Below are 121,896 nucleotides of genomic sequence, written 5' to 3' on the forward strand. Positions count from 1 at the left end.
CCTCCAGCAATGTTAACTATGTTGAAGCACTTATTTTAACTGATATTATACATATGTCTTATACTCTTATAAGATGTATGTGCAGAACACAACAGTTTAATGCTGGAGGTATGCACACCTATTGATAGATGTTTTGTAATTCACTGTTGAGGAACCTGCGACCCAAGTTTTTCATCTCCGGCCTTGTCAGGTATTGAACAATCAATAAATAAAGAACACAGAATTATTAAATATAAAACACAACATTTGTGTGATTATACTAAATGATTTACAAATAAACACCACTGCATATTTACAACTGTACACATGCTGATGTAACGCAAATGTTCCAACTTGGGATCAATAAAGTATCTTAACTTAAGATGATCGATGGCTACTGCCATATTTGCAAAATGTGCCTCTGAACCTTGACAAGTGCATGTTTCAGGCTTATCAATGAACAACAGGAGGGGTCACAGACATAAGACCAGCTGTTAAATAAAGCTCTTCTGACCTTAGCTGGTATGTGGGTATATATTAATGCTGCCCATTATGGGCACAAGCAATTTTCACCCATTTATTAATTATATGTTTTACATTTGAGTGTTCCTATCCCAGGCCCGGCTCCAGGATGAAATGACTGAGGCGGCTGTTAAAAAATCCGAGGGGGCGATCTTTTTTTCACAACAACGAAAAATACTGGCAATGTAATTAATTGACACACAAAGCTTTTTTCCTTCTCACTGCTCTACAATCTCTTTGCTTCTTTATTTTTATTCCGGATTTACCCCTCTCATTCCGTTATTTTCCTCTGATCTTTAATAACAGATAGTACATTATTAGATGGCTGCACTTTGGTTAACAGACTAACATTGATTTCCTCAATTTATAAATTGACAGGCTCTGTGATTATACCATAACCTTTTCTCCTCTATCCCTTAACTCGTCTTCCTATACAGATTTACTTACCTTCTAGTCAGGTCAGGATTAAAGAAACATTCATCTGGGGTATTACACACGGCATCTATTGCACGTATGTCCGTCCTGGGAGAGGGATCCCTCCTCTGTTGCTCTCCCTGAGGTTTCTCCCATGTTCCCTTTAAACTGTGGGTTTTCTTCGGAAGTTTTTCCTTGTACGATGTGAGGGGCTAAGGACAGAGGGTGTCGTATTGTCATACTGATATTCTGTTCAAACTGTGAAGTCCACTGAGAGAAATGTAACATTTGTGATATTGAGCTATATAAATAAACATTGATTGATTGCTTGATCTGGTTGATTTTTTATTTTCAGGATTGAATGTTCAAATCAAACCTTGCATTTCATAAGAAAGTGACTAATATATAAACCAAATGTAATATTGGATCAAGTACTACACCAAATGGACAGACACAGATTACAAATAAAATCAACGAGATGAACTAGATGTCGCTCATTGTACCAATACGGTTGATATAATACATAACATATTATTATTCTAGTAAAAGGGTTCGCTTTGGCAAAAACCTGATCCATACAGGCAGCCCTAAATAATAACAAGTAACCATCCTGTGTGGTGCTATCTGTAGTTGTCTGTCTTATTTTTTGTTGATGTCATATTGTTTTCACAGTGCTGTGAAAATGAATTTCCCCCTGGGGACTAATCAAATCAATGTTCCAAAATCTGTCACTAGATGTCGCTCATTGTACCAATACGGTTTATATAATACAGATTACCACAACAGTGCTGTGGAAATGAATTCCACCCTGGGGACAATAAATCGAATCTAAACTAATTTAATATTCAATCCCACACTTAGCGATTGAGAACATACATTCATAACTTACCTCGTTTAAAGCACTTTTGTTGTAATACTATGGATTTAGTTGACACTACTAGCCGAGTTTCTTTTGTCCAATATTTTGTGGGCAGGTACATTGAATTAGAAGTAGAAGAAGAAGAAGTGTTATGATTCTGTTTAGTTGTATTTTTGTTGTGTGCTTTTGTGTGCTATTTCCTGTCTCACCCCTCTCTTCTCTGTTTTCCTCTGCAGGGCTGGTGTGTGACAGGGAGTTGGCTGGCTCCTCCCAGTAGCAGACGAGGCACACCTGTTTCCACTCACCTCTTTACCTGTAGATATAAAAGCCCGGTCCTCATGCCACTTCCCTGCCAGATAATTCCTCTGTGTTTCGACCCTCCGGTGTGTCTCGCTGCTCTCCTCGTTGTTTGGATTATTGTTTTGATTTTTGCCAGCCAACTTCCTGACTCCACTGCCGTATTTTTTGTTCTCTGCTTGAATAAAGCTTTTTGTTTATCGACCATCTCTCTCCAGTCTTTTGCTTTGGGGTCCAAAATCCTATAGGCCGTAACAGAATTATCTGGCCAAAGCATGGACCCCGCAGAGACAGAGATTGAAGCAAGCTATTTCGACACAGGGAGCTCGTGTGGGGCAGCACGAACAAGCCCTACAAAGTATCATGGAATCCCTCCACAACCTTAATACCGGTTTCACTCAACTCAGCGGCCGCTTGGACCAGTCTTTCACCCAGCTCAACACTCTGACGGCTCCAGCTCCTGCGCCACCGCCTCCAGCTCCTGAGATTCCAGTCATTCATCCCGGCCAACCCCGTGAACCATTCATCCCCACCCCTGTGAGGTATTCAGTCGATTCAGGGACATGCAGTCAGTTTCTTCACCAGTGCTCCATAGTTTTTGATCAGCAGCCTTTAACTTACTCCTCTGACAGAACTAGAGTAGCTTTCGTTATGAGTTTGTTATCGGGTAAAGCAGCTGCATGGGCGGTAGCCATAGCCAAGAGTAACCCAGCTATCTATAACTCCTTTCCTGTGTTTGAGACCGAGATGTATCGAGTTTTTGACCACCCGCTTCAGGGTAAGGAGGCTGGTAATCGGCTCCTTTCTTTACGCCAGGGTTCTGAGTCAGTCTCCACTTACTCAGTTGATTTCCGCATTCTCGCAGCAGAGAGCGGGTGGGATGAGACGGCTCTACAGATAGTTTTTTCCCGTGGATTAAACGAGGAGATAAAGGACGAGCTAGCTGCTCGAGATGAGACTTCGTCCCTTGAGGAGTTAATTTCTTTGGCCATTCGCTTAGATAATCGCCTCCGTGAGAGGCGTAGGGAGAGAACAGACAGGCAGAGATTCCCTCTCCCCTTTTCCCAACCCAAGTCACCATGTCCGCCTGGACAGTCTGCACCTCCTCACCAACGCCTGGGGCCTTTCTCCTACCGGGACCCACCCACCGTCTCCTCATCCCTAAGCCCAGAGGAGCCTATGCAGCTGGGGAGAATGAGGCTTTCACCTGCTGAACGGGAACGCCGTTTCCTCCAGAGGCTCTGCATATACTGTGGTCAGGCTGGCCACATTCGAGCCAACTGTTCAGCTCGGCCAAAAGAGCAGGCTCAGCAGCCGGGGGAGGGGCGCTGGTGAGCCATACTTCTGTCTCCCCTTCCCACGCTAATCGTCTCCAGTTAAAGGGTACGGTTTCTAGTTCTCAAGTTTCCCTTCCTCTCCAAGTCTTAGTTGATTCAGGGGCTGATGAAAATTGTATTGACTCTGACCTGGTTTTCCAGTCTAATCTCCCCTCAGAACTCCTTCCCGAGCCCAAGAACATTTTTTCCCTTGATGGTAGGCTTCTTGCCCGTGTAACTCACCGTACTGCCCCAGTGTCATTGTTACTCTCAGGTAATCATCACGAGACCATTTCCCTGTATCTCATTCCCTCACCCCTTTCTCTGCTGGTGTTGGGTCTCCCCTGGCTTAAACTCCACAACCCACACATAGACTGGGCCACCTTATCCATCGTCAATTGGAGTTTGTTCTGCCACTCTCACTGTTTACACTCTGCCATACCCACCACTGTTACTTCAAAACCTGTTCCCCCCCGACCTGTTGACCTCACGTCAGTTCCCTCTGAGTATCATGACCTCCAGGAGGTTTTCAGCAAGGATCGTGCCCTGTCTCTACCACCTCATCGACCTTATGACTGTGGCATTGACTTGCTCCCTTGCCTTCGAGCAGACTTTATAATATCTCCAAGCCGGAGAGGGAGGCCATGGAGACTTATATCACTGACTCTGTTGCTACTGGTCTCATTCGCCCTTCTCGCTCTCCATTGGGGCAGGGTTTTTTTTTGTTGACAAGAAGGATAAGACTCTACGCCCCTGTATTGATTTCAGGGGCTTGAATGACATTACTGTAAAGAATAAGTATCCTCTTCCGCTCATAGACTCAGCTTTTGGTTTCCTCCATCAAGCCACCATCTTCTCTAAGTTGGACCTCCGAAATGCCTACCACCTAGTTAGGATAAGGGAGGGAGACGAGTGGAAGACTGCGTTTAAGACGCCCCTGGGACATTTTGAATATTTAGTTATGCCTTTTGGGTTAACTAACGCCCCTGCTGTGTTTCAGACACTCATTAACGATGTCCTTCGTGATATGCTTAACAGATTTGTCTTTGTGTATCTTGATGATATCCTCATTTTCTCTCGTGACCCCCAAGAACATGTCCAACACATGAGGTTGGTGCTGCAGAGACTCCTGGAGAACAGACTTTATGTTAAGGCTGAGAAGTGTGCCTTTCATGTTTCCTCTGTTTCATTCCTGGGTTTTGTGGTGGAGAAGGGACAGGTCAGAGCCGACCCTGCCAAAGTCATGGCAGTGGCCGAATGGCCCACTCCTACAACTCCAAAGCAACTCCAAAGGTTTCTTGGTTTTGCCAACTTTTACCGCAGGTTTATTCGTGACTATAGTCGAGCAGCCGCCCCACTCACCAAGCTCACCTCAGTTAAAGTTCCCTTTGTGTGGTCATCTGAAGCTGAGGCTGCTTTTGCTATGTTGAAGTGTTTGTTTTCCTCTGCTCCTGTGTTATCTCACCCTGATTCTTCAGCCCCTTTCGTGGTCGAAGTGGATGCCTCCGACACTGGTGTAGGGGCAGTCCTCTCCCAGCGCTCAGCCTCCGACCAGAAGTTGCATCCCTGCGCCTTCTTTTCCCGCCGGCTCTCCCCGGCAGAAAGAAACTATGATGTGGGAAATCGGGAGCTTCTGGCAGTAGTCTTAGCCCTGCAGGAATGGAGGCACTGGCTTGAAGGCACAACTCATCCGTTTGTGGTATGGACGGACCACAGAAACTTAGCTTATCTCCGTTCTGCTCGCAGGCTCAACTCTCGCCAGGCTCGATGGGCACTTTTTCTGGGCCGGTTCAGCTTCACCCTCACCTATCGGCCAGGCTCACGGAACATCAAGGCAGATGCCCTGTCAGGTCAGTTCGCTCCTCCGGTTGAGGACCCATCCGCAGGAACCATTCTTCCATCCTCCTGTGTGGTGGGAGTAGCCAGGTGGGAGGTTGAGAGGGTGGTCCTGGAGGCACAAGAGGACCATCCAGCTCCTGAGGGTTGTCCACCGGGTCGGCTGTTCGTTCCACCGCACGCCAGATCTTCAGTGCTCCAGTTGGGACATGATTCGAAGATAGCTTGCCATCCAGGAGCACTTCGGACTCTAGGCCTCATCCAACAACGCTTCTGGTGGCCCTCCATGTCCTCTGACGCCAAGAAGTATGTCGCCGCCTGCTCCATCTGCGCCCGCAGTAAGGCATCCCACCGCGCCCCTGCTGGTCTTCTCCGCCCTCTTCCCATTCCTCATCGGCCTTGGTCTCACATCGCCATGGACTTCGTGACGGGTCTTCCCCCATCGGAAGGAAATACAGTTATCCTGACGATTGTTGATCGCTTTTCCAAGGCCGTACACTTCGTTCCCCTACCTAAGTTACCTTCTGCTCTGGAGACTGCTACACTAATCACCCAGCATGTTTTTAGATTGCATGGCATTCCTCTGGACATTGTTTCTGACAGGGGTCCGCAATTTGCCTCTCGAGTCTGGAAGGCCTTTTGCCAGGCATTGGGGGCGTCGGCCAGTCTGTCATCAGGCTACCACCCGCAGACCAACGGCCAGACTGAGCGTGCGAATCAGGACCTGGAGGCAGCCCTTCGCTGTATCTCTTCTCACCATCCAGTCTCCTGGGCCTCCCACCTGCCTTGGGTTGAATATGCCCACAACTCCCTGGTTTGCTCCGCCACAGGAATGTCTCCATTCATGGCTTCTGTTGGGTTCCAACCCCCTCTCTTCCCCGCCCAGGAGAGGGATGTGGCAGTCCCCTCAGTACAGGGGCATCTTCGGCGGGCCCACAGAGTCTGGCATGAAGCTCGGGCAGCTCTCGTTCGCACTGCTGCTCGCAACCAGAGGCTTGCAGACCACCATCGCACTCCAGCCCCGGACTACCAGCCCGGTCAGAAGGTCTGGCTGTCCTCCCGTGATCTGCCACTCCAGACTGACTCCCGCAAACTGGCACCCAGGTACATTGGCCCGTTTGTCATTGAACGGATTATTAACCCCGCTGTGCTTAGGCTCAAGCTGCCTGCTGCCTTGAATGTCCACCCATCATTTCATGTCTCACTTCTCAAACCAGTTTCCTCCAGTCCTCTGAGCCCTCCGGCAGAGCCCCCTCCTCCCCCCCGGAGTATTGACAATCATCCTGCTTTCACCGTCCAGCAGTTGTTGGATGTACGAAGGCGAGGCCGGGGGTTCCAGTACCTGGTGGATTGTGGACCCTGCTCTCCTTAGGGACTTTTATGAGAGGTACCCGGACAGGCCTGGTAGGACGCCAGGAGGCGTCCGTTGAGGGGGGGAGTACTGTTATGATTCTGTTTAGTTGTATTTTTGTTGTGTGCTTTTGTGTGCTATTTCCTGTCTCACCCCTCTCTTCTCTGTTTTCCTCTGCAGGGCTGGTGTGTGACAGGGAGTTGGCTGGCTCCTCCCAGTAGCAGACGAGGCACACCTGTTTCCACTCACCTCTTCACCTGTAGAGATAAAAGCCCGGTCCTCATGCCACTTCCCTGCCAGATAATTCCTCTGTGTTTCGACCCTCCGGTGTGTCTCGCTGCTCTCCTCGTTGTTTGGATTATTGTTTTGATTTTTGCCAGCCAACTTCCTGACTCCACTGCCGTATTTTTTGTTCTCTGCTTGAATAAAGCTTTTTGTTTATCGACCATCTCTCTCCAGTCTTTTGCTTTGGGGTCCAAAATCCTATAGGCCGTAACAAGAAGTCGAGGTAGAAGTTACAAGAACTAAAGAAAGTGAAGACATTTACATTTCTGGGAATATGGTTGGACGAGAGAGTCACATGGAGTACTCTCATTGATAAAGTAGTAGATAAATGTAAAAGGGTTTTAAATGTTATGAGGTGCTTGGCACTAAGTGGGGGGGCTGATAAAGCTGCTTTGAGGAACGTATACACAGCCTTAATTAGATCAGTCATAGCATCACGGACTAATAGTGTATGGTTCAGCTGCATACTCTTCGCTTCAAAAATTAGATAGAGTCCAGGCACAAGCACTAAGGATATGCTGTGGGGCAGTCAGATCTACACCAGTGTCTGCACTTCAGGTAGAGGTCGGAGAAATACTGATTTTTTTTTTTTGAGGAGAAAACTGTTAATTGTTAATTACTGGGCAAATCTACAGGGCCACAAATTAAAAAAGAAAGGTTTTGTGTTTGTGTTTCGGAATTATGTAAGGAATTCAAAGTTAAAGAATGGAATATTAGTCTGACGGTGTTGTTATCAGCTGTTCCACCATGGTTGCTACCTCAACCGGTAGATTTATCCTTATTGAAACGGTTACATTCAATGAAAAGTAAAATCAATGTGCAGGCTTAAGTGAACACGGTTCTACATGAACAATATGGGCAGTTTATACAAATATTTACTGATGGATCCAAAAATCCAGAAAATTGTCAAACTAGTTGTGCATTTTATGTTCCTGAGTTAAAGGTCAAAGTGGGAAAGCGAACGAGTGATCACATTGCAGTATATACAGTGGAGATGATGGCTATCTCTCTAGCACTTCAGTGGGCAGAGGAAATACAGCCAATGCGAGTGGGCATTTGCTCTGACTCCAGCGCAGCTCTGGAGAGTATAAACAACTTCTCTTCAGAATGTCGTCAGGATATTTTTACATGACATTTTACACATCATGTTTAGGTTAGTTCATTTGGGAATTGTTGTTCAATTTGTGTGGATTCCAGCACATGTGGGTATTAGAGGGAATGAGGTAGTGGATCAACTGGCAAAATGTAGTTTGAAAGCAAACTAGATTGATATAATGGTACCCATCAGTAGAGCAGAAGTAAAATCTGTTATACAAGTTGTTATCAAGCAACAATGGCAAAAACTATGGGACAGTAACATCAAAGGAAGACATTTATACCAGATACAAAGGGAAGTGGGAACGGGAAACACTTGGGGGAGTAGTAGAAGAGAACAGAGCATTAACAGCAGGATAACATTGGGTCACTCTGGATTAAATTCAAGAATGCATCTGATTGGAAAACATCCAAATGGCAATTGTGATGGTTGCCAACAACCAGAGACAATATCGTGTATTTTTTAGCTGCCCGGATTATAACAGACAAAGACTCATTCTTAAAACTGCACTGGAACAACATAACTTGATTGTAAGCGCTTTGAGCACCAGGAAAAGCACTTTATAAATGTAATGTATTGTTATTATTATTATAACATCAAGGACATTGATTTCAAGTCAATATAGGAAAGTAAATCAAGAAAAGAAGTAAACAAGCTGATCTTCAAGTTCCTCAAAAACACTGGTCTGAGGACAAGGATTTAATATGAACATTTAATAAATCAACAGTAGGTGGCGATATATGCTCCAAGTGGAAGCGATTCGCCATTAAAGAAAAAAGAAGAAGAAGTAGTAGAAGAAGAAATACGCTAACGCTACAAACAGGCATAACACTGTTACTCTGTTTTTACTGACATATAACATTTGATTTCACCTTGCTTTATTTTTTTTTACGCACGTTCAGAAACGGGAACATTTTCGGGAGTTTCAACCGGGTATCGGCCACGGAAAACGGGGACGTTTTGGTCACCCATCCCACTGTGTTTACAGCTAAACACGCTAACATTAATACTACAATCTCACTTGGGGTTGAGGCTTTTTTACACGTTGCTTGACTGCCTGCCCCATCTGATCTAAACATAGTAACGTGTATTGGGGAAAATAATTATTTAAAGTTATTTAATAATTGTGACATTTATTTTACTTTTCGATGGATGAATGATGCTCAAAGTGAGGGGGCAAAGAACACAACTGAGGGGGCAATGCCCCCTTTTGCCACCTCGTGGTGCCGGGCCCGTCCTATCCCCTAAACCTCCAGGGTTGTACACAGTTTAATACTGGCAACTTCTTATTATGGGAAATACGAAACTACAATTCCCAGTAGAGACGTGCCATAGAGAACATGTTGCGAAACACAACAGCCAGCATGTGTAGTTCTGGGGACGGGGTGGGGGAGGGGGGGACTGGTTGGACCCGTTCAACTCCAGTTTTGGACAGTCTGCCGTGGTTCCATCCCATTTCAAGTGCTGTTCGACGCTCGGCGTAACCCTCGGAGCACACTCAAACATCCAATCACAGAGCTTGAGGACTATCACAGGGTTTGTCAAGCGAAGTGGATAGAATACTTACTTCCGGGTGTAATATTCTCTAAAGCAAATGAGCTCCTCCGACCGTCCTTCCTGACGGACTCTAACTTGTGTTAATCAAACAAATAAATAAACACAAGGATAATTATGTGTTATTGTTGAGTAAATGGAGAATTGCACAGGGGAAAATAACTTAGATCTATGCCACAATTTTAGATGCAGATTTTGTTAAACTAATACGTTTGCGTTGTGGACCAACACTATACATTGACGGGGAAGGGGGTAGCAATAAAGATAACACCATTAAACAGTTACACAACATAACAGAAATAATATCGATAGCAGCGTCCCTAGCAACCACCTTGGTAACAAAGAAAACGTTGAATGGACACAATTTCCTGAAGTAATCTTCGTAATAACTAGCAAACTAAAGATCATCTACATCCACTGCACACATAATCTGAAATAACAACTCATATATACATATATATATCCACCGAGAATAAAACGAATGTCGGCCATGTTTTTTTTCTTCTGCAGGGAGACATTTGAAGATCACGTGACATAGGCGCCAGCCATTGGAAATGAATGGTGAAAAAAAACGTAGGGATCTTACAATTTCAGAGGCGTTTTTGTAGAAATACCACGTCCCAAGTTGTGGACCAACGTAGTTATTACACGTTTTTTTGTGAGACTGGGTTGCTATAACCCCCAAAACCACCCAAACATTGTCCAAATCGGCCACACCTTTACATTACATTACATTGCATTTAGCTGACGCTTTTATCCAAAGTGACTTATAATAAGTGCGTTCGACCAACAAAATACAAACTTGAAGAAAACAGAATCATATAAGTACATCAGGTTTCATAGAGCTAAAACTTTTCAAGTGCTACTCAACTGGTTTTAGATAAGCCAGTCCTTTATTAGTATATAAGTGCTTTGTTAATAGTTCTATCGCTCGAAGTGGAGTCGAAAGAGATGAGTTTTCAATCTGCGCCGGAAGATGTGCAAGCTATCTGCTGTCCTGATGTCAATGGGGAGCTCATTCCACCATTTTGGAGCCAGGATAGCAAACCCACGTGTTTTTGCCGATGGGAACTTGGGTCCCCCTCGCAGTGAGGGTGCAGCGAGTCGTTTGGCTGATGCAGAGCGAAGTGCATGTGCTGGGGTATACAGTTTAACCATGTCCTGGATGGAGGAAGGGCCAGATCCATTCACAGCATGGTACACAAGTACCATTGTCTTGAAGTGGATTCTAGAATGTACTGGAAGCCAGTGAAGGGAGCGGAGGAGCGGCGTGGTGTGGGAATATTTAGGAAGGTTGAAGACCAGACGAGCCGATGCATTCTGGATGAGCTACAGAGGTCGGATGGCAAATGCAGGTAGCCAGGAGGGAGTTGCAGTAGTCTCGGCGTGAGATGACGAGAGCCTGGACCAGAACCTGCGTCGCATTCTGGGTCAGGTGGGGACGTATCCTCCTGATGTTGTAAAGCGTGTATCTGCAGCAGCGGGTTGTAGCAGCGATGTTTGCAGTGAAGGACAGTTTGTTATCTAGGGTGACACCCAGATTCCTTGCAGTCTGAGTCGGGGAAACAATAGAGGTGCCGATGTTGATCATTAGGTCAAGAGTGGGACAATCTTTCCCCAGAGGAAAAAGCAGTTCAGTCTTGTCAAGGTTGAGCTTGAGGTGGTGAGCAGATGTCCGCTAGACAAGCAGAGATGCGTGCGACGACCTGGGTCTCTGAGCGGGGAAAGGACAGAATTACTTGGGTGTCGTCAGCGTAGCAGTGGTATGAAAAACCATGCGGGCTAATGACAGATCCGAGCGAGTTTGTCTACAGGGAGAAGAGGAGGGGACCAAGAACAGAGCCCTGAGGGACCCCTGTAGTTAATTAACAAGGATCGGACTCGGACCCTCTCCAAGTTACCCTGTAGGTGCGGTCTTTGAGGTATGAGGTGAGGAGGGAAAGTGCAGAGCCTGAAACTCCAAGTTCTTGGAGAGTGCGAAGGAGGATCTGATGGTTCACCGTGTCGAATGCAGCAGACAGGTCCAACAGGATGATGACAGGAGAGGGAGGCTGCTTTAGCCGTGTGCAGTTCCTCAGAGACAGCAAGGAGGGCAGTTTCTGTGGAGTGACTTGCCTTGAAACCAGACTGGTGCGGATCCAGAAGGTTGTTCTGATGGAAATAACAGGAGAGTTGTTTAAAGACAGCGCGTTCAAGTGTTTTAGACAGGAACGGGAGGAGAGAGACAGGCCTGTAGTTTATAACATCGGACGGGTTGAGAGTGGGTTTTTTTAGGAGAGGGTTTACTCTTGCCTCCTTGAGACTGTTTGGAAAGTGACCAGAAGTTAGAGAAGTGTTGATGAAATGGGTGAGAAATGGTAGACTATCAGGAGCGATAGTCTGAAGGAGGTTTGAGGGGATAGGGTCCAGAGGACAGGTGGTAGGACGGGCAGAGGTAATGAGGGTAAGAACCTCACTTGGAGAGAGAGGGGAGAAGGAGGTTAGTGTGTCGGTGAAGGGAGGGTCTGGTGACCCAGCGGTGAGTAAAGGTGAGTCAGAAAAAGAAGAGCGAATATCATCAACCTTTTTTTCAAAGTGGTTAACAAAGTCGCTTGACAGAAGGGAGGAGGGGGAAGGGGCTTTGGGGGGGTCCAGGAGGGAGGAGAAGATGGAAATAGTTTTTGGGGATTGGAATAGGAAGATTGGATCTTATCTTGAAAGAAAGTGCTTTTTGCCTGAGAGATCGAAGCAGAGAAAGAGGAGAGGAAAGCCTGATAGGTTAGGAGGTCGTCATGGTGTTTGGATTTCCACCGTTTCCACTCTGCTGCCCTAAGGACGGTTCTATTAGCATGCAGTGCGTCATTTATCCAGGGAGCAGGAGGGGACTGACGAGCCTGCAGAGATGTGAGAGGACAGAGAGAGTCCAGAGAGGATGAGAGAGTAGAGAGGAGAGTTTCCGCAGCAGAGTTTGGAAGCAGGAGTTGGAACGAGTCAGAGGAAGGGAGGGCTGAGAGCACCGATGAGGTCAGGGTAGAGGGGGAGAGGGAACGAAGGTTACGGCGGACAGGTGCAGGATGAGAAGAGATTAGTTTGTTATGTTTGGAAAGGGGTAGAGAGAATGAAATGAAGAAGTGATCGGATGTGTGGAGCGGGTTTACAGAGAGGTTAGAAGTAGAGCAGTTCCTTGAGAATATGAGATCAAGGACATTGCCAGCTTTATGAGTTGGTGGGGACGGAGACAGTGAGAAAGCAAAGGCGGTTAACAGAGATGTTAGTTCGTCTATCTTCCCCGTCTGGAGGTTGAAGTCTCCGAGAAGTACAGCGGGTGGGCCAGTTTCAGGGATGTGTGAGAGGAGATTATCTAATTCCTCCAAGAAGTCCCCCAAGGCGCCTGGTGGACGGTAGAGAACAACAATGGTTAATTGTATAGGATGGGTTACTGTGACGGCATGGAATTCAAAGGTGGAAGGAGTGAAGTTAGGTAGCTTGAAGAGGGAAAAGCTCAATTTGTTTACTTTATTACTATTGTCCACATAGGCTATAATGCCATTAATTCTAATTAACGCAACTACGGCTAATTGTGCAAATTGCCCAACAAATGCAAGTTAGCATCCGGCAGTTTCCATGTGCTGGGGACCTGTAGTATCATTATCGTACAATTTTGGGGTACTCAACATTTCCAGGTTCACTACGCTGGCAAGTAGACTATTGTGGATTGAAGACAGCAGAGACAAACAGAACCGTGCCATGCTAAATCTGAGTAAACTTGTCCAAGTAATCAATGACAACGCGACACAAAATAATGAAATAGGTGTAATAAGTAAAAAATGCTCACCTGTGACTCTATTTTCAGGGCAGACCAGCATTCCAGGATCTGGCCAACAGGTCGGCCATCATTGATGACCTAATTGTGCTGCAGGGCAAAGGTAGTCTGCATTAACAATCAGAGGAAGGTTTTTGTCACTCATCTTAACTTCATCTACAATTTGGAGTCTCAATCGCTCGAGGCTTGTACCATCTTCACCCAATGAGAAATTAGGCAAGAAGTTCACTTCTGCCCTCTTTGGTCTTTTAAACCGCTAGTGATTTGTCAAATTGTCAATTTTGAAAAATCATTTGTGTATGATGTGTATTCATTTGACAAAAATATTTGACAAAATAAAAATAGTACAAAAAAAACATTTTCTATTTTTAATTGTATTCATCTGGCGACCCCCACTTTGGGAACCCCTGATCTAATGCTACTGAATTGGCATCACTCTCATACTTTATAACTAGCAATACAGCCTTTAATGGAAGCTCCTTGATGTCAAGGGAACATAACCGCCCGTCAAAGTCTGGATCTTGGTATGATAAATTGAAGTCAAAGTCTAGCTTAAACTTTTATTTTATCATGGTTTTTAAATCATCCACAGATTCTGGACGTGAAGATAAAGTCATCTTCCTGACAATGTCCATTGAGTTCAGTTTGGCCACACAAAACTCAGGCAAGTTGAGCACGATTTCAGTTTTGGATGAAAAACTGGATTGGTTTGGATTAAGTATAATTAACTTCCAATGATGATGTGTGAGAGGGGTTTGCAGTTGAAACGGACGTCATCTCAGTTAAAACGGAAGTCGTTCCAATTTAACCTGAAGTAGTTAATGTGTGAGTGAGAGTTTCAAATCTGTTTCACAGATGTTTTCAAATGATTCTGGTTTGAGTTGCGTGAGAGTTTTTCATACGTGTATGTAAACGGCCCCTGATAATTAACTGAGCACTGAATACTTAATATAAAAAATCTGTTCATGCAGCTTGTGAAATTACTCAAAGTGTAAATAAAGTCAGATTTAAGTGTTATAATTCACATCATTAATCCAAAATTATGTAAAGTAACTACAGGAATAAAATAAATGTAGTGGTGTAAAAGTACATGATTTACCTCTGAATTGTAGTGGAGTAGAAGTACAAAGTAGCAAAACATTTAAATGCTCATAAAGTACAAGTACCTGAACATTGCTCTTAAGTGCAGTACTTGAGTACATGCTAGTTACTTTACACCACTGACAATAGAACATAAAGGTTTCACTATAGAATTAACAGTTTGTCTCCAACATTAATGTAGCATGATTGGCAGGTGTTTTATTTTTATTTAACTGGTCATTGAAATCATGCAATTTATTTTGTATGTATTCAAATGATTAAACATTTGTAGATGTTAAAATAGCTTTGTATATAACCAAAAACATTCTATTCTGATGTAATCAAACCATATGACTGTACCTCCACAGCCCACTAGATGGTGCTCCAATGCCCACCATGTGCTGCTGGTTGTTGAGAAAAGCTGTGCTTAATAGGTCCTGCTCCCTGAATACTAAATGATAGACAGGAACTCACAGTTTGGTTTTTGATGTGATTGAAGTTGACGGTGAGCCAACCAGGTCAGGACGTTCAGATCCCTGGGTTCCTGAATAGAAGATTTCAGAGCTGACACCTGATCTTTTTCCTTCCATAAAACATTGTTAAAACGTCTCCAAGCCCCAGACGCAAAGAGCCTGGCCGTTTCTCAATGTCGAGTATACATGCTGCAGAGCCACTAATTCAAGTATACTACGTTATCGAGTGGCCCCAAATGCTGGGCATTTAATATGCATTTAAACAGTCCTTCGACGCCACTCGATGACGTAGTATACTTGAAATAGTGGCTCTGCAGCAGGTTTACTCGACATTGAGAAACGGCCCCTGATTTCTTGACTGTGATTCACAACGATTTTTGACCTTCCTTGAAAGACATTTCTTCTTTAAATAATTCCTGTCTGTCTCCACCAACCCCTACAGGAAATGTGTCTCTAAAGCAGATTTTCTTTACTATCTGCATCTAAATAAAACAGGAAGTTAACCTAAATTACATTTAAGACATACAACTGCAAAGAAAGTAACAAAAACAATGTAATATCCTTTTCAGTGTCACAGAACACAAATTGTACTATAATACGATGGTTACACGACGGCATTGCGAGGGCTTCACATAGTCGTGTTGCCTTCCTAAGACAATCGAGCAGCTTCTTGTTTCCTTCGTATTGTCTTTGTGAGGTGAAAAATGCCCGATGGCACCGATGATACCGATGATCACATGAAGTAAAGACGAAGATGACGCGATTTGACAAGACGCCCTCATGATAGCCTTACGAAGGGCAAAATGGACACACAAATTCAACACGAAAATGAACCTTCGCAAGGTCTTTCGGCAGTTTTTTGGAATGCCAAAGATGTTGCCACCGCTCACGAAGTTGCTGCCGGAGCCTGAGAAACTCCACCGGCGGTCATACGATGGCTTAAGATGCCCTCACGAATGGCCCGATGTTGTTACGATCAGAGCCGAATTTGAACATTTCGGGACAGTGTGACACGGGCTTAAATGAGTAACCATTTGAGCTATAATCAAATAAAGATACATATTTATACACGCACAGTTAGGGTTGGGAACCGAAACTCGGTTCCAGATGAGAACCGATAAGAAAATGCCGGGTACCGGGTACCCATACAAAATACACAATTTCGGTTCTGCTTAACGGTTCCTAAACGCGGCAGCCCCTGTATTCCACCGGGTCCGTCTGCGCCGGGGCGACCCGGTGGAATACAGGGTAAGGGGGACTGGCCATCTGTGTGTTCTGGAGAATCACAGAACGGCCGGTCGTCAGCGGGCCGTTGACGGCTGGCTCGGTAATCTTTTCAAACGGCATCATATAAATTGCGCTGGCGAGGCTCCCCCCGTTGACTTCCCCCCCCCCCCCCCCCGTTGACAGTTCACTAGCCCCCCCCCCCCCGTTGACAGTGTACGTGGGCAGGGCTGGGTGAGATTCCCGGGCTGATTTTTAGTCCCAGTCCGCCCATCATGCGCCTTGGTGACTGGACATCTCCTTCATCTCCTTCATAAAACTAATAAAAGGGGGAGTAATCGGGCAGTTCGATGTGTGTCGAGGTGTGTGTGTGTGCAGAGGTGTGTGTGTGTAGAGGTTTGTGTGGTTAAAACGTAACAGCCAGCGGTCACTCTTTATAGCTGTTCGAATGAACACATTGTAGGCGGTTTGTTTTAGTTGGGAATGTATTTATATTTATTCTGATCAGTTATAATGTTGTTCTTGGGTGAAATTAACAGATGGCTAATAAACCATTAATCATACCTGCACATAATAATATAGACATTTGTTATAATCATTATGAGGACATGTGCAGCTATTATAAATTACCTGTGAATGGTTCCTCCCAATAAGATCCTCTATAAAAGAGCCAGTCTTCAGTCGGAGGGAAGTGGTGAACACCTCCATGCTAGCTGGCTGTTCTCTTATGGTGGTTGTGAAATAAAGTCACTATGGTGTGCAACTCTACCTCCTCTCGTGGTTGGTTCTTTCACTGGAAATCCAGCCGCTAAAAGGGTCGCTGTCTCACTGTAAGCAATCAGGAGGACTTTGAAGTTGATTCTTTGACGGACGGGGAGCCAGTGGAGGTTCTGGAGGACGGAAGTGATGTGGAGTCGGGAGCGGGTGTGGGTGAGGAGGCGGGCAGCAGAGTTCTGGATATGTTGGAGTTTATGGAGGAGGTTGGATGGTATGCCGAGCCGTGATGTGATGAATGCATGAATCAGGGTTTCAGCAGCAGCGGAGGTGAGTGATGGGTGGAGAAGGGCAATGTTTTTGAGGTGGAAAAAGGCGGTCCTGGTGATGTGATTGATGTGGTGATTGATTTTGAGCTGACTGTCGAAGATGACTCCGAGGTTGCGGATGTGAGGGGGGGGGGGGACAGAAAGATATGGATACAAGGTGTGCAAATGTATTTAGTTTTCTATCCATGGGAACATGATTTAAGTGTGGGGGGGACCTAACCTCCTCTAGGGGGGTCCGGGGGCATGCTCCCCCGGGAAGATGTTTTTTTTTTTTTAAATGTTGAAGTTAAAAGCATCAATCTGGTGTATCTCTCAACACCCATATGAAACAGAACTGTAAGCAGATTTTCTTTTTCTTTATGGATATTTTACAAATCACACAAATCACACCTTTCAAACTGTACTCTTGTTTATTAATAACAACTTTTTTGTACTGTCATATAGTATCTTATAACTGTTTACTTTATTCTCTTATTTTTGATCAACTATAATGATAAAGATGTGCCTTTACCTCACTGGTTGTAGAAAAAGCTTCTTATATTTGTTAGCATAGCTAGCTAACCAGATGCTAATAACAACAAAGGTATTGACTGTATGATCAGTATGACAGATGAATAGATCGCCACTGGGCTTTCAACTAAAGACACAGCCACGCAAAAACTGCGGCATGTGTACGGCTCCTTATGGGTACTGCAATTTCTGCAAAGTGCCGGAGTGGCGTTCTGGTGCTCTCCGTCAGAACTACACCCCTGTCAGACGAGACATATACCACGTTGACACGTTAGGCTCGTGTTGTGTTCATGGACCCTGACCTTGGCCAGGAAAAACAGGCACTCGCTTGTTTAATTCATTTGCGGTCTAGATTTCTTAAATGTTTTTCTTTTTTGCGTGTGTTTATAAATTACCTCGAGGGCCGTACCAAATGGTCTCGCCGTCCGTATACGGCCTGGAGGCCGGAGGTTCCCCACCCCTGCTTTAGGGGCTCCGTACATTTATGTAAGACCAATCAATGATATATTAATACTAATTGAGGGCCTTTAAAAAAAAGGAAATGTATTCTAAGGTTTTATAATGCTATAGTTACTTTAGAGAATCTCCCTGAACCAATACTCTAACCAACGGTATTTTTCTGACATATCAGTGACCACGAGGAAACTTATGTAGGTGCAGATACAGAATGTGGACCGGCAGGGAAGCTTTCCTACAGTAGTCACTGCCGAGAAAGAGGGGTAAAAACAGCTGATGATTGAAAAAAAAGAATAATGACGATAACTATACGTGTTTAAGACTGATTATGCAGATGTAAAATACACATTGACAGCAAGAAACACATCACATCCCAGGAGAAAAAACGTAGTCAAAGTGGACTCTAGTCTTGGTTCTTCCTGTGTGCAGTATACGTTTTTAATCTGTGATATAATTGCTGTGCACGTAACCAATCCGTCCACAGAACTCAGATGCTCTGTAATAAAATACAACAAAAATGATAGTATTCCGACTGTCTACATTCGAATCACTATTTGCATGTTTTTCAGCTCCTGCACAGCAAAGAGCTTCATGTGACTTTACCTTTAAGAGTTAAAACACAGAATCAATAAGTCACAACTAATTATTCTATTAAGTAGTTAACATCCCAGGGAGTTCAAAGGCAGAAGGATAGTGCTCTTTGTTATCCACAGCGTTAACATGTTATTCAACAAAAGACACAATATGCTTTTATTTTGAAAAGCTGTTGATGACTGAAAGATTTGCACATGGTCGGTAACATGGGCCCCTCACCTCAGATCAGGGTCTGTCAGCTTGTGGGATCACAAAGGAGTACTGCAAGAGGGCACAGGAGCCGATCATTTCCATTCCCACATAACAATATTCATTAGAACATTTTTCTGGAGTCAGGGCATAACACAAGATGGAACGCCTTCCCAAGGGCCCTCGGGAGGGGAGCCACTTCCTTTTCACTTTCCATCACATTGATGAAGTGAAATAATTTCAATGCTTGTGTTTAAAAGTTTTGCATATTGGTATTAATAACAGACACTTTTCTTAGGCCCTGTGTCAACTTCTTGTATACATTTGTACTGTTGTCCTGTACTCATCTGTTAGAAGTCTAGTTTACTGGACTAGACTTGCCCTGTCCAAATATGTGGTTAGACTGTTAATTTTATATATTTATTGTTGTGCTTCTTTTTTATTTATACCTTAACGCAAATATCTAATCAGCCAATCACATGGCAGCACCTCAATGTATTTAGGCATGTAGACATGGTGAAGAGGACCTGGTGAAGTTCAGACAGAGCATCAGAACGGGCAAGATAGGGGATTTTAGTGACTTTGAACGTGGCATGGTTGTTGGTGCCGGATGGGCTGGTCTGAGTATTTCAGAAACTGCTGATCTTCTGGGATTTTCACACACAAACATCTCTAGGGTTTACAGAGAATGGTGCAAAAAAAGAGAAAATATCCAGTGAGCGGCAGTTCTCTTGGCCAAAATGCCTTGTTCTGGTTTGTTTTGTGTTCGTATCTTTTATGTGATTTTATACTTATTTTGATGTTTTGTCAGCTGAGCTGTGTGATTTTATATTTAATGTATCTCTCTGTACAGCACTTTGGTCTGGAGGTTTTAAAGTGCTATATAAATTGAAGTTGGATTGGACTGGATTGTTGATGCCAGAGGTCAGAGGAGAATGGCCAGACTGGTTCAAGATGAAAGAAAGGCAACAGTAACTAAAAAAACCTCTAGTTTGCAAGGTTTGCAGAAGACCATCTCTGAACACAACAGAGGGGCTACAGCAGCAGCGTCAATTCGATCTCTCTATTTGTGTCGCACACAGATCAATTAATAATATAGTTCACTTTGACTTGACAAGTAGCTACTCTTTTCAGGCATTGGGCAGAGCCTCCTCCCAGCACTTTGCTAATGTCAACATATATCCTGACAATGTATCAGAGCTTTTATGAGACAGACTAGTTTTATACCCTAAACCTTTATCTATCTATTTGGGTTTGTAGGTGTTATGGCTGTATGTATTCCCTGTTTATTTTTCCATTTGGTTCCTCTACCCAGGTGTGCTGCATTGCTGTAACGAGGTTCAGACGAGGTGCACATGGGGATGGAAGTGCTTAAAAGCTCCAGTGCAGCAGCAGAAGAGAGAGGCCTCTGGTGTGGGGACTGCTGTGGTTCTGCCTCTCATGCTAGGATGGATAATTAAACCTTTGATGTGGTGTTCTAATAAATCCTATGGATTTGATGATTTTAAAGGTGTCTTTCGTGTTCTATTTGGGTCAGTGGTGGAATTTTGTTAGGCCATAGGGCCATTTTAAAGGTGAGGCTTGACAGATGGGGGCTCGTCCGGGATTGAAAGTCCATGAGGTGAGGTCAATTTGTAAGCATTTGTCTGTATCTAGTGGCCGTTTGCTTAGTGGAGAGATTTTGTTTGAGTTAATGTGTGGTTGTTTGTTTAGTTGGGCATTTCATTGTTTCACCGGCTTTTTCAGATTTCAGTGTTGAGCACCCTGACTAGTAAGTCACCGGACAGGTTTGAAGATCTTGCCACTTTTTTGTTTTGCCTTTCTTATTTTTGGTGGTAATCCTGAGTGGGGGTACGCTTCAGTATTGCTTTAGGCTATATCTATAGTCTTCTGTGATGCACTGAGTTCAGCGTTTAAAGTCGCCTCGAGCTCTGTAAGCCACTGAAGACTAGCTAGGTTAGTTAGCCATCTCCATCAGAGCTCAGGGTTGGGGTGCCTCACTATTGTTTGTTTTCCGAGTTTTTGCAAAGCAACTTTTGACTTTACTTTTTGTTTGGCCAATCTGTGGAGCTATAATAAATGCACGTTCAGTAACTTGTGGTATGTGACTTTTTAGGTGGTGGTATCTGCAGTCCACATTAGTCGGGTCAATTTCGGGTTGCTGCTTAGGCAGAACGTTTAATACAGCGTATTTCTGGTATATTCATTTTATTATGTCACCTGCTATATAAGAATTGTGTTTTTATATATTCATGTGTATACTTAATTACTTTGTAATAAATAGCAGCAGTCTGTATAACAAGCAGCTGGAAATATGAGACGTGAAATCTTTGTATTTGGAGTAGTGGAGATGTGGGAGATGAGATATCCTTATTTGGACAACAGCTCAAACCTCTGGAATGCTGCATGGTAATGAGTGTGCGTTACTATTTCAGAAGCATGGCTGTAGGACTGCTTAAGAGCAGAGGTAATGTTTTCCTCGTTATTATTGATATTAAAGTAACTTACATGTATTACTTGTATTATTCAACTATAAACAACTATATCTTAGACATATCTTTAAAATGCCAAGGGTGTGTGGAGCTGTGTGTATTGAACTGATGGGGGAGGGGGCCGGAGAGAGGGAAATCTATGCAGAAAATGTGTGTGTGTCAAAACTGCAAGAATGTGTGACAACGAACACCAGATGTGTTTGTTTTGCCACAAACGTAAGAGACTCTTGTTTCCGGGTCATCTCGGCTGGCTCGCGCTGATTCGCTACGACAGCCGATCCTTTTTATATCTCCCAATGGATGGGCCCTATGGGAGGAGCATCTGACACAACTCCTCCCCGTTGTTCTTACATGTATGCTGTTGTGTGCTTTGTCCGGTCTCTTTTCCTCCTGCCGTCAAGATAGTAAGATCTCCCAGCACTGGGAACAGAGCAGGGGTGCTCCTTTAAAGTGTACTAGGACCAGATCAGGGTTACCCCTTTTAACTTGTATTGTTGTTCTTTTACCATTAAAACAGATTATTGTTTAACCTTTTATCTGGTGCTTTGAATTCCTTCTTTTATAAATCTGACCAGCTCATCAAAGGACGCGTGGAGCCGAGGTGGGTTTCAGACCACTCATTGCTCCAACAGTAGGCAACATTTGTGTGTAGTTTACTACAGTGTGACCATGTATGTTGTGGTTATTGCAGTCCACTTGTTGGTGGTCACTTGTGTGTTGTTGCTGTCATGTATTTAATTGTAGCAAATTAGTAGTTTGGTGTGCTCATGCCGGTTCGTCAAGTGACCTTGTTTAGTGTGCTCATACCGGTTCGTCAAGTGAACTTGTTTAGTGTGCTCATGCCGGTTCGTCAAGTGAGCTTGTGTTGCTGGTTTCCTGCATCCATCACAGTAACTTGTGCATGTGGTTGGAAGATTAAATGGTGTCCATTTTTGTGTTGTGGCAGTTCACTCGTGTTGGATCATAGTGTTGCTATTAGTGAATGGCAGCAACTTTGTAGTTGGTCTACTTGTGGTGATCCTTTAGGTCTGTGGCTGTTGCACTCCACATTGTGTTGGACATGTCTGTTACGGTTTGTGTTGGTAATCGCAGTAACTTGGTTTGGCTTTTTAGTTTGTTTGTCACCTCATGCTGGTAGTCATTTTGTTTAATTGATTTGGCTACTTGTGTGGTTGCTGCTCATTCTGTGTGGCAACATCTTAGGTTGCGGCCACACGAAGACGAATTCGGTCGTTTGCGTTACTGTTTAGTGTCATATAGACCGTTTGGCCACACGAGGACGACCGAATACGGCACTAAACGACTGAGGAAACGATAACGGGTCCCAAGGTGGATAGAAAGGCATACGCAACTCTCTGGGGGGTCAAACGGCTCCGTGTGTGCGCCCTATCCGAATATTTTCAGATCACTGATAGTGATTGCGCAATAGCCCTGCCTCTCCCCACCTCTTCTGCTCACCTCCGCTTACCCCGCGCCATTGCTGAAGTGTTTCGCAACCAACAACAACAACAATGGCGGATCGCAGAGTTGCTATCGTGCTCCGGACGCTATTGACCATGCTCCAGTTGTTTGTGCAACATACAGCAATAATGATGAGGCAATAGCCCCACCTCTGCTGCTCACCCCCGCGTCAAAGTAAACTGCACCCTGAATTCAGATTATTTATCTTTCTCTCGATATGGACCTAAACGCGAGTGAAGTCTAATCTGACAGGATGGAGACACGCAGCTCTGCTCACCTGCAGCTCCTCCCGCTGCAGCAAAACACACACTTCAAGTCAGATCATCACCCTTAGCTATTTTAATTACCTCTCAAACTCCCTAAACTAGTTATAGATATGTTTATTTTTACTGTCGGCCGGGTCACTCATTACTGGATCACATGCTGCATGAGACAGACACTGACGCTGTCCGAAGAGAGGCAGGAAAAAGAGAAGCTCCGTGTATTTTATCATTATATTATATAGAGTCGTTATTCATTTGTTTTAAAGCTCAATAAATAACAAAGAAGACCTTTGACCGGCACTTTTATAATTTTGTCCGGAAGATTTAAACTTTAATACACGTTGACTGGCGAAAAACTCTGCCCAGTTCCCTCAGCCCCCACCGCGGAGAATAAACAGAAGGGCAACCATGACAACCATGCTTCTTCGCTGCTTTTGTGGAGGAAGTTACAGCGCCACGTACAGGCTCCTGCATATGTACTGCAGCTTCTCCAGCGGTTGGAGCTAAACGGAGCGGTCTCGTGTGGGCAGACACTATCCGGATAACTATTGCGTGTGGACGGAAGCTTGTTTGCGTTTGCGTTAATCCTATGCGTTTAGCCGTTTTCGTCCTCGTGTGGCCGCAGCCTTAGTTGGCCATGTTTTAGAGTTTGATAATATCTTGTTCCACATTTGACCCAGATTGACACCTTTTGTCAGCAGTCCTTAACCCAACCCGGTATCACGGCAAGACGTGAACATGTGACGATTTACCATGCTGGGAGACGTGAAGATGTCACGATTTCAAACGTGACAGTTACACGGTATTGTTAACCAGTGGAGAAATAACCGGAAATACCAACCAAATGCTACTCCGACGTAATGATATATTTTGTAATAGTCACCCTCGATTACGCCAATTTTCTTGTTGCCCCAGCTGGTCGACACCTCTTTTAGCAGAAACAAAGGCTACATTAATGTATTAAATCGATGTTAATCCGTGTGTGTGAATGTGGAATTAACGGACGTGACGTTGCGCGATTGAGTTGCCAGGCAACAGCTTCGGTTCATGTTAATTTACAAACTCTTCAACTACAATCGTAGTTATATTTAAAAACATGTCACAAGGCCTCACGAAATACTTTAATGCAAATTAAAATGTGAAGGAATGTGTGTGTATAACAAAATACATCGGTCATAAACTAAACCGGAAACAGACGTAGGCAAGATCCTCAGCGCGATGATTGGATGGTTTAGCCGCAATGCATGCTGGGATTTGGTGTTTATGTGATGTGAAATCTGAAAACGTTTTTTAAAAATACAATAATACTTTATTCCGAGTGTGCTTGCTTTTCTCTTTGAAAGTCATCACATAACGGCATTGTAATACACGTATCGGCTGCATTAAATATTACATATCTGCCGTAATTCTCTATTTATAGAGCCCTGCTGAGAAGACTTCTAGACAAACAGGAGAACTGCCGCCAAAACTGAAGATGTGACGTGGATCATAAATATATAAGCAATCAAACAACGTCTTACATTTCTTTTCACACAATACGTCTCCTTGCAGTATCAACACTAATTCGGCTGACTTTTATATTTGATCCAATTGGTAGATAGTAGGGGTGTAACGGTACACGTACCGAAATTATTCGGTACGGGCCCTTCGGTTTGGTACACGTGTGTACCGAAGTGTACCGAACGAATATAACGTTAAACGTAAACAATTGAGAACGTGAACAACTTCTTGGAAGTAATCTCAGGTGCTGTGTCACAGCATTCAGAGTAATTTGCTCCCATTGTGTTCAACGCGTCATAGAGCGAGCAAGTCATTTCATTGGACGAGCTGCTCAGAGGGATGCGTTCAAATGTAGTCAGTAATTTGAGGAACTGTCGAAATGGCGAACGCAGATAAAGTTGAGCTCCAAAATCCTCCAGCATCATTGAAGTCTCCGGTTTGGGAACATTTTAGTTTCGCAGTTACGTACAAGGATGACGGACAAAGACAGGTGGACCGAACCAAAGCTGTTTTTAGGCATTGTTCAACTAAAATTGGTTACGCGGCTGGCAATACATCAAACTTGCACACTCATTTGAAAAGGCATCACCCGAACGTGAATATCACCGGTACCAAAAGACTGAAGTGCAAACCCAACTCCCACTAGCATGTAAGCCTCCACCACTCGCAAAAAGTTCAGACCGAGCCAAAGCTATTACAAACGGCAAATATCCTTATGTTGCCATGTTAGCAAAGCGCTACCTGGCTGTATCTGCTAACTCTGTCCCACGCGAGAGGGTGTTCTCCACAGCAGGAGACATTGTTAGTGCCAGCAGATCTGCCCTTTCAGCAAGCAATGTGGACAAGTTCATCTTTCTTTAAAAAAACATGAAATAACAAGCAAGTCCTAATGTCAAAATGGCTGCTTAGGTACTAGTACAGTAAAGTACAAATACAGATTATTTCAGTTCATCGAAAAGCTGCACCTTAATGTTTATTTTATTATATTTTATATTTATTTGAGTGAATATTCATAGTTTAATAATAATTAAAAACCCAAAACTAATATTTTATGTTTTGTGAGTAAAGTAAAGTTCAAATACAGATTATTTCAGTTCATCGAAATGCTGCACCTTAATGTTTATTTTATTATATTTTGTATTTATTTGAGTGAATACATTATTCACAGTTTAATAATAATTAAAAAAAAATATGTTATGTTTTGTGATAATTTTTTCTGCTGTACCGAAAACGTACAGAACCGAACCGTAATTTAAAAACCGAGGTACGTACCGAACCGAAATGTTTGTGAACCGTTACACCCCTAGTAGATAGGCTGTATTTACACCATAAAGGTGCACAGCTGATATAAAGGGACACCTAGTGGTTAAAGCATGTTATTATTTTATTATTAGATATTAATAGGATCCCTATAAAGTATATTCGTTATTCTCTACTAATAGTTAATTAAAGACTGTATATAATGACTAGTTTGCACATCCCTTTCAAGATTTTCGAAGCTAAGGTTTATTGACATATCATATTATACACAACTACTGTATGCAATGAATGAAGAACTTGGGTCGCAGGTTCCTCAACAGTGCATTACAACTAAGACATCTATCAATATGTGTGTGTACTCCACCATTAAACTGTCATTCTGCACATTTCTTATACTATCTACATACATCTTATAAGAGTATAATACATATGTATAATATCAGTTTAATAATAAACAAATAATAAACAAATAAGTGCTGAAACATAGTTAACATTGCAGGAAAGCAATATATTAGACATTAAGTACTTTGTCAGGCTTAATATTAATCTGTAGATACAAATGTCACTGTGTGTGCTGTGTGCTCTGCATGTGTGACCATTAAAGAATCAGAATACCTTTATTAGTTCCACAGAGGGGAAATGTGCAGCGTTACAGCAGGAAAGAGCCACAGACAGCTTAGTGTTGCATATCCAGGGTGTCCGCGGGGTCTTAAAAAGTATTAAAAGTTGATAAATCAATTTAGCGAGAATTAAGGCTATTAAAAAGTATTAAACGGCATTTTCCAAGGTACTAAGAAGGTCCACAGCAACGACAACATGAAACACCCTTTAATTTACTGAAACAACATGTCGGGAAACCCCCTCAAGTTGGCCCCATGCATAGCGTGCCATAAAATGCTGCTTCTTATTTTAAGTTTCGTTGCCTTGCTCCGCTCTGTGGGGGGCGGGGGGTGTTTATCTGCTGGTGGACTACCTGAGAGATATACAGCGGGGCCCTTTCTCATTTCATCAAATCCCCCTCCTCGACTCCTCGACTCCTCTGTCCTCCGGTAGTGACCCGGAAATGAATTTTAGCGCGCCATGTTGAAGGACATCCCATTTCTCTAAATGCACGTCGAGGACCGAGCATCGAGCATCAAGGAGGCTCTCTGGAGGAGCTCTAACCGAGGATACACTGATGGGTCCTCCATGGTCCTCCACGGCTCCTTCGCGGATGCATTTCCGGGAACAGAGATGTTTCAAAGAGTCGTGACGCACGGCCGGACTTATCTCAGCCAATGACAGCTCTGCATGCATCCTCTGGATATTATTTTAGAAACTGCTTTCATCGCGACGCGATGTTTACAGAGAGAACAGCTGTGAGGTCCTTGCAGAAAGCAGAGCAGTGTGTATAATATATATCGCTCAGTATAACAGGCCTACTCTCTTTATTTGCTTTAGTAGTAGATATCTACAAACAAAGAGTCGATATTTTTCTAAAACCATTCAGTGCTTCACAATAAAATACACAACGGCTGTAGCCTGTTTTAGGAGCTGTATGTGCGTATGTGTGTGTGTGTGTCAGGGTTTCCGCTAGGATTTTTTCTCACCGGTCAAATGTCTGGGCAGAATTTATTTTACCGGACTAATTTGAAACTTACCGGTCATATTTCAATAATAATAAGAGTTGTGTAGCAGAGTTTCCGTTAGCAGGTTATTACCGGACTATGAGCAGATATGCTTCAGTTTAAAACTCAGTTCACGGGCTCATTTTTATATTGCTTCGGTTTATAATCGTAACAGATCGAAAAATTCAGATTCATTTTTCAATAAATGATTCCACAAACAACAAACAACATAATTATTACATTCAAACAAACTACTTGTAGTAGATAACGTACATTATTCAAAAGTTTACATTACATTTGAATAATAACACGGGAGAAACGGAGCCTCTCTTTTCCCCTCTCCCTCCCTCTCCCTCCCTCTCCCTCCCTCTCTCTCCTGACAGCACGTCAGTTTCTCAAGCAGCTCGCTAAACAGAGGGCGGGGCTTCAAGTGATTATGCAGAGCTGCGTGTCTCCTCTGACTCAGCAGCTGATCTGATCTCTCTCTCTCTCGTCCGGTTATACTTCACTCGCGTTTATGTCCATATCGCTCAGACCCAGCTCTCCTGATCGGCCTTTATAGAGAGCACCGATCAAACTATTAAGAGTGAATATCGGCCGATAATGACCCGCGGCCGATCGATCGGAGCCTCCCTAATTATTACCAGACATGTTGACCGGCAGGTTTTGAATTTACCGGTTTTTAATAAATGTTACCAGCTAAAAACCGGTAATTACCGGCTAACGGAAACCCTGGTGTGTGTGTGTGTGTGTGTGTGTGTGTGTGTGTGTGTGTGTGTGTGTGTGTGTGTGTGTGTGTGTGTGTGTGTGTGTGTGTGTGTGTGTGTGTGTGTGTGTGTGTGTGTGTGTGTGTGTGTGTGTGTGTGTGTGTGTGTGTGTGTGTGTGTGTGTGTGTGTGTGTGTGTGTGTGTGTGTGTGTGGTACAGTGTGTAGGTGTGTGTGGTACAGTGTGTGTGTAGATGCAGCGGATAGATAGGTCTGTTGGTTTGGTGTCCTCTGCTTACTTTTAATACTTGTAAATACAACTTTTGGCCCGTAATTTATTTTCCTCATTGTAGCGACCAAAGGGGAGAGGGGGGGGATATATCCAGTCTCTGATAGTGTTACGAGTTATGAGAGTGCTCTGTTTGATTCTGAAATTGTATTTATTTATATAAATATATACACATATATATATATGTGTGTGTGCGTGTCCGCATCTGTAGCAAGCGGCAAACTCTGGGGAAGAGCCGGGAAGCCAATACGGAAGTGCCACACACTGCAGTTCATATATTGGCCGATAGGCGATGGCTGCAGAAAGGAGCAATTTCCATAGACCCCCATGTTAAAATGCCCAACTTTACAGCAGAAAAAAACATGTTTCTACCCCTGGCTCCATACATTTTATTATCGATATAGTTAGATTCCACCTTCATGATTATGGATCTGAGAGTGAATTGTTTTCTAACGCGACCCATTTATTTATATTAGGTCTTAAAGTTTGTGCATCAATTAGGGCGTGGTCACATTGAGTGACGGCTCTGTCAAGTGCCTGCCGCTGTTAGCTTCTTGTCTCTCTGCTAGCTGCTCCGTGAAGCTAGCTACAGGGACTCTGCCTACTCAGCTCATCCAGGAAACACAACTTGTAGCCGGCCGTGGTTTTTTGTTCTTCATGCTTATATATCGGACTATTGTGACTCGCTCTGCGGTTAAAACAGACGGTGCATGAATGCGGTAAGTAAAATTCGAGTCCTTTATTTATGTGTTAATGACTTTAATCAGCTACGTAATGAATGGTAAGGCTTGGGTTAGCATGTAAGCTAGTGGTAGCTACATCGGTGCTAACGATGCTAATCGTAGCCTCCAAGTTAAAATCATATAGACTGTATATATAAAGGTTAAAACGAAATAGACAAGTGTTAAGTGGGATAATACTGTTGAACAAACGGCTTCTGTTTGAGGTTGATAAAATAAGGTTACATCCTTGTAACTTAGAGATATTTTATTATGTAGGAGGAACTGTATGCATCTAAGGTTAATTTAAATTGGCTATGCTCAAGTATGTAGACAAGCTAATGTCGTGTATGTGAAATCAACCTCACAATAAGGTGTGTATATTACAATTATTAATGTCATATTTCAAGATGATTACTTAGATATTACAATATGGTTGATTGAGCTGGAGTTCATTATCGAGCTTACACGTTAACGTCACAGTCATCTGAAGAACGAACCCAAACCTTATTGTTTTTATTAATTGCATTATAAATGGGTATCAAATAAACAGTAAGCATTGGTAACACAACTTCCAAAGTTACAGTAAAATAAAAAGGACCCTGACTCGGACAATACACTATCCAACATGTTCAACAGAAGAGAATCAGTCATATTGTTTGTACACATGGTACTTTACATATATATATCTGTTTGTTTAAGGTGTCCAGGTGATGCAGGCAGGCTGGACCAGAGAGTGAGAGACAGAACTGGACTCCTCACAGCAGTGAACTTCAGCTCAGGTACAAAGACTCTTTTGTCATACTGTACAAAGAATCAAGAAAGATATTGGTTTAAATGAATGAAGTATTGACTTGAATACACTGATATACATTCCAATAAACAATACTAAATACTAGATCACCTACACATCAGTTAAGTTGAGGGTTTATTCCATGCAAAAAGTTACATTTTAGATATTTAGCAATATGACTTTGTCAGCTTTCTAATGTAATGTATTGAAGGCAAAGATATTTAACACAGTGAGAACTGCTACTATTTATCTCTCAATATTGTCTGTAAAAACGTGGTAAAAGTTATTCTTTCAGTGAGACAACAGAGCAAGCTTCTACAGTTGCACTACGTTTTGTAACAGTTAAATATTATTTTGATAATAACATATATTTCAATGTTGATGAACTTCATACTGTTCATTCATAATCTGATTGCTCACTGTTAAAAAAAACAAAAAACCATTACAATTACAAAATAATTATATCTACAGCCCCTAAACACACAAACACAACGCTTTCATAAATAACACACTTGTTCTGCAATAATATGTTTTATGTTTCCTGTCATTTTTGTTAGGAAAGGACATGCCTGAAAGACACGACATTTTCTCCTTCTCTGAGGGTCAAGAAGAGCATCCAAGAGGAACATTAAAAGCTGATGTTATGAGACACTCCATCAGCTGATTATTTCTATTTGCCTCACTTTATGAGCTTCACATCACTTGTGCCTTGTACCGCAGAGTTTGCAACATCACAAATAAATGGGGCTAATCTTCAGTCAGATGTGAATGTGTAATCTAACATTTTCAGTAAGAATAATGGACGAAAGGAATGCAAATACAAATATAATTTATTGAAATGTGAACCAAAAGTTAATCAAATGTTTTAAATAAAAAGCACATATGGACAGAAGGTGTAAACCTATTACATTTATAAGTAAACACATTTAGTCAAATAACATGACAGACTAGGCCTGTGCAGTTGGTATGAGCTGTGCCCAGCATGGGCTCCTCTATCAGCCCTGGTCCTCCTCGCTGAGGAAAGACCCTCAGTCCTCTCCACGCCAACAGACAGGACTTCCATCACACGGAGGTTTCTCCCTGAAGTCTCTGCTGCTCTCTGGACACCACGCTGTCTCAATCCGTCCACACTGAATATGAGAGGGGGAAAATGAAAATAATAGATGCTTTAGACAATAAGAAACATAAAGTTGACTGTTGAGTTGCTCAGTTTTTTTAGATTGTCAATACTATTACTGTATAACTAATATCTCAGGTTAAGAGGCACCTTCAAATAAAGATTGGTCTTTAAATACATGTTGTCTTTTGAATTGTTTGTCTAAAGTCAAGGATCTAGAACTGGTACTTAGTTTTAATGATACAGTCTGGTTATTATGCTGTTTGGAGGAGGCCTCACAGGTAAGAGCACTAACTAGCTACCATCACATGTACCTTAGCTTGACTTAAACGTATAATTAAGTGATATCAAAATACAAATAACTAATGTCATGCAAACATATTAATATTTGCTTGATTCCAGTGTTGAATTTAGCACAATTGCATACAAACATTAAGGGGTTTTAAGATTCTGAAGTATTATGCTAAAAACTCAATAACTTAGATTATTATTTATAGTTTTGCTGAATAGTTTTATGTCCGCTTACCTTAGAAACGTAAAATGCGACGGCAGTGTGCAGATGGGGAGCATGTTAGCTTAGCTTGGTAGCTTCAGCTAGCTCTGGAACTTCCAGCTGGGTGGCAGCAGGTCCCGCCTCGGCTCCGCCTCGGCTCCGCCTCTTTGCCCTTATTTGGAGCAGGCTGGAACAGGCGGGAGTTGAACTCTGACGTCACTGTCGAGCCGTTAGTGGCCGACTCCGCCTACTAAGGGCTTCACGGCAACTCTGCAGAATCCTATGGGTGACGTCACGGACCCTACGTCCATTTATATATACAGTCTATGATCTGTAGCCTGTTATTGTCTCATTATACCGCACTGTGAATGAATCAAAGTAAATATATAAGTCATCATGAACACATCTGTCCATCAGACAGAGGCTGCTGTGCCTTCTGTCATCATTAATGGACATCTCTTTAAAATGACCGCTCAGAGGAGAGGAGTTCTCATTTCTCTAACCGCCTGCTGCTTCCCCTCCTCTCTCCTCGGTTCCCCTCCTCGGCTCCTCCGCTCGCATCTCCTGTGGGCGGGACTAAGTATCGAGGATAGGAGTCGAGGAGGGGAGTTCGAGAAATGAGAAAGGGCCCAAGAGAACACGCCGTCCACCGCGGAGAATAAACAGAAGGGCAACCATGCTCCGGGGTCTTCTTCGCTGCTGCTGTTGTATTTTGTGGCGGCAGCAGCGCCACTTACAGGCCTGGCATATGTACTACAGCGTGTCCAGCATTTCCAGCGGTCTGGTGTGAACGGACACGTTAATTAATCGAATGCGCTTGAACGGAAGACTTTTTTGCGTTTGCGTATGTGTTTTACTGTATGCGTCCTCGTGGGGCCGGGGTCTAAGCCAAACTATATCCGTTCACAGAGATCTGCTATTTTAAAGTAAGGTCAACACATATCGACCCTAAATATAGAAAGACAGACAAAATACTTTTTTCCACTAACTGTGCCTTTATTTCTACCAACAACTCCTCTTTATTCAACTTTTTGGGAAGTTCAAGACCGTAATGGTCAGCCACTCTCAAAAGCTGATCTTTTTTATAAGTACCCAACAAATCCTCATTTGGGGACTCAACAAAATCTTCAATAGAAGCCATTTAACTGTTTACCGACCAAGGCAAGGTTTTTCCAGCAGTAACTGATAGTGAAAGACAGTTTTACATATGGAGAATGTCCGGGGGATGGGATTAACCGTCTTCTCTGCTCCACAGCATAAACTAACATTAGTCTCCAGTCTGCTGCAAGGGGAAGTGGTCATGGGAGTGCGTCCTTCTCTACCTATGGGGGGCATACAGATCATCTTGGGAAATGACCTGGCTGGTGATCGGGTATGGCCTGAGTCTCCAATCTCCCAGGTAGAAGGTGCCAAGTTCCCCAAAACCACTTCTGTGATGCCTGCCAGCGGCGCAGTAACACGTGCTGCCAGCCGTATTGTTTGTGACCTTACAAAAGATAAGAAAAAACAATCTGTATTTCCTGTGCCTACCTTTCCTTTGCCTTTGTCTTGTAGCGACCTTGGGAAAGAGCAAAAGAACGATCCCACCCTGCAGGCTCTGTACAGCCAAGTTCTACCGGATGAGGAGTTCAGAAGTGCAGCCCGTGGTTATTTTCTCCAGGACGGTTTGTTGGTGAGAAAGTGGGTTCCCCAGGGAGATTGTTTTATGGGTGAGGAAGTTGTGCAAGTTGTGTTACCCAGTAAGTTAAGACTCACTGTGCACAGCCAGGCAGAAGGGGGGAGGGGTCGTCACAATATTAAGAACGAGAAAAGTCTTAACATATATATCGTTTTTTGTAAACATATGACAAATGTGTGAGGGTGATGACGTTAGAGCATCGTCCTATGTGCCGGGCTTAGCCCCGGACAGCCCCAGCCCAATTTAACCCCTGGGTATTTGTGAGGGAGCTCCTATATGGCATTACCCCGCTGAAGCTCACCAAAGTTTCATATATTTCATAGTTCAAAGTTTTGTCAATTGTTTTGTTTATTGGTCAAATACTGGTTTCTAATGGTTTCTGATGGTTCTACTGGAATGAAAGAGCACAGAGTACAGAAGCAACAAAGCAGCATACTGCATTAACCCTAACCCACAGAGAGGTTGAAGTTCATGTGGAGAGGAGGCTTCAGTAGTCTGTCTGCACTCTGTTTAGTTGTGCTATCTTACAATCAATATAGTAAATGTGAGGTAAATTGTGTCACCAATGTAACCGGTTAGAACTCCAAGTTGCGATGAGGTCTTAAAATGTATGGAAAGGGTCTTAAAAAAGGTCTTAAAAGGTATTAAATTTGACTTCAGGATTCCTGCATATACCCTGATATCTTACATGGGTTAAAAAAGTACTGAGTTATAATATAATAAACAATATGCTAAAAAAAAGATAAAAAGTTACATAATTTTCAAAAATACAGATAAAAAACAAAACGGCATATATATTATATTGATTTAGTGGCCAGGTATAAATGACACAGTTATTAATGGCATATATATATTGCACATATAGCACATATTGCACAAAGTTGGTTTGTATTTAGCAGCAAGGGGTGTTATAGTCTGTGTTGTGGTGTGTGTAGGAGGGTCTACTAGGGGCTGCTGGTTGTAAAGTCTGACCGCTGCAGGAAGGAAGGACCTGCGGTTTCAAGAGGGTTTCATCCCTCCATATTCTTCTTAAAGCTTTTTTCTTATTCAAAAGAAGACCTTAACCTAAAGTACTCTTTAAAGTAACAACACTTTGAAAAACTTTGAATAATTATCTCTTTGAATAATTTTCTCTCAGTAATCACTCAACTACTGTCTTGCCAACAAACAGATTGACTCACCCTCACTATCACCACAATGAAACACGTCCAGAAGAATGTCATGTATTTAACTTCTGTTAGACAGCCATATGTCATACATTTTTGCATACATTCACAGTAAATATTTATTCAGTATGATAGCTGTCTAACAGAAGTTAAATTCATTTCTCACTTATTCTGACAATGTAACCCCAAATAAAAGAACCCAATAAAAAGAGTAAATAATTGTCAAGTCACGTTGTAATAACAATAACTCATCTCTCTCGCGTTTTATTGTTCAGCTTTGCCAAAAGCCACTGTGTCAAGTGTCCTACTTGGTTTGCCGTCTGGAGTTGTCCAATATGGCGGACCATCTCGCACAAGCGCAGTAGCCTACAGATCGGGCAGGGGGACAGATCGGATAGTGACATTGACAGCCAGCTCTGTCCCCGTTGTTTTCACAAACACCCCCGCCTCTGTTAGTACACATTTACTGACATACACATTTGTATCATCTGTTGTAGACCCAAATACATTAAATAAAACAAGAACTCATTCTCAAAAAAGATAAACGCCATTCTTAAAATGTTTAAACGAACAATAGTTAGATTATTATTCATTAGAGTGCACAAAAGAAATAAAATAATTGAGAGAAGAAAAAGAGATGTGTTATCTATCAAAACCCAGTTAGATTAACATTCATTGGATTGCACATTTTGTTTGTTTGTGTGGATATGTAGCAAATTAACATTTTAAATAGCACTTAAAGAGCCTGTGACAGCATCCCAACAACTGTTGTGCAATGAAATATTGGGTTACTAGTAATCTCGAACCGTCAGTTTAAAAAAGAAAAAGCGATACCGTTCCGTTAAATATCAATCATTTCGAACATTGCGGGGAAATTCCTTCGACTCATTTTGAAGTTTTGGGGGAAGCCGGAAGTGACGTCAATGCGGGAACGCTTCGAGAGCCAAACACGGACAAAGTGTGTTGTCATGCGTAGAAATGGTGAATTACTGAGATTAGGCACCTTAATAACGTTGTAATGAAGTTGACTACAGTATATTCATATTTGTCAGTGCTTTCATGTCAATTCGGCGACATAAACATAAATGATCGTGGTGAAGATGATGATTACATTAGGATTAAAAATCGGGAGTGAGAGCTGCTGAATTTCCTCCCGTCGGATGTGATATAAAAACAAATCGATTATTTTTGTGGTTGTAAACTCAAGTGGATGAAACTACATTTATTAGTGCTTTCATGTCAATTCGGCGAACATATGATACATTAAATGATCGTGAGGATGATGATTAAAAATCATTTGTTTGAGCCGGTCTGCATTTCCTGATGAGAAAACAAAACGATGCTTTTTGTAGTTGTAGTCAGAGATGTTCACAAGTCTTTTTTTGCAAGTCCAAGTCAAGTCTCAAGTCTTTGGTCACGAGTCCAAGTCAAGTCTCAAGTCTTTGTGGGGTGAGACTTGATCAAGTCTCAAGTCTTTGGTCACGAGTCCAAGTCAAGTTTCAAGTCTCTAAAAAATAAAAGTCTCATGTCTCTTCTGGTTGTAATAAGCCTTCTATTGTCTGCTGCTATCCAGTCTGATAAGAATACTGCACGCTATATCTAAGAAATTCAAAGCATTTACTATGTTATTATCACTCCTATATCTATTAGCATACAGTATCAGTACTGATTAGTTGTTTGTTATATGATCACTTTAAACAGGCTATTGCAATGCAATATGAGGAAAAACATCACACTTTAGCTAAATGCAAACAACTTATAAGCAAAACACTTCAGAATCAGAAATCAGTATCACAAATACAAAGCTAGTAGCAAGCTAAGTTAACATTACATAGCTGATGCTGAGCTAAACATGTTTGCTAACCGTCCATGCGTTAATGTGACTGACCTCTCCGGGTGAGTTTTCAAGTGCCTGATGAAATTCGACGTTGTTGCGCCAGCATCCTTGATTTCAATCAATCAATCAATGTTTATTTATATAGCCCAATATCACAAATGTTACATTTGTCTCAGTGGTCTTCACAGTGTGTACAGAATATCAGTATGACAATACGACACCCTCTGTCCTTAGACCCTCACATCGTACAAGGAAAAACTTCCAAAGAAAACCCAGTTTAAAGGGAAAAATGGGAGAAACCTCAGGGAGAGCAACAGAGGAGGGATCCCTCTCCCAGGACGGACAGACGTGCAATAGATGCCGTGTGTAAATTGAAAAGATAATACATTTGCAACATAGGTAGTCCAAATGTTTGGAAATGCATGTGTGTATAATAGGAAGATGAATCCACGAGGATATCCATCCAGGACCTATGATCCAGGACCACAGCCACGACTCAAGATCCAGCGCTCGCGATCCAGGACACAGGACCGCAGGATCATCCATGACTCCGGATCCCAGCGTATATAGACACCAAAAAGAAAGACATTTGGGGAAGCTGGGTTAATCGGAACATGAGTGTACACGGGTATAGACAGAGAGAAGGAAGAAGTAAGATGTCCCCCGACAAACTAAGCCTATATCAGCAAAACTAGGGGCTGAATCTAATCAGCCCTAACTATAAGCTTTATCAAAAAGGAAGGTCTTAAGCGCACTCTTAAAAACGGATAGGGTGTCTGCCGCCCGAACACAAACTGGAAGCTGATTCCACAAATGTGGAGCTTGATAAGAAAAGGCTCTGGCTCCCATTGTACTTTTAAAGATTCTAGGAACAACCAACAACCCTGCATTCTTGGAACGCAATGCCCTAGTAGGACAGTAGGGTATAATGAGTTCTTTAAGGTAAGATGGCGCCTGCCCATTAAGGGCTTTGTAGGCGAGAAGAAGAATTTTAAATTCTATCCTGTGTTCTATAGGGAGCCAGTGTAAGGCAGCCAGAACAGGAGTAATGTGGTCCCTTTTCCTAACTCTGGTTAGTACACGAGCCGCAGCATTTTGAATCAGCTGAAGCGACTTGATTGACTTCTTAGTACTCCCTGATAATAAAGAGTTACAATAATCCAGCCTAGAAGTAACAAATGCATGGACTAGTTTCTCTGCATCATTTTGAGGCAAGATATGCCTGATTTTTGCAATGTTACGTAGATGGAAGTAGGCGGTCCTTGAAATTGATTTTATGTGGGCGTTAAAGGATAAATCCTGATCAAATATAACACCAAGATTCCTTACAGTCTCACTGGAGGCCAAATTAATGCCATCCATAGTTAGTATGTCTTTAGATAATTTGTTTCGTAGATTCTTCGGGCCAAGTACAATAACTTCAGTTTTGGTCGTGTTTAACATCAAAAAGTTTAAGGTCATCCACGTTTTTAAGTCCTTAAGGCAGTCTTGAATTTTATTTAGATGATTAATTTCATCAGGCTTGATTGATAAATATAGTTGAGTATCATCCGCATAACAATGAAAGTTTACAGAATGATTCCTTATAATATTGCCTAACGGAAGCATATATAATGTGAACAAAATAGGTCCGAGCACTGAGCCCTGTGGCACTCCATGGCTAACTTTGGTTTGCGTGGAAGATTCATCGTTAACACGTACAAACTGAGAGCGTTCAGATAGATAGGACCTAAACCAGCCTAAAGCAGTTCCCTGTATGCCAACTAAGTGCTCTAGTCTTTGCAATAGGATATCATGGTCGATAGTATCAAATGCAGCACTAAGATCGAGCAAAACAAGAATAGAGACAAGTCCCTTGTCTGAGGCTATTAGAATATCATTTGTGACTTTAACCAGAGCTGTCTCTGTGCTATGATGTGTTCTAAAGCCAGACTGAAAATCTTCAAATAAATCATTGTTTTTTAAGTAATCACACAACTGTTTTGCGACCGCTTTCTCAAGAATTTTTGAGAGGAACGGAAGATTAGAAATAGGTCTATAGTTGGCTAAAACCTCTGGATCGAGGTTGTGCTTTTTAAGAAGCGGTTTTATCACTGCTACTTTGAATGATTGTGGAACATAGCCTGATAATAAAGACATATTCATAATATTTAATAAAGAAGTGCTAATTAATGGAAAAACTTCCTTCAACAGCTTAGTTGGAATTGGGTCTAACATGCACGTTGATGGTTTAGAAGAGAGAATCATTGAATGTAATTGTTCAAGGTTAATGGCTGAAAAGCATTCTAGTTTACTATCTAGTGTAATATTAGAACTTACGATTCCGGGAGCTGTTGATAACACTATACTGGTCGAAGGCAAGAGGTCATTAATTTTGTTTCTAAGAGTAACAATTTTATCGTTAAAAAAGCACATAAAATCATTACTACTGAGTGCTAAGGGAATAGAAGGCTCAATGGAGCTGTGGCTCTCTGTCAGCCTGGCTACAGTGCTGAAAAGAAATCTTGCATTATTCTTATTCTCATCTATTAATGAAGAGTAGTAGGCTGCTCTCGCTTTACGCAGTGCTTTCTTATATTCATTGAGAGTAATATGCCAAATTAAACGAGATTCTTCAAGTTTAGTGGAACGCCATATCCTTTCAAGTTGTCTAGACTTTTGCTTTATTTTGCGGGTTTCGGCATTATGCCATGGAGCTAATCTATGTTGTTTTATTTTCTTCTTTTTCAAAGGAGCAACAGAGTCTAATTTTATTCGCAGCGCATCTATAGCACTATCAACAACATGATCAATTTGGGGTGGTGTACATTTTGTATAAGTTTCCTCCCCTACATGCAGACATGCTATCGAGTTAAGTATTGGTTGAATCTCTTCCTTAAATGTGGCTATAGCACTAACAGATAGGTTTCTGCTGCAAGAGCTTTTGACTAATGCTTTCTAGTCTAGTAACAGTACTTCAAAAGTTACTAAGAAATGGTCGGATAAAGCAGGATTATGCGGTTCGACTAATAGTTGCTCAATTTCAATACCATAAGTCAGAACAAGGTCGAGAGTGTGATTATAACAGTGGGTTGGTTTATTTACACTCTGACAGAAACCAACAGAATCTAATATAGAGTTAAATGCAACAGTAAGGCTATTTTTATCATCGTCAACATGAATATTAAAGTCACCTACGATAATTACTTTGTCTGTTTTAAGAACCAAAGTTGATAAAAACTCAGAGAATTCTGATAAGAATTCTGAATAAGGACCTGGTGCACGATACACTGTAACAAATAAGATTGGCTGCAAAGTTTTCCAGGTCGGATGCGTAAGACTAAAAACGAGGCTTTCAAAAGAGGTATAATTACATTTTGGTTTAGTATTGATAAGTAAACTTGAGTCAAAGATTGCTGCAACTCCACCTCCTCGGCCCGTGCCTCGAGCAATATGAGTGTTGACATGGCTGGGTGGAGTGGCCTCATTTATGCTGACATATTCTTCATGTCTCAACCAAGTTTCAGTGAGACAGCATATATCAATATTATAATCTGATATTAAATCATTTACCAATATTGCTTTAGATGCTAGAGATCTTATGTTTAAGAGACCACATTTAATCTTCCTGTTTTGTTGCACTGTAGTAGTTGTTACATTTACTTTTATTAGGTTATTATGTATGACACCTCTATTAGGTTTTACCTTAAATTGTCCTTGGGTAGACACACACACCGCTAATATTGGGTATTTTATTGGGTTCGGGATTCCTATGGGTGACTGCCTAGGAGAGAGCGCAGAGAAGCGTGTAAGACTGCGACTCTGCCTCCTGGTCTCAACTCCAGTTTGTCATGGATTACGTCCACAAAGCCCTGAAATGTTTGCCGAAATGAGATCTGCACCTTTCAAAGTAGGGTGAATGCCGTCTCTCTTAATCAGACCAGGTTTTCCCCAGAAGGCTGTCCAATTATTTACGAAGCCCACATTGTTTGCTGGGCACCACCAAGACAACCAGCGCTGAAATGATGACATGCGGCTATACATGTCATCATTGATCAGATTGGGGAGGGGACCAGAGAAGATTACGGTGTCCGACATTTTTTTAGCATAACTACACACCGACTCCACATTAAGTTTTGTGCATTCTGATTGGCGTAAACGAACATCATTACCACCGACGTGAATAACAATCCTACTGTATTTACGTTTATCTTTAGCCAGCAGTTTAAGATGCGCCTCAACGTCGCCCGCTCTGGCCCCCGGAATGCATGTGACTGTGGAGGCTTCGGTCTCTAAATTCACGTGTCTCATAATAGAGCTACCAATAACCAGAGTTGGCTTCTCAGCGGGTGTCTTGCTGAGTGGGGAATATCTGATAGATACGTGAACGGGTTGGTGGGGACCTGCGGGTTTCGCGTTATGCCCCTTCTGAACAGTCACCCAGCCTCCCTGCTGCTCGGGAGTTGCCGGGGGACGGCTAAGAGGAGCTACATTTTGCCGGTCCGCACATGCTAACATGGGCTTGACTTTAGCTGAGTTACTTTCTAAGATGCGGAGCCGGGCTTCTATGGCTATGATTCCCGCCTCCAACCTAACAACTATACTACATTTAACACATGTATCCTTACCAGTAAGGGAGGCCGGGAAGTAACCAAACATGAGACAGGAAGAGCAGGAAATAGCACCAGAAGGTGGGGAAAGAGCCATGGCTAGCTATCAAGCTAAAGTAGCTACCGTTAGCAAACCCGAAAAGAGTGTAGGCAACTGTGGAGTTACAGTCGCTAAGAGAAGGAGAGTTGTGAGTGCTTAAGCTGTAGTAACGTGTGATTACAACGTCAGGCAGTTGCCGTGATCAAGAGTTTTAAAACGATCGATTAAGTTTAAGTTAATAAGCTATCAGCAACAGAACAGGCACACGGGATACCCGGAGATGACAACAACAACAACCGGAAGTTACAACGTGCAACGTGCTCACCGCAATAGGTTCCTCCTTCCGCTCAGTCTCACAGACACACACAACAGCGTTGCAGTCGGGAAGAAAAGCAATTTTTTAATATGTTTAACAGCATTTAACAGATTTTGATATTGCAGACTTTGCAGTGTGCGCTCCTTTTGTTGGTGCCGCCGGCATTTTGTTCGAAGTTTTTGTAGTTGAACCTAATTACAAGCGGTACAACCGCAGGTCATGGATGTATAATAAGCCGCAGATGTGCCGCCGGTCGCTATTGTGTTACTACGAGGTATACAGAGGCGCGCACGTCTGCGTAATGAGCCCGGCTAAAATAACTGGATGGCCTACCTGCCTGTCAGCCTTCCATCTGGGCACAAACTTATCTCGTGCCCTCATTGGTCATGTGCGCGTTCGTGTGTGTTGGAGGAGGCGGGCTCTATAAGGAAGTAGCAGCCTCTAGCAGATTATCTCCGGTTGTGTATTTGCAAATTCTAGCGATCTCGAGCCGGTTTCTCTCAAATGTACCTACCCCACCTTTAATACGCCAAAAATAGAAAACACAATGATTGTTCACGAGTCCCAACACACGAGTCCAAGTCGAGTCTGAAGTCTTTTGGTCACGAGTCCAAGTCAAGTCTGAAGTCTCTGTGTGTGCGACTTAAGTGCGACTCGAGTCCGAGTCGCAGACTCTCTAGTCCCCATCTCTGGTTGTAGTACACCAACAACATGGATTAAACGTGTGTTTTTTTTACCACAATGTTGGGGAAATTAATGGATAAAATGCACGGATTATTATTATTATTCCCACTCCGATCGGGACACTAGGTCCACCGTTTCCCCGCAGCGAGGCTCCCCCCGTTGACAGTTTACGTGGGCTGGGTGCAGTGGCGGACTGTGCGTGCAGTGGCGGACTGGCCATCGGGACGAATCCCGATGGGCCGGTACCGAAGTGGGCCGGTCGGATAAGTAACTAGCACATCCCCCATAGGCGGCGCGTGAGGCTCAGGTTTGAGAAGGCTAAATAACTTATTTTACCTGACGCTGCCCGCCTCCGGCGTCTATAGAAAAGAGATCAACTCAGTGTGCGGAGTTTAAATCTCTCAAGTCATATTACAGGATAAAGGAAATACAGTTTAATGCAGAGAAGACGCCGACGTGTCGCACTTATCATTCATATTACATCATCAATCAGATTGTCAGGGACCAAGCAGTAAGACAACAGGACACAGGAGTGGTTTAAATAAACTAGGGTTTTTATTTACCCAAAAATCCACAAAACATCATATAATAACTAGGCTTATAAAAGAGGTCAACAGAAAATACCTCAAAGAAACATAACAGGTGTTAACTCAACAAACGGACCTCCTACAATGAAAAACCAAGGAACCTATATAGTGGCTTGGCCAAACCAAGTTGAACCCAAGGGATAATTAATAGTCACCTCACACACAGGACACTGACAAAACCCAAATCCCCCCTTTGACATGGAAGCAGGTGGTTTGTCCCAATCTGTCCCAATTGGCTCCTTGCAGTATTTATCAGCCCTCAGCGCTCGGCCACGCCCTTTGCTGAACCAGGAAGTAACCTCCCCCAATGGACATGGTAACTCAAGAGACAAAGAATGCAATTAATACAAACACATACTTGTGTATTAGCTGTGCTAAAATGTTTGAAGTAATGTCAGATTACAATCAAATGAAGAGTTTACCATCTAGAGCAAATGTGTGGTGTTAATTGGCATGTTTTATTGTAGCTGCACTAAAGCAAAACTACTGAAGATGAGGATGCAGTGTAGTTGGTTTACCCTGTGTGGCTGTGGCCATCACACAGATCATCGATCATATAATATTATAATATATCATATATCTCCTGATCTGAGTCAGCTTCTCCAGCCTCATCTGGCCGTGCAACACTCACAGTGTCACAGACTGTATGCAGAAGTATTATTTAACACATTATGTTGACGAAACACTCGAGACAAATGTAATTAAAGTCAGATCCACTCGTGTCTTAGACGTGAACGCGCTCTCAGCTGGAGAGAGAAACCCTGGCTTGATTTACCGAGTTGATAACCAGTGTCGTAGGACCGCTTAGCGAGATCTCGTTTGTTAGTTTGTTGTTAGTTTGTTTGTTACTCAAACATATCTAGGGTCTGTTGAACTGGCTTCGTAGTACAGGGCACAGGTGGCTAGCAGCGCTAATGTCAAAGACACAGACATTATACATTATATTTGTATTTTACCAGGATGCAGTGACACAAATATTTACATATTTACATTTACTATCTACAGCACCCGCCGCCCCTGACATCCTGCATTTACATGCAGAAGCTGGGATCTTCAACGGTGCAGCTGGAGCGCTGTGCCCGCAATGACGTCACCCATCATTTGGCGGCACTTGAAGAATCCGCGAGAAGATCCAGAAAATTGTCAACATTGAAGGGCAGATTAATGGTTATCAAAGTACAAATATCCAAAATCAGTTCAGTAACGGTTTTCAAGGGGACAATATGTACTCAAATTGATGGGGGAAAACCGTGTAACCGTGTAACACTGAAGTTCTGCCACTGTCTGTGTTTAAGTGGATGTCATTAAAGACCTTTATAAGAGCAGTCTCAGTGCTGTGGTTTGGACGAAAGCCTGACTGGAACACATCGAAACAGTCATTTAAATACAAGAAATTACTCAACTATTGAAAAACAACTTTTTCAATGATTTTACCTAGAAATTGAAGGTTTGATATGGGCCTGTAATTGTTCATTACTGAAGCATCTAGATTATTCTTTTTTAAGAGCGGTTTAATGACTGCAGTTTTCAGGGCCTGTGGAAAAATACCTGAGTGAAGAGATTTGTTTACTATATGAAGTAGATCTGAGGCCATGCAAGGCAAAACATCTTTGAAAAATCCTGTTGGAAGAATATCAAGGCAGCAGGAGGAGGACTTCAGAAGTTGTATAATGTCCTCTAAGTTTTTATCATTAATCTGGATGGAATTGTGTCATGGTGTTTGAATTGATGTTAAGTGGACACAGACACAACACATTTGCTGTTCCTGATGCAGAGGCACTGACTGCTTGTCTGATTTTCTGAATGTTGTCAGTGAAGGAGGCAAAATCATTGCACGCCCTGGTGGATAGAAATTCAGAGCCTACTGACACTGGGGGGTTAGTTAGTCTGTCGACGGTAGCAAACAAGGCACATGCATTGTTTTTGTTTTTGGTAATGATGTCCGGGAAGAACGATTGTCGTGCATTTTTAAATTCCAAATTATAAAGGCCAAGTCTCTCTTTATAGATTTCAAAGTGAACCTGGAGATTTGTTTTTCGCCACCTGCGTTCCGCTTTTCGACATTCTCTTTTTTCTGTTTTCAGGGTCATGGCCTTTCTCCATGGAGATATTTTCTTCCCAGTCACTTCCTTTACCTTAGTTGGAGCAATGGCATCTATAACATTTTGAATTTTTGAATTAAAATGATCTACTAGCTCATTTACTGAGATGTTAGCAGGGGCAAGTGTGGAAGAAACATTCTGAGTAAACATTTCCCTAGTATTTTCAGTTAAATATCACTTTGTGGTTACCTCTTTTTGAACATTTTTGTGAACAGAAATAGAGCTTTCAAAGTAAACACAGGAATGGTCAGAGAGTGCAACATCAGTCACCACAACCTTAGAGATATTCAGACCCTTTGAGATAATTAAGTCCAGAGTGTGCCCCTTATTGTGCGTGGGCTCCGTCACATGCTGAGTCAGTCCATAGCTATCAAGAACACAAAACAGTTATTTTGCCCCTCTGTCCTGGGGGTTGTCAACATGGATGTTAAAATCACCAACAATGACTAGACGGTCAAAGTCAATACACACTATAGACAGCAGTTCGGTAAAATCATCAAAAAAGCTTGTACAGTATTTGGGTGGTCTATAGATATTTAGGAACAGAGCTCGAGAGGAGCATTTCAGCTGAAGGGCTACATATTCAAAAGAATCAAAGTTTCCATACGATGTCTTCCTGCATTGAAGGGAATCATTGAACAGAATAGTAACTCCACCCCCTTTCTTATGCATTCTTTCCTGACTCATAAAACTAAAGTTGGGAGGGGTTGATTCGATAAGAACAGCTGCACTGTTATTTTGTTCAATCCAAGTTTCTGTTAAAAACATAAAATCGAGATTGTGCTCAGTGATAACATCATTGATTAAAAATGTTTTTCCTGCCAAAGACCTGACATTTAATAAAGCTAGTTTAAGTTTGTTAAACACACTATCAGTCAGGTTTTTTGTAACAAGCTGTGGCTGACATGGAATCACTGCTAAATTAGATAAACTGTATCTAAGATGATTCACCGCTCTTAATCTATTACCTATCAACACAGATATCGGCAAAGCTACTGGCAGGCAGGGCCCCGGCATGTCCTGGAAAGAGTTGAGAGTGCCATACGCCCTTGAGCCTGGACCCAGCAGATATCAGTTTGCAGCATTTTGTACACACACATCCCTATCAGGCTTTGAAGGGGAGGGAGGACCCACCACCCTGCTCCTCTCATCATAGGAGGGCAGGGTGAGGGCTACACTGTAGGAAGGGGGGTTTGGAAATCTGCTTCCATCTTCCTTGTATTGTTTTGGTTTGGATAATTGTGGTAGGCATGGTGATGAAGCCGGGGGAGATGGTGCGCATCTCTGCTTCGGTGATTTTGGTGGGCGTCGTTGAGGGGCGGGAGTAAAGGACATGCTGCCAACCCTGCGTGTCGCCTTCATGCGGTCATCGAACTCCAGGGGGGTGGGCGAGGGTGAAAGGGTGAGCGGAGAGTAGAGAGAGCTGGGGGATGAATGAAGAGTATCCTCGAAGGCGTTGACAGTATACCAAGGCGGTTTTGCCATCACTTACTGTACGGAGGCTCACTGGTACATTTTCATTTACAAAGCCATGTTGGATAAACTACCATCTTATATCTGCTCCCTGATCTCTCTGCGAATTGAAAGTACTTATTGCCTGAGATCGCTTGCTGTGGTTTAATTAACTGTGCCAAGTGCTAGGACTGTCTTAGGGAAGAAAGCTTTTAGATGTGCAGCTCCACTAACTTGGAACAGTCTGCAAAAAGAATGGAACATTACCAAGGTTGGATGCTACAAAATCAGATGCTGTTGGTACCTGTACATGTGGTTAGATATGTAAATTGTAATCCCTGTAAATGTTGCTGTATGATGTCCTTTTGTTGTTCTGTTGTCTATGTTTGTATGTCTTCTTGTCGAACCTACTGCTGCAGTTCTCCCTTGAAAAAGAGATCATTGATCTCAATGGGATTTCACCTGGATAAATTATGGTTTTTAATTTAATTGAAATTCAGGTGTTGTTATGGCAACATCAGTGGCCAAACAGCCACATTTACTGCTGCAAATACGTTCAAACATGCTGTTGACACACAGTGGCAACTATGCCACCATTTCAACTGACTTTTTCTCAGAAATACTGTCACATAACATCCATATATGTCAGTGCTAGGTTGATGCTTAGCTAAGCTAAATATGAAACACTTTAACTGACAGGACTCCGGATCAACTGTGTACTGTAAGGTAGCTTCTAGCTTCATGTCGAACAGTAAGTCAACATTTCCCAGAGAGCTTTCTTTGAAATCACCAGGTAATGCAAAAAAACATTACATTTAGATTGTATGACAAAGTGTTTATTTAATATATCTGGCTAGCTATAGCTACTTGCTAACGGTTTAGCTTACCCCCGCGATTCAAAGTAACGTCAACGTAGCTGTAATTTATGCTTTGCTTACTTGTTCGCATAGCTTGGAAGTTTACTGACATTTACATACCTTGTTTACCTGGCTCAAGTGGTGGCTCTGGGGAATTTTTTTTCTTATGTCCATCTTCAAAAACTCTGAGTCCGACTGACAGTTTATTTTAAACATTGTCACAGCTTACAGGATAGGTACCCGTCAGCCAATAAGACAGATGTTTATTTCCATTCAACTCTCTGGTTGGTCTGGTGTCTTGCCTCTGTTGCATTCACTGAACACGGGAAATTACAATCCTGCCGTCCTCTCTAGTGTCATGATGAGGTTCAGGTAAAGCACGGTTAATGTATTATATTATTGACTCAATACTCAAACTTTTTTTTCATTTATTTATTTTTTGCTAGGGGGTTCCTTAGTGGCTGCGGGGCCCTAAGTGGCCGCTTATGTTGCTTAATGGGTCGGGCCGGCTCTGCTCGTGAGTTTCATGTATTTTCTTCACTCCGCTGGGAAACTGCTCTCATGTCAGGAAGCAACAGATCAGTGCATGCGCTGCATCGTCCAATCAGTGAGGGATACACACACAGTATCTGAGGATTTCATCGGAGGATGGTCTGGTGGTTCCTCGATTATCGCTCCTCCATGATCGCTCCTCGATCCTCCGGCAGAACTAAACGCCATGGGACGCTACTCAAGATGGCGCAGACAAATCAACTTCCGGTGATAGCGAGGACCGAGGAGCGAGGAAATGAAAAATAACTGACTTGAGATGCGGCCACAGTAGTTAGATCAAGTCTCTGGGTGTTTCTCAATGTAGAGTGCTGCAGAGCCACTATTTCAAGCATACTACGTCATTGAGTGCCGCCGAAGTACTGTTCCAATGTCCAGCATACTTGGAAATCTACAGAGCCCAGCATACTTGGTTAGGAGAAATTTCGAGGCTGAACATGTGTAGACTCCGCGGTCTTAAAATCCCCACAATGCTTTGCGCGCGGACCAAAACTGTGGCGAAAAATGTAAGGCAGTGCCTCTCATATGACGCACACCTGCACACTTGCTAGCCTGTTCCACTCTTTGTTTTCCGAATGCCAGGAAGTATTCTTGCCTCGCTTCTGAAGCAAGATGCTCGGCAGACATGTGCTACCAAGCAAGCATACTCACGATTGAGAAACACCCTCTGTGCTAACAGCTTACCTGCGGCTGAGCCTGAGAAGATGTTAACAGCTTCCTGATTCCATCTCAGTCCTGTTCCTGTCCTGTCCGATTACTTCCGGTCTGCTGTTTGGCAGTACGGCGGAGGAGGAGTCACACAGTTCCCACAGTGTCACCCCTATGGTGTCACCGCCCTGAACACAACACACTGACACTTCCTGTCACACCTTTCAAAGTAAAACTCTTTGGCATCACTTAGTCTCTAAATAAGGCTGGTTCATCAAGTGTATTCAATATGTTTGTGTAGTTACCATCTGAGTTAACCCTGAACTGTTGAGTTTCCCAAAGAAATGTATAGTATTGGTCCCCAGCACATAGAAACTGCCGGATGCTAATTTGCATATGTTGGGCAATTTGCACAATTAGCATAAATGGTGTTAATTTAAATGAATGGGATTAAAGCCTATGTGAACAATAGTAAACAGAAAATGACTTGGTCGATTTGGACACATTTGGAGTGGTTTTGGGGGTTATTAAGGATGCTGAATTTCAGAATAAAAAATGGCTTTAACCAAAAAGTGGCTTTCTTTTACTCCCGGTGGGGCTGATTTTTACTACCATGTTATGATCATTGGATATAGAAAGCACAAGCTGACCATTATTACCTCTACTGTGGACAATGCGTTTAAAGAAAAAAAATGTTGAAAGTATCATTAAAAAGTCATAGTACAATATTTCCAAAAATACAGAAAAGTTCAAGTATATAATGTTGAAAAAAATCATATAGTACGTCAAACACATCCTGACAAAAGCCATATTAAAATATGTTAAAATATATATAAAAAGTAATAGTTGTAGTTTTGTACAAACCCTCTACAGCAGGGGGGTCAAACTCAATTTCATGGCGGGCCACATCAGCATTATGGTTGCACTCAAAGGGCCGGTTGTAGCTATATAAATATACATATATAAAATTATGTATTATATTACATTATTGCCTCTGTATTTGATTATTATCGGAGAGGGTATAATGACTTCATAATTAACTAGTCTGAAAGCAGAAGTCTGGGGGAAATAATTGCAACCAATTGCAAGTCCCTTCAGTGCGCATGTCACAAAATGAGATGCATTGTGGGACATGTAGTATATGGGCAATGTGCTTCTGTAAAGTGGCATGGAACCGTATAATAAACGTATTCTATTCTTTGCAAGCTCTTGAGGGCCGCATAAAATGAAGTCGCAGGCCGTATTTGGCCTCCGGGCCTTGAGTTTGACACCCCTGCTCTACAGCATACTGTTGCCCTCAGGCAACAAACCACTTTTTTCGACCTCACACTGGCCCTCTAAATATTTTTATTTTTTTTAAATATACACAATGTCACCTGACATGCTGGTGTCCAATAAGATGAGGGAATTATATGGGTGTGGCATTTTGTCTGGGGGTGGAGCAGTCCTTTCTGCAAGCAAAGCTGCAAGGGACTCAGGGCCACCACTTGGTAAGATACATTTCACTTTTTAACATATTAGAAATGTACACAACTTAAAATAAAAAATACATGCATGTGCATGAATACGTAAAGACACACACACATACACACACACACACACACACACACACACACACACACACACACACACACACACACACACACACACACACACACACACACACAGACACTCACACACACACACACACACACAGACACACACATACAAACACACACACACACACACACACACACACATACACACACAGAGACACACGCATACAAACACACACACACACACACACACACACACACACACACACACACACACACACACACACACACACACACACACACACACACACACACACACACACACACACACACACACACACACACACACACACACACACACACACACACACACACACACACACACACACACACACACACACACACACACACACACACACACACACACACACACACACACACACACATTTATTTTATAATTGATATAATATCAGGGACCGCTAAGCTCCTAAAACACATGGTGAAACATTTTTTTCCTCCCAAAATAAAAAGTCATAGAGGGTTAAGGCGGTTCTTCACAGTACGGGGGCTGAGCTTCCTTTTTGTCACCCATGCTTCCCTTTAGAAGACTAATGTCATTAAACAGGAACAGGAAACAGTCATACTGCATCAGTGTAATGACTTTAATTGGAGACATATTGATTTGTACATGTTCATAAAGTGCAACACAGAAAAAAAAAAGAAAAAATGATCCAGTTTTAGCCTCCATAAATACTTGACATGTATTCATACCCCAATATGAAAATACTTCCCTTGCCCATCGCTTGTGGAACACATACACATTCATTTAAAGCAAAATGACTTGCAGTACATCATAAGAATCTCTTCACTTGTATCCAGTGCACATTTCAACTGCGTTCACCACGCAGGAGTTTGGATCAGACACATGCAACAAAGTTTCATTAATACCCACTTCATGTCTTTTAAAGGGACTGAGGTCAGAGTCAGTTCAGTGAATACATGATGCATTATGAACAAGAAACTCTGGAATAAGTTGAAGTTTACCCCAGGAGAACTCAGGGGCACCTCCAAAACAAAAAATAACCCCTCCATGTTTCACAAGGAATTTCCAAATATCTCTCACCAAGACATATTTGAATAGGGTTATGTGGTCATTTCTTTATGCACAATGTATCATTCTTTTGGGAGCAACTCAATGTCCAGGAATGCAAATTAGCCTATTTCCTTATATGTTGAACTATTCCTTTTAACTTTCTTGTGTTTATGGATCACGAAAGAAAGTGACTTTTATAGGACAAAAATAAAAAGCTGAATTATCATATCAAGGTTTTTTAAACCACTGATTTACATTATATATAACATATGAACAAAATTATAATCCTACAAGCTTTTTATTAAAGGATGTCTTCAACTCCAAACGCAAATCTTCTCCAATCCACTTGGTAACATTTTTACAAAAGGAAACACTAACACACAAATACGGCAGAAATCCAATCACCATATAATAAGCCTTAAATACAACATCATCACCAAACAGTCTTCAGGCATTCCAAGCAAAAGCACCCTAAACAATTTGAAACTAAAGATTCAGCTGATAGTCATAGCTTCCAACTACAGACTTCTGTACATATTCCTACATTTGAGAAGGGAAACAAACACTTTTTCACGTTTTTACACTGATTCCAGTTTAAGTTTGGAGAGTTGTAATGTACACATCCTTTAGGTTTAGGATATCAGCCTGGACACCGTTCCATTTTGAAGAAAAGAAGCTCAATGATAAGAACACACTGCGGAGGGGATTCCACCCGACGTAGCTAACCCCAATCTGACTGATCAGGTGAGATCTGCGTCACGTGTGTTCAGTGATTTTGGAGCTGATTCATATCTATAAATATATACATAAATTGTATTGTATTCAAACATTAGACGTTATGCATATTTTAACAGTTATTTTATGTTCCTCAAGTTTTAAAACCATTTTTTTTTATTGGACAAACAATTTGTGGACAGTGAAGATTTCTTCTGCTCTCGACCACTAGTAAAATTCTCTCTTACTGAAAGAAAGAGCTCAAACAAATCATTGGTGAATCCCATATATCAATCGGCTCTGAAAAAATAAGAACAAATTGTGTAATTGTGTTTGTTTGTAACTTCCTGCATGATGCACGTCAGACAAATAGTTTATTTGAAGAATAAGACCTTCAGTCCGGGATCCTTAGCCAGCTAACACGTCCAGGGAATGTGTGTGAAAGGCAAACTTTATTTAAAAAGACTGCTTACTGAACAGTATCTGTGTCACGTAGCTTTTAAGTGCAAACACCAAATCCAGAGTCTAAAGGGGGGTGTTCTTCCAATCAGCTTCAGTAGATCATGCACAGTACAGTGAGATCAAATCAATAAATGAATGACAATAATGCAGCCATACGCAAACATCTCCCAAATTGGGATCAATAAAGTACCTATCTATCTATCTATCTATCTATCTATCTATCTATACTCTTGGATACTTGCACCTTAGTGAGCACATGTATTCACTTAATACCAAGCTCATAAAAAACCTGCTCTTTACCAACAGGACTGATAGGCAGGTGGCTCCAGTGCTCCAGACTAAATGTAATTCTATATCACAATCTGGACATCTGGGGATTTCTAATAACACTTTTGGAAAATTGTTTGACAAATTGTGTAAAGCTAAAATGCTTTTGGCTTGTCCAGTGACATCCTTATACATGATGCATATGTTCCCAAACCCTAATTGTACTTAGTACATCTTCAAGAGTTTACATGAAGTAATACACAGGCCTAAAGCTGAAACCTGAACCCCCCCCTTCCGCGGCAGGTTGACGTCACTAAGACCCCTTTTACACGAGGACGAAACGGGTTGTATCCGCATAGTTTCTCTTGCGTATAGATGGCCCTTTCGTTTACACGAGGCCGTAACAAAACGATAGAAACGGACCCCGCAAACGATAACGGGTCCCAAGGTGGATAAATCTGCAAACGGAATGCTCTGGGGGGTCAAACGGCTCCGTGTAATCGCCTCTACTGTATACGATCATTTTCTGATAACGATGAAATAGCCCCGCCTCCCTCTCTCCACGTCTCCCTCTCCCCACGTTTCCTGCTCAGAGATCAGCTGCTGGGCTCTCAGAAGAGGGGGAGGAAAAGAGAGGCTCCGTTTATTATTCTTATATTATTATAGAGTCATTATCAATTTGTTTTAAAGCTCAATAAATAACAAAGAAGACCTTTGACCGGCACTTTTCTAATTTTGTCCGTAAGATTTAAACTTTAACGAACATGTTGACCGTCGGAAAAAAACGTTAATGGAAACTCTGCCGCACGGTCCCCTCGTCCCTTGGAAGAGCTGGAGAGGTGGGTGTTTTTCATCTGCTGGTGGTCTACCGGAGAGATATACAGCAGGAGAACACACCGTCCACTGCGGAGAATAAACAGAAGGGTAACCATGGCAACCATGCTCCAGGGTCTTCTTCGCTGATTTTGGTGTATTTCGTGGCGGCAGCAGCGCCACTTACAGGCCTGGCATATGTACTACAGCGTTTCCAGCATTGCCAGCGGTCTCGTGTGAACGGACACGTTAAATGAATCGAATGCGTGGCTGTTTCTCCGTCTCGAGGATTCTGGCTTCCAAGCCAATATTTCAAGGATGCTACGTCATCGAGTGCCGCCGAAGGACTGTTCCAATCTCCAGCATACTTGGAATTCCACCGAGGCCGCGTCCTTGGTTTGGGGGAAATTTCGAGGCTACACATGGGTAGACTTTGCGTCCTTAAAATCCCCACAATGCTTTGCGCACGTACCAATTTCAAAAACCCTTGCGGATAATTTCTGAACCGACGCAGCACACATTTAAATGTAAGTATAGTGGCGTAGAACATGTGTTGGTAAATATGTTACTTTGTTACATTTGTTTGTTATGACCAAAAATGTGTTTATTTGAAAGTAAAGCAAGTTCATAATTAGATAGACATCGTGAGGTATTTATTTTCGGTACAGTTTATGTTGAAACCGTTAGAGAGTGGCACACTTGTTAGCCTGTTCCATTCTTCGTTGTTTTCCGAAGCCGTGGCTTGGAAGCATACTTGCTTCGTTTCTGAAGGAAGTGACTTGGAAGTACGCGACTACCAAGCCAGCATCCTCGCGATTGAGAAACACCCTCTGTGAACGGAATACTTTTTTGATAATGCATACGGTGAGTAAACGCAAACGTTCCCGTGTAAATGGGGTCTAAGTCCAAATGGACCAATTGGTCTAAATCAGGGATGGGCAACTTGGATGGTGGTGGGGGCCACATCATTGATGTACTGGCCACCAGGGGGCCGCAGATTCACTTGGAACACACACACACAAATTCCATGTAGGCCTATTGTATGTAATAATGAACAAATATACTAAGTCCGACATCTTCATTGAGATTTTACAATCTTTCAGGGAACATCCTCTAAGGGTGCGTTCACACCAGCCTTTTATAGTCCGGTTGAATGGAACCCTGGTGCATTTAGCCGCTTGGTGCGGTTCATTTGGGTTTGTGTGAACACAGTCCGAGACCTCTTAAGAGAACTAAACAACCGGACTCTGGTCCGCTAAAATAGGTGGTCTCGGAACGCTTTCTTGTGAACTTTGGAGCGGTTCATTGCTGGTGTGAACGCAGTCCGTAACAAAACATAGGAAGCGTAGAATTTACGTGTCACAAGAACGCGGATGTCTTCAAAAATCTTTAGCGAAAGAGTCTTTCAAGACATCCGCGGTTGTTTAGTTAAAGAGTAAAGCAGAATTAAGTGTTGAGCAGTGTCGTGTAAAGTAAAAATGCTCCGTCAACTACATAAAAGTAAGAACACCTGTCGTCGGTGAAACGCCCTCCTTACTGCAGAACGTCTCTCATTATATGTGTTATAATGATTTTTAACGGATGTTGTCTGATTATAATCATATGCGCGGACCGCTAGTGTCCGTTGATCTCCAGATTAACAGCAGCATGAAAATAACCTGCTGAAAGTGCCGATGCTCCATGGCGGAGGCTCCGGTAGAAATTGCCGGGATTTGCGTTTTTACCCCCGTAATGTCTGACCAATGGTTGAACAGCATTTCCGTGCACATGACTTGTGTTTAAAGTTTATAGTCCGTTTGAGTTTTGCCCGTGTGAACGCAAACCGAACCTTCTGAAAAATGAAACAATGTAACAAACTGTGGTCTGGTGCGCACTAGAAAACGGACTATTAGGTCTGAATGCACCCTAATAAGCCACTAAACAAATATCAGTTCACAGAAATGTTATTTAATTTTTTCAATGGGCATGTTTGTATTGAACAGGTTATTTAACAGTGGAATAAAACTATCTTAAACTATTGGAAAGCACGGAAAATGTGTGTGCATTAAGATGAACCATTAAGAAGACATAAACATGAAGTCATGAACACTAACCCAGACATTAGTTGTCTAACTTGAACCTAAGACACTTGTAGCCAGTCTCTGCTGTTCCTCAGCGCCGCTCCTTCTCCCTCCCGCTGAAATTATGAATGAAAAGCATGTAGTAATCATAGATAACACGGCAGGGTCCATGACAGTTTGTTTTCATCTGATTCCAAATAAACAAAGTCTTGGTTTTTAGAATATTAAACTTGTTTCGCCAAATTCAGATGATAAATACAACCTTTAAGCTTGTAAAGGCATAACAACAGCCGGTGTTTCTTGTGAGTGTTTCCCCGGGAAACACTCACAAGAAACACAAACGTGTCACAGATTATTTTGCGGTATTTGGCTGCCGAACGAAATCATGTAGCTACGCTGCTCGCGACGTAACTAGGACTAACTAGTGGACGGTATCAGTACTACAAGTAAAACAATACAAAATAAATATATGTATTTTTTTTAATTAATTACGTTGTAATCTGAGGGCCGCATAAAGAGGAGGTGGGGGGCCCCCGGGCCGCCATTTGCCAATCCCTGGTCTACATGGACCAATCCGTGGAGCTCCACACACTCACTCACTCACTCACTCACTCACTCACTCACTCACTCACTCACTCACTCACTCACTCACTCACTCACTCAACCTTATCTTTTCTCTGCTCAGACCTCACACACCAACCAGGAAACGACACCAGTAATCCACCTCACACTGTCCGCTCCTCGAGCCCCAATGGAGTGGGCGAGCTGACCAATTAGAGCACAGTGGGCTCATAGGGGGGGGGGGGCAGGAGCTCCAACAAGGTGTGTAGGACAGAGAGTGAATACACATACTATACAGAGATGCTGTGAGAAACCAATGTGAGTTTGGAAAATTGAACAATGTAAATCTATTCTAGTAGACCTCAACAGTGGAATTGGCCAAGACATGGGACCTTTAAGTATTAAATGACCATAAGCTGTTTGGTGCACGGAAAAAGCTTCAATGACTCCAATGTGGATATTCAGTCTGTGACCATCTATCATGTGACTACTGGTACCAAAGGAACCGTGCTGTGAACATCCACACCAAGGGTTATCTCTCTGCTTCGTACTTCATCAATGTCCTAGGTAAAAGGGCAAAGCAGGAATATGCTATAGGTAGCATTTTAATTAACAATTTGGGAATATTTACCACTAAATTGCATCTTAGATTTAATCTAAAATCTGTTACAATATTTTATAGCATGGGGTTGGAACTGTTTCGTATTTGAACCTGTTAGCATATTGTGTCACATTAAAGTACATATTTTCAGCTCCTGAAGGCTTTTACCAACTTTGTAGTTCTGGTTGCTTTTCAAAACAAATAGACGGTTTCGTTGCAGGCTGCAGTGAGGCTCATGGGAAAGGTGGGCTTGATTTTAAGAAATACTAAATGCTACACATAGCTCCTTTGAAACTGTAAGAACACATCTCTTATCTCTAAAATGCCAGTGCAAAGCAGCCTAAGATAAACATATCTCCACAGACAGTGTTTGATGCCCTACGATATCCCAGAGAGTTTGCTGGAATGTCTCCAACTGGACCAATCAGAAGAGAGATGTGTAGAAAGAGGAATGCAAAAAGGGAGATGAGCAGAAATAAATCCTCTCCAGTCTTTCCTCTAATCTCTTTTCATCCATCATTTCTGGTGTCATCTCCTCTCCTCTTCATCTCTCTCTCCTGTCAGTAGCGTGTAGAGTACCAGTCATTGTCAGTCATCTGCACCAGCTCGTTCACCACGTCCAGCAGGACGAAGTTGTATTTCTTTAACAGCCGCTGGTTCAGTGGCCTGTCCCCGAAACCCATCTCCACCAGCACGCCCATCATGGTTTCCTGGGTGTTCGCATCCACAGGAGGCTGCAGAGAAACAAGAGGCAGTCGTCCATGAATGCTTCTACTGGTTATATGAAACCAAATCTCCCATAAACATACGAAGAAAAAAAGGAACCATCCAAGCTTTGGGTTTTTTCCACATGTTGATGCCGAGTGTTCCAACTGTGTGGCTCTACTTTAAACTCTTCTAAACAAAAATATTGAATATTATATCAAAGAAATCCTGCTTTCCACAAGGATATCCACTGTGATGTGTTGTGTTATGCCACTGTCTGAAAGGCTGTCGGGTGTACTGTTTAATCTTTTTAAATTAAGTTTAGGCTAACATTAGCTGTTCAGTAATGCTCTATTTTTCTATTATCGTGTTAATACTACACCAGTACCCAGCCACTAGTTTTAAAGACATATGTTGTGATTCAAATTGCAGACTTCTGAAATTACAGAGAGAATGTGAAGGATGGAAAAACGCACTGTGTACTCATAACACATCTTAGCTATGTAGCCGAAGTAGCGCGTTCAGTTGCTGTTGCTATGGAAATCACAGAACTATATAAATACAGTATAAGTTATACATGTGTTTGTATTTACTGTTTAAGTAATTTAGCAGCGACACGTGTTTAGAAGAAGCCACTTTTAATTGTTTTGGGTAATTGAGCGGTTTGTAATGATTTGTCACCGCTAACGTGGCTAACTAGCTTCCTGTAATGGCGCAGCAGCCATTTGAAACAACACTACAGGATCACTAGCACTGCAACAGTGTATGACATAGGCTACAGTGGGAATTATCTGAATTGAGACAGCAATAATTATATCTGCTAAAGTGCCCCTAAAATAAATGAGTATCTCTCTGCAGCCAATGTTGTCTAATGTGATGTGCATAAATTATCAATAATTTACAGAAACAGGAAATGAAAAAAAGTTTTTCAAAAAGTACCGGATTGGCCTTTTTGTATTGGCAGATATCTGATACTGAAGGACTTGGATAGGGATCATGACCACTCCTAGTTTAGCACTTTAGGGACTTCTCAACAACATGAGGTATGACATCAGATGCCTGGTGTAATCTGACCTGTGTGAGGCCTTGTCCAGTGAACAGAGCTTTGTAGGCAGAGGCAGCGACGGACAGCGCTCCCTTCACCAGGCCGCTGGTGATGCCTGGGTGCCTGAGAGGGGACAATGAAGAGGTTATGTCCAAAACGTGACTCCCTTCTGACAGCCATGGCAACAACTTCAACCAGCCTTCCTACAGAAAACAATGATGTATTTAACTAGAAAAGCAGCTATCGTTACTGGACAGGTCTTATAAGAGAACTGACACCCCCTTTTCCACTGAAACGAGCTGCGTTCTATTTCCCTGTTGGGGCTGGTTTGGATCGCAGTTGGTTCAACATGCAGAACACTTAAGAACCAGTTTGCTGTTGCACCAACCAGAGCCAAGAGGAGCCACGTCATGATGTCACTGCTTATGTGGCTGCAATGCCCACAGGAGTTTCTGTCACAAGAACAATGATGGTGGACTCTTTTTGGACTGGGCTCATGTTGCTCTTTGACCTACAAAACCAGATTTAATCGCAAGCACAACTTCTCAAACGTTATACTGTTCTCCAGAATTATGTGGCTCATTGCTTTTTCACTTACATTAATGAATAATCGTAATAATCATGATGCCAATGTAAAAATTATTGTAATGGTAATTTCAGACAGAACCATGCAGGAATGTGTATTCAGCGGATCCACATGTAGATGCGTTTCACTTTACTTAAGCTAGTTTGTAAAAAGTCACGGAAATATTTCAATATTTGAAAAGATGTGTGTATAATATCTCAATATCAAGATGTAAATGAATCCAAGTTTAATTGAACTATTCTATAAATGTTATATTTGAAACAGATAAATGGGAGTGGTGGGGATACGCCTGGGCATCATAAATAGCCCTACTTATCTTAAAGGGGACCTATCATGCAAAATGCACTTTTGTACATCTTTTATACATGAACATGTGTCCCCGGTGTTCCAGGGAACTCACCAAGTGTCAGAAAACACAACCCTCTCTATTTTCCTCCATACCCAAATCTCTAAAAAAGGGGCTGCAACGGATCTGATACAGACTGATCCAGATTTGAACACTGTCCTGACGTCAGGACGGTGGTGCTACGGCTATTGGTCAATTCTCCACCTATCAGGGGAATGAGAGGTTGGGCCACGGCCGGCCATTGCTGCTCGAAAGCGCTGGAGACGCTGTAGTACATATGCCAGGCCTGTAAGTGGCGCTGTAGTCTGCCACAAAAGCAGCGAAGAAGACTTCCCTTGCATGGTTGCCATGGTTGCCCTTCTGTTTATTCTCCGCTGTGGCTCTTTTTCTCCCTCCCCGAGGCAAGCGTTTGCGCCTCCTGCTTTAAAAAAAAATGAATAATGACTATATAATCATATGTAAGGGATAATGTTCAGCGACGCGGTCATTATGGGGAAAAAAAGACCGACAGGCCGATCAGGAGCCCGACGCGAAGCGGAGGGATCTAGATCGGCATGAAGGTGTTAGGTGTTATTAGGTACGAAATGAGGCATGGCTGTTATTAGGTGCGAAATGAGGCATGGCTAAAATGCAGGATCTGTTTGGTATTTTGAAAAATAATATATATTTATATACTTTATATAGGTATGGCCCTACACTATATGTTTCAATTATAGCATGATAGGTCCACTTTAATATAAAAATCATCATACTGGTGTTATATAGAAAGGGATTTAAAATATTGCGATATACTGTGTATATCATGTATCGCAATATAGCCTAAACATATAGAGATATCATTTTTAGGCTATATCTCCCAGCTCTAGTTCTACTGACGTTTCCTCACGTCATTTGCCGCTTAAATTATGAATTCACTGTTTGACCGGTCCCCTGATGCATATTTCCCCATACATGTAAATGTTTTGGTGGTTGAGCAAATAAATGGTGGCCGAGTTAAAACAATTTTCATTGGTTGAGAGCTGGCGCAGCTCCAAACTGGCCCTGGAACTGCTTTGGTGGAAAAGGGTTAACAGAGTCCAAATAGGAAAATATCACAGCTCATAAACTGTGTGTATGGTGGTCAGTACACCCACTGAAATGACTTCATGTAAGCTCAGGGCCTTGATGCAACCAGCATTATTCAAACTGCTGATACTTAGTGTATATGCTTGCTTTAGTGTGTGTGTGTGTGTGTGTGTGTGTGTGTGTGTGTGTGTGTGTGTGTGTGTGTGTGTGTGTGTGTGGGTTTGTGTGTGTGTGTGTGTGTGTGTGTGTGTGTGTGTGTGTGTGTGTGTGTGAGAGACCTGGGGTCCTCAGGGTTGTCCTCCTCGGTATCTCCAGTAGCTTCAGTATCATCAGTCTGTTCAGGACCGGATGCTGTGGCACAACAATACATCATATTATCAAAAATATAGCATAGATGTTCTCATTTACAGCATATCTCTCCACATTTCCACATGTGGTCAGAGTAGGACCTTTCACACCTTTCATTGTGAACAACCAGGTCGTACATTGGATCTGGTTTCTTATTACAAATATGCGAGCTCACTGTAAAACTCTACTTTATATATCCACCTGTAGCCAGGGACTGACAGGCGAGTAGGCTTCTGTGAGATGATGAATGAATATAGCAAAATGAATGGAAAGACTCATTTGTTGGACGTATAATATTATTTAAAGACCTCTCTACTACCACTGCCCGTTATCGCAGAGTATTGATCTTCATGTGGCATTAATATCATGTTAAATTCATCTAAACCTTTGGGATTTTTTGTAATATATTTACAATATCACAATATCACAATGTCATTTAAACATGTCTCCTTGTTTTCATCTTTTTAACCTGCTAAAGGCACATGTAAATGGTCTGGGTCTAAACCATCCATCCATCTTCTCCCGCTTATCCGTGGTCGGGTCGCGGGGGTAGCAGTTCCAGCAGAGAGCCCCAAACGTTCCTCTACCTGGCGACATCAACCAGCTCTGACTGGGGGGTCCCAAGGCGCTCCCAGGCCAGCGAAGAGATATAATCCCTCCACCTGGTCCTAGGTCTACCCCTTGGTCTCTTCCCAGCTGGACGTGCCTGGAACACCTCCCTAGGGAGGCGCCCAGGTGGCATCCTAACTAGGTGCCCGAACCACCTCAACTGGCTCCTTTCGACGCGAAGGAGGAGCGGCTCAACTCTGAGTCCCTCCCTGATGAACGAACTTCTCACCTTATCCCTAAGGGAGACACCAGCCACCCTGCGGAGGAAACCCATCTCGGCCGCTTGTATCCGCGATCTCGTTCTTTCGGTCATGACCCATCCTTCATGACCATAGGTGAGGGTAGGAACGAAAATGGCCTGGTAGACAGAGAGCTTTGCCTTCTGGCTCAGCTCCCTTTTCGTCACAACGGTGCGGTAAAGCGATTGCAGTACCGAACCGATCCAGTGAGTGCTGAAGGTCGCAGACCGATGAAGCCATTAGAACCACATCATCTGCAAAAAGCAGTGGTGCAATCCTTAGTCCACCGAACTGCAGACTCCCTCCCCCACGACTACGCCTCACTGGAAATGTGTCCGACTTACTGCCGAGGACCCGGACACAGCTCTCGCTTTGGGAGTACAGAGATTGGATGGCCCTGAGTAGAGACCCCCTCACCCCATACTCCCGCAGCACCTCCCACAGTAACTCCCTGGTAACGCCTTCTCCAAGTCTACAAAACACATGTAGACCGGATAAGCGTACTCCCAGGCCCCCTCCAGGATCCTTGCGAGAGTAAAAAGCTGATCCGTCGTTCCACGACCAGGACGGAATGCGCATTGTTCCTCCTCAATCTGAGGTTCGACAATCGGCCTGACCCTCCTTTCGAGTACCTTAGAGTAAACTTTTGGAATAAATAAGTTGCCACTACAAACAAACTGAATGATGGACTAATTTGATCTCACTAAGTCTGTGTCTTTTGGTCAGAAAAAGGTTCGGCTGTGTATCCGGACCGTAGCCTGGGAAAGGTTCCTCACCTGTGTTTCAAATCTAACTTAAACTCCTGACGGACAGGGCTCGTGTGAGGGGCCTTCTCGTTATTTCATGAAGACACAGGGATGTGCTTACCGCCCTCAGTTCGGTACAGTTCAGAGCCGTCTGCTCCTCCCTCAGCAGCAGCTGGCTCAGCATCTGTCTCTCCACCGCTCTCCGGACTGCACAGCATGAAGAGCAACACATTTTCAAAGGGTTATATCAACTGCAACAAACTCCAAGTCACACTTAAACATTTTTCAAACAAAATAAAAAAACAAATGCTGCACATTTTCAAACTAAAGCCGAACTGGAACATCGAACATACCAATGCACATAATGACTCTGCAAACCTATTGTTTTGTAAAACTAGGACTTCTTTAACCACATAGTCAACAATAATGGCTAACATTAGTGCTCGTAACAACAGACCTCAGCACTACACTTTTGTAGGGGGGAGTTGATCTCAACCCTTATGTAAAATGTAATAGATTATTGATGTTGCGTATTTTTGTTCTCAGGTATGGTTTATCATATGATATTTTTATATTTGGAGAGGAAACCCCTGGCACGCGTGCCACCATTGGCTGTGTCTTTACTGTAGTTGAGAGCCCAGTGGCGATCTGCTCATCTCTCATCGAAATAATATGCTACAAAGGGGCGGACTGGCCATCTGTGTGTTGAACTTTCCTGTCGGCTCCCAGACCGTAGTCGAGGAAACAGGGGGATGACTCTCTGTCGTCTCCCAGGGCAGAAGCAACAAGCTTCAGGTTCAATAACCCACTTTAGCTTAATGACTGGAGAGAGGCGAGCTCTTCTTGGGAGGCCGTTGCATTTATTTAGTTGTTCTTCTGTTTCACAAAATACATCACAGACCTTTGTTTTTCTGCTGCCTCGTTTCACTTACACACGCTCGCTCACTCTCGCTCTACCATCCACACACACACATGCCACACCCCTCTCTCTCTCTTAAAGTGACAGCGATCTCATCTCACATGACCCTAATATCATAACATGTGTGTTCTGGAGAATCACGGAACGGACGATCGTCCTTATTATTATCCCCGCAGCGAGGCTCCCCCGCCCTCCTGTTGACAGTTCACGAGCGTTGAGCTCCTCACCCTCCCCCCGTTGATAATTCACGATCGTCGGCACGCTGGCAGAAATGTTTCTTTGTAATGGCACTTCATATTAAAATGGTTGCCGACCCCTGATCTAAGCCTTTTCCAAATGCTGTTCCAGAAGCCTGCAGCTGAAGCAGCACATACAGCAGCTGTGTTTGTACCACACCCCTCAGACTGACCTCGGGGTGACGGTGGTCAGGGGGGGGGCCACCACTTCAGGCGTCAGCGGCTCGTCGTCCAGCGTCTGGGACGTGCAGAGCATGTCGTTGGCGCTGCTGTTCCCCGACACTGAGGCTGCCGCAGCCTCATCTACCTCCCCTATCCCCCCCAGCTCCCCCTTTGGGGCGGGGGGGCCCGGTTGGTCGGGCGATGGAGTTTCTGGGTCTGTGGGGGTCTTAGCTGTGATGTCACCAGGCTGGGACAAGGCTGAACTGCAATGAAACAGAAACAAAGAATTAAACAGAATGTGACAACATGCAGCCCGGGGTTGCCACTGGAAGTCCTTGCCTACTAAAATAACATTTGAACCCTTAAATGGTTTGTGTATCCTGGGAGATACAGTCATTTGACATTATGTGTAATATGGGTGCAATAGATACAATCAGAAGATGAAACCCTCTTTAATGGCACACACAGCAATTTCACCTCTGCATTTAACCCATCCTAGTTCTAGGAGCAGTGGGCAGCTATTGTACAGCGCCCAGGGAGTACTATGGGTTTAATAAGGCAGTACTTCCGGTATAATAATGAATTACTAACAGTGCAATACAGGTGGCTGTATTAGGACTATTTTAATGCGTAATATGGGTGCAATGAAGAAAATACCAATCAATATGTGATAAGTGAGCAGAGCATGACATTTTTCATTTTGTATTTTAACTGTGTCTGCCTTTATATTTGTTGTTTTTAACTTAAATGCTACAAATTGCAATATGTTCCGTATATTTTTTATTCATGTACAGCACTTTGGCGCGACCGAAAGTTGTTTTAAAATGTGCTTTATAAATAAACTTGATTTGATTTGCCCATTTAGGGTCAAATAACATGGTTCTTATATTAACAAGTTTTGTTAATTGCTAAAACCTTTTTTAATCAAGTTAATCACAATAACAATCTGTGATTAAGCATGATTGATAACAAGTTTAAGAAACTAGTAATTACTTGTAAACGTGCGGTCCACTCAATAATTATGGTAGGAATTTTGGGTTGAACTAGGTTTCCAGATGAATGGCGAGCCTTAACGCTGATGGCCCTGATATTTAATATTTACACATCGTGTTTCTGAAGTGCAAAGGGACCGGTACCTGTACATGGACTCCCCCAGGGGCCGGCTGGTGTCGAAGCAGTCAGGGAGGATGATGATGTAGTCCTCTGAGGAGGAAGAGGAGGAGCGGCTCCTCCTGCCCTCTCTCTTCTCCTCTCCTTTCTCCTCCTCCGACCCCTTCTCTCTCTCCTTCACCCTGGACTCCATGTCGGCCTCCGCAGCTTCAGCTGTGTTGGGATTAACAAAACTGATCAGTCTCAGACTATATTTACCATACAGCGCTACAACTTTATGCAGCACTGTAATCTCCCAAGACTTTTAAAACTCTTTTTACTAGATTATGGCTTTATGAAATAATGTCAAGATCCAAAAGGCGTATTTAATATTGTTACTTCAGTTGTGACTCAGTATACTAGGAGCCACTTGAACAGTTTATGCCAAACCCCAGCTGTAACGCCCTCCTAACAACTCACAAGAAAAGAAAGATGTGTTTTGCTCTAGTTAAACGTAAAAAGCATCACAAATGTACCAGGTGGCCGCTGAAGCAACCAGTCTAATGCTGCTGACCACACAGCTCCTGTATACATTGTTAATGTACACAACCTAGGGCTGTGCAATTAATCGTATGTTAATCAAAAACAACGTAATTGAAATAAAAAGATTATTTTGCTGCGTGCGCTTTCGCCCCTCCCTAAAAGCCCTCTCGGCCAGGTTGCGAGTGACATTAGTTGTCTGAGTTGAGCGCGAGCGAAGATGGCAGAACAAGAGCAACTCGTAAACAAGAAAGGTAAAACGAATTCCACTGTTTGGAAATACCTTGGGTTTAAGGAGTCCGACGTGGAACAAAACATTTTACAGTGCAGCAGGGGCGTTGACAGTTCAAGAGCGTGCCCCCTCGACTTCATCCACCACATCACAGTCATCAATTAAGGACGCGCTTTACAGTGCAACGGCCTACTCAACCAGCTCGCAACGACACAAATATATAACAGATGAAATCACATTCTACATAGAATGCAGAGTTAACTAATTAACCTGTTGAGCCCTGAGCCTGTTTTTCAGGTCTCGGGCTCGAAAATGACATTCCCAGAACAAATGACCATATCTTCCCTTCTAAAAGGGTTAAATTAATAATCTTTTTTCTCAAAGTAATGATAAACCTAAAGTTGGATGTAGAAAAGTCCAAATCAATATAGATGTTTTTTATTTTAAAGAAAATTCAGATTGAACATAGTAAAAAAACTGTAGATTATAGTGTCCGTCCAAATATATTTTTGTACTTAAGGTAGACTAAAAGCTATAGGAATCCAAAGTGCAACATATAATAAGTACCCTGTATCAAGATTGATGCCAAAACAAGTGACATTTTACTTTTTTAGAGAGGTTTAGCAAAAAAAACTCCACCTCTGAGGTGATTTGGGTGGAAATGGGGGTTTTACCGTTTCTCTGGAACTCATTGGTCGATTTTGGTGATTGACATCTCTTTTTGACCGTTAGAGCCAATAGAATCGAAGGGGAATTTCCCCATACACACACATGGTAAAACAAAAAGGTGGGGGCTTTGCGCATGCAGGTTTGCATCAGAGTGACGCTCTGACATCTGGAAACGGAAAAGCAGGTTTATTGCTTATGGATTATCAGAAATCATTTCAAAGGGACACAGACACATTGGATTAACCTATGGATTAACTTCAGCAGCGTTTTTATCATTTTAATCCCATTGAAGACCACTTTTCACCAGACTACGACACAGGTGAGCCATGTTGCCGTTTTTAGCTACCTAGCGCCAGTGTTGTAGTCAAGTCACCAATTCACGAGTCCAAGTCACTCTCGAGTCACCACTCTTCGAGTCCGAGTCCAAGTCCGAGTCACCCAAGGAGTGTCCGAGTCGAGTCCGAGTTATCATTACCTGTGTTAGAGTCCGAGTCCAAGTCCGAGTCACCTAAGAAGAGTCCAAGTCAAGTCCGAGTCACAAGTCTTCATGTATTAATCTTTGTGGATATATGTGTTGAAATGTAGCTGCTCCTCGACATTGCTTTTATCCTGTCATGTTATACTAATCTGTCGATTGAACTGCTGTGAAGGGAGTTTGGCTACAATTCTTGTAATAGGTGCTATACAGATATAAAGCTTATTTCTAATATTATTATTATTATATATAAATAAACTATATTTAAAATGAGTTACCTTTTAGAGAAGTGATTATATTTGTATGCCAATATTTTCCTATGGTAAAGTTTTTGTTTTGCACTTATTTTGATAGTAATAAGATCAGGACTCTTATTTTGAAGGAACTTTTACCGGTTAAATCGGTTTACTGATAAAGATTTAGCCCCAGAAAGCACATGGCTGCTTAACATGCAAAATGGTCATCCTGCATGTTAAGTAGCCATGTGCTTTCGTGTTAAGGCTGAATCTTTATTTATTGATTAGATCACGTTACTCTGATGATAGTGTTCAAGACAGCCTATCTGTCTGAACTCGATCCTTAGAGTAATGTGTTACGGAGCCTTCTCTTCAATATTGTTTCCACATAACGAGCATTTTGCTCTTTTCCAATGTGGAAGCAGAATGTGTGAAAGCATACAGCACGATGCGGGGTGTGTCTCTAGACATCTCTAGACTGGAATAGCGGGGCCCAGTACGTGAACTCGCCTCGCAGGTGCACACGCCAGGATAGAGGACATCAGACTCCAGAGAAAATGTGCTCGAGTCCAAGTCGGAGCGTCAATGTACAAGTCGAGTCCGAGTCATCGTGGGGGGAAAAATTCACGAGTCCGAGTCCAAGTCATCGTGCGCGAGAATTCACGAGTCCAAGTCCGAGTTGCGTCAATCAGCGAGCGAGTCCGAGTCCAGGAATCGAGTACTCCATCTCTGCCTAGCGCCACATGTTTTGATGTCTGTTCTTGTTAATAGCTTCGTAAGTTCTTATCATGGAGTGATGATGTATGTACCCATCGATTCTGTGTCATCTCACGATCAGATCGATGGGTTGGACGTGCAGCTACGATAAGTAATAAGGGTGTTATGAGTGAGTTTCTGTGCAACACTCCGTTAGCATTTTTCGCTCGTGGCTAATTCATAGGCTCAGAGCTAGCTTTGTGGGTTTAAAAAAAAAAAGATCAGTTAGCTGAGTTTCTTCCCGTTACATGGATATAAAACATTCATAGTTTATTGAATATTAAGATGCCCTCAGACGCTGTTTCCTGCAGATGACGCGTTTTTCCCCCCGGTATCGGGGGTGCGGTGTAGAAGAGGTTAAAGGGGAGTGACCACACAGCTGTGACAACTCAGCAATCAGGACTGGTGACCATTTTAGGCAGCACTTTCCTGGAGCGTGAGCTTCAGCGTCAGACAGACGAAGACAATAGAGTCCTGCGGGAGTCACGAGGGAGGCAAACCCTACTTTGATTGAGCTAAGTATCGCTGGTGTTTATATCCACTCTTGCTAAAAACATGTGTATATTCTCCATTCCTGTTCATGTGTCCTATCGCAATTATCACTGGCCCGTGTATCTCCTAATCGGTGTTAGGGTTGCCAGAATCTGACCATGATCAAAATCGATTATTCGGCAGCCCTGGCGAATAATAATCGATTATTCGACCCCCCCCCCGCGGGAGGAAAAAAAAAAAAGGACGAAAAAAAAAAAAAATCAGACAAAAGGAATTCCGTTGTTGTCTTTACTGTAACATGTTTAACAGCACAAACAACAAACAAGCATGTCATCACAACGACATGGCCTTGAAGTGAAGTTGGTAATGGCCAGCTGTGCTGTGTCTTTCTCTGTAACCTCTTTGGCGTGCTTCGCACTCAAATGCGAACGCATTGTTGAGGTTGAGCTGTGATAGACCAACGTCTTTTCGCAGAGCTTGCATTTAACTTCCTTTGGACTTGTAAGTTCGAAGTAGTTCCACGAGGAGGAACTCTTTTTACCTGCCGCTTTGTTCATCTTTAGTCGCACGAGAGAGGGAGAGGGGGGGTGGGGGTGGGGTCGGTGTGTAGCTGCTGCAGCAGCAGTCTGCTCTGCGCAGGCTTCCTCCAAGTTTACAGTAAAACAAACTGGTGGTGTGACCAATGGCCATTTACAATTATTAATACTATTACTATTATTAGCATATATATATATTTTGGTTGAAACTAAGCCAGAAAAAAAAAAAAAAAACATAAATAATAATAAAAAAAATTTAAATAATAAAAAAAAAATATATAAATAAAATCGATTTTTAAAAATAATATTCGATTATGGAGACTGTAACGAATATTCGAATAATCGCTGGCATCCCTAATCGGTGTAACCAGCCTGTTCTCGTCTATCCCACATGCTCCACTGAGATCCAACATCTAGTTTCAGGCAGCCTGTGGAACTGCCAGTCAGCTGTTCCTAAGGCTGACTTCATCTCTGGCTACGCCTCCCTGCAGTCCCTGGATTTCCTTGCTCTCACTGAGACCTGGATTACTCCATTCAACACATCCACCCCAGCAGCTCTCTCCACAGCATATTCCTTCTCCCATACACCCAGACCCACTGGCAGAGGAGGTGGCACTGGTCTCCTGCTCTCTCCCAAATGGAGCTTTTCCCTCTTCAAGCTACCTAACTTCACTCCTTCCACCTTTGAATTCCATGCCGTCACAGTAACCCATCCTATACAATTAACCATTGTTGTTCTCTACCGTCCACCAGGCGCCTTGGGGGACTTCTTGGAGGAATTGGATAATCTCCTATCACACATCCCTGAAACTGGCCCTCCCGCTGTACTTCTCGGAGACTTCAACCTCCAGACGGGAAAGATAGATGAACTAACATCTCTGTTAACCGCCTTTGCTTTCTCACTGTCTCCATCCCCACCAACTCATAAAGCTGGCAATGTCCTTGATCTCATATTCTCAAGGAACTGCACTACTTCTAACCTCTCTGTAAACCCGCTCCACACATCCGATCACTTCTTCATTTCATTCTCTCTACCCCTTTCCAAACATAACAAACTAATCTCTTCCCACCCTGCACCTGTCCGCCGTAACCTTCGTTCCCTCTCCCCCTCTACCTTTGCCTCATCGGTGCTCTCAGCCCTCCCCTTCCTCTGACTCGTTCCAACTTCTGCCTCCAAACTCTGCTGCAGAAACTCTCCTCTCTACTCTCTCATCCTCTCTCTGTCCTCTCACATCTCGGCAGGCTCGTCAGTCCCCTCCTGCTCCCTGGCTAAATGACGCACTGCATGCTAATAGAACCGTCCTTCGGGCAGCAGAGCGGAAACGGTGGAAATCCAAACACCATGACAACCTCCTAACCTATCAGGCTCTCCTCTCCTCTTTCTCTTCTTTGATCTCTCAGGCAAAAAGCACTTTCTTTCAAGATAAAATCCATTCTTCATATTCTAACCCCAACAAACTATTTTCCATCTTCTCCTCCCTCCTGGACCCCCCCAAAGCCCTTCCCCCTCCTCCCTTCTGTCAAGCGACTTTGTTAACCACTTTGACAAACCACTTCTTTTTCTGACTCACCGTTACTCACCGCTGGGTCACCAGACCCTCCTTTCACCCACACACTAACCTCCTTCTCCCCTCTCTCTCCAAGTGAGGTTGTTACCCTCATTACCTCTGCCCGCCCTACCACCTGTCCTCTGGACCCTATCCCTTCAAACCTCCTTCAGACTATCGCTCCTGATATTCTACCGTTTCTCTCCCATTTCATCAACACTTCTCTAACTTCTGGTCACTTTCCAAACAGTCTCAAGGAGGCAAGAGTAAACCCTCTCCTAAAGAAACCCACTCTCAACCCGTCTGATGTTATAAACTACAGGCCTGTCTCTCTCCTCCCGTTCCTGTCGAAAACACTTGAACGCGCTGTCTTTAAACAACTCTCCTGTTATCTCCATCAGAACAACCTTCTGGATCCGCACCAGTCTGGTTTCAAGGCAGGTCACTCCACAGAAACTGCCCTCCTTGCTGTCACTGAGGAACTGCACACTGCTAAAGCAGCCTCCCTCTCCTCTGTCATCATCCTGTTGGACCTGTCTGCTGCATTCGACACGGTGAATCATCAGATCCTCCTTCGCACTCTCCAAGAACTTGGAGTTTCAGGCTCTGCACTTTCCCTCATCACCTCATACCTCAAAGACCGTACCTACAGGGTAACTTGGAGAGGGTCATCTCAATAAGTATTGAGATGAACTTTTGTTATTGACCAAATACTTATTTTCCACCATAATTTGCAAATCAATTCTTTAAAAGTCAGACAATGTGATTTCCTGGATTCTTTCCCCCCATGCTGTCTCTCATAGTTGAAGTGTACCAGGATGAAAATTACAGGCCTCTCATCTTTTTAAGTGGGAGAACTTGCACAATTGGTGGCTGACTAAATATTTGTTTGCCCCACTGTATATAATTTTCTCACATGATGCTGACGACACCACTGTGGTGGGGCTCATCTCAGGAGGAGACGAGTCGTCCTACAGGAGTGAGGTACTGAAGCTCTCAGCGTGGTGTTCAGTGAACAACCTGGCACTGAACCCCACAAAAACCAAAAAGATCATCGTAGACTTCAGGAGGAATACTACCGACCTCGCTCCCCTCGACATTAACGGCGAGTGTGTGGAGAGGGTCCACACCTTCAAGTTCCTCGGCATCCTCATCACCAACAACCTTTCCTGGAAGGACAACACCACAGCTGTCATCAAGAAGGCCCAGCAGCGTCTGCACTTCCTGAGGGTGCTCAGGAAGTGCAACAACTTGGCCACTAAGCTGCTGGTGACCTTCTACCATCGAGAGCCTATTGACACACTGCATCACAGTGTGGTACGCCAGCTGCACTGAGGCCGACAGGATGAGGCTCCAGAGAGTTGTAAAAGCAGCACAGAGGATCATCGGCTACCCTCTCCCCTCCCTGATGGACATGTACACCTCCCGCTGCCTCTGTAGAGCCAAAAACATTGTTAAGGACAGCTCACACCCCGGCTTTCACCTGTTCAACCTGCTGCCCTCCGGCAGGCGCTACAGGTGTATCACATCCAAAACAAACAGACTCAAAGACAGTTTTTTCCCAAGAGCCATCATTGCTCTTAACACCTGAATGTCATACCTCTTAATCATCCTGCATGTGAAATAAATGTGACTCTGTATATACACTGAACACAAATATAAATGCAACACTTTTGTTTTTGCTCCCATTTTCCATGAGATGAACTCAAAGATCTAAAACATTTTCTATATACACAAAATAACCATTTCTCTCAAATATTGTTCACAAATCTGAAAATATCTGTGATAGTGAGCACTTCTCCTTTGCCGAGATAATCCATCCCACCTCACAGGTGAGGCATATCAAGATGCTGATTAGACAGCATGATTATTGCACAGGTGTGCCTTAGGCTGGCCACAATAAAAGGCCACTCTAAAATGTTCAGTTTTATCACACAGCACAATGCCACAGATGTCGCAAGTTTTGAGGGAGCGTGCAATTGGCATGCTGACAGCAGGAATGTCCACCAGAGCTGTTGCCCGTGAATTGAATGTTCATTTCTCTACCATAAGCCGTCTCCAAAGGCGTTTCAGAGAATTTGGCAGTATATCCAACCGGCCTCACAACCGCAGACCACGTGTAACCACACCAGCCCAGGACCTCCACATCCAGCATGTTCACCTCCAAGATGGTCTGAGACCAGCCACTCGGACAGCTGCTGCAACAATGGGTTTGCATAACCAAAGAATTTCTGCACAAACTGTCAGAAACCGTCTCAGGGAAGCTCATCTGCATGCTCGTCGTCCTCATCGGGGTCTCCACCTGACTCCGGTTCGTCGTCGTAACCGACTTGAGTGGGCAAATGCTCACATTCGATGGCGTCTGGCACGTTGGAGAGGTGTTCTCTTCACGGATGAATCCCAGTTTTCACTGTTCAGGGCAGATGGTAGACAGCGTGTGTGGCGTCGTGTGGGTGAGCGGTTTTCTGATGTCAATGTTGTGAATGGAGTAGCCCATGGGGGTGGTGGGGTTATGGTATGGGCACGCGTATGTTATGGACGACGAACACAGGTGCACTTTATTGATGGCATTGTGAATGCACAGAGATACCGTGACGAGATCCTGAGGCCCATTGTTGTGCCATTCATCCACGACCATCACCTCATGTTGCAGCATGATAATGCACGGCCCCATGTTGCAAGGATCTGTACACAATTCCTGGAGGCTGAAAACATCCCAGTTCTTGCATGGCCAGCATACTCACCGGACATGTCACCTAGGGCTGTGCATCTTCACTGGTCTCACGATTCGATTACGATTATCCTGTCAACGATTCGATTCAATTCGATATCCCGATGCATCACGATTCATACCAATGCGTTGCATCCTCAACTTTCTATATTACTGCACATGGCTTATTTTCATCAATGCATACATGCAGTAAATACATATGAACTCTCTTTTTATTATTTAGAAAGTGCTTCAGAAATCAATAACATAAATGTCTTGACATTAATTTATGAATTGTATACTGTAGGTCTAGCCTCCCTATCTGTGTGTGAAGTTGTTCCATCCTCAAAAACAAAAAAATAATGCTTCTGCAGTCGAGCTGCAGCTTCTAGCAACGGCCTTCTGTTAAAGAAAGGACACTGAATGTCCTGAATGTGGCATCACACACAGGACTTGAGTCTGAACACAGCAGACAACAGGAGTATTTACAATGGCATATACAAACTAAAATACTGCATGTGGGTGCACACTTACATTCTCTGTATCACTGTTACATAAATCCCATGAATGTATGAGATTAAGTTAGCTTCATTATATCTCAGTGATTAAGTGAATAATAAAGTTTCTATCGGGTCACTGTCAGCCTGTCACTCATTATTTTCAGGGAGGGGGCGGGGTTTGGAGGAACAGAGAGGAAACGGTGATCGCGGAAGCTTTTTTCCTCCTGCCTTCACAAACTTTACACACGTATATATCGTCTGAAAATTGCTAGAGGGCATTCATACTCTGCAATCCAAGACATAATTAAATCCACCAAAAACCTGACATGATTGTAACGCGATTATTTTTGAAAAACATAAATCCGTGTGTCTCTGAGCCGCAGCGACATGGAGTGATTCAGAGCGGGTCCTTCTGTTGTTGGTTCTGGACTGGTGTTCTTGTGTTGGTGGATAAAGCAGACTGCTCCGTGTTTGGTGTTGCTGTGCCGCTGTCACGTCTGTTCCCTAATCTCTGCGTCAATGACCGATTGGATATTAAAGTGACAGAAAGAAAAACGTTATAGTAAAGCCGCGGCCGTAAAATCAGGAAGCAACGTTACTACGCTATAATCGATTATCTTCCGTCACTGCACTGGATCGGCGTATTCGACAGCGTGTTCCAGTTCCTGCCAATATCCAGCAACTTGGCACAGCCATTGAAGAGGAGTGGACCAACATTCCACAGGCCACAATCAACAACCTGATCAACTCTATGCGAAGGAGATGTGTTGCACTGCGTGAGGCAAATGGTGGTCACAGATACTGACTGGTTTTCAGACCCCCCCAGACCCCCCCAATAAAGCAAAACTGCACGTTTCAGAGTGGCCTTTTATTGTGGCCAGCCTAAGGCACACCTGTGCAATAATCATGCTGTCTAATCAGCATCTTGATATGCCACACCTGTGAGGTGGGATGGATTATCTCGGCAAAGGAGAAGTGCTCACTATCACAGATTTTTTCAGATTTGTGAACAATATTTGAGAGAAATGGTTATTTTGTGTATACAGAAAATGTTTTAGATCTTTGAGTTCATCTCATGGAAAATGGGAGCAAAAACAAAAGTGTTGCATTTATATTTTTGTTCAGTGTATATACATATATCATTATTATTATTATAAATACATAACTACTATTATTATTATTATTACATTTTAGATTTTATTTTTTATACCACTGGAAATAATTACTGCACTGTATTCCTTATTCCTAAGTATGTATGCTGCGTGTATTTGTTGTGATGTTTTTTGTTTTGATGGCACCTTTTGAAAGGGAGAAGCATTTTTATCCATAGTGTATGAATGCTTCAGCTCTTCAGACCAACATAGTAAGATGTGAGCATGTTCCTAACCTCTTAAGCCCTCAGCCTGTTTTTCAGGTTTCAGGCTCGAAAATGCCACTAACACAACAAAGACTATATCTTCACTTCTAAAAGGGGTAAATTAATAATCTTTTCTCTCAAAGCAAGGTTACATCTGTGAGTTGGATGTAGAAGTGTCAGAATCAATATAGATGTTTTTATTTTAAAGTAAATTCAGATGGAACACAGTAAAAACATGTAAATTCTAATGTCTGCCTAAAAAAAACCCATTACTGATAGTGAAAACCACCCTTGAATGATGGGCTAGTAGACTAAAAGCTTTAGGAATCCAAACTATAACATATAATAAGTACCCTGTATCAAGATTGATGCAAAACAAGTGAAATTTGACCTTTTTAGAGAGGTTTACAAAAATAAAGTCCAAGCGGACTCACCTCTGGGTAATTTGGGAACCATCAGTTCCATTTGAACATTTTCACTGTAAAAATCATTTTATTACTTTGAATTATCACTATAGGCATTCATTCCATCCAAATACAACTGTTGTGAAAAAAAATAAATAAAAATAAAATAAAACATAGGCCTACTCTGTTATCCTCTTACAGTGAGCCTCTGAATTAGCCCCGAGCGAAAAATGCTAACCTATTACTGCACCGAAAATCACTCCTAGCTCCCTTATTACTTATCCTAGCTGCACATCCAACACATTGTTTATGATCGTAAAGACACAGAATCTAACGGTGCCCACCTCAACACTGAAAGATACAAACTCGCGACAAAAACGTACATCAAAACAAGTGGCGCTAGCGCTAATGCGCTAGGCTAACATGGCTCACCTTCCTCTTTGTCTGGTCTAAACTGGTCTTCAATGGCATTAAAACGATAAAAACGATGATGTAGTTAATCCATAGGTTAATATCCAATGTGGCTGTGTCCCCTTTGAAATGTTCTGATAATCTATAAGCAATAAAACTGCAATTCCGTTATCTGCCATGCGCTCTGGGTCCTGCAATTCCTTCTTCCTTACGTAGTAAACAATACAACCCAGTCTCACGGCATTTCGTGTTCACCAACACGATTTTGAATCTATTGATTCGTGTTCACCATCACGATTTGCCCCTTTTTTTCGTGTTGCACAGCACGATTTTAAAAGCAATGTATTTCTACTGGTAACGTGTTTCGTGCCTGCAGGCTGCAGCACGTCTTTTTCTCCGGTAGGGTCGTGGAAGACCGGAAGCTGTGTGGTTCATAAAAACGTGTTCTTACTCAATATCAAGCCACAACTATTGCTTTTATTTTAAATCGTATAATTTCGGACTTTTGTTGCCGTCTGTGAGGAAAATAAATGGGGCTCAGAGCCTCAGGATACTGAAATCTGTATTTTTAAATATTTTCCTTCTAATTTGTTATTCTTTTCAAAATAACACACTGTTATTTACTCACCAATAACACACAATTATCCTTGCTTTTATTTATTGGTTTAATTCCATAATCTCGGGCTTTTTTGGCGTCCGTCAGGAACTGAATTTCAAAATAAAAATAACCGGAAACAGACGTAGGCCTATAAGGGACATTTCGAGCATCATTGCGATTGTCAACATTTCTGAGTTTAGGATGGCCGAAGACACTACACTACCCATAATCCCCAGCTATCGTTTAGGACTACAGTTGCCATTATTACATTACACATTGGTGTTATCAAATGTAAAACATATATTTAATAAATGGGTGAAAATCACTTGTGTCCATAATGTGCAGCATTATATTAATGCCGTATACCCACATGACAGCTCATTGCTACTTTGTAATTCTACTCCACTACAATTCAGAGGTTAACCTGGTATTTTTACTCCACTGCATTTATTTGAGTTACTTTGCAGATTCTGATTAATTATGTGAAATATAAACAACCCTTAAATCAGACTTTAGTTACACCTGAGTAAAATTCAGGTAAGGTGATTGTCAAGTGCCAACAATCAGGAGAGATATTTGATAGTTGGTGCTTGAGAAGACTAAACATGTAACTGCAATTGACATGAATGGAAACAAGTAATAAAGTATATTCATTACTCGTTATTCTCTACTAATAGTTAATTAAAGACTGTATATTATGGCTATTTTGCACATCCCTTTCAATATTTTCAAAGGTTTATTGACATATCATACACAACTACGGTGTAGTTATGCAATGAATGAAAAACTTGGGTCACAGGTTCCTCAACAGTGCATTACAAGACATCTATCAATATGTGTGTACCTCCACCATTAAACTGTCATATTCTGCACATTTCTTATTCTATCTACATACATAAGAGTATAATTAATGTGTATAATATCAGTTAAAATAAGTGCTTCAACATAGTTAACATTGCAGGAAAGCAATATATTAGACGTTAATTACGTTGTCAGGCTTAATATTTAATGTTTAAATAAAGGTTAATCCGTTTTTCTGTTTTGCACCTCCTCCTATTAATATCTGTGTACATCCTGCACTAAACTGTTTTATTGTAGAGATCACTTATAGTATCTTCTTGATTTTTTATATTCTATATTTCTATATTTATACTTTCCCCCTATGAAAGTATGTATTCTTAATATTTTTTTAATCAAATATAACACATAAAAACAATAATTCAATAACGTGCTTTAACCACTAGGAGGTGCACACAAGGTGCACACAGCCATAATAACTTTGTATTATTAGTGTGTATGTACAACATCTGAAGATGTATAGTTGTATGCATGCTTTCACATAATTTTACAGCATATTGCTATACTATTTCAGACTCAGTATTTACATTCTTACATTCAAAGAAAATCAGTAATATCTTTAAAAACTACAGTCCTTTTCTATCAGCTGTGCACCGTTATGGTGTAAATATAACCTATCTATGAATTAGATCAAATGTAAAAGTCAGCCGAATTAATGTTGATACTGCAAGGAGACGTATTGTGTGAAGAGAAATTGAAGATGTTGTTTAATTGTTGATATATTTATGATCCACGTCAAGTATTCAGTTTCGGCGCCATTTCTTCCAGTTTTTCCAAAGGTCTTCTCATCAGGGCTCTCTAAATAAAGAACTACGGCAGATCTGTAATATTTAATGCAGCCGAACCGTGTATTACAATGCCGTTATGTGATGACTGTCAAAGAGAAAAGCAAGAGCACTCGGAATTAAGTATTATTTTATTCTTTTAAAATGTTTTCCGGATTTCATATAATATAAACACCAAATCCCAGCATGCATTGCGGCTAACACATCCAATCAGCGAGCTTAAAACCATAGCTGAGGATCTTGGGTAATCGCTCGAAATGCCTACGTCTGTTTCCGGTTATATTTATTTTGAAATTCAGTTCCTGACGGATGCCAAAAAAGCCAGAGATTATGGAATTAAACCAATAAATAAAAGCAAGGATAATTGTGTGTTATTGGTGAGTAAATAACAGTGTGTTATTTTGAAAAGAATATCAAATTAGAAGGAAAAAAGATTTAAAAATACAGATTTCAGTATCCTGAGGCTCTGAGCCCCATTTATTTTCCTCACAGACGACAACAACAGTCCGAAATTATACGATTTAAAATAAAAGCAATAACTGTGGCTTGATATTGAGTAAGAACATGTTTTTATGAACCACACAGCTTCCGGTCTTCCTCGACCCGACCGGAGAAAAAGACGTGATGCAGCCTGCAGGCACGAAACACATTACCAGTAGAAATACATTGCTTTTAAAATCGTGCTGTGCAACACGAAAAAAAGGGGCAAATCGTGTTGGTGAACAGGAATCAATAGATTAAAAATCGTGTTGATGAACACGAAATGCCGTGAGACTGGGTTGAACAATATGTAAAGTCTGCTGCGTAATGTACATAAGCTGGCTGGCATTCTTTATACTTTACGCAGGACCATATCTCTGGAACCCATTGGTCGATTTGGGTGATTTACACCTTTTTCTTAACCATTACATCCAATAGAATCGATGGGCAGTTCCCAAATCCACGTAAACATTACCATTGCGGACGTAATAGAGAAGCAGACGAAACATATCTGAAAGTACAAGCCTGGACGGCAAAACTTTATACCCAGTATATTGCCATAAACATGATGATGGATTATCAGTAAACATATCTTGTTTGTGCAGTTAAGATAGTAATAAGGGCATTTCTACCGTGAGTTCTGTGTAAAAAAGCGTTAGCATTAGTTAGCATTTTTTTCGCTCAATGCTAATTCAAAGGCTTGGTATTACTCTTGTGTTTTTTTTAGCTAACAATTGTTCTTATTGTCAGTTAGCGGAGTTTCTTACCTTTAAAAGGGTATGAAACATTAATAGTTTCATAAATGTTAAGAAGCGCTGAGACACTAGAGGCTTCTCAATACTCAAATGTCCCCTCCTCGACTCCTCGGTCCTCCGGTAGTGACCCGGAAATGAATTTCAGCGCGCCATTTTGAAGGACGTCTCATTTCTCTAAATGCACACCGAGGATCGAGCATCGAGCGTCGAGGAGGCTCTCTGGAGGAGCTCTAACCGAGGAGACACTGATGGTGCCTCCACGGCTCCTCCGCGGATGCATTTCCGGGAACGGTAGAGGCGTGACGCACGGCCGGACTTATCTCAGCCAATGACAGCTCTGCATGCATCCCCTGGATATTATTTTAGAAACTGCTCTCATCGCAACACGATGTTTACAGTGAGAACAGCTGTGAGGTCCTGCAGAAAGCAGAGCAGTGTGTATAATATATATCACTCAGTATAACAGGCCTACATTACTCTCTGTATTTGTATGCTGTAGTTTAGTAGATATCTACAACAAAGAGTCGATATTTTTCTAAGACCATTTAGTGCTTCACATAATAAAATACACAACGGCTGTAGCCTGATTATGCTTTAGGAGCTGTAGGTGTGTGTGGTACAGTGTGTAGGTGTGTGTGTGGTACAGTGTGTAGGTGTGTGTTGTACAGTGCGCAGATGCTGCGGACAGACAGGTCTCAGTTGGTTTGGTGTCCTCTGCTTACTTGTAATATTTGCAAATACAACTTTTGGCCCGTAATTTCAATTCCCCATTTCAGCGACCGGAGAGAGGAGGGGGGGGGGGGGGGGGATATATCCAGTCTTTGATTGTGTTACGTTATTATGAGAGTGCTCTCATACTTTAAATTGCATATATTTATATAAATATATTTGTGTGTGTGTCCCCGCATCTGTAGCCTGTTATTGTCTCATTATACCGCACTCTCAATGAATTCAAATTAAATATGTGGGGGAACAATGTTCAGCTGATCTAACAGAGATTATAAAATATGACAAAACACTCGACAGCTGATGCAGCTGTTGCCACGTAATAATGAACGGACCTCGCTTTAATATGACCGCTCAGAGGAGAGGAGTTCTCATTTCTTTAAACGTCTGCTGCTTCCCCTCCTCTCTCTTCGGTTCCCCTCCTCGGTCCTCCGCTCAAATCTCCTGTGAGCGGGACTAAGTCTCGAGGAGGGGAGTCGAGGAGGGGAGTCGAGGAGGGGAAATTTAAGAATTGAGAAGCCTCTACAGTCTCGTAAAAAAACGGTGGGAGGGGTCCACTGGGGGGACCTTCGGGCTTAAGAGGCTAATTGTGTTGGTATGCAGCCTAGGTCAGGTCTGTTTAATAAAGCAAATCTGCCACTTTTATATTGTAGAATTTGTTAAATTAAAGCAGTCTTTAATTGTTTGTCCTAAACATAGCAATATATGCTTTTGAAATGAAACATGTTAATAATAGTATACAGTTTATATTGTGTATCACCTTTAGCTTGAAAATACATAGATGTGTTTTTTTAATCTATAACATAAACAGATAGACACTTTATCAATCCCAAATTGGGAAATTATTTAAAAGCAGCAGTGTGTTCAGGTATTAACATATTTAAAGTTGGAACAAAGTATAAACTACACATCACAAGTATAATGCACAGCAATCCATAAGAGAAGTCCGATATGTTCATGAAACTCCCCAGGAGACACCGACACTAACGTGGCCGAGTGGACTCCGGAGTTTGCTGCATGAGTTGCACTGTATGATCTGTGGTGTAGTGGGCTGTCACTCAAAAACTGATTAGCCAATGGGGACGCACCACTGAAAGTCCCGCCCACCTAGGATGTTTGTGTCAGAATCGAAAACAAAAAATGAGAGAGCGCAAACGAGAAGAGCTGCAGCGAGAGCAAAAGTCTGATCATTGAGAAAGAAGAAACAAGAACTGCAAACAAAAACCTATGTTAAAACAAAGAAAAAAGACTTATAGTTTACATGATTTCACAAATGATTTGTTTGCAACTTATAGTTTTATTTTTGAAATTTATTTTATTTTGTTTGACTTTTTTTCTCTTAAACTCTTAGTTTTGCTTGATTCTGAGAAAGTGTTGCTTTATCTTTATGACACAAAACTAATCCCATAGGATGAACAAATTAGATAGATAGATAGATTCAACTTATTGTCATTTCATAGTACAGGTACCATGTAACGAAACGGTTTCTGTGCATCTGACCCATCCTAGTGTTAGGAGCAGTGGGCTGCCATTATGTACGGCGCCCGGGGAGCCGTGTAGGGAACGGTGCCTTGTCAGGGACACCTCGGTAGCACTTGGTCTTTCCGGGACTTGAACTGGTGACCTTCCAGTTGCCAAGCCAAGTCCCTATGGACTTCGCCACCACCGCCAATACATTAATTAATACATTTAGAGTTTTCTAATATCTCTTGTTCAGAGGTTGATATGTTACAATTGTGTTAATCAGTTAATGTTGTCTCTCAGAATCTCTGGAGCATAACTTTAAAGTGTGTTTACAGACAAGTGCTCAAGTCTTTGAAAAAAAGTCCAGGTGACCAATAGACCAAGGACATCTGAGTCTTCTAAGAGCACAATGACCAGTCCATTTACTTTGATGGGGCCGCCCTTCTAAAGTGGTTTACAATTCACTGAGAACTGCGAAGAAGCAGCAACAAGGAGCTGAAGCACACCATGGAAACATTCAGTCAGCAATATTAATTACAAAAAGGTTAAATAACCTGATAACATTATTAACGCTATTTTCAGTCTGCAATCATTTGTGTGGCTTTTAGAAAGAATATGTGACCTCAAGGATTGATGTCAGCAGTCAAAACACAGAAGATACTACAACTAATATACAATATTATCTAAAGGACGGACATAAACATAATAAAAACACATTTTTGAGTAGAGCGAATCTTTAAGGATTAAAACTTGAAGCCAAAGCGGTGTTTTTCTAGATTACACATGTTTAGCAAACTCTTCTCATTCAACATAAAAAAGGGTCCAATCAAAATGTGCGTCACCTGTGGCTGTGTGCAGGGTGGAGGCCCCGGGCGGAGCAAGGAGTGGGGTCGGTGCTGAGCTGGGTCCTCGAGCCGGGGCCACAACCAGGGGAGCAGGCAGCGAGGCTTTGATAGGGGGAGGGAGGGAAGCCTTCAGCGTGGAGGGGCCCAACAGTGGGGGGTTAGAGGTGCTGGGGCTTCTGCCTGCACTCTCCTCTGTCCTCACTGTTTTACTCTTCACACAGGAGGAGGAAGAGGAGGAGGAAGAGGAGGAGGAGGAGCCTCCCTGAGCAGCAGGACGCAGCACTGGGGGCAAACAGGAAGTCCACTGTTAGACACTGAACTGTGATACTCTGTATTTACATGCAAACACATAGAGCTGCAGGCGGGAAAATATGGTTAGATTAGTCTCAAGATTAATGAAGCCACACAGAAGGGTTCACAAATGTAATTTATATATATTAAAAAAAATTCAATGTATACACAAATCCACATATATAAAAATACGTTTCACAAATATTTTTCTGATCCATACATTCTTTTTTTTTTTTTATTATTATTCCACAAATATATGTATTTAAAAGTGTTTAATGTTTCCATCTAAAACATATTTAAATGTAATTACCTTTATATAAAACATGCTTTTTGTGCATGAATCTCTGCATGTGTGTGTGGATTTTTGAGACGACGCCATCAGATTGACAAATGCATTATTTTCACCAGGAAACTGTTTGTAGTCAATCAGATGTCTCCTTCATTTTTAGCCAATGACATTACGCGACCCTACGACGGTGCGGTTTATGCCTTCAAAACGTAGCGTAACATCTACACATTCTGCATAGTAAGTAGGGGGAATATAGCCTGTGTTGTGTCTCACTGCAGATACTCCCCCACACTGCCTTGTCATGCTCTGTGAACACTTGCATACTGTTTTGACCCTGACGTTTGATTTCGCATTGCAGATGGCGTCAAATGCATTACCAAACATTATAGACTGCTTCAATATCCCTATTAAACTAATGGTGGCTTGTTTTTTAGTTTAGTGGAAGGTTGCTTAAATAGCAACAACATAAGTATAACTTTATCTGGCTAGCATGTGTTCACTAGAGCAGCATCAATGGAGGCTGGTTACACATCTATTTAAAATGTATAAACATGAGATTGTATTTTGAACAAACTCCACGTTTGGACAAACTAAGTCAATAAAGGAAAAATAAGGGTTGATCGATTGACCGTATTTCTGCTGCCCTCACTTTGATCAAAAAAAGCAGCAATCAAAAACTGGAAATTAATCTGAAGACAGATTAAAAGCAACATCATTTAGTCTGCAGCTTCAGAGGAGCAGCCTCTGCTGACTGACCTTTACCGGTCCCCTGGCGGGGCCCTCTCGGAGGGGCGTGGTCGGGGGCCTCCTCCAGGGTCATTGAGCGAATCACAGTCTCACAAACAAACTGAGTCCCGCTGATGTCATCCTCCCCTTCCTCCTGAGCTGGGACTCCTCCCCCTTCTGCTCCGGATCCCGCCCCATGAGGGACATCTGAGTAACAGGAAGTTGGACAAATGTTATGTCTTCAAATCAGCTTCTATTTGAAAAAAAGCATGTCTTCTGGGGTGATAGGATGCCCTCGATGATTTCATTTCATCAGTTTGTTTCTGTGGTTCCATAACATGAAGTGCTACAAAGGAGTCCTGAATCTGAAAAGAGGTAGCCTTTTCCGGTCCCTTAGTCTCAAAATCAAGAGTTTTTGGGTTAGATTCCTGTTAATACAAGCTAACAAGATCTTCACGTTTTGTTCCACGACATTGTGGCAGCGGGGTGTGGTTGGAGCGCCGGCTGCTGGAGTGATGGGAGTGGCTCAGCCAGAGACAAGACAGCTGATCAGAATCAGGCAATGAGGCTCTCAGTAAAAAGCATGCTGCTCTTGCAGTCGGCTGGGTCCTGAGAGGAGGACCGTTTGACACCAAGCTGTCTCAGGGAATAGTTTCATCTGTTTCATATAATCTCCCGAGTCGGGATCCCGAAAGAGATCCTGACTGACCAGGGCACATCATTTACGTCACGCACACTACGGGAGCTGTATAAAATGTTTGGCGTCCACTCAATCCGGACTAGTGTTTACCATCCTCAGACCGACGGCCTGGTGGAGCAGTTTATCAAAACACTAAAGAACATGGTTCGTAAGTTCATTCACGAAGTTAGTCGTAATTGGGAACAATTGTTAGACCCTCTGTTGTTTGCAGTGCGGGAGGTGCCCCTCCTCCACAGGATTTTCTCCCTTAGAGCTATTATTTGTCCGGAAGCAACGGGGTGTATTGGAGCTAATTAAGGAAAACTGGGAGGAGTGTCTGAACACCAGTACAAATGTAATTCAATATGTGATGGACCTGTGGGCAAAACTTCCTTCTCTGGGGCAGATATCAATCCAATCCACTTTATTTATATAGCACAGTTTAAAAACAGAGGGTTTGCCAAAGTGCTTCACAATGAACATAACATTATAATAAAATATAATATTACAAATAAGAAAAGATAAAAAAGCACACATAAGAATAAATACAAGGCACATAAAGGCTATGGACAGACAGTAAAAGCATACAAATAGGTAAGACATAGCTCAGACTGACTGGTAAGCGAGGGACAAGAGGTGGGTTTTTAGGCGGGACTTAAAAGCTTCAAGAGTGGGCGACAATTTAACATGAGGGGGCAGGTCGTTGGGCTACCGATGAGAACGCTCGGTCTCCCCTGGTCTGTTTCTTTGTTGTTGGGACTACAAGCAGCAGCTGATCAGCCGACCCCAAAGCCCTTGAGGGGGTGTGCACCTGTAAGAGGTCGGAGAAGTACTCATATCACGTGAGAATTTGCTCCAGGCTCAGGAACGTCAGCAGCGCCTGTACAACAGAGGGTCGAGACTGAGTGCTTGTGTTACTCCCATCCTCTAGCTCTACATTACTCGCCAAGTGGCAAGAGCCCTTCGTGGTCACACTGCGAGTGGGGGACGTATATTATGAGGTGGTGCGTCCTGACAGGGGGGAGCAACACAGATGTACCACCTTAACCTCCTCAAAGCATGGCGGGAGGTGGCGCATGCTTCTCTGGCCACCACGGTAATCGAGGGAGAGGAGTTGTGACCGGTCTGTTGTGACGACCATCTCTCACCGGGTCAGAGAGCAGACGTTGCCTCGATGCAGATGTGTTCCACCCGTTGGCAGGGCGCACCTCTCTAATCCACCACCACATAGAAATGCCCATTCGTTCACGGCCCTATCGGTTGCCAGAACACAAAAAGAAAATTGTTCAGGCGGAGCTTCAGGCCATGCTAGAAATGGGAGTGATAGAAGAGTCCACCAGTGAATGGTGCTAACCCGTCGTGCTGGTACGCAAGTCCGACGCGTCAATCCAGTTCTGTGTGGACTACCGCAGGGTTAATGAGATGTCCAAATTCGATGCTTACCCAATGCCCCGGGTCGACGAGCTCCTGGATCGGCTAGGCACTGCTCGCTTTTACGCAACACTGGATTTAACCAAGGGCTATTGGCAGATTCCCCGATGACAAGAGTCCACGGAGAAAACGGCTTTCTCCACTCCGTATGGTTTGTACCAATTTGTCACACTTCCTTTCGGGTTGTTCGGGGCCCAGCCACCTTCCAGCGGCTCATGGACCGGGTCCTGCGTCCCCACTCTGCATATGCTGCCAAATACTTAGGCGATATGGAGCACGTAGTGGAGCACGTAGTGGAGCACGTAGTGGAGCATGTACAGTAAAGCTTTAGTCTAGTCCACGAGCATCAAGACAATAACTCAACTATCATCTGTATTGGTTAAAAGGCCAGTACATCTCTTCTACAACTGCTTTCTATCTTTTGCTGTGGCTATGATAGCTAGCTCCACATCGAGGGTACTGTGCTCCGAAGAGAAGTGATGGCCATATGTAGCATTCTGCGGTGTCTGTTGTTTCACTGAGCAGATGTTGGACAGGGGACATTTGTCTCTTTCTTTGCATTAAGTATGAGTGAATATGTTCATTCGGACAGTTCACACATGCATGTAAGGCTGTGCATGCTTTCCTCAATGATCCACCAAGAACCTTGAGCAAATATGAATAGAAAACTCCTTTACCCATAATGCTATTGATGACTTCAGTCTCTTCCTGGATGAGACCCAGAGAGGGACTGCTTTTGTCCTGCAGGTGGCCATGTTGAGGCAGAGGGGACATGCATGGGGTCATGTCTGAACGGATAAAAGACATCAGAGACTGAAGTCTGTTCATCAGCCAGGCCCCCGACATGTAGCACTGATTTAGAATCATTCAGAATCACAATGGGAGCTTCAGCTCTGTATCCGCCTCAGTCGAGGATAGTGTTGGGTTTTCACTACAATATCATATGTCTGTGTTGTTGATTCAAACAATATCAGCTTTGAACACACACACAGAGCAGAGGACACACAGCAAGTGGTCTTACCAGCAGGTGTGTTGTTGGGGACACTCTCCAGCTCCTGCACGATGTTGATGTCCAGCAGCTCAAAAGACAGCAGATCCTGAGAGATCAGCAACAACAGATAGCCAGTAAACACTCTGAACGGCATTATGGGAGATGTAGGAGGCGGAGCTTTAGGAGTTTGACGTACACTACATATACAAAGTCAGCTGTTTCCATTTGGACCGTCACTTGTGAGCGGGAAAGACCACACTACATCTAGACCTTTACGTCATTTATCACGGAACATTCTATGCTGTGACAATGTGCTGCTTTTGTTAAACTCTACTTTTGTGTGAGAACAAACATCCTCCGGTGGGTGCTGAGAACAAAGGTCAAACACATATTAAGTAGCCCAACAAGATAATAAAACCCAAGCGGGCAAAGCCAGCCTGTCAGCGGTGCGAGGAGCTATGTGGACACAGGCTCATTGTCACACTAGCTTACACTTGGCACTCCCTTTAGTTACTTCACAGATGTGGATGAGTGATGTGAAATATAATCAAGTGTTAAATCAGGCTTTAGTTCCACCTGGAGTGAATCCACCAGCTCCCCTGCAGCCAGGGTTGGGTTGTAACGGAATACATGTAACGGCGTTACGTAATCAGAATACAAAAATCAAGTAACTGTATTCAGCTCGCGTTACATTTGAAAAACGAGTAATCTGATTACAGTTACTTTCGTAAACCAGAAGTGAATACATTTTGGAATACTTATTGGAATTATTGGTGGAAAGATTTCCTCACAACATTTAATATGCATTACTAAAGGTACAGCCGAGTCATCACAGCGCACAAAACCTATTACCGCCGCAGAAAAAAGGGGGCGGGTCCGCTCGCTCAGTGAAACGATAACAACGAAACATGGAGGAACAAAAGTCTGCGTTTAAATCGTGGCGATATCGACACCACTTCAAATGTAAACAAGACCATGGAAGAATATCACGGTCCAGTGTACCTTGTGTCTTCCAACCATCAACACACACCGTCTGCATCAAAGGACTCCACGTCCAATCTCAAAAAGCACTATACATGAACCCAACAGGTGGGAAGTAACTAAGTAGATATACTTAGATGAACACCTTGAGCAGGTGCTCCTGTTCCGCTACAACAGCAACATCTCCACTGTGGCAGTCGAGGGAAATTGACACCCGAAACCTGAGATCAAATGTTTTATTTTTGTTTTCATTTTAATTCATGTCCTGCCGACACTGGCAGGACAGAAGGAGACACGCCCTTTCTAAGCATGTCCTCACATCCCAAGCTGCATCCCCAAAAAGTGTATTAAGTTGTTACATCGTTTCAGATGTGATGTTTCAGTGTGCTCTTGATACGCCATTACAACAGTAAAACACATTCAGTTTCCTTTTGCTTTTTGTGTCTCCTGTTCACCAAAACATACCATCTGTGATGGAAAAAGAAAGTAATCCAAAAGTAATCTGAATAGGTTTAAGACACGTAACTGTAACTGTATTCAGATTACTTTCAGAGCCATGTATTCAGTAATCAGTAACTGATTACATTTACAAAGTAACCCTCCCAACCCTGCCTGCAGTCTACAAAGTACTTCAGACTAGCTGCTCCTTCACCAGCTTTGAGAACACTTTCATGATCAATCATTATAAAACATATATATATATTATTCTGAAATGGACCAATCTGCACAACGACTACTTTCACTGTCGCTACTTTCACTATATTTAGATGAGAATACTTTTATACTTTCACTTGAGGAACATTTTGAATGCAGGACTTTTACTGTAACAGAGTATTCCTACTGTACACTCTGGTACTTTTACTCAATTACAAGATCCGAGTACTTACTTAATACTACCTCTGCCCAACAGTATTTTAGGTAGTTAACATTATTTCCACCTACTGTAGCTTCAGCCATGACATATATATTATCCTGAATTCGACCATTCTACATAATGATTTTTATATGTTTGGCCCTTTAAGTACATTTACCTGAAAATACATCTGTGCTTTAACTTGATTACAATGCTGGACTTTTACGATAGTATTACTACACTGTGCTCAGAGTACTTTCCCACCTGTGTGTGTTAAATATGAGACACCACTTAGAAGGTGTGCCTGTGGTTATGAGGGTGAGGATTATGCATTATTACAAATCTACTAAACATGACATTGAGTGTGTGGTGCAGGTGTGCTACCTGAGCAGTGAGCAGGTCCACAGAGGGGATGTAGTACTCCTCTTGGTCCACGGTCATCAACGGTTGCTCCGGAGCGGCACAGGTCTTCCCATCCTTTGCCGCCGGGTTCTTACCCTGCAGAGAAGCCCATACGTACACACCCTTATCTGCAGTGTGTCGCCATGTGTGTGTGTGTACATCACTGTGCATTCCTGTGTTATATCAATGCATGTATTCAGTCTTATCAGCATCCTGCTTCCTGGTTGTACCTGCGGGGTGACACAGGGGGACACCAGGATCCCGTCAGCCATCATGGGGGCCGGGGCCAGAGGGTCCACCACGATGCTGCACCAAACCCTGGGGCCAAACTGCTCTCCGCCGTGGGCCAGGCGCCAGTGGGAGGTGTAGGAGCCCTCCACCCCGGGGCCACACAGCGCGACACTCACGATACCAACCTGCACACACACCGCAGGGACATGCTTACCACATACACTGCACACACACAGCAGGGACATGCTTACCACATACACTGCACACACACCGCAGGGACATGCTTACCACATACACTGCACACACACACAGCAGGGACATGCTTACCACATACACTGCACACACACCGCAGGGACATGCTTACCACATACACTGCACACACACCGCAGGGACATGCTTACCACATACACTGCACACACACAGCAGGGACATGCTTACCACATACACTGCACACACACAGCAGGGACATGCTTACCACATACACTGCACACACACCGCAGGTACATGCTTACCACATACACTGCACACACACCGCAGGTACATGCTTACCACATACACTGCACACACACCGCAGGTACATGCTTACCACATACACTGCACACACACAGCAGGGACATGCTTACCACATACACTGCACACACACCGCAGGTACATGCTTACCACATACGCTGCACACACACCGCAGGTACATGCTTACCACATACACTGCACACACACCGCAGGGACATGCTTACCACATACACTGCACACACACCGCAGGGACATGCTTACCACATACACTGCACACACACCGCAGGTACATGCTTACCACATACACTGCACACACACCGCAGGGACATGCTTACCACATACACTGCACACACACCGCAGGGACATGCTTACCACATACACTGCACACACACCGCAGGGACATGCTTACCACATACACTGCACACACACAGCAGGGACATGCTTACCACATACACTGCACACACACCGCAGGTACATGCTTACCACATACGCTGCACACACACCGCAGGTACATGCTTACCACATACACTGCACACACACCGCAGGGACATGCTTACCACATACACTGCACACACACCGCAGGGACATGCTTACCACATACACTGCACACACACCGCAGGTACATGCTTACCACATACACTGCACACACACCGCAGGGACATGCTTACCACATACACTGCACACACACCGCAGGGACATGCTTACCACATACACTGCACACACACCGCAGGGACATGCTTACCACATACACTGCACACACACCGCAGGTACATGCTTACCACATACACTGCACACACACAGCAGGGATATGCTTACCACATACACTGCACACACACAGCAGGGACATGCTTACCACATACACTGCACACACACCGCAGGTACATGCTTACCACATACACTGCACACACACCGCAGGTACATGCTTACCACATACACTGCACACACACCGCAGGTACATGCTTACCACATACACTGCACACACACAGCAGGGACATGCTTACCACATACACTGCACACACACCGCAGGTACATGCTTACCACATACACTGCACACACACCACAGGGACATGCTTACCACATACACTGCACACACACCGCAGGTACATGCTTACCACATACACTGCACACACACCGCAGGGACATGCTTACCACATACACTGCACACACACCGCAGGGACATGCTTACCACATACACTGCACACACACCGCAGGGACATGCTTACCACATACACTGCACACACACCGCAGGGACATGCTTACCACATACATAACAAGTCGGAGGTGCATTTACATTGACTATCTAGCGATGCAGACTCTCACCTGCCCTGGCTGGAGGAAGGGGACGGACACTTCTCTCCAACGATCCCCAGAACCCACCGCCAGGTTCCCCCACATGAACTTCAGCTGGGGGAAGCACAAGTGAAATATGGTCAGAGTCAGACATGCTTCAGAGTCGTTCATTGAGAAAGTGCACATACTTGTTTTTAAATGTCGTTTTAGAATGTGTTTCTGTTGCATTATATCTTAATGCTTTTAATGTGTATTAAACCTTTGCATTTCCTTGTGTTGAAATGTGCTACATATATTGACTTGCTTTTCTGTTAAAAAAATAAAAAGACGAGGCAATATAATAAAAATCAAAGCATTTAAACAAGTGAACATATAGAAGTAATGCTCCCTCACCAACGGTAGTTCCTGTAGCATATCTGTTAAAGCTCTATTCGTCTAATCAAAAGTTATTCATGGTTTCCAGAAGTTTCCCGGACATTTCTTTGGGCCACTCGGACCAGCTTTTGGACCAGCATTACTGGCTATCATCTGCATTATGTACACTTTACATATCCAACAGGTTTTAACATCAAGTTGGCAGATCGGAGCCCTTTCGTCCTCCCCAGATGTAGAACCCTTACCAATGGCACAAGATGCCTTCTAGCACACTTGGCGTATTCCAATGAAATGTGCTGAGCACCCTCAAAGGAGGATGGACTCCTACCTTCGTGTCAGCGCTCCAGCTGATCGTCCCAGTGTTCCTCATCTTCCAGTACTTGATAAACTTTGTCCCTGGTCGCAGTCTGGTTCCATCGGGAAGGTTCTCATCCAGGAAAGTGGCCGTCATGGTCGGAACCACCAGGGGACAGGGACGCTTTGGACGCCTGGGAAAGAAACAAAGTCCTGCATGGATCTTGAGATGTTCTTTTAAACATGTTTCCACATAAGTTCAGACCAGCGGTGGTAATGTGTTTCACCTCCAGGTACATACACCTATAACTGAAACATGCATCGGGCGTAGAGCGCAGCTGGAATGAGCCTTGAACCTGGTCCTGAGTTAGCATTCGTATCACTCGGCTCCGTCCTCACAGGTTGTTGGTATGATTCCTGAAATGTGATCTGTGTTTTATACTAGCTTACAACATATTCACATGTTGTACACATATATAACGTCAGAAGCTTTATGTGTTATGCATTAAAAACAGCAGCTGTCTTAAGGAGACCACTTAACGTTACCACGTCCAACATCAGCTGCCTTTAGCTTAGCAAATTGGACATGAAGTCATGTGATTGTGACTAGCTTACACATACTTAAAAGTGACTTAAAAGTGACACTGTATGAAGATATATTCATATTAGAACAGTAAAAGACATTTGTTTCAAGTTACTTTAGCTCATTTAGACCCCAGAAACTGAGTGTTTTTAGTATCTTACTCGGGGCTGCTGTGCTGAGTGGCCCGAGGCTGAAGGAGGACGGGGGAGGAGCTTCCCTCGCGGTGGGAGGAGCTCCACTGTATGCCCCGCCTCTCCATCCTCAGCTGTTTCCGGATCTCTTTGACCTCGGCCTTCAGCAGGCGCTTCTCCGCCTTCAGACGTTGCTTTTCTGCCTTTCTGAAACTGCGGTCGCCTCGCCGGTAGAACCTGAGAAGGACAGCAGGGTTTGAGCCACTATGTGCCATCATTGCACCCAATTGCCCCCATATATCGTGGCTGGGATCAGTGCCATCAGCAGGCTTTTCATTTGCTTTGTTAAAAAAACGTTTCGTGAATGAATCAGCGAACAAAATGAGGGTTGCAGTCAGATCACATTACATGTCACGTGTTAGACGCTTTTCTCCAAAGCGACTCACAGACTCAACACTGTGGACGATCCCCACAGGAGCTTTGGGGTGAAGTGTCTCAGGGACACAACGACATGCTGACTGCAGTGGGGTTTGAACCTGTGCTCCCCTGATCAGAACACCAACGTACTAACCCACTGCGCCACAGCCTCCCTCATACAGTATAGTCTTGATTGTTTAGAAAGGCTTCTTTGAAGTGAAATGTTTGAATCATATTCCTCAGTCCTGATGAACTCTAATTCACATTTTCCCTTAACCCGAAGGCATTACTGAGGTTAGGAAAAGGGGTTAGGACAGGCATAGGACCTGATGTCAGACCAGGTGAGATCTCTGACCCGGGGACAGACCAGGTGAGAGCTCTGACCCGGGGGACAGACCAGGTGAGAGCTCTGACCCGGGGGACAGACCAGGTGAATGCTCTGACCCGGGGGACAGACCAGGTGAGAGCTCTGACCCGGGGACAGACCAGATGAGAGCTCTGACCCGGGGACAGACCAGATGAGAGCTCTGACCCGGGGGACAGACCAGATGAGAGCTCTGACCCGGGGGACAGACCAGGTGAGAGCTCTGACCCGGGGGACAGACCAGGTGAGAGCTCTGACCCGGGGGACAGACCAGGTGAGAGCTCTGACCCGGGGGACAGACCAGGTGAGAGCTCTGACCCGGGGGACAGACCAGGTGAATGCTCTGACCCGGGGGACAGACCAGGTGAGAGCTCTGACCCGGGGACAGACCAGATGAGAGCTCTGACCCGGGGGACAGACCAGGTGAGAGCTCTGACCCGGGGGACAGACCAGGTGAGAGGTCTGACCCGGGGGACAGACCAGATGAGAGGTCTGACCCGGGGGACAGACCAGATGAGAGCTCTGACCCGGGGGACAGACCAGATGAGAGCTCTGACCCGGGGGACAGACCAGGTGAGAGCTCTGACCCGGGGGACAGACCAGATGAGAGCTCTGACCCGGGGGACAGACCAGATGAGAGCTCTGACCCGGGGGACAGACCAGGTGAGAGCTCTGACCCGGGGGACAGACCAGATGAGAGCCTGGGACAGTTTCAGCTACTCGTCCTTTGACACTTTCAGTTTTATATAAAAACAGTGATAGAATACTATGCAGATGAAGTCCTAGTGTTATAGAAACAGTTCCACTACCTGGCCCCTGCACACTGTTTCCTACGCTAATGCCTGAGTGATACATATCAAATCATATGAATACACTTGTTTGCAAGTTCTTTTAAAACTCTAAGTGCACTCTGCTTATAATACTTGCATACTTGTACTTAAAGAGGACATATTCTACTTATTGTCAGGTGTATATCAGTATGTCGTGTCTCTCCTGGGACATGTCTCCATGCTTTAATGTCCACAAAGCTCTTTATTTCTCTCACACTGTGCTGCAGCACCTCTTTTCACCCTCTGTCTGAAACCAGAGCCCAGTCTGCTCTGATGGCTTACGATGCGATATTACTTTATTAGTCAGACCAAGTCTGAAATGTGACTTGCGTCACAGCAGCTCCATGTCCAACACCAACAAGTATCCAGACACACTACATGAAACACAAACAACACACATTTAACACAACAGCACCATCAGTGAGAGAATCTGATCTGGGGTCAGCTCTGTGCTCACTGAGAGGACTGACTGATGCTCAAAGGATGCTTCAGTCTGACCTTACTGAATGGTGGGACCCTGTACCTCCATCAGATGGTAGCAGCTCATACTCTCTGTTCAGAGCATGCTTGGGGTCAGGGAGGATGTGGTTGGACAGCCTCACTCGGTTGTTATGATGAGTCATAGCGTCTCTGACGGGTGGACCAACTATCTCTGAGCAGATGTTTAACAGCTGGAGCCGTTTTGATTTGAAAGCTGCTGATACACACTTGTAGCAGGTAGCATGGCAGTGCTGTAGAATGGACAAGATCACTGACGTAAAGAACAACAGAAGAATGTCTCTGCTCGCCCCAAAAGACCTGACACGGTGGAGACAATACATCCTTTGTTTTGTCCCTTTGCTCAGATATTCACTGTGGTCCTTGATGACAGCAGGTGGTCAATCCTCACACCCACGTGTTCGTATGAAACTCCCTGCTTGGTTTCATCTGGACGGATGACCATGGGGCTTTATGGGAGTCAGATGGAGCCAAACATCATTTCCTCAGTCTTCTTGGTGCTGATCTCAAGGTCATTGCCGTCAGTCCATCGACCACCTGATGCGCAGCCTGTGGTGCAGCTCAGGGTCGTCTGTGTTACTGAGCAGAGATATCATTCAGTTTCATCAGAGCACTTCAGGATGACTTGACTTGGTGTGTTGGTACGACAATCATCGTGTAGAGAGTGAAGAGCACAGCTGCACTCACGCAGCCCTGGGGGGGGGGGGGCTACATTGGCTGTGATGGCAGAGGACAGGGTTTTGTTAACCTTCACAAGTTGCTCTCTACTAGTGAGGAAAGCAGCAGTAAATCAGGTATGGATTTACTTCCATTTGGGCCATGTTTGACCCCAAGATGTCCGCTTGTATCGTGTTGCTGCTGATGAGGAGTCTAGGAAGAGGGCTCTTGCATAGTTACGTTTATCTAAATGTTTAGTGATGATGTGAACCAGAGAGGCCACAGCGTCTTCTGTACCGCACCCTTGCTTATAGGCACATTGGTAGGATCCAGTTTGTCTTGTGTTGTACTGATAAGAAATCAAAGCAGAATTCTTCCTAGTGATGTCATAATCCCTGAGGTGAGGGCTACTGGTCTGCACTGCAGTCCTCGTGTTCTTTGGGCAGCGGTTTGATGTGAAGCGTCCCATGGCAGAGGGGTGTGTCAATGGAAGCCTGAAAGATGGCCTCACGGGAGCCGGCTCAGGAGCCGCTGCACCATCTGGCCCAGCCGCTGTCTTGGTGTTGGTGCACTGAAATGTTTTTCTGACCTCTTCGACACTGATGGTCATTTTGTCAGAGGAAGCAGGTATTATGGTTTCGAGCATTTCAGTGCACTTTGCAGAATTATGCAGTGACTCGAAACGGGTAAAGAACGTGTTTAGTTCGTTAGCAAAACAAATAGTCACAATAGGTTTAGCTGAAGAGGTCATTCCTGTCATGGTTCTCATGGTGTCCCACACAGGTTAGCAGGCTGGCTCTGTTGTGATTGGTCAACCGCTCAGAGATGTCCCGCCCCTTAGCCTATTGTAAACACGCACCTTGGCCCAAAACCTATATAACACAATACAGGAAAGGGGAAACCCAAAAAGCACAAAGGGCCTCTGAGTGATATATTATGGTGTAGAAAGAATAACTTTGCAGTTACAGTATTGCGACTGTTACCTTATGGCGCTTTTCCACTGCAGCGGGTAGCCCCGTTTAAGCGTCCTTAAATCGTCCTCAAGCAGCCAGGCCAGTTTTTGGTGGCCTTTCCATTAGGGTTGCCAGAAACTGACCATGATCAAAATCGATTATTCGGCAGCCCTGGCGAATAATAATCGATTATTCGACCGCCCTCCACCCCCCGCGGGAGAGAGAGAGAAAAAAAAAAGGAATTCCGTTGTTTTCTTTACTGTAACATGTTTAACAGTACAAACAACAAACAAGCATCTCATCACCACGACGTGGCCTTGAAGTGAAGTTGGTAATGGACGGCTGTGCTGCGTCTTTCTCTGTAACCTCTTTGGCGTGCTTCGCACTCAAATGCGAACGCATTGTTGAGGTTGAGCTGTGATCGACCAACGTCTTTTCGCAGAGCTTGCATTTAACTTCCTTTGGACTTGTAAGTTCGAAGTAGTTCCACGAGGAGGAACTCTTTTTACCTGCCGCTTTGTTCATCTTTAGTCGCACATGTGAGGGAGAGGGGGGGCGGGGTCGGTGTGTAGCGTGCTGCAGCAGCAGTCTGCTCTGCACGCAGGCTTCCTCCAAGTTTACAGTAAAACAAACTGGTGGTGTGACCAATGACCATTTACAATTATTAATACTATTACTATTATTAGCATATATATATATTTATATATATTTTGGTTGAAACTAAGCCAGAAAAAAAAAAAAAAACATAAATAATAAAAATAATATTCGATTATGGAGACTGTAGCGAATATTCGAATAATCGAATAATCACTGGCATCCCTACTTTCCATACAATATAGCGTAGCACCGGCTAGCGGGTACTTTTTCCCTCTTTTTCCGGCCCCATAACATCGTGGTTCTATCAGGCCAGGGCCAGGGCTGAACTAGTGACGTCAACACTCTCGACTGCTGATTGGTCAGAGAGAATCGTCACAAGTTCCCGCGCGACATCATCCCTAGCGTCGCATATATATCTCGAAGCAAGCTTTCAGCATTTTTGTAAACAGAGGAGCTACAAAAATGGCAACGTCAAAGAAAAGCACACCATGGTCGACCGAGGAGTAGTGTTGGGTACCGAGAACCGGTTCCGGTTCGGAAATGGTTCCAACATTTCGATTCCAACGGCATCATTTAGAAATGTGAATTTCGGTTCCGCTTTTCGATTCCTGAGGAAATGTTTCTCGCCGCTCTCCGTAGCCTACTGTATGACTGCGGCGGGGTGGGAAATGTAGCGTTGTACCTACACTTCCTACAGTGTAACCTGAGACCAGGGCCGGCCCGTTGCACTGGCATTATAGATGTTCTCCTAGGGCGCCAGATCTGTGGAGGCGCTGCGCTGACAGCTCTGGGAGGGGAAACAATGTTTTGACCGTTGGTGCTCATCCTAATTTTACACCCTTTTCACCCCGGTTACACGTTTCATTCGCCCTGTACGATGGGCGCTGCAAGTCATGAAAATGGGCGATGTTGGCGTATCTGGGGCCCGCAGCACACAGCCAACGTGCGAGTGAGCGAGGGAGGGTGCACCGGTACGCGCTGCTGTTATTAGCATCTGGTGCTAGCTGCTCTAACAGAAGAAGAAGATGTTTCTACAATGCTGTGGAGGGAGAGTCCTCTCCAGTCAGACTGAGGCTGATAACTACAGCTCAGTGAGGTAAAGGACTCTGAGTGTTTAGATAGTTCACTTTAGTCTAAGTTATCTCAGTGGGTCTCAAACGTTTTGATCACAATTTATGTAAGCACATATTTCCAAGGCACTCCTTTATAATTATTGGGATAAAACAGTTTTGAAATCATTCCAATGTATACTATAGGACAGTAAACCAGACATATCGTTTTAAACTGGAGAGATACAAAAATATGCATAAATAAAATAGTAAAATAAGATATGAATGAACAACAAAAATAAAATAAGTTACATGTATTTGTTATTGGCTATGGTAGATTACTGGTTATGTTCACATACTTATTTAATTATTAAAATGTAAACCGATCTTTTTCATATGGGTGTTTAGAGTTGTGCCCCCTAGATCTAGTCTCTAGTCATTCTGCTTAAAGTGCACCAGATTGAAGCATTTTACTTCAAAATGTTCTAACATTTCTTCCCGGTATGCCTGAGAAGGCAGGTATGCTTGTTTTTCTCAACAAGAACTGTTTTTAAAAGTTGGACTGTTGCACTGTTGTAGCTTCAGTGGTTCTCAGGTTACAGTTACATAGCAGCGAATATAAACAGACTGATTAATGTGAATATGACTGTAAACTAACCTGTGTAAAAGTTTCTCGAATAAATGTAATTTTTTTGGTGGAAGAAGCATGTATCATTTTTTTACCATGCCCCTCAAAGAACCGGAATCGAGAACCGTTAAGAACCGGAATCGAAAAGTAGAATCGGAATCAGAATCGTGGAAATTCAAACGATACCCAACCCTACCGAGGAGGTGACGATGTTCCTACATCTTATTGGGGATGATAAAATCCAGCGGGAGCTCGAAGGAACAACTCGAAATGTGAAAAAAAGCCGATCGCCCCGCCGACACTGCGTTGCTATAGTAACTACCGCAGGTCCTAAACTGTAATGGGAATGCGCCACGGCCTCGGACGGCCAGCGAGGCAGCCCGAGGCCTGAGCGAGGACGCTTAGGGACGCTTAAACGGGGCTACCCCGCTGCAGTGGGAATGCGCCATTAGAGAGGTGGATTCAAGATCCACATTTCAGAGATGTTATAATCACAAGCACAATAGCTACAGCGCAGTTTTTCAAATGAAACGTAAAAGTAAATAGAAATAGTGTATAAGAAATACAAACCATTAAAACCGAACATTTGAAATAGAACAAGACTAAATGAAAACAGAAAATGAAATACCATCGTGCCAGAAGGTGGGAATACGGGGTCTGGTAAACATCCAGCTGGAGTTTTAAGAGATATACAAATCTGAGAATCCAACTAGAGTGGATGTCCTACCTGCTGTGGTCCGGAGCGGGGGATCCGTGCTCTGGGATGGACAGAGGGGTCCGGGCTCTCACCAGGTTGTGACTGGGGTCATGAGCGAAGCTGCAGGGCTCGCACAGAGTGCACGAGGTACACACACTGAGCACAGAGGACAAGATAAAGGAGGGTGGAGAGAAAGGAAAGGGAAGGAGAGAAGGGGGGTTCTGGAACTACTGTAACAAGCTGACGTCTGTTCTGTATTTCAACAGGAGAAAGAGAAAGTGTTCAGGCAAACAGAAACTGATTCACTTTCTAAGTTTCAGGAATCAAGGAAAGGAAACATGTGTCGTGTCTACACTGTGTGACCACGCCTCTTTATGTCTATATGAGGCATTATTATCTCTCCCTTCTTAGAATAAACCTCACCAAGACTTCGAACCCTGGGACAGCATGTCAACTAAAACTAGAGGTCATATATTGGTCATTATTATCTGCAGTGCTAACATTTAAAACATTAAACACCTCCTTTGTTCATTATGCAATATAATGAAGACAAGTCAAAAGCAAGAGGTTAAAGGAACAGTTCATCATTTCAGACAATTGCTTTTATTCTGAGCGCGAGATGAGGAGATAGATATATATTTTGTTGGACAATGCGAATAACTTTAAAACTAGGAAAATATAAACGTGTGGTTATAATATAGCCCAGAATCAAACAAACAGAGGAGATGTTTAAAAATATGAAAAAAATCAATCGATAAAGTAATAATATTAATTCTAATAATAATAATAGTAATATATCTTATTATTATCATACATATGAAAATAAAAAAATATTAATAGTATTAAAATATTTTGTATATAACATGTATTTTATATACAGTGGAGGAAATAAGTATTTGATCCCTTACCAATAATTTAACAGTCTATCATTTGAATGGTTTCTTTTACAAATGAGAGACAGAATATCAAAAAGAAAATCCAGAAATGTACATTATATAAAAGATAAACATTGATTTGCATTTAATTGTGTGAAATAAGTATTTGATCCTCTTGCAACCAACAAGGACTCTGGCTCCCTCAGACCGGTTACATACGTCCTCTTCCTTTAGGAAAGTACTCCCAACATCTACTAGTTACCTGTATAAAAGACACCTGTCCACAGAATCAACCAATCAGATTCCAGCCTCTCCACCATGGGCCAGACTACAGAGCTGTCTAAGGACCTCAGGGACCAGACTGTGGACCTGCACCAGGCTGGGACTGGCTACAAGACCACCAGCGAGCAGCTTAGGGAGAAGGAGACAACTGTTGGTGCCATTATTCGGTAATACAAGAACAATAAAATGTCCTCGGAGGGCTGGGGCTCCACTCAGGATCTGACCCCGTGGGGTTCGATGATCAGGAGAAAGGGGAGGGGTCAGCCAGAAGTACACAGGAGGCACTTGTGAATGATCTCAAGGCAGCTGGGAGCACAGTCCCCAAGACAACTGTTGGTGGTAACACACTGCACCATCATGAATCAAACCCTGCAGCGCCTGAAGCCCCCCCCCCCCCCTGCTCAGGAAGAACATGAAAGGCCGTCTGAAGTTTGACAACGAACCTCTGAATGATTCAGAGAAGGCTTGGGAGAAGAGGATGTGGTCGGATGAGACCAACATCGACATCTTTGGCAGCAACTCAACACACCGTGTTTGATGAATTCTGGGTTGATTTTAAAGTTTTAAAGACTAAATACTGCTATTTCTGATACTGGAAATGTCAGAAATTGATTAAACATCCTCAAAAATCATCCAAACCACACCAACAGTGTCCAAATGGACCAAGCCATTTCAAAGCGGTTGTCTGCATAGGCTTATCAATGCTAATTAACACAATTGTGCAAATGGCCCAACATCTGCAAGTTAGCATCCAGCCGTCTGCATGTGCTGGGGACCCCACTATACATTTATAACACAACACGTTGGGGTACTCTACATGTCCGGGGTCACTAAGCTGGCAAACGGACCATCGAGCTGTAACACATACTGACCCCGGCCTGCTGACAGCTCGTACCTGCACTGGTAGCCCCCTCCGGTGGTCTGCCCCCGGCAGGAGGAGCAAGGAGGGGTGGAGGAGGATGGAGCTCCGGGCAGGGTGGAGGAGGAGACCTCGGGGACCTGCTGGGCCTCCGCTCCCCCAGCAGCCTCCCCTCTACCTCCCCCACCTCCTGCCCCCCCTCCCAGGGGCTTGTGAATGCAGCACTGTCCCGAGAACTCACGGCAGATCTTCTCCACGGCCTCGCGCACCACCTGGTCCTTAAACTGAGAGAATGGAGGAGAGCGCTCTTATTTTGCCTCTGTTCATCTAACAGCTGACATGTGCTCCATCTGCTTGGTCCTACCTTCTCCATGTACAAGGTGAACCAGGCTGGGGGGGTCTTGTCTTCTTCTTTGGTTCCCTTCACTTCTTTCAGGATCATCTGATCAGAAGGACAAGATGAGATCTAGTGGATGACTCACATCAACATCTTTGGTACATCATTGACATGAACCTGCAGCCTGCTCTTTTTCAGTAGATTGCATTTACGCCTCAAGTATCCTAGAGTGGTGTGGAGACATTTGTTTCCACAGATCTTCTTTTTCTGTAATATTATGAAGTCAGAAATTATTAACATTAAGCCACAAACTGCCTTTTAAGGAAAACGGTTTTTGCAAATATATAACAAAAAAATCCTCTATATTTAACTACAGTGAAAAAACGGAAACTTTGACTTTCATTAAATATATTGGGTTAACAAATGTCACATAACTGTATTAAGTGTTTTGTAATACTTAACCCTTATTTAAACTTAATATTATTGCTTTCAACTAACCTAATACAGTTCTGTTGACATAATACATTAAGTCAACCTTTCAGGTTCTGCAGAGTATAATATGAAAAATGACACCTGAATGTATTTTGATTTATCCACATCTATCACTCAGTGTGGAAATACATCTTTCATCTCTGGCAGGGCAGAGCCAATCAACGTCAGGCACTGATGTTACAGCCAGTGGTGACTCGTCATTAGGGGCAGGCACAGCCCCACCTACTGTCAGCAGAAATTAATTAAAATAATAATTCCAAAAATATGTATAAAATATATATTAAAATATATTTTCAGATCATGTTTAGTCGTCTGATTCGTCTCTACATTGCTGTTTTAGTCTGCGTTCTTCTAATTAGTGTCCACAGTGTGCCTATTGAGCCGGGTTGTGCGATGTGGGGCAAGCCCCGATCTGCCCCCCCTCTCTCTCAAAATGAACGTGTACTGTGAAAACTAAGTCTTTTTGTATTCAATGTGTGCGGCAAAAAAATTATCACAAGTGAAGTGAGGCAAAGTGCTGGCAACCCCTCCAAAACATCATCTCATAATTCAGAGCTGAAGAGGAGACGAGAGAGAGCAGCGTATAGCGATTAAAATCAGTAAAACAGACAGAAAATGAGTGAAGTGGACCGTCTGCTTCAGCTTCGGTAAGTTCATTTATGTCATATCATTTGTTGATCTTCTGTGTTTTGCCTGTAGGCTATTGCTCTGCTGGATCGATTGATATTGTGACCTCGCTGATGAGTGTCTGTGCTTTCCTTATATTTACAGTCTGGTGTTTTAATGCTGAAGCATTACGGTTGTTGTTATTGTTAAGAATGGCTTTGTGATGGGTCGGCCTTTACTGCATGTATTGAGGTGCACTACAATAGGACATCCCCACGCTGTGTACGTACATGTATGCGCACACAGTGTTGCTCCGTGTTCTTCATTCACGGCTTCCCCCCCCCCCTCTCTATCGGAACCATGGATAGCCTACAGCTATTTGTTTACGTGTTTAAAAAAGCACCAGAAGCTTATATACAAACTTCTAAGTTATTCGTGCCCCACCAGTTTGTACATATAAAAATGCCACTGGTTACAGCGATGAGAGAGAGCACACAAAGCAACAGCAGGAACTGGGTTTGTCCTGAGAGCTGTGGCAGACATTAAGACAAGCCACTGTTAGCTATAGCAGTGTTTTCATGTAGCGCTATAGTGGAGACATGGTGAGGTCATTACAGCTGCATTCACATTATGCGTGGTAAAAGCTACATTCGGCGTCACGCACCGCTCAAAGTTCAAATTGTTTTAATTTGGACCAAGTTATCGCTGACCTTTCGACGCGCAACCAATCAGATGACAGCTGTATGTAGCGGTGCAAGCTAGCAGAGGACGTAACCATAGAAACTAAACCCAACTGGCTGTTAACACTGAAAGGCTCCGGCTGAAAACATTGCGGTGACCAAAGATAAAATCACGTATCATGTGAATGACGCTTAAGAGTTATGTTAGAATTCTAGTGATTTTATAACGAAGTAAAGTATAAACGTGGTGTTGTCTCTGGTTATGTCTTTTAGAGAGTGGAACTGTGGTGATGTTACAGCAGTGAGCAAGAGCAAACAATCCAACAAACAACAACCGAAGTCTGTCTCTTTGCGGTTTCCTGCATCAGCGTGACGGCGTTTCTCTGTCTCGGTACGTTCTGCACTTCTCGACACGCACAGATCAACGCTGTAAGACTGAGCTGAGGTCAACTTCAAGACATACTAATCAATAGTCCTTCGAAGAGCTTCCATGGACACAGATTACTGTTGAATTTAAAACACAACTTGTCCTTTCTCATCCCCGTTATTACAAGAAAAACCTACAACTATTTGTTTATTCCACAAATCCACGTATTTATATTTTATTTCAGTATACAGTATTTCATTTTAGACTGTTTTATCTTAATCTATTTTACATTGCATTTGTATGCCTGCTTTTCACTTGCACTATTTTCCCTCCTCAGTTTATTGGATGCTGCACTGCTGGCAGACCATGGGACTTTGAATTATACATGTTTGCATGACAATAAGACCTTTGAATCCTTGGAAACGTCGGGGTATCGAGAACTGAATACCTTTTTTATTATAGTTTGTGAATGATTGAGTTATTTTGTGTATACGAAAATGTAGTTTGCATTAAGTAATCTAAGGGTAGAAATGACTCAACCCCTTGCTACAGGCAAAACCCTTGAGTACAGCCCCCCCCCCCCCCTCGCAAATATAATATCATTTTTTCTTTTTAAATCCAGCGAGTGGCAGCTGAGGGGTTATGACTGCTATGAAACGCCCAGTGTCCAGTGTGAGCGGCTGTGGGGGGGGGTCTCACCATGCCCTGCTCCGGCACCACAGCCTGCACTTTGCGGCTGACCACCTGGGTCAGAGCGGGGCAGTGCTGGGGGGGTCTGAAGCCCCTCTTTGGCTCCGTGCTGCTGGCCTTGGTGGTGGGGACCCTCGCCGGCTGGCCCCGGGTCTCGTACACGTTCATATGGAGCCGGTTGCCCTGCCTCGCTGCACTCTGGGAAATATACACACCGGTTAGTCTCACCTGCTGACATACAGGACCATCTTGGATACATCTCTCTGTGTCCTGAAACAAGAAAAACCCTTTGGTGAAGCATCTCCTGAAGCATTAGCACCTTTGGAGATAGAACACTAAGGAGCCATTCAAACCAGTCATAATTAAAGATATTAGCTGACCAATGTCAGCATGATATGACAGGGGTTGCTGGGCAGACTTGGTGCAGGAATTAGTCATTCAACCCGGAAATTAGTTAGCATTTAGCAATTGCAATGACATTGTTCCCAAAATGTTGAAAAAAGGTCTGTTGTTAACACAAGCTGAAGAGAGTTTCACGTTTTGTTTTACGACATAAATGACTTACGTAAATACCCCACTGCTGAACGTCTGAAGCTGGAAACTGCGTGTCTAAACTAGATGACCTAATGCCATCATGGGGGATCATCAGCCGCCTTTAGCTTAGCGGTAGGATGTAGTTATAGCCTAACGATAACTTTGTACTTCTGGCGATTGCATCTCCGCTTCAAAAATCATAAAGTGGTGTGTTGGTAATATGTAGAGATTATCCTGCTGAACGTTTCATAAACGCGTGTTTGCCACAGATTATTTTCAGCCATAAAATGACTTGCTGTGCTAACCTTAGGGTATCCTTACAACAAGATATCATGACTGCCCCCTCTGTTTCTCTGTAGTGTTCTGAAACTGAACCTCTCTCTTTGAAGCCTGATTCAATCAACACTTCAAAACCTGAGAATTGAAGGTTCCCTTTTTCCATCCGCTGTACAGACCATTAGTTTAAGAAGCTACTTTGAGCTCATGTAATGTAGATGTAGACTATTTGTCAAGTGGAGAATTTCTTAATTTGGATTGGAAAATAACCAAACCAAGTGGCAGATAATGAAGGGTCCTATTTAATACATGAAGCCGCTCAGATGTACATAATGTACAGCACTGTACTCACATCATGTGAGTAGCAAGTGGACGTCGAAGCTTCTTACCTTCAACGCCTCCTCATAGTCAGCTGCAATAAATACAGAAACAATTATGAACACAAATTCTTTATGCAACACATGTTTCTATCTCATAGATTGTATCGTTGTGTTGCTTACCTTGGCTGTTAATGGACACCTGCAAGAAGAAAAAGGGAGATTATTTGTGTAAATATGTAAGAATATGAAGATTATTGGTGCAGGCAGCGTACGGTGCAGCGTACGGTGCGGTGCAGCGTACGGTGCGGTGCAGGCGTACGGTGCGGTGCAGGCGTACGGTGCGGTGCAGCGTACGGTGCGGTGCAGCGTACGGTGCGGTGCAGGCGTACGGTGCAGGCGTTCGGTGCGGTGCAGCGTACGGTGCGGTGCAGGCGTACGGTGCAGGCGTACGGTGCGGTGCAGCGTACGGTGCGGTGCAGGCGTACGGTGCAGGCGTACGGTGCGGTGCAGCGTACGGTGCGGTGCAGCGTACGGTGCGGTGCAGGCGTACGGTGCAGGCGTACGGTGTGGTGCAGCGTACGGTGCGGTGCAGCGTACGGTGCGGTGCAGGCGTACGGTGCGGTGCAGGCGTACGGTGCGGTGCAGCGTACTGTGCGGTGCAGGCGTACGGTGCAGGCGTACGGTGCGGTGCAGCGTACGGACCTCGGTCCTGCCGCAGTACTGTCGTACCAATAATGACTTTCAAGAACGGCCTCTCGTGTATGATTGCTTAATTAATAAATGTTTAAGCTGTGATTAATCTGATTAAAAATTGTAATCGTTTGACAGCCCTACGATAAAAACAAAGCTGTCTCTGCCGTCTGATGCTCGATTTGACGCCATTTCATATTTCTGGAGTAATTAGGGAGGCTCGGTGGGTCAGTGCGCTGATCTTCGACTCAGAGGATAGCAAGACACTTCACCCCAAAGTGCTCCTGTGGGGATTGTCCACAGTATTGAGTACGTAAGTCGCTTTGGAGAAAAGCGTCTAACAAGTGACATGTGATGTAATGTAATTATACAGTTTTTGACGAACAGAAATATTGTTTTCTGGCATCACTTCAACATTTTACGGGAAGAATCAGCATTTTGGAATGAGGGCGCTTGGCGAGAGTAAGAGGGTGCAGCGCCCCTGTTAGCGGGTGCAGACAAAGCCCAGTAAATTGAGGGTTTGGAGTTCAAAACACGAAGACATTTAACAGGATTTAAAGAATTTAAATTAAAAAGGAATCCCAGTCTCTGTTGCAGCACCTCTGACAATTATTATTATCTATTGCTATTTGTGTTGGGGTGTCCCTTTAACAGTTCTGTAAAGTAGGGATGCACAATGACTCAGAATTGAAAAATATTACACAGAACAAAAGAGGTGTTCACTAAAAACACTGACAAGGGTTAGCTCTGATGCTAGCTAGCCCAGGAGCTGTACATACGTGTTTACTGTGTGGAGAATAAATAATCCTGACCTTAATACATTTGATGGAAACAAATAACTGAAGTGTTATTCAGATCTATTCATGACATGCATTTTCACAGTAACATAGTATCAGCAATGTAGCATATTTAACGTATACGTGTGCTTTTTTACTGAATGTATACAATAAATATTTATTAGTGACAATACATGATTTTCTGTTTATTGTTGAGTATAAAGAATAATAAGAGTTTAGGCGTTACGACAGAGACTATCATCAGGTACATTTGACAATAAATGATGATGGGTAGATTATAGGGGATATTTCCCAGCCTTACAAACAGCAAGAAGACAAACCAGAGTGCTTCAAAGTAGATTCTCTCACCTCCTCGTTCTCCTCATCAAAATATGTCAGCTGGAGACTGCACAGGCCAAAGGAACGCTTCACCTGCACACACACACACACGCGCACACACACACACACACACACACGCGCACACACACACACACACACACACACACACACACACACACACACACCGGATCAGGACAAAAGATGAGAGCTCATACAGAAAAGACAAAAGTCACAGTTTCTAACTGTCATTTAAATTAGCATGGCTCACACTAAGTGTGTGTGTGTTTGTGTGTGTGTGTGTGTGTGTGTGTTGTGTGTGTGTGTGTGTGTGTGTGTGTGTGTGTGTGTGTGTGTGTGTGTGTGTGTGTGTGTGTGTGTGTGTGTGTGTGTGTTTGTGTGTGAGTGTGTATGGGTGTGTGTGCGTGTCGAAAATGTGACCTGATGAAACCGTGTTCAGGAAGTGAGCTCCATTCTAACTCCTACTTGCTCTTTACCAGCGTTGGAAAGTATTTAACTACATTGACTCAAGTACTGTAATGAAGTATAATGAACTAGGTGCTAGTACTCTACTGGAGTATTTCCATTTTGCTGCGTTATACTTCTACTCGACTACATCTCATAGGTAACTTGTAGTTACTAGTTCGTTTCGTTACATAAACTACATTACATTATGTATGTACTACGTATGTAATTAATATATAAAGTATACACAATACTCCACATTTAAAATATTACACTTTTTTGTTCGGGATTAAAACAGGAAAAAAAGGTTTAAAAGCGCCATTTTGCATAATGAGTACTTTTACTCTTGAATCTTGAGTACTTTTTCAGATAATAATTATACTTGGAAAAATGTTTGAACTCAGCACTTATAGTATTGGAGTGTGACTGTGGTATTACCGCTTTATTTAAAGTGGACCTATCATGCTATATTTGAATAATATATTGTCGGGCCATACTTATACTTAAGTTGTTTTTCAAAATACCAAACAGATCATGCATTTTAGCCATGCTTCATTTCGCTCTATTTGCTCTTTTTTAGCCCTGTTTTTGCAGGGGATGAATCTGAGAGAAGTCTTCTTTGCTGCTGTGGCAGACTACAGCGCCACCTACAGGCCTGGCATATGTACTACATCGTCTCCAGCGCTTTCGAACGGCAATGGCCGTGGCTGTCTCCTCCTGATAGGTGGAGAGTTGCCCATATAGGCGGAGCTCCTCGTTCCTGACGTCAGAAAATATTCAAATCTGTATCCGATCCGTTGCAGCCTTGTTTTTAGAGATTTGGGTAGGGAGGAAAAGAGAGAGGGTTGTGTTTTCTGACACACCGGGGACACATATTCATGTATACAAGACGTACACAAGTGCATTTTGCATGATAGGTCCCCTTTAAGTAAAGGCTCTTCTTCCACTCTTACTCTTTACTGATGATTAGCGCTTTCCCTTTATTGTGCTTCAACAGGAACCAATAAAAGCTCCTGTTGAAAGGATCCTTCATCGACAGAAGTGAAACAGCTGATAGTAAACATGCACCAGACCCACCTGCCCCCCCCCCTATTGATAAAACAACAACTCAGAGTTGAGGTCTGAGCTCTGTGACTCAGCAGCACTCACACAGATGAGTTATCCCAGGCTGAGCCACGTTAGCACTTACAAATTAAAAAAAGATTTATTTTACACCAAATGTACTTACATTGGGAAAAAGACAGCGGATATTTATTTGTTGAGCTAAATAAACTACCCACCACGAACACTTGTATTGCCCTTATTTAAATCATTAGGGTTTCAAAGTTGTAAAATGCGCTAAAAGCTGAGTCCAGAGTTATTTTGCCACTCGGAGAGAGTTTAAGGGAAAGCTAAACTGTGCATGCTCTATGTACGGGTACTTTGTGACGTTTTGCTCTCGAGAGTGTCGGGCCATTTTGGCTTGTGCCACTGAGCAGCTCTCATGGGCAGTGGCGTTTTTATATGTACAAAAGGGGTGGGGCACGAACAACTTAGATGTTTATATATATATGCTTCTGGTGCTTTTTTAAACACTTACACTTAAAAAGTGTATATATATAAATAAATATGAGCACACATTGTCTCACAAGCAAAACAACCCTCCTTAAAACAGCAGTCCACTGTCCATACAAAGACCCAGATGCCTCAACAGGCCATATCCAAATCTGTTTTTCAAAGTTTTCGAGCGAGGAACAGCAACATATTGTCGGGCAAATGCGTCTTTGATTGTAAACTGTCGGGAAGGTGGGGGCTCTCCATCTCCAGCTGCCGTGTTGCTCCCAGCTGGAACACGGAATGGGGTGGTTGTGTTTCAGGTGCAGTTTAAGGTTGGTCGTATTGCTAGCTTTTGTTGCTACCTTTTTAAACAAATGCGACACACCGCCCGCCTCATTCAAGTCCGTAGGTTCGCCTCGTTGTTTGGCTTAAATCCAAAATATTCCCACACCGGAGATGTGGTATTAGGTTTGGCAACCACTTCCATTTAACTTCAAATGCCCCTCGAGTAAGCCACACGTTGTCTCCTGCTTGTCTCTATATTGTTCATTTGTCTGCTACAGTGCTGCACGCGGAGTGTCCTGACTTGGCTGTGTGTGAGCAGACAGATCCCTCACAGCGCGCCGGGCTAAAATGCTGGTCACATCCTTATGTAAACAAACACGCATGTAAACGGCATGTGATTGGTCGATATTCATTGTGGGGGGTGTTATATATATAGAGTTGTAGTAAGTAGATTGATTGAGGTTTCGTTTATGCATAGGGTAGATTCTTTGAACTACATATCCTTTTTTTTGGTCTGTATTTTTTACATTCTGGATTTGCTTGGCGAGCTACTTATTGAGGGCTTGCAAGCTACCGGTAGCTCGCGATCGACGTGTTGGAGACCCCTGTTCTATCTGATGCTGAAATTGGCCAATAATAAAACTTTTTGTTGTTATTTCTCAAGGACCATACACATGTAAGGGTTAGGGTTGTGTTGTCCATGGTGACTCAGCAGCCACAGACATACATTGAATTTTGACTTTAACTTCAGAACTCTAATCAGAAAAAAATTGCACTTTTGGTCAGATCTAAAAAGATGAAGTGGCCCTAATCCTCTCCCGTAGGATAGTAACAGTGTAATGTTTCATTGTTTTTAATCCTGATCCTCTGCAGCGACCAACCAGTCAAGTGAAGTTAACAGCGTTCACCTTGGGCAGGACACTTAACCCCACATTGCTCCCATAGGCATGTCTACAGCACTGAGACTGCTCTTGTAAAGGTCTTCAATGACATCCACTTAAACACAGACAGTGGCAGAACTTCAGTGTTAGTATTATTAGATCTCAGTGCTGCGTTTGACACTGTTGACCACAGCATATTACTAGACCGACTGGAAAACTGGGTGGGACTTTCGGAAACAGTTCAAAATTGGTTTGAATCCTACTTAAAAGGACAGAAACAACTTTGTTTCTATAGGTAAATACTAGGGCTGTCAGTCGATTAAAATATTTAATCGCGATTAATCGCATATTAATCGCACATTTTTGATCTGTTCTAAATGTACCTTAGAGGAATATTTTTCAAGTTTTTAATACTCTTATCAACATATGAGTGGACAAATATGCTTTATGCTAATGTTTATTATCATTTGAACAATGACAAATATTCTCATGAATATTAAACACAACAACCTCTGAACATTACAAATATTCGCCTCAATTCAACCTGGAACCTCTCTCATACAATACAAATGGTGTGTGTGTGTGTGTGTGTGTGTGTGTGTGTGTGTGTGTGTGTGTGTGTGTGTGTGTGTGTGTGTGTGTGTGTGTGTGTGTGTGTGTGTGTGTGTGTGTGTGTGTGTGTGTGTGTGTGTGTGTGTGTGTGTGTGTGTGTGTGTGTGGGGGATCGTTGGAGCTATGTGCAACTGAAGGCATATGCTCGAACGGGAGCTGCCTGGACGCTGCAATCATGTTGCTGCAATCATGAGTGTGCTGACTTCTCGTACAATGTCCCGCTGTCTGCTTCCTGCATCAAGTCAAGTGCTCGGCGCAGTTGTGTGGATCGAGCGCTCCTCTGTTTTCATTGAAACAGCTCCTTATATCCGTTAGCGCAGCTAGCTAGCACCCGATGCTAACAACAACAATGCACGTAAGGTCTCTGTCTCGCTCGCTCGGGCCACACAAACACACACCCTCCCGGTCCTCCCGATGGCCAGTCAGTGCCTGCCGGTGAGCGTGGAAGTGTGGTCTGCCACAAGCGGGCAGCAGGAGCGGGGCTGTCAGCATCAGCTTGTAGATAGTATTTTAAAGTTGATGCACTCTGAAACTACGGGGCGGCCGAGGAAAAAAAATACACATGCGTTAATCGCGTTAAAATAATTAGTGGCGTTAATTTTTTTTGCGTTAACGCGTTATTAACGCGTTAACTTGACAGCCCTAGTAAATACACATCTGAGTTGACAAATATGACATGTGGGGTTCCTCAAGGCTCCATCTTGGGGCCTCTTCTCTTTAACATCTACATGCTACCACTGGCTCAGATAATGAAGAACAACAAAATAAGTTACCATAGCTATGCAGATGACACACAAATGTACGTAACAATTTCACCAGGAGACTATGCTCCAATTCAAACACTGAGTAAGTGCATTGAACAAATCAATGACTGGATGTGTCAGAACTTTCTCCAATTAAACAAAGATAAAACTGAGGTAATGGTTTTTGGAGCCAAGGCAGAACGTTTAAAAGTTAGCGCTGAGCTTCAGTCTGCAATGTTCAAACCAACAGATAAAGCCAGAAATCTAGGTGTAGTCATGGACTCTGACCTGAGTTTCAACAGTCACATTAAAACAGTTACTAAATCAGCCTACTATCACCTAAAGAACATATCTAGGATTAAAAGACTAATGTCACAGCAGGATTTGGAAAAACGTGTCCATGCTTTATCTTCAGTAGACTGGACTACTGCAATGGTGTCTTCACAGGTCTCACTAAAAAATCTATTAGGAAGCTGCAGCTGATTCAGAACGCCGCTGCTCGAGTCCTCACTAACACTAAGAAAGTGGATCACATCACTCCTGTTCTGAAGTCTTTACACTGGCTTCCTGTGTGTCAAAGAATAGATTTCAAAATACTGCTGCTGGTTTATAAAGCACTGAATGGTTTAGGCCCAAAATACATTTCTGACCTCCTGCTAAACTATGAACCATCCAGATCTCTCAGGTCTTCAGGGACTGGTCAGCTTTCTGTCCCCAGAGTCAGAACTAAACATGGTAAAGCAGCGTTCAGTTATTATGCTCCAAACATCTGGAACAAACTCCCAGAAACCTGCAGGTCCGCTGCAACTCTGACTACTTTTAAATCCAGGCTGAAGACTTTTCTTTTTGTCGCTGCTTTTAATTGAACTATTCATATCTTAGACTGCACTGTAACTTGTATCCATGTATTTTTTCTTTTTATGTTTATTTTATTAGCTTTTATTTTTAATGACTGATTTTAAATGCCATTTTCTTAATGTCTTTCGTTTTTTGAAAAGCACTTTGAATTGCCTTGTGTTGAAAAGTGCTATAAATAAACTTGCCTTGCCTTACGGTCCTGAAGTGTTTGTAAGTCACCTTCAATAAAAGCGTCTGCTAAATTACATGTCATGTAAACTTTTCACCTCAACAACAGTTACATACTGAAAAAGGTGTACAAAAAAATAACCTAAAAAACTAATGCATTCAGAAAAAAACAAAAACATGTAGGAGACCAGGGACAGTTGTAACACGGGTCGGTTGTAACACCTTCAATATCTCCAATCACAAACAAGCTAGAGTGATGAAAGTCACTCTGCACATGCGCAGTTAGATGGTAAGATCGCTGAGAAAGAAAGGAGCCATGTTTGAATTTCTCGCGTAAGATATCAGCAAAAGTGTGTTTCTGAGGTAAAATATTAACTAAAATTATATGATGTATCTTTTGGATACTGTCTTGAGTTCAAATGTCTAGGAATCCAAGCTAGTATTATTAGAATCACTGTTTTGTAGGCTACAAATATAACTAGCTAAATATGGGTCAAGCTAGCAACCAGGCAGGTTCACAGGGGGTGGAAGCCAGACTGGTGGTCCTGGGACGGTTGTAACGGGACGGTTGTAACATGGCACATTTACAATGATCAATTGTTCATTCAAGCATACAGTTGTATTGCTGATTGGTGTGCATTGTCCCTGTAAAAATAAACAGAATAACATACTGTACAGTAGGCCTAAAGTGTGTGTGTGTGTGTGTGTGTGTGTGTGTGTGTGTGTGTGTGTGTGTGTGTGTGTGTGTGTGTGTGTGTGTGTGTGTGTGTGTGTGTGTGTGTGTGTGTGTGTGTGTGTGTGTGTGTGTGTGTGTGTTTACAGTATGCCAAATGTCAGAAAGAGGAAGACAGACAGGGGAGTGCCACTTGCTCTGCTGCAGAGGGCCTGGATATATGCCATGTCACCCTGTACTATGCCATGTCACCCTGTACTATGCCATGTCACCCTGTACCGGTTCCATAAGAAGAGGCTGGGGTTGGAGAGTCAGGGATCACAAACACCCCCAAGAGTAGGCTACTGGACACCAAAGAAGGTGTTCTCAACAGAGCAGGGGATGCTTTTGAGAGACTACCTGATGGAGGCAGCTGATTTGTATTATGGTCTCAGCTCAAAGGAGGCAGGTCCACATCATTAAGGTAGACTAATAGGCTATCTATACTGAACAAAAGAAAAGTAAGTGATCAAATATGTTGAGGCCTAGTGAACAGACAAGTGAAATATTTTCCAATGTATATTCATTTTAGGTGCGGAAGTTTGCCTATGAATTGTCAAAGAACTACGAATGCAACTTCCTTCAAACCTGGGCAGAGAAAGAGATGGCCGGAGCTGACTGGCTCACAACGATTTTGAAGCGGCACCCTACCCTCTCCATACGCAGACCTCAGGCTACCAGTCTCTCACGGGCTACAAGCTTCAACCGAACAAATGTCAACAAGTTTTTTGATAACCTGTCTGCTGTCCTGACGAAGCATGGTTTTGTCACACAGGACATTTGGAATATGGACGAAACCGGAGTCACAACTGTCCAAAACCCTGGGAAGATTGTGGCCAGAAAAGTAACCAAACAAGTCGGCAGTGTGACATCTGCAGAGCGGGGCACTCTCATCACACTTGCATGTGCTGTAAATGCATTGGGACATTCCATCCCTCCAATGATGATATTCCCCCGGAAGAAGTTTCAGCCCTTCGTCACCAGCAATGGCCCTCCTGGCTGTATTGGCACAGCAAATGGGTCTGGGTGGATGCAAGAGGAAGACTTTTTGGTCTTCCTCAAGCACTTCCAGAGCCATACCAAGAGCTCACAGGAGTCAAAAGTGCTGCTGGTTCTGGACAATCATTCCTCCCACCTTTCTGTGGAGGGGACTGCTTTTTGCAGGAGCCATGGGATCATCCTCCTCTCTTCTCCTCCCCACTGTTCTCACAAACTACAGCCCTTAGATCGCACTGTATACGGGCCACTGAAGAAGCACATCAACAGCCGCTGTGACAACTGGATGAAGACTCATCCAGGATCCACAATGACCATTTACGATCTGCCGGGCATTGTGAAGAGTGCCCTTCCTCATGCTGCAACGCCATCAAATATCCAGGCAGGGTTCGCGTGCACTGGAATTTGGCCTTTTAATAGAGATATTTTCAGTGACATCGACTTTATGCCATCCCAAGTCACAGACCGCCCACCACCAGAGCCTTCTACCAGTGCAGCTCCAACACCAACTGTGGCATCCTCTCCTCCACTCGCAGCCTCCTCTCCTCCACTCGCAGCCTCCTCTCCTCCACTTGCAGCCTCCTCTCCTCCACTCACAGCCTCCTTTCCTCCACTCACAGCCTCCTCCACTGTCAGGCCATGTGTGGAGCTTGGGACATCATCCTCTGCAACGCCTTTCTCACCCATGTCCACCCGTCCACATCCAAAATCTGGACCAAGGAAGCAGACCACAAAGGGAAGAACAAGAAAAGAAACCGCTGTCCTCACAGACACTCCTATGACAAATCTACTCGAGGCTGAGAAAAAAAGATCTAACACAAAGAAGTCTAAAGCAAAGAAAAAAATCAATTTCTGCAACAACAAAAAAGCCCAACAAGAAGCAGAAGATGCAGGACTCATCTGATGGAGATGAGGCCCAATACTGCATTGTGTGCCTGGAGAGCTACTCCAGGTCCAAGGAGATCTGGCTGCAGTGTTGCTCCTGTAAAGCCTGGGCACACAAGGACTGCACAGATGGAAGTGCCTTTTACACCTGCCACAACTGTGAATCTGATTAATTATGGTGTTCTGTTTTAAGTTCTGTTCATTGTTTGATGGAGGAAGTGTGAAACCCCATTAAAATCTTGTTATCTAATTTGACAGCTTTCCCCTATTTGTTGTCATGTAGTGTGAAAAAGGTAACCGCTATTAACATGTTACAACCGTGCCTGGCATGTGCTACAACTGTCCCTGTACACAAGGACAGTTGTAACAGTTGAGTTTTTTTAAAAATACATTTTCCAACCTGTACTTATTTCATAAAAACATCTTAAATACATTGTTTCAGTAGCTGACATATTGATAATGTATAATATAGCAAAATGGCTATCCTATTGTAAATGGATTTTTACTTATTGGGGAAAAACCCAAAAAGTGTTGGAACTGTCCCTGGTCTCCCTATAAGAAACTCACAAAAATGTGAGAGAGAAAAAATGATAGTAAGTGAAAAACGTCTGACAAATGCAAGCTGTCCATCCTTTGAGTTGTGATTGAAAATACTTCCTACTTAGTACATTATTATTATTATTATTATTATTATTATTATTAATCAGTCACTCTGTAGTCCTTGCGCGTTTATTGGGGTCAAATTGCATCTCTTTGTGGTTGCTCTGAGTCTCCTTGTAGTCATGCGTGAATATGAAAAGTCATGCCAATTATCCAGATGCATAATAATACCATTGCTTATTGCTGCTAATGATGAAGCATTGTTACATTAGTGAAATACTAAGCAGAGGAAATGTAGTATTCAGCATATCTGACGGGGGATATAATGTAATCAGAACTATTCCCCCAAACATGAAAAAAAAAAAAAATACAAATATATATAAAAAGTCTATACAAATATCAGAAGAAATGTAAATTAATTTATAGAAAATGTGTGAAAAAGGAAGGATTATCTGTCACTGTAGTCATTTTACGTCTCTTCTTTGCATCTCTTTGTGGTTGCTTTGAGTCTCCTTTTAGACATGTATGAAGATATGAAGAGTCAGATGCGTAATAATACCATTGCTAACTGCTGCTGCTGATGAATCAGGGATTTTAGTCTTCGTATATCTTACAGGGGAGGAGTTGTCTTTTTAATTAAAAGAGGATTTATTCTTTTGTACTGATGGAGTCTGACAGCAAGTAAACACGGAGCTGCTGAGTTTGCATTAACAGAATATAAAAACGGGGACAGGTCAGGAACCAGGAAACATATACTAAAAATGATATAAATAGACTAATGCACGATGGGGTTAGGCCCACCTTCATAATGCATTAATCATATTCCAGTCCCTGATTGATCAGTGTCTGGCAGTGATGCTGTTGTGTCATGCACAACTCCATCACCTGTGTGTCCATGCCAGCCCACAGACCTGACACTGAATACATGTTAAATGGGTGATGGTAAACAGTGTTACCATGACGACAGTTCACCATAATAACCCTGTAAGGACTAGTGCATCCTCCCTGTCCTCTGTGACACTGGTCCCTGCTGTCAGGGACACGCTGCTATACATGACGGTACTGCTACAGTGCTACATCTCTCTCATATGTGCAGCTGTTCCCTACACAGCGGACACCATCCCAGGTGGTGTGAGTGTGTGAGGCTCGATGTGTGTGAGGCTCAAGCCTCGGTGTGTGTGACAGCGGCCCGAGCATCTCGCTCTCTTACCATGGCCTCCATCGACTCCCAGCTCTTGGTTTCGGATCCCGACAAGAGGAAATTTTTGGAATTTCCTCTGAAATTCACCTTCAGGTTGATGTAGAAGTCCATGTCTGCGCCTTACCGCATATTACTCACGACGACACGGCCCAACGGAGGCTGCTCGGGGTAATCTCGCCCTGTCCGCTCCACCGTGACTGATCCGATAGGGGATGAGGCGTATTCTGTGTTTACATCAGTGTCCCGGCCACGCCCACCTTGCATCATGTGCCCGGAACTCAGAGCGACACTTTCGATGTCGAGTTTATTATTATTAAAGAAAATGTAGGCTAATTATAATTAACAAAACTATAATAGAATCAAAAAATAAAATAATAACAATATAAATACATAATAATAATACATGCTATGTATAGAGCAATTATCAAACTAAATTATTTTATATAAAGAATAAAGAAAATAAACAAGAGAATAAACGATAAAACGCATGAAGTGAAAAATGTCTTAATAAACAAGAAATTAATAATAATTATTATAATTTTAAAGATGTTTACTTTTAACATAATAATAGTAATAATAATAATAATAATAATAATAATAATAATAATAATAATACTATTTTTGATTTAAAGACGGTATTTCAACATTTGTAGGATAATATATTTTTGTAAGAAGATATCGTGATTTCAATTTGAGGAAAACAGCCCATATGTTATTCATATATTTATAAATGTGCTTCTGTTCCCACCAACTCTCTGAAGACCATTATAATTTAACTGTTGCTGTAATTTGTAAATTTGCCGGTTTTTTCATGCTCAATTGTATATAATGGACATACTTTTGTATCGTAAGGGCGGGACATTTCTAAGTGGTTGACCAATTACAACAGAGCTGGCCAGCTAACCAATCAGAGCAGACTGGGCTCTGGTTTCAGACAGAGGGTGAAAAGAGGTGCTGCAGCACAGGCAGTATGAGATAAATGAAGAGCTTTTTGAACATTAAAGCATGGAGACATTGCCCAGTAGGCACTAAATACTGATATGATCCTGAACATCAGCACAATAGGGCCCCTTTAAGTCTGCTATTTCAGGCACTTGTTTCCCGTCGCATTCAAAATATGTTATTTATGCTATGTGAAATAATTTTGCCCTTATATTTGCATGTGTTGCAATTATTCCTGTCACTAAAACAATCTGTTTTAGAGCCATTGCTATTTTGCTCTTCATTCAGCATTGAGGGATATCATTGGTCAGATATCGCCATCTACTGGATTGTTTGTATATCTATACCCCCTCTTGGTCCCATCACCATGTCAAGTGGAAGATAAGCCGCTTTCACACCGCAGGATTTGCGGTACTTTAGTGCCGGTGTTGTGCCGTAGATTGAAGCCTTGCCGTAGATTGAAGCCCTGTTCGCGGGGACGCGCAAACGTGACGTCATCGCCTGTATTGAGCGTTCGTCTAGTTTAATAAGCTTTTCTCTCTCTTTTGAATGATATATTTCCCATCAGATTAAACAGCAAACGGCTGAATAAATAATGTGCATACAATTGCGAGGAGGGTCGTTTTAAGGACACTTTTCAGATAGTCACAATCTTCGTATTGGAACAAACTTCAGTTTTTGAGTGCAGTCCCACTCTGCTATGTTCCTCCTTCCTACAGAACAGACAATGACAGGATAATAATTATGTCATTTGTCAATATAGTCCTATTTCTTAAAACCTTCTCTTTTGTTTAAGTATCTGATAACCACGAATAGTAAGCAATTATATGACAGAAATAACATATCAGACACTGTGTTATTTTCAAGCAAACCTAAAAGATAATGTGTTCAAACTGGCTTTACTCACTTTAATTGCTCCTTTGAATGTCATTTTCCTCTGTGGTTTCCTACTCAACACATGTTTGTATTGTAATGCCACTCAATATTTAATTTTGTATTGTATTTTAAGGTGACATTGAATGCTTTGAAAGGTGCCCTAAAATAAAGTGTATTATTGATCTTATATCTGTGCCTCTATCACACTATTAATGTTCCTTATTTTAGAGCTGCACTGTTCTCTATAACATGTTCAGCAGAGCAGGTATTTCTGGCACCCCCCCCCCCCCTACAACTTTCTCCAGGATAGTCACAACTTCACCAAAATCACACTGATGCTTGCTGTTCCCCTCTAGTTTGTGCTCACAAAAGCATTTCACTCTGGGCCCAGCAAGTCAAAAACTAAAGCGGGGCTTCCATATCCGGCAGTGCAGTTGCTAGAGCTGCCGGATTTTGTAGCGCCCCCTGTAATTTTATCCAGGAAAGTCACAATGTCACCAAAATCACACTGGTGCTTGCTGTTCCCCTCTAGTTTATGCTCACCAAAGCATTTTACTCTGCGCCCTGCAGGTACAAAACTAAAGAGGGGCTTCCAAATCCGGCAGCACCAACACCTGATCTGCCGGATTTTGAAGCCCCTATTTAGTTTTTCACCTGCTGGGCGCAGAGTAAAATGCTTTGGTGAGCACAAACTAGAGGGGAACAGCAAGCACCAGTGTGATTTTGGTGAAGTTGTGACTATCCTGGAGAAAGATATAGGGGGGGTTCCAAATCCGGCAGGAGAAATACCTGCTCTGAACATGTTATGTAGAACAGTGCAGATCTTCCCTATTCACACCAGGATTAACCTAGTCTAAAATAAGGAACATTAATAGTGTGATAGAAAATGATATGTAATGTAAAAGAGGCACAGATATAAGATCAATAATACACTTTATTTTAGGGCACCTTTCAAAGCATTCAATGTCACTTTAAAATACAATTTCAAAATGTGTTGAGTAGTAATATATAAAAATGACATTCAAAGGAGCAATTGAAGTGAGTGAAGCCAGTTTGAACACATCTTTTAGGCTTGATTGAAAATAACAGTGTCTGACATGATCATGTGATATCATTACTGTTATATCATTGCTTACTATTCGTGGTTATCAGACACTTAAACAACAGAGAAGGTTTTAAGAAATAGGACTATTGACAAATCACATATTATCCTGTCATTGTCTGTTCTGTAGGAAGGAGGAATATAACAGAGTGGGACTATACACTCAAAACGTAAGTTTATTCCAATACAAAGATTGTGACAGATCTGAAAAACGTGTCCTTAAAACGAGCTTCCTCGCAATTGTATGCACATTATTTATTCAGCCGTTTGCTGTTTAATCTGATATATCATTCAAAAGAGAGATAAAAGCTTTGAAAAGGGTGAAAAAAGCTTAGAAAACGGTGAACGCTCAAAACAGGCGATGACGTCACCTTTGCACGTCCCCGCGAACAGGGCTTCAATCCACGGCAAGGCTTCAACCTACGGCATAACACCGGCACTAAAGTACCACTAAAGTACCACTAAAGTACCACGGCACTAAATCCGCCAGGGGGCTAGTGCCAATCGCATTCACACCGCAGTACTTTCCCTGAGGCACGATTACGCTGACGTCACTTCGTCTTCTTCTTCTCTGGGTTTACTGGCAGGCCGCAAAACCACTTCACGGCGAGTACAACAAAAAAACGAGAGAAGAAGAACTACACGGGGGAGGGGGTATAAAGCCCACCCGCTGTATGAGGCGTTTGTTTACTTTCAGACCTCAGACATGATGGAGTTCAATGAGCTTGTTGTCTTTGTGCTCATGTTATACAGCTTTGTAACTGGGTTATTGCAGCCAACTAGGGATTTGACCCACGCGTCGGATGCTGTAAGTGCAATGCTGGTTCGGAATCGAAGGCGTACCATAACAAGTATTTCAACCGCAAAGGCTGGCACTCACTCGTCCTGCAGGGTGTTGTGGATGCTAGGGGCCTCTTTTGGAGTGTTTTTGTTGGCTTACCAGGTAGCATGCATGATAGCAGTGTTCAGCATGTCCTCACTGGTTAGTTTTGTGGATAGGGGTGGTCTACTTCCTCATGTAACAAGGAATATTGGGGGACATGATGTGGGTTACTATATTCTTGGGGACTCAGCCTACAATGGACAATGGAAGGCTTTGTACAGTGCATTTGGTTCTCTCTCTTATTTACCACATTCAAGACAGGCACAATTACAATAGTGCAGACACCTTTGTGCAAAGAAAATATGTCAGTATCAAAACAGTGTGGCAATATAATAACAAACTGCCAGGTGTCATATGCACAAAAGGCTCAGCAGTTAACACACCTTTATTATATATCCTCCTGAGAGGAACTCGGTACACTAACTCCTAAGATGTTCCCTTACTATAATTAATTAAAATATTGAACTCACAACACTGGTAATTACAAACTTAACCATTTCTCTTTCAATAAATAAATAGTGCTTGTGTTGATGCCAATAGAAATAGAATAGAAATTGGCACTCTTTTGTCACCAGGTTCGTACCACCTCTCTAGCAGGGACTAAAAAGTACCAAAAGAGTTCCAAAAGAGTTCCCGGCAGTGAGTAGTCCCGGCGGTGTGAACGCGACATTATTAGCCGCGTTCACACCGCAGGACTTTCCCTGGTACTTTAGTTCTTTAGTTCCGTTAGTACCAATAATGTCGCATTCACACCGCCGGGACTACTCAGTGCCGGGAACTCTTTTGGAACTCTTTTGGTACTTTTTAGTCCCTGCTAGAGAGGTGGTACGAACCTGGTGAAAAAAAGAGTGCCAATTTCTATTCTATTTCTATTGGCTGGGCGAATTGCAAACCACGCCCCGAATTTGGTACGAAGGGAAAGGGGCAGCTTCTCCCTCAAAAAATGGGTTATTAAACAAAGTTCCTCAAAAAATGGAGTATTGGAGCAAAGTTCCTCAAAAAATGGAGTATTGAACAAACTCCCCACCGGCTATATCCACCTGTTTCAGCGGAGAGTGGAGTCCCCTGGGCCGTCCTGGCTTGCCGTGTCTTTGTCCCCCCGATCCGCTGACGGCGGCTTCGGATCCTCCTCCTCCGGCCCGCTGATTGTGGCTTCCGGGTCGATGCTGGAGAGATGTCTTCACGATCCTCCTCCTTCGGTCCACTGATGGCTGCTTCCGAGTCGACCTCCTCTGCGAGGGCCACGTCCGTCCTGATGTCGTCCCCGGTCCTAGCAGGTGGTTTCCCCGCCGCACACTGGCACCAGCTGTCCCCCTTTCCTCCTATGCGGACGGCATGAGAGGTCCGCTGGGTCACTCGGTCGGGGCCGGAGAGCCACTTTGTCCTGATGACCTTCAGCCAGACGAACTCCGCTGTGTCGGCCTCCTGGGTCCCCCTTTTGGCGCCAGCAACCTGTGTGGAGAAATCTGATACAAATCCCTCAAGCCTACGCTCAGGGCTCCTGGGCCCTCAGCTTTTTGATCCCCCACTGCGTATGAATACAGAATTCCAACAAACTATCATCAAATGTCTTTCTATTATGAATTTAGATGAAATGTATATCCCCATAATGACCTAAACAAT

General features: G+C 43.2%; 1 protein-coding gene across 2 annotated transcripts; it reads right to left on the minus strand.

Annotated features, from left to right (window-relative positions):
• Nucleotides 1–50,266: 50,266 nt before the first annotated feature.
• On the minus strand, nucleotides 50,267–116,671 carry nbr1b (NBR1 autophagy cargo receptor b). Of its 2 annotated transcripts, XM_034090152.2 has the most exons (22): nucleotides 116,480–116,671; nucleotides 106,562–106,624; nucleotides 104,907–104,925; nucleotides 104,796–104,818; nucleotides 103,606–103,794; nucleotides 100,789–100,866; nucleotides 100,461–100,708; nucleotides 98,439–98,564; nucleotides 91,749–91,955; nucleotides 91,039–91,198; nucleotides 90,366–90,449; nucleotides 88,535–88,720; nucleotides 88,287–88,400; nucleotides 86,099–86,174; nucleotides 82,998–83,174; nucleotides 81,659–81,943; nucleotides 64,333–64,519; nucleotides 63,208–63,459; nucleotides 62,001–62,086; nucleotides 60,216–60,288; nucleotides 57,970–58,063; nucleotides 50,267–56,924 (listed from the first exon to the last, which is right to left on the minus strand). In XM_034090152.2, the coding sequence occupies exons 1-22, from the start codon at nucleotides 116,579–116,581 to the stop codon at nucleotides 56,751–56,753; spliced, it is 3,003 nt and encodes a 1,000-aa protein (XP_033946043.1). In that variant the 5' UTR covers nucleotides 116,582–116,671; the 3' UTR covers nucleotides 50,267–56,750. The 2 variants fall into 2 exon arrangements, with proteins under 2 accessions (XP_033946043.1, XP_033946044.1); XM_034090153.2 differs by lacking the exon at nucleotides 82,998–83,174.
• Nucleotides 116,672–121,896: the final 5,225 nt, after the last annotated feature.

Source organism: Pseudochaenichthys georgianus, chromosome 8 (genome assembly GCF_902827115.2).
Source record: "Pseudochaenichthys georgianus chromosome 8, fPseGeo1.2, whole genome shotgun sequence".
Lineage (NCBI taxonomy): Eukaryota > Metazoa > Chordata > Actinopteri > Perciformes > Channichthyidae > Pseudochaenichthys > Pseudochaenichthys georgianus.

What these genes read in the sequence shown, in the direction of transcription:
- nbr1b (XM_034090152.2), bottom strand. Translation starts at nt 116,581, where the DNA reads ATGGACTTCTACATCAACCTGAAGGTGAATTTCAGAGGAAATTCCAAA. An exon ending in CTGACCACCGTCACCCCGAG is followed by an intron (nt 62,087 to 63,207) that starts GTCAGTCTGAGG and finishes CATGCTGTGCAG; the next exon opens with TCCGGAGAGCGGTGGAGAGA. An exon ending in GACAACCCTGAGGACCCCAG is followed by an intron (nt 58,064 to 60,215) that starts GTCTCTCACACA and finishes GTCCCCTCTCAG; the next exon opens with GCACCCAGGCATCACCAGCG.